The sequence below is a fragment of the Antedon mediterranea genome, chromosome 2 (assembly GCF_964355755.1).
Source record: "Antedon mediterranea chromosome 2, ecAntMedi1.1, whole genome shotgun sequence".
Classification (NCBI taxonomy): Eukaryota; Metazoa; Echinodermata; class Crinoidea; order Comatulida; family Antedonidae; genus Antedon; species Antedon mediterranea.
The window spans coordinates 11,302,501-11,420,957 of record NC_092671.1 but is presented as its reverse complement, the minus strand read 5'-3'; the positions used below and the strand labels follow the sequence as shown (position 1 = coordinate 11,420,957).

Here is a 118,457-nt window from a genome sequence, read left to right as displayed (position 1 = left end):
TGATAGTTAGTAACTGGAAAGAAGAGCAGTTTGTATGTATTCGCCGTTGTTACCAGGCCGAAGAAGGAGGCGAGTTTAAACCCGGCAAAAAAGGTATAAACCTTCCAAAAAAACAGTGGTACAAGTTAATCGAACAACACGGTGAAATACAAAAGATGATTGAAGAGGTTGATAAAGCAGTTACCGTCGACGGTGGTGTTGACGAAAACGATAACGGAGGACGCAGGCCTACATCAATGTTGAAATAACTTTCTTAACAATGAACTCTAAATCAAATTATTTGTTTACCGACGTCATTTACAATTTATTTGTATTCTTTTATTTTCACGATTATTCTAATTACTTTCACGTACAATTTACTTGCAATTATTTTTAAAAGTATTTGTATTCCAAATGTATGTAAACTATATTTACAATTGTACTATATTTGATTCGTGCGGTGTGTTAATAAAAAATATTGTTTGATAATTTACAAAAAAAAAAAAATGTTGTTGTTCTTTTTTTAAAAGTAATGTTTTATGTGTGAGTGTTTCATTTCAACGAGTGAGAGAGTTATGGACAGACTATTAAGTTCTACGTACTACGACCCAAAAAACCCTGGTAGTTTCGGGGGTGTCGATCGACTTTATACAAACGTGAAAAATGACTCTAATATTTCAAAGACTGACGTTCAAGACTGGTTAGAAAAACAAGATACGTACACTCTTCATAAACCTATTCAAAGACGTTTTCAGAGAAACAGGGTGTTTGTTACAGCTATTGACGAGCAGTGGGAATTGGATCTCGTTGACTTGTCTTCTTTAAAAAAGTATAATAAACAAAACACGTTTCTTATTACGTGTATAGACGTACTTAGTAAATATGCATGGGTTTTACCTATAAAGAATAAATCTGCCGGTTCTATGCTTACTGCTATGAAAAAACTATTATCTGGAAAAAGAAAGCCATTAAAAATTCACACTGATAAAGGTACAGAGTTTACTAATCGTAAAGTTCAAGCGCTCCTAAAATCGTTGAATATACATTTTTTCACTACCAATAACGAAACAAAAGCTAGCGTCGTGGAAAGATTCAATAGATCGTTGAAAACTAGGATGTGGAGATACTTTACATCAAAAGCTACTCGAAAATATATAGACGTACTTCCAAAATTGGTATCGAGTTACAATAATTCTAAACACAGATCAATCGGTATGGCGCCCTCACAGGTTACAAAAGATAACGAACATGAAGTTTGGGAAAATCTGTATAAAATGAAGCAAAAGAAACAAGTTCGGCCCAAGTTCAAAGAGGGTAATAAAGTGCGAATAAGTAGATACAAAATGCCTTTCGAGAAAGGTTACCTGGCAAACTGGACGGAGGAGATATTTAGGATACGTAAGCGTACCGGTTCGACCGTTCCCACATATAAACTGGAGGATTGGGACGGCGAAATCATAGAAGGTACTTTTTACGAAAAGGAATTGCAAAAAGTATCCAAAAGCGACAAGGATACGTATCGCGTGGAAGAAGTAATAAAGAAAAGAAAACGAGGAGGGAAAACGGAATATTTCGTTAAGTGGTTAGGTTATCCGGCCAAGTTCAACAGTTGGGTTCAGAATATTGCCCGGTAAACATCATGACGGCTCAGTTTTACGTCCTCTTACCTAGCAACAGTTCCATGAACTGTTTTCCCGAAAATACTCTTACGAGATACACGACCAAGCTGGCGGAGCCTATTCATTTGTACGGTGAATGGGAGGTTGGTTTAAGCGAAATTTATTATCCCCACACGTGGTATAACGTCGACGATACCAACAATAAATTGCTGGTGAATATAAGCGATAACGAATTAGAAGAAGAAGACTCGTCGATCGAAATAGCTATAGCCCCAGGGTTTTATTCAACCGGAGGTAAAGTGATTGATGCTCTTAACGAGGTTTTGGTTTCAAAGTCGTTACAGTCCAAAGTGAGATTTCGGTTCAGCTCAATTAAAGAAGTGATTAACGTGGAAACCGCCAAAGAAGCATCAGTTACGCTATTAAATGGATTACCCATATTACTCGGTATGGACGAATCATCGATTCCCCGAGGATCTATTACACACGGTTCTAGACCCGCGTACATTCATCACAGAGTGCCGACGTTGTTTTTGTACACCGATATAATCGAATCTCAACGAGTTGGAGACGCGAGCGTCCCTATTTTGAAAGCGCTACAAACCAGAGAATCAAACATGAAGAAAAATGTCGGACATACGTTTGCTAGTCCTCAATACAAAAGGGTAGTGAAAAAAGATATCGATACCATCCTTATAGATATAAGAAACGACACGGGAGAAAAGGTATCATTTCAACGAGGAAGGGTTCTCGCTAAACTACATTTCAGACAGGCCAGATCGTCGTACCTCGTTTAAAAAAACAACAACAAATAAATAAAGATGGGGGCAGATGATTACGAAGATTACTACGTCAGACAGGCTGGAGGTATCGACATACCGGTGTTCCAAGGGTCGTACAATCAAAGAGGGTTCGGGTTGGGAGGTATCTTGTCCGGTCTCTTTAAACAGGCTGTACCGCTGCTAAAGAAAGGTGCAAAGGCTCTCGGAAAACAAGCATTGCGCACGGGTGGCGAATTAGTGGGAGATGTTCTGAGCGGTAAAAACGTTAAACAAGCTGCAAAACGCAGATTTACTCAGGCGGGTCAACGTATCGTTTCCCAAAATGGTAACGGTAGGGTGAATAAAAAGAGAAAACGTAAGCGTAAAGGCATCAGTCGATCGAACGCAAAGAGAGTAAGAAGATCCTCCGATATATTCGATATCTAAAAAATGGCTTTTGTACACAATCACTCGTGCGAGTGTTTAAAATCGGAATTGGACTTGTTTTCTGTACCACCGACACAGACTAGTATAACCAAAGGACAATGGGTGCAATATCACCCTTTCAACAGCATCACCGACGTGGGCCCCTTGCAATTCAACATACAAGGGTCCAGCGAGGAATACATGGATTTGTCGCAGACGATGCTTAATGTTAAACTAAAAATTACTAAACAAGACGGAACCGATCTCCAGCCCGCCGATCCGGTAGGCCCTGCCAATTTACTTTTGCAATCATTGTTTAGCGAAGTTGACGTTTCTTTGAACGAGAGATTGATTACCCCTTCGACAAATACTTATTCGTATAGGGCATTAATTGAAACATTACTGACTTATGGATCCGATGCCAAGAATACACACCTCACGGGTGGGTTGTTTCATAAAGACACGGCAGGTAAAATGGATGTAGCTGACCCTACACTAGCCGAAAATGCGGTGAATATAGGCCTTAAAAAACGGGCTCAATACATTGGTGGTAGTCGTTTTGTCGACTTGATTGGACCTATTCATTGCGATATATTTTTCCAAGATCGAATGATGCTCAACGGTGTAGATGTCAAAATTAAACTGCATCGAAGTAAAAACGCATTTAGTCTCATGTCTTCAGACGCCGCGGCCGGTTTTAAGATCCGCCTGGAAGACGCGTCTTTGTTTGTTCGCAAGGTCCGCCTGAACCCGTCTATCGCGCTAGCCCACGCAAAAGCTCTGGAACGCGGTCCGGCCAAATACCCGCTGCGTCGCGTTGAGGTCAAGACATTAACTATACCGCGCGGGAATCTATCGTTTACGAGGGAATCGCTGTACAACGGTAATCTACCAAAACGACTGGTTGTAGGACTGGTGACCACCGAAGCATTCAACGGTAGCTACGAGAAGAACCCCTACAATTTTCAACATTTCAACACCAATTTCCTGGCTCTATATATTGACGGTGATCAAGTACCGTGGAAACCGTTAAAACCAAAGTTCGAAGACGGAGGCAACTACATGCTGGCGTATCAGAGTCTATTTTCGGGTTCTAACACGTTGTTCCAGGATACCGGAAATCAGATTTCTAGAGACGATTATCCTAAAGGCTATTCGTTGTTTGCTTTTGACCTGACTCCCGATTTGGCAAATGCCGGACATTTTAATCTAATTCGGCAAGGAAATATACGTTTAGAAATTCAGTTTTCTACGGCTTTGACCGAGACCATCAACATTTTAGTTTATTCAGAATTTGATTCAATCATAGAAATTGACAAGTCTCGTAACGTAATTATAGATTTTTAATTATGAACACGATACAACTATTGAGGTTAATTAAATCAGATCCGTTGGCTAGTGGATACTTTCGAGGGGTGTACCCGTCTGACTTGTTACCTTTAGGGCATACGGGATATCCTAGAGCTTACATAGCAAACGTTGAGCCTAGCAATCAAAACGGTTCGCACTGGGTAGCTTTCTTTTTTAACAACTTAAACAAAGGTGAATTTTTCGATTCTTTTGGGAACCCCCCAAATTACTATAGTAATCATTTTGTTAATTTTCTCGATAACTCTGTAGAAAGTTGGACATTTAACGATAAAGCGTTACAAGCGCCCTTGTCTACGGTATGCGGACAGTATTGTATTTTTTATATTCTTCATAAATGTAGAAGAGTGGATACGTCCACGATAGTAAATATGTTTGGTAAAGATAAACCATCCAATGATTGGTTCGTCAATGATTTTGTAAAACGTCGATACGATGTTAACTTACCCGTATACGATAGTGAATATATTAAAGTACAATTTGTCAAAATGTTATTGAATGCGTAGTAAATAAAAATTGTTTTTTTTTTAAATGGATATGTTTTGGACGTTTTATTTATCGAACGACTACAACAACAAATTAGAGTTTATTTCTTTTTTTTATTCAACTCCTTTCCTCATTATAGTACATAAAGATTAATGTTTTTTAAAAATTTAACCATTTAGGTTTAGGTTGTCTAGTTGAACGCCTCTTGGCAGGCGCTCGAAAGGTAAGTTTTTCATCCTCATCATCATCGTCATCGAGGTCATAATCCTCCTCATTCTTTCGTTTAGGTAGTGCGTGAGGAGGTGTACCGCTCGATTTAATTCTTTGTAAGGTACGACGTCTCGTCGGATTTCCAATCAAACTTTCTGGGGTGTTCAATTTCGCCAATACCGTTATAAAATCCCTCCAGCCTATAGGTTCAAATCCTTTCTTTTCTTGTATTATATCTTTAGTCAAATCTAGTAAATTACTCCCCTTTACCATTTGTCCTTCGATTAGTAGTTCACCGTATCTTGACCAATCAATTACTCCCATCTTCCGGTAACGGTCTAGTCGGTCCAGAAATGTTTTTGTTTTGGATTTCAACGATGAGGGCATACTTTGTAGTATTTCTTTAGATATAGAGTCCGTATAATCTTCTTTAGATTCTGCGCCATTTTCGTTTATTTCAACGTTCCCCGTTTGTTGTACGTTCAAGCTCATAGGTGAAGGGTTATTTACGGGTTTCTCTTTATTTAAATATCGTTGAAGTACTTGATTGTACATGGTAATTTTATCGTAATCGTGCAAGTCATCCCTTTCGAGTATACCCTTCATAGAATTATCTAAACCAGAAGTGATTGTCTCGTGATTTTTCTCGTAACGTTTACTGTACAGAGCCGTATTTGCCAGTTCTTGGGGTATCAATACCATTTTCTTGGTATGCTGCATTATTTCAATAGTAAACTACCCAATGTTTGTAGAATCGGTTGTAATATAAGACCGAGGAAGCCGCCCTTTTGAATAAGTAAACGTTTTCTCTTGAGAGGCGAAATGCTTTTATTGGTAATATCGCGTATGTGTTTCTTGTACCGAGCCAACTTCTTCTTGTGAGCGTTGGATACTTGCACTCGACCTTTTAAAACATTCATTGCGCATTCGCACAAAGCCGTCACCAGTTGATCGTCCGCGTTTTCCAAGATAATTTTTCTTTGACGCGGTGAACAGTGGGCTAGGAAACGAATAGTTTCAGCGTTCTTTTTGATACGTTTCGACATGATGTTGGTAAACAGGTAAATGAATAAATAGAACGGTACAGGCTGCGTTTTATATTCTAGGCACGTAAACAAAGTGATTGGTTTTTGAAAATATGTTACTTCTAACCCTCATTTCCTCAGGGGTATTTGCTTTTAGATCGATTAAAAGAAAACCGTACGGTACGCGGGTAGCGTCTTCAAAAGCCTCCTGTAAAAAACGTCCTTTACCGGGGTACATTTGTTTAGATAGATTAGCTATTTGTGATTTATCCCGAGGGTTTTTAAATAGTATTATGTAGTGAGCGTTTAAAGTAATGGTGCGGATTTCTTTAGAACCGTAAAAAAAGTTTTGCATAATGAATATAACCGAAATGTTTCTATGATGCGATCCCTTTGTAAACATGTTTACTACTCTTTTATCGCGGCTACACTTCGGTCATTAAATCATCGATGATTACTAAATGGTTTTTTGACGGTTCCATCGTTTCTATCGAATCCATAGGTATCCCCTCTATAAATTGAATGTTGTTAATAGACCCGCTCAGTTCGGTGAAAAGGGGCTGATATTCCCCATAACACCACGTGATGTCATTGAACGGCTTGTCGAAATAATTACTTTCCAATAACTGCTTCACGAAATATGATTTTCCCGATGAGGTCGGTCCGCTAATTACGGCGGTGAAGGGGGTTACCAGTACACACGTCATCTTCAGTTTCAATGAGTCATAGCTTTTGTATATCGGTATTTTATAACGAGGGGGGTTCCTTATCCACATCACTCTATTTTAAAAACTGTCAACTAATGAAAGAGAGAGAGAGGGCCGATATTATAAACCAATAGGAGCTTAATAAGGATAATTACGTTAACAAATGATTGTATATCAAAACCTAAAAAATCAATTCCAACGTCATTAGCGTCTGTATACTAGTAGAGAGAGAAATGGCAGATTTGGAAAAACTGACTTTATCGTACATTGAATATAAATTAACGGGGGTAGTTGTGTGGGACTCCCCAATCCTTTATAGTACTATTCGCCTTTGTAACGAGGTGGAGAAAAAGTATGGTTTGATTGCCTTGTGTAAAGACATTACTACGGAGACGTTGGATAGTGTGTTGAAAGAAATGATGATAGACCAAAATATACACGTCGGTAGACTCGTGACAGGAATTTCAGTGTGCGCACGTGTTGCAATACAGTGTGATACTGATTTAGAATTAGAAATCGTTAAACGCGTATCCTGCGAATTTGTGAAGGAAAAGTTTTCTTTATTGGAACTTTGTAACGACAGTGATTTGGTAAGTAAATTTCTTTTTCTTGTCATTCTCATTTTAGTAATTAAGTGATTTTTATATTATCTTTTATTTATTATTATTATTATTATTATTTATAGGAACTTGTTCTGTGTAGTAAGAAGCTAGGAATTAACAGAGCATGGTACTTGATCGACTGACTAGTAGGCATTTGTATAGCCTTGCTGGAACAAACTGTTTGGTGACATTGGATAAATAAAATATTTAAACAAGGAAGAGGAGAGATTACAATATTTATATTGGATAGGATAAAATAAAAATACAGTCAACACTACGCATGTCTTTTGTTGTTGTTGTTGTTGTCGTCGTCATCGTCGTCGTCTACGTTAAGAAACAGACAAGTATATAATATTATAAACAAGTACGGTGTATACATTTATTTCTCGTAAAACAAAATTATGATAAAGAAAATAATTATTTACAAAAATAAATTTGAAACGGTAACGATATAAGAATTCAAAAGGAAAAAATATTTAAATTAAAATTACAAAATATATTTACTTTATCTACAAAAATAGAAACGGTATCGACTTTATAAACTTTATAAACAAAATTGAAAATGTATAAAAAATATTTACATTAAAACTTAAAATATAATTTGCTTAAACTACAAAAAAGGAAACGGTAACGACATAAGAATTCAAATGTAAAAAATATTTAAATTAAAATTACAAAATATATTTACTTAATCTACTAACAGAGAAACGGTACCGACTTTATAAACAAAATTAAAAGAAAATTTGATTAAAAACATGTATAAAAATATTTACATTAAAACTACAAATATATTTTGCTTAAGCTACAAAAAAGGAAACGAATTTATAAAGGAAATTGAGTGCATGAAATTACATAAAAAGTAACAATTAATTATTTATATATAAAAAAAGTAAGTTATATTTTAAAAGAAAAAAAGATGAAATTTATTGCAGTGATTTACCAAACATAACCGTAAGGAACTGTACGATAATTTTCGATAATAATTCTTTTATCGTACACGATTCGATAGTCTTTAGTCGATGTTTCGTTGACTATCTTACGTGTTTTTGGCTTGCGCGTTATGCGATTCTTCTCAACTGTCTTAATTGTATTAGGACCAATACCTCTTACCATATTGGAGACGGTGTCAAAGTTAATTTTCTGAGCGTTTGTAAAATTAAGGGTAAAACCTTTAACTTTACAAACGGTCTTCCCAGTATCCAATTTATAGGCGTAGTTCTTAGCCCCCCCAGAAACAAAGGACTCGATGTACTTACCGTCTTTAGGGTCGACCTCGGTCGTTAACTGACCCAAGTAGTCGCCCAGGGGAGGGTCCCAAACCCCGGGTTTTGACACGTAGATTACGCTGTCGGTATCGTAATACAGGACACGTTCCTGTAATTTCTCCAACAGCTCGTATAATTTTAAACGCGCTAGCGCAGTGGTAAATGCGGCAATGACAACGTTAACCTTTCGGTTAACTTCAACAAATTGTTCCTCGTCTTCGTATTTTATTTCAGCCAAATCATCATTAACAAAATTTAGATCATGAACGACTACCCGTGGGTTCGATAAAATATCGTAAACCTCGTTAGGATCTTGCGTATATTTAATTCTCGTGAGATTTTCACGCTGACCAAATTTACCCCAAAAACTATTTAGCATTAATTTGGCCAGAGATCGAAGCCCAGGATTGTACGCAATGTCGTCATGATTCAAGTCGATACCTTCTACGGTTCGATAGTCCGAAATATATTTTTGTTTATCTTCGGGCGTTTTACACCATTCAGGCCAACCCGAAGCTTCTTGTTTCAATTTTAAAAATGTGTTAATGTAAGAGGCAAATAGACCGGACGAGGGAGAATCTGCAGAGTACGCGCTTTTATTTTTAAAGTGCCATACTACGTGAACTTTACGTATCTCGTACCCAACCTCCACGGCTTTAGCGACCTCGATCGTTGCCCAAGAACCTGTAAATTCTCTATCTGTACCAGAATGATTGCAAGCGGTTTGTTGTTGAGAATCGACGCATGTTCTACAGAGAGCAAACATTAATTTACCGTTTGATCTATAAGGTAAGACTGGATGGAATAGATTTTTAGGCGCTTCGATAGTACACTTTATCAAACCGAAATATTCGTTGATATCTGTGGACATGTCTTTGCGATCATCGATTTCAGGATGTCCTACGGGGTAGGTACCGTATTTATTTACATAAGGGTACAAGGAAGTATAATCGATGTAATTAATTTCTTCACCCGGTTTTACCTTATAGAACAAACAACTGGCATTAGTCCTCCCACCGAAAAACGCGTCTCTTGGATTCAAAGTTTTCCTAATGAAAGGAACTTTGGAGACGATAGATTTAATGTTAGGGGCCAGCGATTGCTTGATCCGTTTCCATTCGTGTCCCCAAATTTCGACGTAATCAAAATCTGGAAATTGCTCCTTCAGAAACCGTGTTTTCTTGCTTGTCTTGACAAAGCATTCCAACATGGTTTCGTTAGTGAAGGGGTTAATGGAATCGGATCTATAACAATCTTGGCACCCGTGGAACAAACAACCCATAAATTCAAAAATAATTTTGTTTTCTAAACATGCGCCGTCGACAAAGTAAGGCCCAAACATTTTTTCCCCTCCATTTCTCGCATGATGGATAAAGACCCCCCTTTTATGCGACTCGTAGCACAACCATTCCATGCTAGAGTGAGAATGGTTAACGGTTGTTAGATACCCTGATGGAGGAAATAAAGCGATGGTGGATGGTTTTAAAAAATTTCTAGAAAAGACGTGATTACACGCAGAGGCAATTGTCATTAAATTATTTGAAAAGGGGTCAACGCCTCCGAGTAGAGGGTTTTTCGGCGATGTAGTTACTTTCAAAAAAAGATGCCTAAAAGTAAGGCAACACTTTCTGAGAATATCCACATCGCTGATGCAATACTCGACGAGTTCTTTTTGGAGATTGAAAATTTGATTAGTTACAATTTTCTGATTATACCATTTAAAGAATGAATCTCGGCCTGAAGTAGTCATTTTATCGGGGGAATAGGTGGAAGAATCGGGATAAGGACCTACGTAATTTTTATTTTCTAAAGTATTGAAATAATGAGGAAAGTAACCTTTTTTTAGCTCGGAGATGCCAAAAGTTTTGGGTAATTTGGATAGAGACATGGGTAGAAATGAAAGGGAATCAATGAATCGGATACTCGTTTCTTTAACCTTAATTGAAATAGGTTTACCACCGCGTGCAATAATATCTGGTACAATACAGTTTTTGTATAGGTACTCGAGCACGAAGTAACTATCGTAGCCCTGGAGGTTGTGAGCGATACACGTAATGTTATGATTATATTTGTATTCGTTAAAAATGTAATTGCAGAAATCTACGCATGCAGTCTCCCCGTGAAAAGTCATTGATTTCTCCCCACACACGTCACACTCGGCAGAGTCATTAGCACCATCGATACAATTAAGACAGGTTTTTTGAAGAACGCATAAATTTGGTTTGTGTTCGCCAGTTTCTTGCGTGCATTCAAAATCAAAAAAGAAATATTTAGTGACAGCCCTTTTTTGGTCCTCCTGATTCTTAAACTGTTTTTCAGCATGTTTAGGGGCTACAACCGGTTCCATGTAGCATTGATGATCGTATGAAACGAAAGTCCGACAAATTCTACAAAAACGGTTATGACAATTGTGATCTTTTTGAATGATCCTATCACAAGTTGTACAATTTTTAATTTTGTCACATACTGAAACTTTTTTAGAATCAGGAGATTTTTTATGATTGGTGAAACATTGCTGGTTTTTAAAAAATCTATTGCACTCTTTACACTCTACAGTATTATTTACAGATACGTTAATAGAAGGGTCACATTCGTGATGCTTACAGAGTACGCACGTGTATTGACACTTGTGAGAATACTTGTGTGTATAACCTGTAAAACATCTATCACAAAAATAAAAAACTTTTAAAAAGCCTGTCATAGTCGTTATAAGATCATAATGATTAGAATGATGGTAAAGATATATCTGCTTCTTACAATAATCGCCGCTAAAAATTACAGAATTTAAATTGTCTTTAGAAAGGACAATAATTTGATAATTTGGTAATTTGGATTGCATCTTTTTTAATTCCTCGATGCCGCAAGTTTGCTCCCTAACCCCCGAATCTCTAAGTAAATGAAGGGCGGCTGTTTTTTGCTCACCTTTACCCTGTCTAACATTATTCCACCTAGTAACGTTATTAATTTTGTCTTCGAGCATAGAAATACCCGTGACAATTGCGCGTGCGCAGCAGATAGTTTCGTTACCATCATTCTTAATCTTAATTATGCTTTTAGCATTAAGCAGTTTGTCGATACCGTTTCTTCTATAGCCCCCACCCCTAGGCATTCTCATATGGAGAACGTTAAACTTAAATTTGTTGTTAATTAAAATATCCGTTTTGGACTGAAGGACCTTCATGATGGCTGCAAAAATAACATCAGCTGTCAGATGGGCCCTCCGTCCAAAAGGAATAGAGATGGGTGTATCCAACCCCTCAGCTTGAATAACTATCCGAAGCATATCGTCGACATGCACGTTTTTAATGCAAAGATTATCGACGACATGTTCGAAAATTCTATATAGAGTGGGAAGGAACACCTCTAAACTTAAATGATCTACATTAAAAAATTTAACCGTAAAATCGCTAATCGTGGCGTTAAAACGCTGGTTAAACCTATCAGCTAAGCGGTTAATACTACAAAAATGACTCAAATCTACCTCGTCAAGGTTCAATTCATCGCTGTCATTATCGTCAACTTCTTCTTCTTCGGCTATCCTTGGTCTTTTCCTGTTGGCTCCTTTCCCGTATTGTACCGGTACAGGCTGAAATAAAAAAGTAAAACGGTAAAAAAATAGAAATAAACGATGTAATACAGCAACACCAATAGCAAAGAAAATAAAATGATAGTTACCTCAATAACCGAAGACTCCTGAGAATCACTATCCTCAACACATTCCCTCATTTTCAAACATTTGGTGTGTGCACCAATACCATACTAAAGAAAACAAACAAAAAATAAATAAAATAAATAAATAAATAAATAAAAATTAGAAAGGAAACGCGATGGTACTGTAAACGCAGAAGCACATTCGTTTACACATTAGCTACTCTACGAGTTATATACGGTAATGAAAAAAATTATTACGTTAAAAATATAATAAACAAAAAACACTTACTTCTACGTGATCAATTATTAAACTTTCCGATAGATCTTGAACAATCTCTATGGCGTTATCACATATATCCGTAAGAGAAAGACTACCGGTTTCAGAAATACTTTGACTGACCGGTAAATCAAAGTCCTGGTCTCCAAACACAAAATCCTCTAGTAAACCCACATCTGGGACATTATCGTCAGATAAGTCAACAGCTCTTTGACACTCGATAAATAAACTATCGTTAGAATCAGTTGAGGAAGAAGCGAATTGAGACATTGTGAAACTTTGAAGAAAAAAATCGGTACCGAAACTTTGAAGAATTAGTAAATGAATGATGAACTAAACAAGTAACACACGGTTATTAAAACCTTCCCGCGACGATTACGATTGGTCAGACATTCTTTAGTAATTAGGAAGCCCCGCCCACAATAGTGACCAATAGCTTAATTAATAACAGTAATAAACCTTCTCGAGACGATTACGCTTGGTCAGACGTTCTTTAATAATTAGGAAGCTCCGCCCACAATAGTGACCAATAGATTTAGCCTTCACCCGAAAACACTGAGACGGATTAATTAATACTAAACAAAGGTGATCATTGTAATGGATAAATCGTCAAAATAATAACAATAGTACTCCCCAAACAAAGAATTACCTTCACTAATTAAAAACAAATTACATTATTTTTAAACCTTCCAATGAACTTTACACTATTATGACTGGTCAGACATTCTTTAATAATTAGGAAACTCCGTCCATAACAGTGACCATTAGAGCTAGCCTTCAACCGTAAATACGGGGGTCGGTAAACGGATTAATTAATAACAGTTGGGAGAGTTGTAAAGGATTATTCAAGGCCTTGTAGTGGTCAAACAATATATACACGATTGGAAATTAATTAACAATACCTATTCAAGTAACACTGAAACAGTAAATTATAAACAAAATTTGAAATAAAACTACAACAACTTTTAATCAAAAACCCCTTTCTCTAACAAAGAATGACCTTTCACTAATTTTTTTTTTTTTTAAATACAAATTCTTTACTAATTACGAATATAACACAGGCCAAAACGGAAACCCCGCCAAAATAACAAACCCCCTTCTCTAACAAAGAATGACCTTTCGCTAATTAATATTACAATAACAGGAAATTAAACAATAGAAAATATAATATATACCCTAGGGATATGACATTCCTTTCGGGTCTGGTACAAAGAGTGACCTTTCACTAATTATTATTACAATACCTGGAAATTAAACAATAGAAATATGAAATATGCCCTGGGGATATGACATTCCATTCGGGTCTGAAGTCCTACATATACTACTAATATGGTCTCTATCACAAACTGGTGACATTGTCAATATGCTGTCTTATATTTTCGAATTCGTTTACTAATATATCAACCGTGTTTATCAGTGGAAATATGGATCACCATTGCAAGCCTCCAGATGAAGCTAATTGTAGCGAGCTTTATCTCGGTGACTGCTGGAATACAAACGATAGCATGAGTCTTCCACCTGATGATGAGGGGACACTATTAATTAATGAAGCACAATGTAGAATGTATGCAAATGATACGACTGAACTGATTGATTGTGAACATGGATGGGCTTACGATCGATCACGGTATGATTCCACTATTGTGTCTGAGGTAAGATTGTTTATTTTGTGTTCGTCAAGAGGTAGAACAAATCTTAATCTTAACATTGTTTTTTTGCACATTATGCTTGTCAAAAAACAAACTTCGAAGTGACATACTAATCCATATGACGTATGTATTAATACTGTATACACACTGAGTTATTAACAATAAGCCATTGGCATTTATAGACTGCTTAAAGTAACGGTGTCTCTCCTAATGCATGCTCTATTGTGTGGATTACTTACTGAGTTAGATTATTACAAAGCAAAATAGAGGTTAGTTTTAGATTTTAGAAACGGTTGCGTTGGAGTAGCTTATAGTCAAAACTGTCATTGTGTATATGAACAATAAAGTATAGCTCGTGGTGAATACTTATGTGAAAAACAATAGTATCAGAGAAGAGTTAAATTAACTCATCCATGGTATATGAGCGAGCTTAGTGAGTTCAAACGATTTCCCATGAAAAAAAGAATAGGCCTACTGCCATGTGAAATAACAGAAAAAATAGATCATTTAATGTTAATCCTAGTCTCCCCAATTTCAGTTTTTTAAAAAGTATAATTGAAATAGACCGAATAAATAATGAAATGAAATGATACTGAATGCCACCAACAACAGTAGGCCTATATACTTACCGGCCGTTTCAGCCCACATTACCGTACAGTATATTATGATATATAACTTCTAAAATCATTATTTAAAAAATCTAGTATTTTTACAAACCAAAATTAGTTACTGACCTGACTGACTGTTAGTGAAAGGAGTACTGAAACTGTCAGTCCGGTCAGTAACTAATTTTGGTTTGTCGAAAATAGAATCAAAATAGATTGTTAAAATATCGTATCTTCAAACCAGATGAATATTATTTTCCAATCATTCTAAAATTATTGTTACCTATATTTCAGGAGTTGTTCCAAAACATCACAACAATGCCTTATTAGTGTCAACAATAAATATTTATATAATATGCATTATATTTTGGTAGTTTGACCTGGTGTGTGAAGATAGTTATTTGGTGTCCTTGGCATCATCATTGTACCTAGCAGGCTTCTTTGTTGGTTCTATTCTATTCGGACTTCTTTGTGATTTGTAAGTTTTAAATAAATGACAGAATTCGGTACCTTCATAATAGTATCATGCCATTCAATTTTGGAGGCATTCTGCACTAGGATAACAATTCTAGACCACTTTTTATTATTTTACTAATTTTAGGCCGTAACTATACAAGAAGAATGTTTATCACGATTCTTGATACCTGTTACTCCTGGTGGATGTTGCAACTCTCTGATTGTTCTTTTTCCTAATTATATGTGCTTTCGAGTCTATTCCTTAACCCATGTTTGAGTGTAGTTTAATCTTAAGTAATCTTGAACTACTGTGTAACTCTTATTCATTCATTTCGTTACACTACTCACATTTTATAAACTTCAATTGTTAGTCTAGGAAGAAGAAAAGGAGTGTTCTTAGGCTTTGCATTGGCTTTATCATTCACGATGTTATGCAGTCTGTCGAAATCATATGTGATGTATGTGAGTTTCCGCTTCCTTGGCGGATTAGCTAATATTGGGTTATATGTTTCAGTATTCACATACGGTAGGAATAATATTTTATCTTTAAAATTCATAATCTAAACCGTTGCGAAAAAAACCCCACTTATATATATTACTAAAACTATGACCACCTTAACAAAAACAATTCAAATGGTATATTCAGATCTGGAGATAGGTAATAGTAATAGTAATACTGCACAGTGTACCCACATTCACGTAAAATCTCCTCAATATTGAGACGACATAATTAAGAAGCTTTCGATTCACGTCATAGATAATGCATTGTGGGCATGCAGGTACAAGGGACGAAAACGGCACGGTATGCGTAGGCCCTATAGGTTGGTCGTCGCAATTCTAAGGTCCCTACTACAGTACCATGCCTTATAAAAACACCCTGTATAAGTACCCGGTAAATGTCCTGACTTTTTAAGCTGAATAATAATATTTTGATGAGATAACTGTTCGTCACGGGCATACAATAAACATTTCCAATATATTTCGTAGACTGTCCCGATAATTTAATACCATACAGACAATTTGTATTTAAATATTGTTTTTTCTCTGTTATTATTTTCAGTTACGGAAGTAGTTGCTCCATCAAGAAGAGCCATGATGTCTACCATTGTGACGATCTATTGGTGCTTTGGCATAATGATGTTAGCTCTGATTGCTTATTTCATTAGATCATGGGACAAGCTTCTCATGACTTTCAGCATTTCCCTTTCCCCTCTGCTGTTGCTTTACTTGTAAGAACCAATGTATTATAAGTGTACTTTTATAAATTAAAAACAGAAAGCATGTAAAGTGTAATTTGTGAATTGATATATTACATATGTTCCTTAAATGAATGTACACAGGAAATATAATTAGCTATTGTAAAGTTTAGTTGTAGCCTTGTATATTGATCGTACAGTAGGGTCATACTGTTCAAATCGTGTAAAGTGTCACTTTTTTTTCTTATGACAATCAAAAAAAAGAACTCCACTCCTAAAAACTTAAGACTTTGTTTTGGGAGCATCATGTGAATATTAGCTCTGTGAATTAATTCGCATATGGTAACAATTTTTTTATAGATATTTAAACAATAAGTATGGTCAAGCAAAGTTGGTCTTATAATATTTTTATGTTATATGTTTCGGTGGATTGTAGGTAATCTAGTAATTAATTTCTAAATTAGTTTGATCGTTTTTACAGTTTTATTCCAGAGTCACCTCGCTGGCTTCTTGCCAAGGGGAGAACTGAAGAAGCAAAGCTTGTTATTCAAAAAATTGCAAAAAGAAATAAAGTTGGAGATTTACCAGATGACATATTGGCCAATTTAGAAGTTGGATGTGTAAGTTGAAATATTTATTTCGCTGGCAAAATGTCATCGTAATACTAATTCTATATGTTTTTAAAGATGTATTGACACCGCCACCCACCACCCTGAAAAATGAATTCTTAACATTTTGTTTTTGAATATGCCATTTTTGGTATAAGTGGATAATAGGTGACATTAATACCGAATAGTTATCCACTTATACCAAAATATGTAATCGAAAAAATGTATTTACCTAAAAAATTGTAGCTTAAAGCAAACATTAATCAAATTGGCTGCCAATACGTTTTTGGTTGAATTTAACCATTTATTTTGTCATTTTATAAGTGAAAACATTAACTTTGTCAGTTTGTTTTCTACGAAAACGTTATTAAAACTACAAAATAATCTATTCAAAGTCTAATTTTATTTTTCATGTTTTTGGGACAATACATCTTTAATTGAATAAAAGAAAGTTAATAAAACAAAATGTGACGTAAAACGCATGAATTTTTATTATAGGATTCAAGTGAAAGTACCAAGACTAGTCCGTTGATTATACTTCGATATCCAGAGATGAGAAGAAAAACTGTTTACATCACATATAGTTGGTACGACATATTTCTTGTTTATTTGTGTATTAAAACTATTTTCCGCTCTAAAACTCTGTGACCGAAAAAGTAAAAAAGGTAAAAGTGTAATGCCATGTCATTACAGCCATATCAGAGATATGTTTTTGATAGATTCCAACTAAAACTAAATGTTGCTTAAACTAATGTTTAAAATAGGTTTGCCGTTAACCTTGCCTACTATGGCTTGACGTATGGTGTTGAGGGTCTAAACGTCGACGTATACATTGGAACTTTCTTAGGTGGTGTTACAGAGTTGTTGGCCTACCTGTTCACTTGGTTCTTTATTCAGATGCTGGGCAGACGATGTTCACTAGCAGGTACCCTTGTTGCTGGTGGTGTTGCTTGTTTCATCAATATTTGGATTCGTAAGTCTAGATTAGTTCAACATTGATGCATGCTCTATTGAAAGTCACGTACCACCACCAAATAGTGTCCGAATTTAGCCTAAATTAGGATTATAATCGAGCATACGGTACTATTTATTATATATATTATATATCGACAATCAGAATTCCACCTTTTTATTATACTACAAATATTACTAAGGTAATTTAACAATGTATTTTTCAGGTCGATTCGAATTTTCAATTTTTTTAGCAACGTGTTGCTTTTATAAAGCCATTTATTTAGAGTAATAATAATCATGTTTGTACACTTTCAGCGGTAACACTCGTGGCTTTCAGAACATCTTTAGCAATGATTGGCAAGTTTTTCATTACATCTGCATTTGGAATTGTTTATATATATACTGTTGAACTTTTTCCAACGAATATTAGGCAAGTTAAATACATTTATTTTCACAAGCAATAATATACTAAGTTCGTACAATAATATTAATGTTCCTGAATGTTGTCTGGTCTTTGTAAAATGATTGGTTTTCCGAAAAAACACACAGCACCCGTTCTTTTGGTGCACATTGTGTCAATACATGTGACATTTACAACGTAATTTTATGTGTTTACAGGAGCACCGGTTTAGGAATATGCTCCATCTTTTCACGAGTGGCTGGAATGCTTGCCCCTCAGATTCTTTTCCTCGAAAAAATATGGGCACCTCTGCCGCTGGTGGCGTTCAGTTTTACGTCAGTGACTTCTGGACTGGTGGCACTTCTTTTGCCGGAAACTTTAAATGTGCCACTGCCGCAGACTATAGAAGAAGCGGAAATGATTACAAGGTAAAAGCAGTACTTTACTTTTACCTTTAAACTTATTTCCGATTACCGATGACACCGTGTAACTTATATTCTTGTTTTATTATTACAGGAAAAACAACATAAGAGGGAATACAGATTTTGAAAGTCTTCAGATGCAAGGAGCAGCCAATACTTAAGAATAAAAAAATGTTGCAATTTGAAATAGTGATTATATCGTTATATTGGTTCTCATGCCAGCTTTAGTTAATTTCGTTTGGGTTTGGGTTGTATCTAGATATTTAAATGGCCGTGAAACTAAGCAATGTGTTCAAAACATTTATGTATAGAAGGGAATATGTCAAATAGCAGTAACATGTTGTACATATTATAGCTAATTAAAAAATAACCTACTATAGGTTTACATTTATGTCTTTTCCGAAACGAAATTTAGTTCATCTTTCAGTCTAACTTTAACGACAAACTAAATGGTGTGATCCATTTCGAACATATCTATTCTACAGAATAAATATCGGGGTTAGAGTCTGCTGGGCACGATGTGTGATGTAATGATCACGAAAAACAGAAGTATCAGCATTGTTTATTTTCATGATTTATGATTTCATATAATATGTATATAGCTTGATTACAAGTGAGCTCTAAATTATCGAAAGCTTTTGCATTAGGCATTTTTTAAGCACGGACAACAATCATGAGAAAGACTTCATCCTCAAGAGGAAAATTTCACACGCGAAAAAAAAGAAAGCTTCTCTAACAGTATTCTGAAACCATCGCCTGTCTTCTGTCATCCTACTTGCTTGCTCCATAGAGTCAAACACATCTGTTATAGTTCTTTCCATTCATTCATTCAATCTTTTATTTTGGAAACTCTGGTCCATAGAAAGTAAATTACATATAAATGAAATAAATAAAATAAACAAAATTACTACTACTCATCTCAGGATGGCATTCCATCTGGAGAGCACCTTCGACTTAACTTTTCCATTTGCATCTTGGTCTTCCTCTTCTTCTCTTCCCTGTAATATAAACCTCCAACACTGTCTTCTCCATTCCATCTTTCCGCTTAATGTGACCAAAATAGCACAATTTCTGCTTTTTAACATACTGCAGCAACCAATCATTTGATACACCAAGCTCCTCTCTTATGCTATCATCTGTGCGGTGTTGAGTCCATGGGACCCGCAGGAGCATTTGTTTTCAAAAAATAGTACAATAGTTAAAGTTAAGTTAAACTTGAAAGAGGGATTGCGCGGTGATGCATTTAGACTTGTGTTAATATTTTAATAACTAACATTTGTAACAACTATAGTCTACACACAATAGAACAAACCCTATCCAGGGATCAGTAGCGTCAGGATTGGTTGTTGAATAGGTACCAATCTAATAATACTATGAAGTTTGATAACGTCTTTAAATACATTGGTGAATATGGTCTCTATCACAAACTGGTGACATTGTCAATATGCTGTCTTATATTTTTGAATTCGTTTACTAATATATCAACCGTGTTTATCAGTGGAAATATGGATCACCATTGCAAGCCTCCAGATGAAGCTAATTGTAGCGAGCTTTATCTCGGTGACTGCTGGAATACAAACGATAGCATGAGTCTTCCACCTGATGATGAGGGGACACTATTAATTAACGAAACACAATGTAGAATGTATGCAAATGATACGACTGAACCGATTGATTGTGAACATGGATGGGCTTACGATCGATCACGGTATGATTCCACTATTGTGTCTGAGGTAAGATTGTTTATTTTGTGTTCATCAAGAGGTAGAACAAAACTCAAGAAAGGAGGATTATGGTTTTTATGGATAAAAAACACCATAAATACTTTAAATAGATATAATGTTGAATTGTAAATATAAATGATAATAAAGTTAAAATGTCAACATTGTTATTATTTGGTTTGTTTGTTATTGTATTATCATTATGCTGGTCGAAAAACAAACTTAGAAATAACATACTAACCCATATGGCGTATGTATTAATATACACACTGATAAGTTATTAACAGTCTATAAACATTGGTATTTATAGACTGGTTGAAGTCACTGTGTCTCCCCTAATGCATGCTCTATTGTGTTAAATAATAATTATTATAAAACAAAATAGAGATTAGTTTTAGATTTTAGAAACGGTTGCGTTGGAGTACCTTATATTCAAAACTGCCATTGTGTATATGAACAGTAAAGTTTAGCTCGTGGTGAATACTTTTGTAAAAAACATTTGTATGTGCAGGGAAGAGTGAAATTAACTCTTCCCTCGTATATGAGCGAGCACTAGTGATTCCAAACGATTGCCACAGAAAAAGGGAGAGTACTTGATTGACTTTTTGAAATAACAGCTATAATATATTTATGTTAATCCTGAATGTCTGTTTTTTTATGTATATATTGAAATAGACTGAATAATTATTTATTTATTATAATCATTAAAAAAATCTATTTTGATAAACCAAAAGGAGTTACTGACCTGACTCGAGAAAGGAACATTGAAACTGTCAGTCAGGTCAGTAACTAATTTTGGTTTGTCAAAATAGATTTTTAAAATATCGTATCTTCAAACCAGATGAACATTTTCCAATCATTCTAAAATCATTGTTACCTATATTTCAGGAGTTGTTCCAAAACATCACAACAATGCCTTATTAGTGTGAACAATAAATATTTATATAATATGCATTATATTTTGGTAGTTTGACCTGGTATGTGAAGACAGTTATTTGGTGTCCTTGGCGTCATCGTTGTACCTAGCAGGCTTCTTTGTTGGTTCTATTCTATTCGGACTTCTTTGTGATTTGTAAGTTTTAAATAAATGAAAGATTTCGGTACCTTCATAATAGTATCAATATTATTATTAGTATTAAATATTGGAGGCATTCTGGACTAGGATAACAATTCTAGACCACTTTTTATTATTTTACTAATTTTAGGCCGTAACTATACAAGAAGAATGTTTATCACGATTCTTGATACTTGTTACTCCTGGTGGAGGTTGCAGCTTTCTGATTGCTCTTGTTAAAATAATGGTCTTCGCGATTTTCCGCAAGGTTCCTAATTATATCCGATTTTGAGTCATGGATTAATGAATAGATTCTATAGATCTATTCCTTAATCCATGTTTGATTGTAGTTTAAATTTAAACTTTTAAATTCTTATTCATTCATTTCGTTACACTACTCACATTTTATAAATCTCAATTGTTAGTCTAGGAAGAAGAAAAGGAGCGTTTTTAGGCCTTGCACTGACTTTATCATTCACGATGTTATGCAGTCTGTCGAAATCATATGTGATGTATGTGAGTTTCCGCTTCCTGAGCGGAATATCTGATATTGGGTTAAATGTTTCGGTCTTCACATACGGTAGGATAATATTTTAATAACATTAAAATTCTTTTTTTACACCGTTGACCAACTTAAAAAATACAATTAAAATGGTGTATTCAGATCTGAAGATAGGTAATACTGCACAGTGTACCAACATTCACGTAAAATCTCCTCAATATTGAGACTTCAGACAGAAAAAAGAATTATTAGGACGACATAATTAAGGAGCTTTCGATTTACGCCATTGTGTGCATGTAGGGACATGGCACGAAAAACGGCACGGTATGCCTAGGCCCTAGAGGTTGGTATGCCTAGGCCCTAGAGGTTGGTATGCCTAGGCCCTAGAGGTTGGTATGCCTAGGCCCTAGAGGTTGGTATGCCTAGGCCCTAGAGGTTGGTATGCCTAGGCCCTAGAGGTTGGTATGCCTAGGCCCTAGAGGTTGGTATGCCTAGGCCCTAGAGGTTGGTATGCCTAGGCCTTAGATGTTGGTATGCCTAGGCCCTAGAGGTTGGTATGCCTAGGCCCTAGAGGTTGGTATGCCTAGGCCCTAGAGGTTGGTATGCCTAGACCCCCTAGAGGTTGGTATGCCTAGGCCCTAGAGGTTGGTATGCCTAGGCCCTAGAGGTTGGTATGTCTAGGCCCTAGAGGTTGGTATGCCTAGGCCCTAGAGGTTGGTATGCCTAGGCCTTAGAGGTTGGTATGCCTAGGCCTTAGAGGTTGGTATGCCTAGCTAGGCCCTAGAGGTTGGTATGCCTAGGCCCTAGAGGTTGGTATGCCTTGGCCCTAGAGGTTGGTATGCCTAGGCCCTAGAGGTTGGTATGCCTAGGCCCTAGAGGTTGGTATGCCTAGGCCCTAGAGGTTGGTATGCCTCCTAGGCCCTAGAGGTTGGTATACCTAGGCCCTAGAGGTTGGTATGCCTAGGCCCTAGAGGTTGGTATGCCTAGGCCCTAGAGGTTGGTATGCCTAGACCTTAGAGGTTGATCGTCGCAGTTCTAATGTCCCTACTACAGTAGCATGCCTGATAAAAACAACATAATACAATTTCTCGGTAATGCCCAGACCTTTTAAGCTAAATAATAATATTTTGATGAGATAACTGTTTGTCACGGGCATACAATGAACATTTCCAATATATTTTCTGTCGGTCCGACTGTCCTGATAGTAATACAGACAATTTGTATTAAAATATTGTTTTTTTTCTCTGTTATTATTTTCAGTCACGGAATTAGTTCCTCCATCAAGAAGAGCCATGGTGTCTATCATTGTCATGATCTATTGGTGCTTTGGCATAATGATGTTAGCTCCGATTGCTTATTTCATTAGATCATGGGACAAGCTTTTCTTGACTTTCAGCATTTCCCTTTCCCCTCTGCTGTTGCTTTACTTGTAAGAACGATTGTATTATAATTGTATTTTATAAATTAAAAACGGAAAACATGTAAAGAGTAATTGTGAATTGATATATTACATGTTATCTTTAAATGAATGTACACAGGAAATATAATTAGCTGTTGTAACATGTAGTTGTAGCCTAACTTGTATATTGATCGTACATTAGGGTCAAATCGTGTAAATTGTCAGGTTTTTTTCTTATGACAAATAAAAAACCCAACTCTACTAAAAAAAAACTTAAGACTTTGTTTAGGAAGCATCATGTGATTATTAGCTCTGTGAATTTATTTGCTTTTATGGTAACAATTTCCTATAAACATTAAAAAAATAATTATGGTCAAACAATGTTGGTATTATTAGATGTAATGAAAATAAAAAATAGTTGATCTGAAGGGATCAATGATGATATGATATATAAATAAACAAACACTCAAAAGAATTATGTTTACAGTTCAATTATTGTCAGAATAAATAGTTTATTTTTTTCCCCGGCACCTTTGTTTGCCGACGGCCGCGATGATGTGCCGACGGAAACGAAATCAGGGGGGCCCGGCCCCCCCTACTGGATACGCCACTGTTTAAAGGTATTCTATATATGGTCTTGTGCTATGTTAATTTGTAACAATTGTAGCCTACACACAATAGAACCAATCCTATCCAGGGATCAGTAGTGTCAGGTTTGGTTGTTGAATAAGTACCAAACTAGAAACACAATAATTGCGCGCTGATGCATTTAAAGGTATTCTATATAAATGGTCTTGTGCTATGTTAATTTGTAACAACTGTAGCCTACACACAATAGAACCAATCCTATCAATGGATCAGTAGCGTCAGGTTTGGTTGTTGGATAAGTATACTGCCAGTACCACACTATGAAGTTTGATAACATCTTTAAATACATTGGTGAATATGGTCTCTATCACAAACTGGTGACATTGTCAATATGCTGTCTTATATTTTTGAATTCGTTTACTAATATATCAACGGTGTTTATCAGTGGAAATATGGATCACCATTGCAAGCCTCCAGATGAAGCTAATTGTAGCGAGCTTTATCTCGGTGACTGCTGGAATACAAACGATAGCATGAGTCTTCCACCTGATGATGAGGGGACACTATTAATTAACGAAACACAATGTAGAATGTATGCAAATGATACGACTGAACTGATTGATTGTGAACATGGATGGGCTTTCGATCGATCACGGTATGATTCCACTATTGTGTCTGAGGTAAGATTGTTTATTTTGTGTTCATCAAGAGGTAGAACAAATCTTAAGAAAGAAGGATTATGGTTTACAGATGAATAAAACCATAAAAACATTAAATAGATATAATGTTGAATTAAAGATAATATTGTTTTTTTTTGCACATTATGCCAGTGGTGGCGCCATTGGGGGGGGGGGGGGGCTACGGGGGCTCTAGCCCCTCGTCGGGGAGCCTAGCCCCCCTCCCCCAATGTCGGGGAACACGGGTACTTTTTGTCGGGGAATATAATATACAGTAAAAAACGTTCGCGTTCACTTCATATAGCTTCAGCGCCTAGAAAACCACGACGTTCCATTGACCGTGAGTACGGTGGCCCACAACTGTCACGCACACTATAACACAGAATCACACAATTAAAGAAGGAACTACACAATTAAAGAAGGAATCACACAATTAAAGAAGAAATCGCACAATTAAAGAAGAAATCGCATATAAACAAAAGAAAGCATGAAAATATAAAACGAAATGCACAAATAAAGAAGAAACGCGCAATTAAAGAAGAGCTAAGCACAATTAAAGAAGTCCGCAACAAATTCGAAAGCTCCTCGCACAATTAAAGAAGTCCGCAACAAATTCGAAAGCTCCTCGCACAATTAAAGAATTCCGCAACAAATTCAAAAGTACTTCACACACAATTAAAGTACAGTAGTCCGTATGGAACGCCATTGCTGCCTCCGGCAGCAAATTTTAATTCTATTCGGCTCTTTTACCATTACGTTCGGCTCTTTTAGCATTCGGCGCATTTCTATTCGGCCCATTTACCATTTCGTTCGGCTCTTTCAGCATTCGGCGCATTTCTATTTGGCCCATTTACCATTACGTTCGGCTCTTTCAGCATTCGGCTCTTTTTTATTCGGCCCATTTACCATTACGTTCGGCTCTTTTTAATTCGGCCCTTTTTTATTCGGCTCTTTCTGCATTACGTTCGGCTCTTTTTGATTTGGCCCTTTTTTATACGGCGCAATTCAATTCTAACCTTTTACATGGGATCAAATGGAAGAAAATCAACGGCTGGAAATGAGTCTATGAAAAGTTTACAAAACATATAGATGCAGCATGTAGATTGTTGGTTGAATTAAATGAATTTGAAGGCTATTTCAATATAACTAATCATTTTATTGACATGATTAATGTGTTAGTTAGAAAACTTGCAATTGTCCAACCTTATTGACCATTTTGAGAGAGAAAAGGTTTGATTCATGGCCTAGGCTAGCTAGGCCTAGCCTAGTGTCAGCCTAACATTTAATAATAATAATTTACCCTTTCTCTCTAAAAATTTGTTAAAAGATGAATTAATTTTAGGTTATTCAACACATCTTTAATCGGTTGGCTACTCATGGTTGGCGCCATGATGATCAAATGTTTGTAAACTTTTCATAGACTCATTTCCAGTCATTGATTTTCTTCCATTTGACCCCATGTCAAAGGTTAGATTTTAATTGCACCATATAAAAAAATGCCGATTTAAAAAGAGCCCAACGTAATTCAGAAAGAGCCGAATAAAAAAGGGCCGAATCAAAAAGAGCCGAACGTAATGTTAAATGGGCCGAATAAAAAAGAGCCGAATGCTGAAAGAGCCGAATGTAATGGTAAATGGGCCGAATAAAAAGAGCCGAATGCTGAAAGAGCCGAACGTAATGGTAAATGGACCAAATAGAAATGCGCCGAATGCTGAAAGAGCCGAAGGTAATGGTAAAAAGGCCGAATAGAAATGCGCCGAATGGTAAAAGAGCCGAACGTAATGGTAAAAGAGCCGAATAGAATTAGATTTTGCTGCCGGAGGCAGCGATGGCGTTCCATACGGACTACGGTACTTTAATTGTGCGAGGTACTTTCGAATTTGTTGCGGACTTCTTTAATTGTGTGAGGAGCTTTCGAATTTGTTGCGAACTTCTTTAATTGTGCGAGGTACTTTCGAATTTGTTGCGGACTTCTTTAATTGTGCGAGGAGCTTTTGATTTTGTTGCGAACTTCTTTAATTGTGGGAGGAGCTTTCGAATTTGTTGCGGACTTCTTTAATTGTGCGAGGAGCTTTCGAATTTGCTGCGGACTTCTTTAATTGTGCTTAGCTCTTCTTTAATTGCGCGTTTCTTCTTTATTTGTGCATTTCGTTTTATATTTTCATGCTTTCTTTTGTTTATATGCGATTCCTTCTTTAATTGTGTGATTTCTTCTTTAATTGTGTGATTTCTTCTTTAATTGTGTGAATATGATTTATATAGTGTGCGTGACAGTTGTGGGCCACCGTACGTGAGAGTACGTCAGAGGGCTATTATGCACTTTTATGCATTCATTTATTGCCAGCGATCTAACTTACTACTAAACATTAGCTAGGTACGCACTTGTCTGGCGGTATCCCTTTGTACGAATCGTTCAACGTTGGGTCGAGACGCGTGATATCAAGTTCCATCCAGGGACCAAAATGTGTAATGTAGTTATTTTCCAGGCGAAGTTTACCGACGGTTACCGAAGGAAACACGGGTACTTTTTGTCGGGGAATATAATATACAGTAAAAAGCGTTCGCGTTCACTTCGTAGCTAGCTTCAGCGCCTAGAAAACCGCGACGTTTCATTGACCGTGAGAGAGTACGTCAATGTGATATTATGCACTTTATATGCACTCATTATTGCCAGCGATCTAACTTACTACTAAACAATAGCTAGGTTCGCACTTGTCTGGCGGTATCCCTTTGTACGAATCGTTCAACGTTGGGTCGAGACGCGTGATATCATGTTCCATCCAGGGACCAAAATGTCGGTGTACTGTAGTTATTTTCCAGGCGAAGTTTACTGACGGTTACGTCGTGTACTGCGTCGACGTACGCTACACTACAGCAAAAACGAATTATGTTAATTGTTCGTATGTTCACCAATTTTTTAAATTTACAAGTAACATTCTGTACCGTGGGGCACCTAAAATAAATTTTTCATTCATTACTAAACAAAAAAACATGCCATTTTCGCTTAGCCAACATCTTATTATAGCTAAGTTATTACATTTTCAATGTCCTGTATGTCATGAATTTCTCACCACTCGGAAGTCCAGATGGTACGCACGCATACACTTGGGAGGAATAAACTTATTTCCTCGACTGAAAAAGGTCTACGCTTGCGTTTTTTAAGCCTCTATGCCTGATGTTTCCGAAGTATAAAATGCAATTTTTTGAAGACCTGCAGCTCTAGTTTTAAACAGTTTCTTAGCTCAGCCCCAACAATAAAGCTGGTAATATTTCGAAGTACAAAAAGTGCATTTTTCGGGACCTAACATCTCTATTTTTCAAACATTTCTTAGCTCAGTCACAACGTTGATAGGGACTTATATATTTTGTTTCATGTTTTGAAGTATAATAAGTCCAATTTCCGGGACCTCCAACTCTATTTTTCTAAATTTTCTTTGAACTTTTATTTTTTAAATTGAAAAATATGGATTGAAACAGTCATCGCGCATCGTTTTTTTGCACGCAGTATTTTATTTATGCATTATAAAAAATGGAAAAAATGGCTACCCTAAATCTGATTAAAATGACCTCAAATGAGGTCCCTGGCACCCAGCCTAGTGATGCTCGCTTCGCTCGCATAGTCCCCTCGTCGGGGAATGTAGCCCCCGCGTCGGGAAGATCCTGGCGCCACTCCTGCATTATGCTGGTCAAAAAACAAACTTCGAAGTGACATACTAATCCATATGACGTATGTATTAATACTGTATACACATTAAAGTTATTTAACAATAAGCCATTGGCATTTATAGACTGCTTAAAGTAACGGTGTCTCTCCTAATGCATGCTCTATTGTGTGGATTACTTATTGAGTTAGATTATTACAAATCAAAATAGAGATTAGTTTTAGATTTTAGAAACGGTTTCGTTGGAGTAGCTTATATTAAAAACTGTCATTGTGTATATGAACAATAAAGTTTAGCTCGTGGTGAATACTTATGTGAAAAACAATATGATCAGAGAAGAGTTAAATTAGGCCTAACTCATCCCTAGTATATGAGCGAGCTTAGTGAGTTCAAACGATTTCCCATGAAAAAAAGAATAGGCCTACTTGATTGCCATGTGAAATAACAGCAATAATAGATCATTTAATGTTAATCCTAGTCTTCCCAATTTCAGGTTTTTTTAAAGTATAATTGAAATAGACCGAATAAATGATACTGAATGCCACCAACAACAGTAGGCCTATATACTTACCGGCCGTTTCAGCCCACATTACCGTATATTATGATATATAACTTCTAAAATCATTATTTTAAAAATCTAGTATTTTTACAAACCAAAATTAGTTACTGACCTGACTGACTGTTTGTGAAAGGAGTAGTGAAACTGTCAGTCAGGTCAGTAACTAATTTTGGTTTATCGAAAAACGAATCAAAATAGATTGTTAAAATATCGTATCTTCAAACCAGATGAATATTATTTTCCAATCATTCTAAAATCATTGTTACCTATATTTCAGGAGTTGTTCCAATACATCACAACAATGCCTTATTAGTGTCAACAATAAATATTTATATAATATGCATTATATTTTGGTAGTTTGACCTGGTGTGTGAAGATAGTTATTTGGTGTCCTTGGCGTCATCCTTGTACCTAGCAGGCTTCTTTGTTGGTTCTATTCTATTCGGACTTCTTTGTGATTTGTAAGTTTTAAATAAATGAAAGAATTCGGTACCGTCATAATAGTATCATGCCATTCAACTTTGGAGGCATTCTGCACTAGGATAACAATTCTAGACCGCTTGTTATTCTTTTACTAATTTTAGGCCGTAACTATACAAGAAGTATGTTTTTCACGATTCTTGATACCTGTTACTCCTGGTGGATGTTGCAACTCTCTGATTGTTCTTGTTTAAAAAATGGTTTTCGCGATTTTCCTAATTATATGTGCTTTCGAGTCTATTCCTTAATCCATGTTTGAGTGTAGTTTAATCTTAAGTAATCTTAGACTACTGTGTGATTCTTATTCATTCATTTCGTTACACTACTACCATTTTATAAATCTCAATTGTTAGTCTAGGAAGAAGAAAAGGAGTATTTTTAGGCTTTGCATTGGCTTTATCATTCACGATGTTATGCAGTCTGTCGAAATCATATGAGATGTATGTGAGTTTCCGCTTCCTGGGCGGATTAGCTGATATTGGGTTATATGTTTCAGTATTCACATACGGTAGGAATAATATTTTATCTTTAAAATTCATAATCTAAACCGTTGCGAAAAAAAACCACTTGTACATATTACAAAAACTATGACCACCTTAACAAAAACAATTCAAATGGTATATTCAGATCTGACGATAGGTAATACTGCACAGTGTACCAACATTCACGTAAAATCTCCTCAATATTGAGACTTCAGACAGAAAAAAGAATTATTAGGACGACATAATTATTGATTGATATTGATTCAATCACTGTTTGGTTGTAGGAGCTTTCGATTTACGCCATAGTTAATTAATTGTGTGCATGTAGGGACATGGGACGAAAAACGGCACGGTATGCCTAGGCCCTAGAGGTTGGTCGTTGCAATTCTAAGGTCCCTACTACAGTAGCATGCCTGATTAAAACAACATAATATAGGTACTCGGTAATGCCCCGACCTTTTAAGCTAAATAATAATATTTTGATGAGATAACTGTTTGTCACGGGCATACAATGAACATTTCCAATATATTTTCTGTCGGTCCGACTGTCCTGATAGTAATAGAGACAATTTGTATTAAAATATTGTTTTTTTTTCTCTGTTATTATTTTCAGTCACGGAATTAGTTCCTCCATCAAGAAGAGCCATGGTGTCTATCATTGTCATGATCTATTGGTGCTTTGGCATAATGATGTTAGCTCCGATTGCTTATTTCATTAGATCATGGGACAAGCTTTTCATGACTTTCAGTATTTCCCTTTCCCCTCTGCTGTTGCTTTACTTGTAAGAACGATTGAACGATAATTATATTTTATCAATTAAAAACGGAAAACATGTAAAGAGTAATGTGAATTGATATATTACATCTGATCTTTAAATGAATGTACACAGGAAATATAATTAGCTGTTGTAACATGTAGTTGTAGCCTAATTTGTATATTGATCGTACATTAGGGTCAAATCGTGTAAATTGTCAGGTTTTTTTATTATGACAAAAAAAAACCAACTCTACTAAAAAAAAACTTAAGACTTTGTTTAGGAAGCATCATGTGATTATTAGCTCTGTGAATTTATTTGCTTTTATGGTAACAATTTCCTATAAACATTAAAAAAATAATTATGGTCAAACAATGTTGGTATTATAATATTTTATGTTGTATGTTTCGGTGACTGGTAGGTAATCCAGAAATTAATTTCTAAATTCAAAGTTTGATCGTTTTTACAGTTTTATTCCAGAGTCACCTCGGTGGCTTCTTGCCAAAGGGAAAACTGAAGAAGCAAAACTTGTTATTCAAAAAATTGCGAAAAGAAATAAAGTTGGAGATTTACCGGATGACATATTGGACAATTTAGAAGTTGGATGTGTAAGTTATTTAAAATATTTATTTTGCTGACAAAATGTCATCGTATTAGCAGAGTATTATTAGACGCGTTCATATACCGAACGCGAACCAAATATTATGAGCACAACGTACGTAATGTGAAATTCTCCCCTGAATAGAGGTTAGTATGTTAGTTTGTATTTATTCCTAACAGTTTTACGGGAAGGGTCACAACCATGCAAAAAAGGCATGTATGACTGGTTCCTCGTTTTGTGTGATTTTATGGGTTTTTAAAGATGTATTGTATCCGCCACCCCTGCCCTGAAAAATAATTCTTCAATTTTTTTTTTCAATAGGCCTATGCCATTTCAATGTCACCTAATAGCTATCCACTACTTACACCAAAAATTAGATTGAAAAAAATGTATTTACCTAAAAACTGTACATAAGAGCAAAAAAAAAAAATTAAATTGGCTGCCAGCCAATGGGGTTTGTGGTTGAATTTAACCATTTATTCTGTCATTTTATAAGTGAAAACATTAATTTTTTCCGTTTTCGACGAAAGTGATTAACGTTATTAAAACTACAAAATAATCTATTGAAAATCTGATTTTATTTTTCATGTTGTTGGGGACAACACATCTTTAGTTGAATAAACGAAAGTTAATAAAACAAAATGGGACATAAAACGCATGTATTTTTATTATAGGATTCAAGTGAAAGTACAAAGACTAGTCCGTTGATTATACTTCGATATACACAGATGAGAAGAAAAACTGTTTACATCACATATAGTTGGTACGACATATTTCTTGTTTATTTGTGTATTTAAACTATTTTCATGTATTCCGCTCGAAAACTCTGTGAAAAAGTTGAAAAGGTAAGAATTTAATGCCATGCCATTACAGCCATATCAGAGATATTTTTTTGATAGATTCCAACTAAAACTAAATTTTGTTTAAACTAATGTTTAAAATAGGTTTGCCGTTAACCTTGCCTACTATGGTTTGACGTATGGTGTTGAGGGTCTAAACGTCGACGTATACATTGGAACTTTCTTGGGTGGTGTTACCGAGTTGTTGGCCTGCCTGTTCACTTGGTTCTTTATTCAGAAGCTGGGCAGACGATGTTCACTAGCAGGTACCCTTGTTGCTGGTGGTGTCGCTTGTTTCATCAATATATGGATCCGTAAGTCTAGATTCGTTCAACATCGATGAATGCTCTATTGAAAGTCACGTACCACCACCAAATAGTGTCCGAATTTAGCCTAAATTAGTGCGTGGGATTATAATCGAGCATACGGTATTATTTAGCCTACTGACAATCAAAATTCTACCTTTTTATTATACTACAATTATTACTAAGATAATTTAACAATGTATTTTTCAGGTCGATTCAAATTTTCAATTTTTTGAGCAACGTGTTGCTTTTATAAAGCCATTTATTTAGAGTAATAATAATGATGTTTGTACACTTTCAGCGGTAACACTCGTGGCTTTCAGAACATCTTTAGCAATGATTGGCAAGTTTTTCATTACATCTGCATTTGGAATTGTTTATATATATACTGTTGAACTTTTTCCAACGAATATTAGGCAAGTTAAATACATTTATTTTCACAAGCAATAATATGCTAAGTTCGTACAATAATATTAATGTTCCTGAATGTTGTCTGGTCTTTGCAAAATGATTGGTTTTCCAAAAAAAACACACAGCACCCGTTCTTTTGGTGCACATTGTGTCAATACATGTGACATTTACAACGTAATTTTATGTGTTTACAGAAGCACCGGTTTAGGAATATGCTCCCTCTTTTCACGAGTGGCTGGAATGCTTGCCCCTCAGATTCTTTTCCTCGAAAAAGTATGGGCACCTCTGCCGCTGGTGGCGTTCAGTTTTACGTCAGTGACTTCTGGACTGGTGGCACTTCTTCTGCCGGAAACTTTAAATGTGCCACTGCCGCAGACTATAGAAGAAGCGGAAATGATTACAAGGTAAAAACAGTACTTTACTTTTACCTTTAAACTTATTTCCGATTACCGATGACACCGTGTAACTTATATTCTTGTTTTATTATTACAGGAAAAACAACATAAGAGGGAATAAAGATTTTGAAAGTCTTCAGATGCAAGGAGCAGCCAATACTTAAGAATAAAAAAATGTAGCAATTTGAAATAGTGATTAAATCGTTATATTGGTTCTCATGCCAGCTTTAGTTAATTTCGTCTGGGTTTGGGTTGTATCTAGATATTTAAATCGCCGTGAAACTAAGCAATGTGTTCAAAACATTTATGTATAGAAGGGAATATGTCAAATAGCAGTAACAGGTTGTACTTGTAGCTAATTAAAAAATAACCTACTATAGGTTTACATTTATGTCTTTTCCGAAACGAAATTTATTTCATCTTTCAGTCTAACTTTAACGACAAACTAAATGGTGTGATCCATTTCGAACATATCTATTCAACAGAATAAATATCGGGGTTAGAGTCTGCTGGGCACGATGTGTGATGTAATGATCACGAAAAACAGAAGTATCAGCATTGTTTATTTTCATGATTTATGATTTCATTTAATATGTATATAGCTTGATTACAAGTGAGCTCTAAATTATCGAAAGCTTTTGCATTAGGAATTTTTTAAGCACGGACAACAATCATGAGAAAGACTTCATCCTCAAGAGGAGATTTTCACACGCGAAAAAAAAGAAAGCTTCTCTAACAGTATTCTGAAACCATCGTCTGTCTTCTGTCATCCTACTTGCTTGCTCCATAGAGTCAAACACATCTGTTATAGTTCTTTCCATTCATTCATTCAATCTTTTATTTTGGAAACTCTGGTCCATAGAAAGTAAATTACATATAAATGAAATAAATAAAATAAACAAAATTACTACTACTCATCTCAGGATGGCATTCCATCTGGAGAGCATCTTCGACTTAACTTTTCCATTTGCATCTTGGTCTTCCTCTTCTTCTCTTCCCTGTAATATAAACCTTCTTCTCCATTCCATCTTTCCGCTTAATGTGACCAAAATAGCACAATTTCTGCTTTTTAACATACTGCAGCAACCAATCATTTGATACACCAAGCTCCTCTCTTATGCTATCATTTGTGCGGTGTTGAGTCCATGGGACTAGCAGGAGCATTTGTTTTCAAAAAATAGTACAATGGTTAAAGTTAAGTTAAACTTGAAAGAGGGATTGCGCGGTGATGCATTTAGACTTGTGTTAATATTTTAATAACTAACATTTGTAACAACTATAGTCTACACACAATAGAACAAACCCTATCCAGGGATCAGTAGCGTAAGGTTTGGTTGTTGAATAAGTACCAATCTAATAGCACTATGAAGTTTGATAACGTCTTTAAATACATTGGTGAATATGGTCTCTATCACAAACTGGTGACATTGTCAATATGCTGTCTTATATTTTTGAATTCGTTTACTAATATATCAACCGTGTTTATCAGTGGAAATATGGATCACCATTGCAAGCCTCCAGATGAAGCTAATTGTAGCGAGCTTTATCTCGGTGACTGCTGGAATACAAACGATAGCATGAGTCTTCCACCTGATGATGAGGGGACACTATTAATTAATGAAACACAATGTAGAATGTATGAAAATGATACGACTGAACTGATTGATTGTGAACATGGATGGGCTTACGATCGATCACGGTATGATTCCACTATTGTGTCTGAGGTAAGATTGTTTATTTTGTGTTCATCAAGAGGTAGGACAAAACTCAAGAAAGGGGGATTATGGTTTTTATGGATAAAAAACACCATAAATACGTTAAATAGATATAATGTTGAATTGTAAATATAAATGATAATAAAGTTAAAATGTTAACATTGTTATTATTTGGTTTGTTTGTTATTGTATTGTCATTATGCTGGTCGAAAAACAAACTTTGAAATAACATACTAACCCATATGGCGTATGTATTAATATACACACTGATAAGTTATTAACAGTCTACTGTATAGCCTAAACATTGGCATTTATAGACTGGTTGAAGTCACTGTGTCTCCCCTAATGCATGCTATATTGTGTTAAATAATAATTATTACAAAACAAAATAGAGATTAGTTTTAGATTTTAGAAACGGTTGCATTGGAGTACCTTATATTCAAAACTGTCATTGTGTATATGAACAGTAAAGTTTAGCTCGTGGTGAATACTTTGTATAAAAAAACATTTGTATGAGCAGGGAATAGTAAAATTAAATCTTCCCTCGTATATGAACGAGCACTAGTGATTCCAAACGATTGCCACAGAAAAAAGGAAAGTACTTGATTGCCTTTTTGAAATAACAGCAATAATATATTCCTTAATGTTAATCCTGGGTTCCCTAATTTCTGTTTTTTTTTATGTATATATTGAAATAGACTGAATAATTAATTATTTATCATAATTATTTTAAAACTCTATTTTGATAAAGCAAAATGAGTTACTGACCTGACTCGAGAAAGGAACATTGAAACTGTCGGTCAGATCAGTAACTAATTTTGGTTTGTGAAAATAGATTTTTCAAATATCGTATCTTCAAACCAGATGAATATTATTTTCCAATCATTCTAAAATCATTGTTACCTATATTTCAGGAGTTGTTCCAATACATCACAACAATGCCTTATTAGTGTCAACAATAAATATTTATATAATATGCATTATATTTTGGTAGTTTGACCTGGTGTGTGAAGATAGTTATTTGGTGTCCTTGGCGTCATCCTTGTACCTAGCAGGCTTCTTTGTTGGTTCTATTCTATTCGGACTTCTTTGCGATTTGTAAGTTTTAAATAAATGAAAGAATTCGGTACCTTCATAATAGTATCAATATTATTATTAGTATTCAATTTTGGAGGCATTCTGGACTAGGATAACAATTCTAGACCACTTTTTTATTATTTTACTAATTTTAGGCCGTAACTATACAAGAAGAATGTTTATCACGATTCTTGATACTTGTTACTCCTGGTGGAGGTTGCAACTGTCTGATTGCTCTTGTTTAAATAATGGTCTTCGCGATTTTCCGCAAGGTTCCTAATTATATCCGATTTTGAGTCATGGATTAAGGAATAGATTCTATAGATCTATTCCTTAATCAATGTTTGATTGTAGTTCAAACTTTTAAATTCTTATGCATTCATTTCGTTAAACTACTCACATTTTATAAATCTCAATTGTTAGTCTAGGAAGAAGAAAAGGAGCGTTTTTAGGCCTTGCACTGGCTTTATCATTCACGATGTTATGCAGTCTGTCGAAATCATATGTGATGTATGTGAGTTTCCGCTTCCTGAGCGGAATATCTGATATTGGGTTATATGTTTCGGTCTTCACATACGGTAGGATAATATTTTAATAACATTAAAATTCTTTTTTACACCGTTGACCAACTTAAAAAATACAATTAAAATGGTGTATTCAGATCTGCAGATAGGTAATACTGCACAGTGTACCAACATTCACGTAAAATCTCCTCAATATTGAGACTTCAGACAGAAAAAAGAATTATTAGGACGACATAATTAAGGAGCTTTCGATTTACCGCATAGTTAATTAATTGTGTGCATGTAGGGACATGGGACGAAAAACGGCACGGTATGCGTAGGCCCTAGAGGTTGGTCGTCGCAGTTCTAAGGTCCCTACTACAGTAGCATGCCTGATTAAAACAACATAATATAGGTACTCGGTAATGCCCGACCTTTTAAGCTAAATAATAATATTTTGATGAGATAACTGTTTGTCACGGGCATACAATGAACATTTCCAATATATTTTCTGTCGGTCAGACTGTCCTGATAGTAATACAGACAATTTGTATTAAAATATTGTTTTTTTTCTCTGTTATTATTTTCAGTTACGGAATTAGTTCCTCCATCAAGACGAGCCATGGTGTCTATCATTGTGATAATCTATTGGTGCTTTGGCATAATGATGTTAGCTCCGATTGCTTATTTCATTAGATCATGGGACAAGCTTCTCATGACTTTCAGTATTTCCCTTTCCCCCCTGCTGTTGCTTTACTTGTAAGAACGATTGTATTATAATTGTATTTTATAAATTAAAAACGGAAAGCATGTAAAGAGTAATTGTGAATTGATATATTACATGTGATCTTTAAATGAATGTACACAGGAAATATAATTAGCTGTTGTAACATGTAGTTGTAGCCTAACTTGTATATTGATCGTACATTAGGGTCAAATCGTGTAAATTGTCAGGTTTTTTTCTTATGACAAATAAAAAACCCAACTCTACTAAAAAATTACTTAAGACTTTGTTTAGGAAGCATCATGTGATTATTAGCTCTGTGAATTTATTTGCTTTTATGGTAACAATTTCCTATAAACATAAAAAAAATAATTATGATCAAACAATGTTGGTATTATAATATTTTATGTTGTATGTTTCGGTGACTGGTAGGTAATCCAGAAATTAATTTTGATCGTTTTTACAGTTTTATTCCAGAGTCACCTCGGTGGCTTCTTGCCAAAGGGAAAACTGAAGAAGCAAAACTTGTTATTCAAAAAATTGCGAAAAGAAATAAAGTTGGAGATTTACCGGATGACATATTGGACAATTTAGAAGTTGGATGTGTAAGTTATTTAAAATATTTATTTTGCTGACAAAATGTCATCGTATTAGCAGAGTATTATTAGACGCGTTCATATACCGAACGCGAACCAAATATTATGAGCACAACGTACGTAATGTGAAATTCTCCCCTGAATAGAGGTTAGTATGTTAGTTTGTATTTATTCCTAACAGTTTTACGGGAAGGGTCACAACCATGCAAAAAAGGCATGTATGACTGGTTCCTCGTTTTGTGTGATTTTATGGGTTTTTAAAGATGTATTGTATCCGCCACCCCTGCCCTGAAAAATAATTCTTCAATTTTTTTTTTCAATAGGCCTATGCCATTTCAATGTCACCTAATAGCTATCCACTACTTACACCAAAAATTAGATTGAAAAAAATGTATTTACCTAAAAACTGTACATAAGAGCAAAAAAAAAAAATTAAATTGGCTGCCAGCCAATGGGGTTTGTGGTTGAATTTAACCATTTATTCTGTCATTTTATAAGTGAAAACATTAATTTTTTCCGTTTTCGACGAAAGTGATTAACGTTATTAAAACTACAAAATAATCTATTGAAAATCTGATTTTATTTTTCATGTTGTTGGGGACAACACATCTTTAGTTGAATAAACGAAAGTTAATAAAACAAAATGGGACATAAAACGCATGTATTTTTATTATAGGATTCAAGTGAAAGTACAAAGACTAGTCCGTTGATTATACTTCGATATACACAGATGAGAAGAAAAACTGTTTACATCACATATAGTTGGTACGACATATTTCTTGTTTATTTGTGTATTTAAACTATTTTCATGTATTCCGCTCGAAAACTCTGTGAAAAAGTTGAAAAGGTAAGAATTTAATGCCATGCCATTACAGCCATATCAGAGATATTTTTTTGATAGATTCCAACTAAAACTAAATTTTGTTTAAACTAATGTTTAAAATAGGTTTGCCGTTAACCTTGCCTACTATGGTTTGACGTATGGTGTTGAGGGTCTAAACGTCGACGTATACATTGGAACTTTCTTGGGTGGTGTTACCGAGTTGTTTGCCTGCCTGTTCACTTGGTTCTTTATTCAGAAGCTGGGCAGACGATGTTCACTAGCAGGTACCCTTGTTGCTGGTGGTGTCGCTTGTTTTATCAATATATGGATCCGTAAGTCTAGATTCGTTCAACATCGATGCATGCTCTATTGAAAGTCACGTACCACCACCAAATAGTGTCCGAATTTAGCCTAAATTAGTGCGTGGGATTATAATCGAGCATACGGTACTATTTCGCCTACTGACAAATCAAAATTCCACCTTTTTATTATACTACAATTATTACTAAGGTAATTTAACAATGTATTTTTCAGGTCGATTCAAATTTTCAATTTTTTGAGCAACGTGTTGCTTTTATAAAGCCATTTATTTAGAGTACAGTAATAATAATCATGTTTGTACACTTTCAGCGGTAACACTCGTGGCTTTCAGAACATCTTTAGCAATGATTGGCAAGTTTTTCATTACATCTGCATTTGGAATTGTTTATATATATACTGTTGAACTTTTTCCAACGAATATTAGGCAAGTTAAATACATTTATTTTCACAAGCAATAATATGCTAAGTTCGTACAATAATATTAATATTCCTGAATGTTGTCTGGTCTTTGTAAAATGATTGGTTTTCCAAAAAAACACACAGCACCCGTTCTTTTGGTGCACATTGTGTCAATACATGTGACATTTACAACGTAATTTTATGTGTTTACAGAAGCACCGGTTTAGGAATATGCTCCTTCTTTTCACGAGTGGCTGGGATGCTTGCCCCTCAGATTCTTTTCCTCGAAAAAGTATGGGCACCTCTGCCGCTGGTGGCGTTCAGTTTTACGTCAGTGACTTCAGGACTGGTGGCACTTCTTCTGCCGGAAACTTTAAATGTGCCACTGCCGCAGACTATAGAAGAAGCTGAAATGATTACAAGGTAATAAAAACAGTACTTTACTTTTACCTTTAAACTTATTTCCGATTACCGATGACACCGTGTAACTTATATTCTTGTTTTATTATTACAGGAAAAACAACATAAGTGGGAATAAAGATTTTGAAAGTCTTCAGATGCAAGGAGCAGCCAATACTTAAGAATAAAAAAATGTTGCAATTTGAAATAGGGATTAAATCGTTATAAATTGGTTCTCATGCCAGCTTTAGTTAATTTCGTTTGGGTTTGGGTTGTATCTAGTTAAATCGCCGTGAAACTAAGCAATGTGTTCAAAACATTTATGTATAGAAGGGAATATGTCAAATAGCATGTTGTACTTGTAGCTAATTAAAAAATAACCTACTATAGGTTTATATTATGTTGAATATATAAATATACAATATCTGGGTTATAGCAAACTAATAATGTTACTAATTTTAGAAATAGTATCTAAAACAAAAATTGTTTAAACGGAGAAATAAAGTGAATTACTTACAATTTCACATTTGTTAAACTTCGTTTAATCTTCGCCTCTCCAGAAAAAATTTAAGAATAATAATTAAACTACTTCAAATTTTCATCTCGACGTCTTTTCCGAAACGAATTAGTTCATCATTCAGTCTAACTTTAACGACAAACTAAATGGTGTCATCTTTTTCGAACATGATATCTATTCTACAGCGGGGTTAGAGTCTGATGGGCACGATATGTGGTCTAACAATCACGAAAATCAGTATCAGCATTGGTTTTTTTTTGATGATTTATAGTTTCCATTAATATTTATCTTTTAGCTCTAAATTATCAAAAGGTTTTGCACGAAAAAAGAGTATTTTAATACTCTTTTTTTAAAAGAGTGTCGACGATGAGGGCGATAACGGGGTACGGACGTGACTCCCACTCTTGTACGTACGTCGAGACAACAAGCAAGTTCCTGGCTGGCAAAATACATATTCAAAACAAGTTCTTTCGTTTTATTTGTATGTGCAATGACTGTTTGTGTTCTGTGGATTGTTTTGATATTCAGGTATTTATACAGTTGTGTCTTTATCTAGTAGGTTAGCTAAGCTCTAGTGTAGGCTAGGCCCAGCCAACCTAGCCCTTAAGTAGGCCTAGCCTAACTAGGATCCGGCTAAGCCTAGCCTCTAGGCTAGGCCTAGCTATACTATAGGCATACGAATAGCTAGGCTAGCCTATCTTCGGCAATCTACAGCCCATGAATTTCACGTCGGCAATCGGCAATTGCCGACCTTATTGCCGACCTTAAATTGTCAGAGGACGGCAAGAGATTGCCGACCTAGAAACTAGGCTAGATCCCTCCTTTCAAGCCTCCTAGCAACAACATGGTACTTTAAGGGATCGTATCATTGAAATTTTAACAGGCATATTCACCACCATGTTGTGTTTAGTTAACAAACCATGGAATTAAGATGATCCCTGAATTCACTCAACCATTACATCATTTTGTGTGTGAGCTGCATTACATGCTTTCCTAGCCTATCAAGCAAGCTGGCTGGGCACAGCGCTGTGCGCCACAGACCTGTGTAGGGGAATACCCTGTTATGCCAAGCAAGCAACTATGCTCTGTGTACGGCTAGCTCCAGAACCATGATGTTCAGCAATTAATTATCAATTAATTAATTATCAATTCATTAATTATCAATTAATGAAGATGAAAAACATCCTATTGTATGGTAGACGTGTGTCGCTGAGCTATCTGCAAGACACCTCTATTTTCCTTATTTTCGTTGTTTAACTTGTTGATGTGTCTTATTTAGCGATTACTAAGTGTTGCTTGTTGGTTTAGATGATATTTTGATGAATTTTGATGGATTTTTGTGCTTGTACGTTCATAATTTAGCCGTTTTTGTGCTTGTCGCCGGTTTGGTCTTGTTTTTTTTTTTTTTGGACACGGCACGGTACGCAATGACAAAGGAACTGCATATACAGGTGGAGGTAAACAATAGACCGGCTTGTATGCATACCGGTAGCGATTCTCGGCCTAGAAAACGACCAAGAAGGAAACGCGGAGGTGTTAAGCTAAGAAGGAAAATTGATACAAGGGTAACTTTTCGTTCAGTAGGAAATAAGGTGACCCAAGGTCGTAATATTGGAAATTTGATCCCATGCATCACAGGGGATTTAGCTGCACCGACAATTATGTATACGAATGCGTGGTCATTAAAGAATAAAGCAGACGAATTTCACTGTACCTTAAAGAAACATAATGTAGATGTAGCGATAGTCACTGAGACATGGCTAACAGAGGAAACACAAGGTATTGTTAACTTTTGCGATTATAAAGGCGTTTTTAAAAACAGAACTGATAAAATCGGCGGTGGCGTAGCATGCTTTGCAGCGGACCACCTGGAAATCCATCCGATTGTTACGCATACTGATTGCAAATTCGAATGCCTATGGTCAAAAATTAGCTATCGCTCTACACAGAACAGCAAAACGCGTTCTATATATATCGGAGCTATTTACTACCCGCCGTCTGCCAACTACCCCAACCAACTTTTAGAGCATGTTGGAAATGTAATTGATAGTATTTATGGAATGGATAGATTGGCAAATATCATAGTACTTGGTGACTTCAACCATCTAAACACTACCTATATGCAATCTGAATTAGGTATGGAACAAATGATTGATTTTCCTACCCATAGGAAAAATAACATACTTGATAAAGTGTTCATGAATCGACCGGAGAGATACAGTAAAGCCACTAAGTTGGCCCCCTTAGGACGTAGCGACCATTGTTGTATACTATTGAAACCAATCCATGTTATACCTACCTCTAACTACACCACTTGTACTATCCAACCGTATCGTAACTCGTCGGTTAGATCATTTGGATCGTGGATCACTGCCCATGACTGGTGCCATGTTCTTGATAGCGAATCAACAAGTGTTAAAACAAATGAATTTCTTACTGTGCTTAATGGGAAATTTGCAGATTTTTTCCCCGTGAAATCGATTTGCCATAAGAAAACCGATAAGCCGTGGATGACGCCGAGAATCAAGAGATTGATTGTAGAACGACAGTTGGCCTTTTCTAGTAACCATACCCAACAATGGCGAAGGATACGTAACTCCATACAAAGAGCAATTACGCACGCGAAGGAGAAGTTTTACGCGACCTCATTAAAGTGTCTAAAAAGCAATAGCCCTGCTAGATGGCACAAAGGAATTGTGAATCTCTGCAATCTAAAGAAAAAGGACACGTTTAACATCCCTGGTCTATCAACGCAAGCGGCTGTTGAAGTAATTAACCAACATTTTGCCACGATTTGTAGTGAACTTTCAGCACTTGACATTACAAAACTACCAAGTTACTTACCAGCATCGGAACCCCCACCCGTTATCTACCCAGGACAAGTGAAATCTGCAATCGATAAGTTAAACATACAAAAAGCAGGACACCCAGAAGATCTACCGATCAGATTAATTAAGGAATTCTCATTTGAACTCTCTTATCCATTAGCGGACATTTTTAATTCTTCTTTAAATGAAGGTAATTTTCCTGAACAATGGAAAAAGGCTACTATAATACCAGTTCCTAAGGTTCCAGATGCTAATAATTGTAATGACCTTCGGCCTATATCCCTAACACCCATTTTTTCTCGGATATTTGAAAGCTTTTTAGCGGAGTGGGTAACTAATGATATAAAAGATTCTTTAGATAGTAAGCAATTTGGTTGTCGTAGAGGCTCGTCAACTTCACACTACCTCGTAGACTTGATAAATTCTGTTGTATCTGACCTGGAGGGGGGTAGCAAATATTTAAACTTATGTGCTGTAGACTTTACGAAGGCTTTCGATCGTGTGGATCATTAAGTTGTCATAAATAAATTAATATCCATAGGAGTGAGGCCGTCCATTCTTCCTACCGTTTGTAGTTTCCTCTTAAATCGCACATGCAATACCAAAGTTAAGGGAGCCACCTCTTCAAATTCTAATATTACTTGTGGGGTGCCCCAGGGCACGAAGTTGGGTCCCCTTCTCTTTTTGGTATTAGTCAATGATGTTGCTGAGGGAACTGACAGGCGGTGGAAATATGTGGACGACCTCACTCTTAGTGAAGTAGTTAGAAGTAGTGATAGACAATTGTTGCAGGACACTTTAAATCAACTTGATGATTGGTGTTTGATAAATAGAGTCCTCCCCAAGCCATCCAAGTGCAATGTGATGCGTATTTCCTTCCTAAAGTCCGACTGTCCTCCTCCCAGTTTCAATCTAAATGGCCATGATCTTAAATGTGTAAATCACATTAAACTGCTTGGTGTCACCTTGCAGGATAACCTTAAATGGGAGATGCATATTCATGATATCGTTGCTAAAGCATGTCGACGTTTGTACACTTTGATTATACTTAAGAAAGCCAAGGCGCCTTGTAAAGATTTACTACAAGTATATACTTGCTATATACGTCCTTTAGTTGAATATGCATGCCCTGTGTGGCACAGTTCAATTACGAAAGACCAAACTAAGTCAATAGAAAGAGTTCAAAAAAGAGCTCTACGAATCATTTATGGCATGAACTATGTATCCTACTGTACGAGTCTGCTCTTAAATTGTCAGACCTTCCATCGCTAGTTAACAGAAGAGTCCAACTCTTACTGAAATTTGGTAAAGGAATAATAAAGTCCGATACATTTAGAAGCATTCTTCCACCTGTTCGTGACATTAGCAGAACCCTGAGGTCTGCGAGTAAGCCTCTACTCAAAATCCCGTTTGGTCGTACAGAAAGATTTAGATCTTCACCAGTCCCTTTTTTAGTCCGACTCATTAATGATGAATATTGAATAGGCTGGCACTATTTTAACTTACAGGTGGACCAATTTTAATGTGGTAAATTATTATTATTATTATTATTTTTTTTTTTTTTTTTTTTTTTTTTTTTTTTTTTAAACTAGTTTTACCTTTTATACATAATGTATTTATATATTTTTATCAAATTTTGTAAAATACTACTTTTCAGCCTTTTGGCTGCCGTTGTATTTTGATGTCTTTTTATGAATAAATATACCTAAATATAATCAAATAGAATTTATCTTGTAGATTTTAGTGTTAGGTTTTTATATTTTTTTTAGTTAATTTTGCTAGTTCTTTTTGCATAACATATAGCTAGGGAGGCTAGGCCTAGCTAGGCCTTTTTTAGGTTAGCAAAAGGTTTAGGCCTTGGGGTGAATTTTCTATTTTTAGAACTGCCGAGACTGCCGACCTTGGCGAATTTAAGGTCGGCAATTTTTTGCCGACCTTCTTTTTTCTGAATTTCGTGGGCTGAATCTATAAGGCCAACTAGCTTGATCCATATCTAGGGTCTAGGCGTGAGTAGGCCAGTATTAAAAGATAGTATAATAATAATAATATGCCTCATTAGTCTAATCATACATACTGTACCATCATTTTACTTTGTAGGTTTACTAGCCTATAGAGGCCTATATATTATTTGGGTGGGTGCAGTTTATTCACTAACTAACTTTTGATGATTTATTTATTTGTACTTGCTTCATTTTGTAACTTTTTATCTGTATCTGCAGTTTTTAGTTAGCAGTGTAAAAATAAATTAGCAATCATGAGTGAGGAAAACGCTATTAAAATTATCAAGAAAAGTCTAAAGGCGTTAGAGAATATGACGAGTTACAATACCAAAGATGCCAAAAACGAACTGCAATACATTGGGGACTGCTACTGGAACTTTGAGGCCTACAGAAAAGAAGTTGGAGAGGCGTTGGCAGAAGGAAATGCACCAGGTTGGTATATAGAAAGTTGAAACCAAATAACAAAGACATTGTATCTGAAAACATCCTGTGTATTTTTTTCGGTAGTCTATATTTTCCCCCACAGACACAAACCACACTAGGATTTCAGTTTGCTTCAGTATTATCAACTGTTTTTATTTTTTTTAACTTTCAGAACTGTTTATAAAAATACTCAACAACCTTTCTAAATATGGTTATTTTAAGAATGATTCAGTGTGGTTTTCTGCATATTATGTTTTCAATAACTCATGGAACTTCAGCGATGCAAGTTTGTCATTTGCCACGGCTCTTGGTGATGCTGGCATGGTGAAGCTATGCTCTGATATATTAGATTCACCTCAATACAGACAGAAGCTTGAAAAAAGTAAGGTAAATAAATAACAATAGCTCACATCACTTAGCTTTACTTACCTGTTTAAAAAAAAATATAATACAGAGTTTATGAATGTGACAGGAGGGAGTTTTGATTTTTTCTTCCCCGGTGATTTATTCAAGGGGGTATTTATTTATTCTAAACAACATTCGATGGGTTCGGGGCATTTATCCAAAGCTCATAACTGTAATTATTCAGACAAAATTGCAATCTATTATTGTTGTAGTTGTTGACATGTTATGCAAGCCTTAACTCACTATGAGTTGGTTCCTATAAAAGACTATGGTTTAATGTTTTTATGACACACACCAGATATTGTTTTAAAGTAGGTTAAACTAGACTAGCAACCTATTTCCATTTTTGTCATGTTTTTTCCTGGCAAAGAATGATGAATGAACTAATTAAAGGTAATGGTGAACCATGATGATGATGTCACTAAAAAATGGCAAGTTGGTTATAGATTGTAAACAACATGTTTTTGTATGTTGTATGAGGCCAAACTAAAGAATTTAAATTGCTTTTCACAGAATGTTCATTATTTATGCAAAGCTTGCCTGAGTATACTACACAATCTAAGTAGATCTTTGTCTCTCAACGTCTACTTCCGCAAGGCATGTGTCGTGGAAAAAATCAAAGCATACTTGGAATTTGATGATTTCCTCAAAGCTTTGACGATGATGCTTATTGCGGCAATTATCGAGGAGGACCAGATGGATATATTAAAAGACACAGGTTTGTAATAGAGACTTACCATTGATTAATTTAAAAAAATAAAAATATGCAAAATATTATTTGTAAGGTTGAGAATATCTCTTGTATATCTGATGTTTTGGTTGTTTTACTACAACTTTCAAAGCATTCTCAACTTTACTTTTCTTTTTTGAAATAACATTTGCAGTTATAATCAATTTTTTCTCTACAATGCTTTCCAATTAGTAGTTATTTAATGTTTAGTTCCAAATACGTTCCTCAAAACCATGTTGCTCACTACAGTACAGAGATTAACTTATATTTTATAATGTGCAGTATTGAATCATTGTGTTTGTAATAAATTGCATTCAATTGTATAATTAAGGCACGGTGGAATATCTTATTGAATCTTGTGAGAAGGCTATGCGACAAAAAGACAGACGATATGAAGGTATTTCCATCGCTGAGTTAGTGGAAGGTCTGGAAAGACTATGCATCAACAAGGCAAATTGTAAAGTAGTAAGTTCTTCTGCTTTAAATTGACTTCAGTTTGATCTACTGTATCTCCAAATTTGTTATCGGTACAGCCAGTAAAGTATCATCATTGTAGTACAGTCAAAACCAGACACCTTTGGGTTTTGCTATGATATCTGGTTTTCCAGAAATGTGTTCAGAATGTGTTTTTAATGGTAAATATGAACTTTGGACCTTTTGGACCTCACATCGGTTTTGGAAGAGATTCCGGTTTTCATAGAGTCCTATTGGGAGAGTTGAATGTATTAGTATTTTATTTCACTGTAGTCTATTGTAAACATCACTAAGGCCAGTAATACTAGATCTAAATATTCCTACAACATCCTAACAATTCAGATAGTTAATTTATTGTATTTTTATTTAGGTCATAGATGCAAGAGGATTAGAAACTCTAAAAAAAATTCTAGATTTTCAAGATCAAACGGAGCAAGTATTAGCTATCAAGGCTGTGTGGAGCCTCGCTTTTGATGAAGATTACAGTCGACCAATTCTTACCAAGAACACTGATATTATACTCGCTCTGCAAAAGCTAGTCCATAGCCCAAATAAGGAAGTAAGGACCAGTGCCCAAAGAGCATTGTGGGTAGTGAAAGGGAACACGGAAGTTACAGGTACTGTGGTGTTTTTTTTCGTAGATGATATCTGTTTTTGGTTCTTTTTCTTTATCTAAAAGTACATGTACTACCAAAGTCTTGTTCATCAGTTGTTTTTCTCATGTTGTACAGGGACCAGTAAAACTAACCAGAAACATGAGAAGCATATTATGATCAGCTATCAGTGGGACATCCAGAACTTAGTCGTCAAAATCAAAGATGCTTTAAAGGTATGACTGTAAAGTTTTTTTAGTTTGTTAAGCCTGTTTTCCAGTTAACGTTAAGTAGCGGCGAGTTGCGTTGAATTGACCGGATTCAAAGATTTTACAACGTTATGATCATTAAAACTGACCAATCAAATGGTTCACAAATGCAACACCTGATGTTCGCGTTTCCCAGCAATGCTCGAAATAGTCAAGAAAAATGAAAAAAATTTTAGCATTGTTACAGTTATTTATTTCCAACTTTAACCATTTTAAAATTCAATGCAACTCAACATAACTCAATGTTGACCGGAAAACAAGCTTTACTATTAATGCATTTATGTAATTTCTAGTTCATCTTTCCATACTTAACTCTAGGAATGCGGCTACAAAATATGGATTGATTTAGAATGTATGGAAGGTTCAACACTACAAGCAATGGCATCAGCTGTAGAAAATGCATCCACTGTGATTATTTGCATTACAGAGAAATATAAATACAGTCACAACTGTAGAACTGGTACGTATATACAAGTCCTTTAAAAGCTACTTTATGCTATGTAACTTTCTGAAAGTATATAGGAGGCAGTGACAGACGAAGGATTTTGGGCTTCAAAATATAAGAGGCAGTGGGTGGGGTGTGGAGCTGGCAGGGCCTAACAATGGTGAAATAAAGTGCTAAATTTAATCTAATGTCTAATCTTTTGCATTGGAATTTTTAAAATGTAGGTGGGCTTAGCCTTTGGATCCACCTAAAATAGCATTATGCTTATTACTGAAGAACCTAATATAGAATTTTACTAGTCAAAAAGCACAGCTTGATTTTATATGTTGATCTGATGATTATATGTTGAATACTGTATAATATATTGTGTTTGTTGTATTTTGTAGAGGCTGAATATGCTTTCCAACAAAATAAAAAAATTGTTCCATTGATGATGCAGCCACAGTATAAGCCTGATGGTTGGCTGGGAATGATCCTGGGAACAAAACTTTATGTTGATTTCCGAGGTCAATATGATTTTCAGAAACAGATTCCGTTGCTTACCAAACAGATTGGATCAAAAAAAGGTATGTATGGCATTATAGCAGCGAAACAATAAAAGATTTTATTTTTAAAAGTTATGGTAGGTTACGCCGTTGGCAGTACGTGTTGTAGTATGGAGTTAAGATATATTTTATTTTGAATTTGGGAAAGAGGTGCAGTTTAGAAAATGTATACAGATTAGTAAGGGGTATGAAATTTGGAAGATATTGTACTTGGATCAGGAGGGGGTTGCAGATTAGTAATGGGTTGCAGATTAGGAAATATTTACAGATTAGTAAGGGGGTATCAGGTTAGGCAGATATTGTACTTGGATCAGGAAGGGGTTGCAGATTAGGAAATATTTACAGATTAGTAAGTATCAGGTTAGGAAGATATTGTACTTGGATCAGGAAGGGGTTGCAGATTAGGAAATATTTACAGATTAGTAAGTATCAGGTTAGGAAGATATTGTACTTGGATCAGGAAGGGGTTGTGGATTAGGAAATATTTACAGATTAGTAAAGGGTATTTGGTTAGATTATAGAAAGTGTGCGGATTAGGAAGGAGTAAGGATTATGGAAGGTGTGCGGATTAGGAAAGAGTAAGGATTATGGAAGGTGTGCAGATTAGAAAGGGGATGCAGATTAGGAAGGAGTAAAGATTATGAAAGGTGTGCAGATTAGGAAGGAGTTGTAGATTAGAAAGGGGATGCAGATTAGGAACGAGTAAAGCTTATGAAAGGTGTGCAGATTAGGAAGGACATGTAAATGCAATTAGATATTATAGTATGTGTGTTTACATTAGTAGTCTACATGTTTGTTAGATTCTGATGTTGTGACAGCAGTTGACATACCGGATCTTGGCAGCAAACCTGGATCAGGTGATGCAGCAGGCAGTCAAGTTTCAATGATGGGCTGGTCAAGGGATGAAGTACAAAACTGGTTGGAAAATAATCATCTTCAGGCGTAAGTACTTTTTCTAAATATCATAATAATATTATTAATGTTCTATAATAACTAAAGCTCTGTCTACACTATCAAAACGTATATGACAAAACATTTGATGTGCCCATATATGGACAAGATGATGTCATATCACTACCATATTTGGGCATATTACTACCATATTTGGGCATATCACTACCATATTTGGGCATATCACTACCATATTTGGGCATATCACTACCACACTTTTTTTGTCAAACTAATGTAGACAGAGCTTTAGAACAAACATACAGTAATTGTAACAATTGTTTTATTCTTATATGGAATTATTAAATAATTTTCTATTTATAATTGTAAATGTATTTTTCTTTTAGTTATTCGATTAACTTCAGCAATTTTGATGGTAGCACTTTACAGAGTTTCAGGAACCTTAGAAGAGAAGCTCCAGAGTTTTTTTACAATGTTCTACGCAATGACTTAGGATTTGTAGATATCGTTGATCTACTGAAATTCACAAACGCGATGGATAATCTGTAGTGAAATATTTTGTATCTTTTATAATTGACCCATTGAAATAATTTGTTTTGGTGGGAGGGGCGGGGGCATAAAAATTAAATAGTTGTTTGTTCTTAGGAATTAGAGAGACTGTATTTAAAGTTTCCTGTCCATAGGATGGACTTTTCCTTTCTGGATCAGCAATGTTGAATAATAAATATAAAATTATACCGCAATATATTTTTTTTATAGCCCAATCCTTGTCATTTTAGTCTATTTTAAAACTATTTATTACTAAACTAGATTATTAATGTGATTTTCCACGCCTTACAACAATCAATGAATGCTAACAACATAAAAAAGACAGTAACTTGAGGCCATTAACCCCCACCCCTAATTTTAAACAACACTGAATTTAATTCTTTGAAATTATTAAAAATTCACAGGGTTTTAAGAACATTTATTTTTAGAAACAAATTCTGCTTGAGTAGAATGTAGGAATTCTTATATAGATAAACCCTAAGATCTTTTATCTTATATGATAAATCATTGTGTTACTACCAGCTATGTTTTTTGCCACTAATTTTATTACTATTGTAAATAGGGTACTTTGCTTCCAAAATACTAACCAAAGTGTAATAATAATCATTGTAGAATATTTGTTAAATGTATCATGCAAGCAAAAATTGTATTTTACTTTATAATGCAGAAGTTAACCAAATTATACTGTGTTTTTTTAGGATTTAAAATTCAGTGTGCGTCACGAAAACCTACTAAACAACAACATTTTTTGTTTATTGTTTTCACAAGACACCCATATGTCACCCATTTTTTTATAAAGTTAATTTAAAAATATTAATAATATATTTAAGACAATTTTGTTTCTATAAAAAATCAAGTAAACCACCAGAATTGGGCCACCGTTGTTTTTTGTTGTATCGTATATTCAGAAAGTCCCTAATTTATCCTATTAGTAATATATACATATTTAATAAAGAAATTATTTAAATATAGTATGAAAAATAATATGTAGAAGTATAGTGGTCTTTTTTCATTGTAGGCCTGTATTATTACTCAGAGAATTTGATTATGAAAAAAAATATTGTTAGTGGACCAATTTGATTTAGAGTACTTATTATTATACTGTTTATGTAATTCAGTATGACTGATATGTATATCATTGTGTTTTTGTTTCGAATACAGTATTATTATTATTTAACATGTGCTATTTGGTGATTTTGTAGGAGTTGGATAGCCGAGTGGTTAGGACACTTGACTGTCGTACAGATAGACTCGGGTTCAATGCCCAACAACTCCCAGTTCACTCAGCTGTAAAATGAGTACCTGTTGAAAATACTAGGGAGAAAAAAGGCGGCGTGGAAAGGAACTGGCCACCCTACCACATAATGCCGAGGCTTAGTACAATGAGCTCCTAACAGCTCATTCCCCTACGTTCTACCACATAATGCCAAGGCTTAGTACAATGAGCTCCTAACAGCTCATTCCCCTACATTCTACCACATAATGCCAAGGCTTAGTACAATGAGCTCCTAACAGCTCATTCCCCTACGTTCTACCACATAATGCAGAGGCTTAGTACAATGAGCTCCTAACAGCTCATTCCCCTACGTTCTACCACATAATGCCAAGGCTTAGTACAATGAGCTCCTAACAGCTCATTCCCCTACATTCTACCACATAATGCCAAGGCTTAGTACAATGAGCTCCTAACAGCTCATTCCCCTACGTTCTACCACATAATGCAGAGGCTTAGTACAATGAGCTCCTAACAGCTCATTCCCCTACGTTCTACCACATAATGCAGAGGCTTAGTACAATGAGCTCCTAACAGCTCATTCCCCTACGTTCTACCACATAATGCAGAGGCTTAGTACAATGAGCTCCTAACAGCTCATTCCCCTACGTTCTACCACATAATGCCAAGGCTTAGTACAATGAGCTCCTAACAGCTCATTCCCCTACGTTCAGAGAACACGGGACTCACCTTTTTACCTTTTATTTGTTGATACAATTTGTTTTACTACACAGTTACTGTAGTACCTACAGTACATTGTTTTAATACAATAACATATCATTTTAGTATGATTCAATGTAGAAATGCATGATTCTGTCACGGCAATAAAGAGCGTTTTATTAACAAAATAAAAAGCTTGCTAAATAGTAATGCATTAAACAGGGTAAATAGTAAACGAAATGTATTTACCGCGGTAACTGCAGTAGAATGATTTTTTTTTACATAGTCCTTTAAGAGACTATAAATATTGACAATCAGTAGGCCTAAAACTGTATTTGTATTTTAAAAGTTGTAACTTTATTATTATTAATTATTTTATCGGACACTGTATTTGTATTTTAAAAGTTGTAACGCTATTATTATTATTAATTATTTTATCAGACTTTATTTATATAGATGTCTGAAAAGATTAGTAGAAGTGTGTGCTAAGCTTTTTAATGTAGAGTCAAGTTATGTTTTAACATTTGAACTTCAATATCGTTCGTGTACTATTTTAATGTAAAACTTTTATTTTTTAATTTGACAGTTTACATACATTAAATAATTTAAACATATATATTTTTTAGTCGAATCCTTTTTTCAGAAACCGGCTGTTTTTCTTACGTCACTTGGTAATTTAATAATTATGTTTCTGCGCATGGGCAGGGATGCGCATGGCTAAGTACTGTATTTAGTACTAAACGATAATAACAACACGACAAACAAAAGACTTAGTTATTGATTATTGATATTTTACGCTGAAATATTAGCAAATCACAATTGTTAACTTCATTATTTTTTGACGATACTTTAACGTTTCCATCTACGTGTAACGAGAATAGACTGGCCAACATGTATGTTTGGATTTGAAACAAAAAGACGAAAACCGTAAGTTAAAATAACTTTAAAACTTTTGGTTCTATTTATCATTTTAATGTAATTTCGTATTTTGGATATACAGAAAATAAGCATTATTTTTACTAATATTGTTTTATAAAGGCCTATACTGTAGAGTTCCTCCCTAATTTGAGCAGAATCGCTCCATAAAAACGTGAAGATTTAAAATGCATAAATGAAATTAAAATACTAACTCTTCTACATTTATAATTGTATGGTTATTAAATGATAATTTAATGTAATTTTGTCAAAATTGACTAATCCAACCGGAGGGAATATGATGTGGACATGTATTTAATGGACGAACCGCGATCGTCTCTAATTTGGACAGAATAGCTCCAATAAAAACGTGTACATAAATACTAGCTCTTTTGCATTTTTAACTATAATATGGTTATTAAATGACAATTTAATTTAATTTGGTCAAAATGTACTATCCAATTGGAGGGGATATGGTTTGGACATGTAGGATGGGTGAACCGCGATCGTCACTACTGACATGATGTCCACCGCCATCACCACCACCATAACCACCATCACCGCCACCACCATCATCATCATCACTGCCATCACCACCATCACCACCGCCACCATCATCACTGCCATCACCACCACAACCGCCACCATCACCACCGCCACCACCACCACCATCATCACTACCATCACCACCGCCATCACCACCACCGCAATTACCACCACTGCCATCACCACCACCATTGCCACCACTACCACCGCCATCATCACCATCATCACCACCGCCATAACCACCACCGCCGCCATCATCACCATCACCACCACCGCCATCACCACCTCCGCCATCACCACCACCGCCGTCACCACCATCACCGCCATCAGCACCATCACCACCACCACCGCCATCACCATCACCACCGCCATAACCACCACCACCGCCATCACCACCACCATCATCATCCAATAACTTATACGCTCGTCTTTTTTTTTTAGAAATATGACTGTGGTTGGTGTTTTGGTTTGCGAGTTTTTGCTAATAATGAATGTAATTCGGGTTTGTCATATGGCACCAGCTGGTAAAGTAAATACTCGTTTTCTAGGTAGGTAGTTTAATTTAATTTTTTTAAAGTAATTTTTTTTAAGGAATAGGAAGAATAGTAAATACCTTATTTGAGTATATTTGTTTGTAGCTACGATTAAAGACGGATTTTGCCCGGAAACACCAGGGATGTATTATTTTATTGAGGAATGTGTAGAGGTTGGTCTTCAGCCGCAGTGTAAATTTGATATGGACTGCGGTGGATATATGAAATGTTGCCAGCATACGAAATGTTTTGACACTTATGTGTGTACAACACCACTTTCAGGTAAAGCTCATTAATACGTTGGTTCAGTGAATGTATTTGGCCATTTGGGTGTATATCTCAATTTTCTTTATTTAATGTGGCGGTCGGTGAAGTAGTATTTGTATGTTATTTTGTACCTTATAACGGTGTAATTTTCATTTAGCCCAAGATCTTTTTCCATCATTTCCATTCTTTCGTCCCGGACGTTGCTATAACGTTGATGAACTAATGAAGAAACTTGGGGGAATTTGCACAGAACAGGCATCTTGTTTTGAAGATTTGGACTGCCCGGATGAAGATAAATGCTGTTTTGTTGACTCCAATTGTGGACAAATAAAACAGTGTTATAAAAGTATACCAAGTAAGTGTGTGGAAAATGTGTCTAAACAGATCAACCACTGAACGAAAAGGGTCTAGACTCTTAACACGTACACTGAAACCTGGTCCCAAATATTTAATTGTGAAAAGTAATAAGTATATAGATGGAACACCTCTTTTGGTATAAGTCTACTGTTTTTATTCAGGAGACATTTATAATGGAACGAAGGGCACTGTGTATATGTTTTAACACTACAGACAACATCATTCATCATTGGCTGGTCAAGCACATCACAAGATGACAGTTTTATTACTTTTGCTTTTCCGCTACTCCCCTGTAATACTTTATATTTTTTGTTATGTAGAAAGATTGAAAATAAATAAATAAATATTCAGGGAAACCATTATTAATGTTACACTTTTGTTTTATTATTTTACCAGACTGCAACGTCCGAGGAATGACGTATGGAATGGGTCAAACTTATTACAGAGGCTGTCTTGCTTGGTATGTTCCACTTAAGGAGATACAATAAAATTCTTAATGGACGACATGTTTGAATAATGTTTTGTTACCTACCTAAAGTAACCCACACCTAAAACTGAATCCACATTTTTATTATTCTAATTCGAAGATAAAGTATGCTTTATAACACTTTGCTGCGAATATAAGGTTTATTTTGCTAGGTGATTTTATGTACTGTAATGTTATTTAACTGTTTGTATAATTTTGAAATTATTATGTTTTTTGCAGTGAGTGTAAAATGGTTAATGGTGACGCAGTAATGGAGTGTATTGAAGTCGCAGATAATTGCGTAAATGGAGCTGTAATAGTAAGTAGATTAATAAAACTATTATATATTAAATTGGTAATTATTGCGAAGTAGCTTGGCGTCAGAGAGCTAAGTATTGGTCCATGCTTTGCCCTACTATGACATTTTTGTACTTCAAGTGAGTATGTAAGCAATCTAGCAACAGGATGTTGAGCTCCGGAGATAAAAGAGTTTATCTGCAGCTTCGACACGATAATTTCCACGCCTCTTAACTGATACCGCGTGCACAAAGTATAGGCCTACTGTCAGTATTTTTTGCAGCGAGACATAAGATCAAGAAATATTACCTTGACAAGGCGAGCTCAGTGTCCTGTTGTTAATGTTAGATTGCTTTGGTACAATAAAAGTAAAATTACGTTAGAGTAGTAGTCCAGTTGGTTGGCTGGCTGGTTCCTGGTTTCGAATCACGCACGCTAGCCATCAACACAAGCCCATGGTATATTAACGTCACAGATCTGGAGTTTGTGAGTCCAATCCGAAAATTAAATTGTTCTCAAAAAAATTGTTGTAGGCCTACATAAAGTACAATTACGGCAGAGTAAACACCTGACCAATTACAGTGTTGTCATCATCATTATCATAATGCAATTGGGTAGTAAAGTGTTCTCTTACAAGCTTTCAAACCGTTTCCATTTTTGTAGGACACAAATCCGATAAATAATGGACAATATTACAACGAAGAAGGACATATCATTGTAAATGGAATACAAGCCATGCACATGGGTATTCAAAAGAAGTACGGTGATTAGTAGGCCTAACTATCCTATTGGAATGCTATGGTTTTTCTTTTCGATTTGAAAACAAATATTATTCGAATAGAAACGAGTTCTCCATTAAGATTTAGGCTTTTAGTTTTTGAAAGGAACCTTTTTATATCCAATGGTCAAGCAAATGCTTTCATCATTGAATAATGAAATTAAATAGCCTACGGTATAGTTTTGATTGGTTTGATTTGAGATCATTTTTGGAATGCGGTTGAAGAAATCAAAGAAGAGGGAGGCGGGTCGAATACCAATCTGGACATGTATTAAAGGAAGGGAAATTGAGGTCATATTTTTTCACTTGTTTTACGTTATTTATCACTCCATTTTTGTAATCTTATTTAAAAAAATTGTTTTCAACATTTTATTCTTGCCCCACCTGAATCATGTGATAAATAATAGAACGTTCACAATCACGCATCAAGACCTGTTTTTTTATCCAGTTATATAATGTATAATGTTAATACAATAAATTAGATTATAGAATATTTTATCTCGATTTATTTATTCAATTTAAAATATTTCATTATCAAAATGGGTATCACCATCAATTTTATCTACATCATGATTGTGATGACAACCTTTGTCCGCATTGCTATCATAATCATCTATCATTTTTATTTGATCAATTATCATCATCATAATCCCACCATCTATTTATCATTGTCTGATCTTAATCATCCTCTTTATTTCTTTTTATTGTAAGCCTATTTCAGATTGTTACTTTTTCGTTTAAAGAAATGCTTTTTAGAAGATGAAATTATCAAATAGGGCCTACATAAAAATAAACACAATGATTATAAATAAAAGTAGTACTCGTTCAATTCCAAAACCATTGTTTTATTTATTATTCGTACAAAAATATATTGTTTAAAGTGTACTAAAAACTTATTGACTGCATTTAAAAGAGGTAACGAGAACGTTAAATAATAAAGAATTGTTTCTACATGTCTAAATATCTTTTTAACATCAGTATTCAGAGGCATTGATTTTAGTGAATCGAGTGGGTGCATATCTCGCTTCAAATATCGTAATCTGGTATACAGTAGAACTCCTCATTCTGGACAACTCTATTAAGGGATACCCATTAAGGAAACATGTTTCGTGTCCTCTGTCCTCCTCCGTTTTGCTTTAAGGTTAAATGCACTGCGATGAAAGGTCTATTCTACCGAATTAGGATAGTGATTTGTGCATTTTTGTTCGATAGTATTTTTAATGATGTGACAAATGCATTACGATCTAATACAATACCATTGTTTCCTAATAAATAATTATTCCATCGGAGATGTAATGATCGAAGTAAAATTATCGGAATAAAATGTGCCTAGGCCTAATTTGGCTTATTAACCATTACAAAATGTAAATGCTCCACAATAATTTGTTTAGGGCAAGATTATAAAAACATATTACACAATTTTTTTTTTCTAAATTTGTCCTGCTTATGACTAATGTGCTAAATATTTTTGTTATAATAAGCATTCATATTTCTATAGGTATGTAACTTACAACTTATATACTGTATTATGAATCTGAAATATAGTTCCATAAGCTAGACAGGTAACTACAGTCAGTAACACACTAGAGATTATAAACTTAGGCCTATACTCTATAATCGTTTTTTTTCCCTCGAAGATTACGTATATAAATATATAAAAAAATCAATAAAAATAAAAGGTTTTAGAATGGCTTCCACATAATGCTTTCTAATGAACTTCGGTTGAACTTAGTCTGTGTAAAGGAGAAACATGAAGGACTAGGCTTGGTACTTTTCAGGTCACATCCAAAAGTGGGTATAACTAATTAACATCATATTATGTCATGAGCAGCTCAGTATCAATTGGGTGATAGCCTCTTAATTTCATGACTAAGTTAAGCCTAACGCTTCAATTTCATTTTTTGCTTGTTACAAATGGAGAGTTGTTGAAATGAGCTTTTCTTATTGCATGTAATAACTTGAAAATTATTTTAGTAGCTTTCTAAAAATAAACTTGTAGGGCCTACTTGTACTTGTTGCTATCGAATTGAGGTTCCAAAAATAAACTGTTATGCAATTCATATCAGGCAAAATAAGCATTGTTACATTTTTAATTAAACACTTCTTTAAAAACCAAAATTAACGATTTTGTACGTATTTGTTACGTCTTTCGTTGATGAACTCGTAGAAGGCGAATGCTAACACCATTACGTATACCTGTACAATAAAAAGTAATTAGGAATAATTAAGTAACTAGAAATAGTTACGGTAAGTAATTAGAAATAGTTAAGTATACTAATTTAAGCATGTTTTAATTACTTAATTACATTGTTAAATAGGCCTATACCACGGAGAAATACATTGAGTTGACTGAAACTCAGTAAACCATTTTATTTCTATAATTGTGTTCCCTAACCAAGTACCCGGAGAATGATAAGATGGGATTCAACCTCAGCCCCCTGACCAAGAAAGAAAACGACCTGAGATTGAGCAATATTAAAAACAACTTACGTGGACCAGTGTTCTGAAGATAAAGAATGCAATCTGTGCAATAACAAATTCAGATTCGGCAAGATTCTAAGAAAGAAACAAAATAATAAGTATAAGGGAAAAGTGTCTAACCATTAATAACACTATATAATCACGTGATCATCGCCAGAGTAAATCATCACCATCATCATTCTATGAAGTTTTATCGTCCACTCTCTTTCCTCAAATCATCGGACAACAACACTTACAAGCACAATAATCAATACAATATGATATAAAAACAGTGAAATGATTTAAAAATGTGACATGCTTAATGCAAGCCTAATGCAGTTGATATACATAATTTGTTTATCTTGATTGTGTATTAATTCTTACTTCAAGTTCCTCCGAATGTAGGTAGGCGATGTAGATGACGCATCCTAACTCGGCCAAATACGTCAGAGCCGTCGTCACCACGTAGAAGAGCCCTGCTCCATCACTCCACTGCAGAAAACAAGTTAGTATTTTTGTAACAGATTTATATAGTTAGACAACAAGCGGTTACAATACAGCATTATACAAATACGGTAATAAATTCAGAATTACTAAATAGAGGGTATTTTTAACTTACACAAAATGCTCCAATGAAAAGGATAAATGCGTAGATTATCACCAAAACTTGTAGTACAACCAAACACAAGTTGACTATCCAACCGGCTGAAAGAAATTCAATTGTTGTAAGTATTCAGCTAACCATGTTCATGCCCACCTCATACAGGTGACAATACGTTTCATCCTTGTGAGCTTTTATTTAGTTATTTAACGTATACTGTTACACTACTGTAGTTACATGTTGTATGATGTATTAATATGGCGCTTTCGCACGAGCACGTAAACGATAACGCTATTTTCCAACATACAACGCTCAATCTCCGCCCACTTTAGAATGTTGACGTCATTCGTTAAAGGTAACGTTTACGTGCTCGTGTAAAAAAGCTCCCTAATATGACACAATATACATACCAACGTAATTGTTGTTCGATAAGCTTGGTTCAAATACTACAAACTCAAGTAACGTCCACACATATCCCAATGCAGCCAACATTGACAAAATCTGTGGTATAAAGATATTACAACTTGGATAGAAGATTCTTCTTTAGTATTTGGGTATTTTGTTAATTAAAAGCACATTTTTATTTACCTACCTGGTGTGTAACAACAGTTTATCAAATAAAATACTGGTTTTTACGACAATATTTGAGAAAAGTCATTATTATTTAACATACTAAAGACAATAAACATGAGTATTTATGCTCGGATAATCCGTACAAGTTTGATACAACTTGTTTCCAAAGGAGTCTTTCGAAAATTGTATATAAACTGTTTATAGGCCTACATAATTATCTCCGAATTATGGTAGAAAATGTATCATATATCTGTTATTTCCTTCATTCAAGCGGAAATATATATTGGATATTGAATAGTTTGTCCAAGAAACAGTATTTTATTTTTTGCTATACACCACCAGGTAGGTAAATTTGTCCAAAAAACAGTATTTCATTTTTTGCTATACACCACCAGATAGGTAAATTGTGAAAATCGGGTTTTAATGAACAAAATAGCAACTTGTTCCTGTATTTAATTAAAATGTTTATTTATACAATTTTACGTCATTCACAGTCAGACACAAAGTGTTATTTTGTGTATAGCATAAACTTTCTAAAGCATTTTAAATTCCTCACCATTTTAACAGTGTTCCTAGATTAATGCCAATGTTAACGAAAAGGTATAACCTATTGTTGAAAATCATAGGCCTTTCAAATAGTTGACCCGAATATTATAACAAAGAATGCGTGTTTATTGTGCATTATTTACTGTACTTTTCACAAAAAAGGCAAATTCCTATGGTAACTAGCAAAACATGAGAAAGTTTGGCAAGAAACGCGACCTAAACAGAGTTGAGTGACTCAATTGGTTTCAAAGACAGTTTATGCCAACTTAACCTATCAAGAATGATATGTGCCGAGACAAGATGGAGTTCTGCTACTGGTTCAGGAGGTGGTACCATAAGTGGGAGAAAGGTATGTAGAACCAGGGACCTAATTTATAGGTCCATGGTAGAACCAATTATCATCACTCTTTAATGGTCGTACACTACACCATGAAAGAAATACACATCATTCGGTTTCGATGGCACGATGTTGACTCTCATGAAACATTATTGAAATTATTCATTAAGCTAATAATTATGCTTATATTCATATTTTGTATGCCGTTGTGTGACTGTAGTTCTTGAGCTCATATTTGAGGAAATAAATCAACACATTTGGTCTATGTTGGATCATGGAGGAAATATAATGTATATTTCCTCCATTGGTTGGATGTCGCACCGTAAAGATTCATTTTTTAATGTATGAACATGTTTTATTCATTTGCTACAATGTTATTATTTGACTACGTAACATATTAGATACTATAGGTGCTGTGTCAATCCAATGTTGTTTTCAATAGGGCTAACTATTCCAATGCATGAATGCCTAATACTATTATAGGCAAACGCAAAAAAAAGTCCACCTTTGCGTAATACAGTAGCAGCCAAACAGCGGGGTAGTAAACAAGATTAACCTAAGTATTAACATGGAGAAATTTCTCCATGGTATTCATCAGGCTATTTGTCATATGATGGATATCGATATATATTATTATAATTAGGGCCTATATTAATTATCATTTCCAGAAAAGGGTATTTCCTACCAGTTTCTTGGATTTGTATTGAACAATTCAGCTCGATGCGATTATTTAATTATTAATGAACTATACCTTCTATATGTACAGTATACAAAATAGCAAACTACATTATGATAATATATGTGAACACAGCGTGAGAGTCAATAACGCGCCCTGTCTCTAATTAAACATGTAGGCTCTTTACAATGTAATTCTTCAATTCAAAAGTGTTATTGTCCTTACCAGAGAAAGCATCGCTGCCACCATAGTTCCACTGCGAAGATTGAAACAGAAACAGCAATATTTCATGATCGCCATCTTGACGTTGATATTAGTACCAAACTGTAGAATCAAAACAACTGACAGGGTCCCCCAGTTTTGTATTTAAGACAGATCTACAATACACGATGAAATTGTCAGTTATGTCAAGGGTGTGTTCTATAAAAAATCTTGCGCTTAGTCAGATCAGGGTCAATTTACTATTGTTATTTTGTGCAATGAAAAGAACGCCTATCACGCATCATTTCAGACGTGAATATTCCTTGTGTTATTACTCTTTACGCTTAGCCTAACCCGAATAATAAACCTTAACTATATTGCTACCGCTTTCCTTTATTATGGTAATAGTTAATGCGGTGCTTTGTCATTGGGTATAAATTGTACCAATCGCATAGAATTACAACAAGTTGAGGGCGTATTGAACTTCACAGTGGACGTCGTCGTCGCACCCCAAGCTAAATTTAAAATACTGAATTGTTCACTATCTTTTACCAGATATAAAATAAAAGGTTAAAACAAACAATAAGATATGGACGCGCATTACTTTATCGAAATCTATAAGTTTCGCACACAACTTTCGAATCACTAAGTCAGAACAAGACTGTTTCCATATTTATTGATATGAACAAACGCTTTTGAAACAGCTGCACACGTTTATAAGATTTTTTATTTACAAGGCAAAATAACAAAAAGAAAGGTATCAAAAACAACATTTAAATAAGAAGCGAATTATACAAGTTATATGAAATAAAATGAAATAGTCAAAAACACAAAATAATTATTGACAGAGCAATACTTAACCTTTATGATAGAGTTAATGTTATTATCTATGTATTATAATTATTGTTGTTGTCAATACTATTATTATTATTATTAAAAATATAATTGGTAATTACTTTTATTATAGGCCTACTGTTATTATTAACAAATAAAAATAAATGCAATTGTTATATGATTATTTATTCTTATGTTATTTAATTTCAATCGTTATTTGTCATTTAATTAAACGTGGTACTATTTTTATTATGATTGACACAGTGACAACAAAATTTCCGTACAACTTCTGGAGATTTAATAATGAGTAGAAATGAATAAAAGACAAGAAAGTTGTTTATCGTGGTCTCCGCGGGTCTTTTTATACAATATACATCAACCCGCGTCAATCAACCCTAGGTCTATTCACTGTCTCCTAATTGCTGACTGCTGACAACAGTTTTTGGTTTTAACGGGGTGACCCTACTGGAAAGCTTTGTTCTTCTTGTAATGAACACTCGATATTATTCTTAATAAAAAAAAGTCGATACAAACATTATGAAAGTTCAAATTACTTGTAACTATAGAAACTGATTGATGATAAGTATATGAGCAAATGTTAACTTTAACTTACGGTAGTTGCTGTTTAGTCTTGAAAAGTTCGTGTCTGCGATTTCAGAGCTTATTACTATTAGGGATATTATTTATCTTCGCAAAGTTTAGGTAAGAAATCATAGAAATAGTTTATAAATGTTTGTAGTCTTATTATTGATATAAAATTATCTTTTATCATTGGACCTCTACTCATTTAGGCCCGTGGTGTGTTTTGGTAATACTGCAGGGACACGATTCATAATGATAATATAAAACTGGTCTCTCATTAAATTTTTCTTAGCATTCCTTACACGCACACAATAAAGACTTATTAGTATTTACAAAATTCATTTTTTAGCATTGTTTCTAACCTTTTTATCATTTAACAATAAGTATTATATCGTAAACTTTACGAGCGGTAAATTATAACTTAAAACAAATCTTTCAAATAATTAAATAACATTATTTCTACTTGAATTTCTGTTTGGTATTGCAACTTAAGCAAGGCGACTTATTATTTACACAACTTTGATTAATTTTCATTTATAAAGAATCATAATTGCTTTTTTTACAAATTACAGAGCACTTCGAGAATGTCACCATCCACAGTGAGTGGTCGAGTTATGTTTAACAGCCCATTGTGGCGCAAAGATTCTATTAAGAATTTATCAACACCTGAGCCAACACCAGACCAAGTCAAAGAGCTTGAGGATCTGTTTATCCTTGACTGCATCTCCATTGAAAAGAGGCGTTACAAATGGAGTCCTGACATCATACCGAAATATGACGCTCTTCGTGATCACTACGCGCGTGCGTACTTTTTATCGCCTTTGGTACAACGTGTCCTCAAGAAAACTGTTTATGCTGAAGGGGTGCGTTGTAAATATTTACATTTCAAATCAAACTAATTATAGCCTATGTATTGGAACAATACATGTTTAATTGTTTGTTTTAGGCCTATATGACGTAATTTAAGATTGGGGATGCTGAAAATTACAAACGGAATGGAGCGCATTTGGTTTATTAAATAACACAATCTTTAGTATTCTTAAGCTCTGTCTACGCTACCTATCAAACTAGTTTGACAAAAAAATGTGATGTGCCCAAATATGGTGGTGATTTACCAAAATATGGTAGTGATGTGACATCATCATGTTCATATATGGGCACATCGCATTTTTCATATAAAGTTAAAGTGTAGACCGAGCTTTAAAAATATGAACCAACTAGAACCAAAATAAAATGTCCAAATCAGTGATTTATTTTCTACTTCTAGAAAAGGAACACAAAAGATGATGAATCCCAAGCCCGTTGGAGTAACACCCTTTCTGGTCGACGTCGACTTCCACGACCACCGACTGCCGTCCAGCTTCAGGAAAAACGGCACGAGTTCATCGTAGATAGCGTCGTTGCCACAAATGCTGTTACAAAGTATCCATTCAGACCTTTGGTACCTACGTATAACTCATTGAAGGATTCACACACGATGGGCTACCTGCGTAAAAAAGGAGTACATAGTGTGATGTCGAGAACAATACCAGAAGAGTTACCGTCGGGGGCGATGTTCAGAATGCAAAGGTTCGTAGTAAAGTCTGAACGTACATTATTAGCTTAATAGGCCTGTTTCATTCGTCTTCAGTACATGTATAATTAATATATCGATAAATTATTAGAAAAATGGATTCATCTATAAGGTCAAGGTCTAACAACATTCGGACAAATTAAAATTCTAACTTATTTTAATGACCTTTAATTAGTAGGCTTATATAAAATTATAAAGATTTTATAGTTTGTAACAAGAATGATCTAAATGCATCTTCATGTTATTTTACTAAAACTTACGGTAACGAAACAAATGAACTGTAGGCTACTACTGGTAACAGGCACTGTAAAATTATAGCATGATTATGCTGATTATTTTTAATGCTGTAATATATTAATATACATGGCATAGGATAGATTTTGCACGCATGGTACACCCTCAAATAAGAATGAAAATGCCTAGTTAGTGGGTTAACAGAATATGTGTTTGACTGTGGCAAAGTGAAGATAGTTATAATCTCCTAAGATGACGCGATTGTTCGTTTGATTGTTTCCATTACAATGGTTTACGATTTAAAGTAGCAAAGTACAAAGGGTGAACCTCTTGTAAGCTGGTTACGAACTCTCTTTCCGTTTCAATGTTTACTCTTGGGACTCTTGCATAGCAACAAGCTGTGTTGTTGACACCTCACCAGGTTTAGCATTCAACTTAACATTCGCGTGTGTTTGTTGTTCACGCCAGTAAGTTACCAATTTGAAGATATATTGGAAGGCTTTTAATTTCTAATTAATAATTGAATATACTGTAAATACAATAAACAATGCCGAATCAAGCAGAAATCAAGAAGAAGTCTCACAGAGGACCGCCATCGCCAACTATCGAAGAAATGGAACAGAAGGAAAAGGAGTTTTTATTGGATTGTATAGCTGTTAGCAGTATATCAAATGACTATGCTATGGCCCAACCTAAACTCGGGCCAGCTATTCCTCCTTATAATTCTCAAAAAGACAAACACGTTCAAATGTATTTTCATCGGGAAAAAGTGCCAGAGGTACTTCAAAAAACTGGTCAGGTAGGTCAGAACGAGACGAATACTTAGAATAGATGCTGTTATGTTCGGTCATGCTAAATCTTCGCCCGGTAGTACCCGGTATCCCCAGGTAGGGGCCCGGTATCGCATGGTAGTGTACCTGGTAGGGTTTTATGATATAAAATGTTCAAGTACATTACATGTTATTAAGATGCTTTAGTCATAAATTTAACTTACATTAGTTAGATTTTTTTTTCTACGATCTACCAGTCCGTATAGTATGTGTTTTAAGTACTATCATAACGATTAAAAATGGGTGGATTCTTGAAAGTCTGTTCAACAACCAAATTGTTTTGCACGCCTCATACACCCCCTCCCCTTTTGCATTTTAAATCCTGGATAGAGCTATTTATGTAAAACAGTGGTACAGCGAGAAAATATCGACATAGAGAAAGTATATTATTATATTCCAATACTTAGATTACAGATCTTGTTGCTATTTGCTATAGCAATCTATATACGATTATTGTATGAACAGTAAGGTTAATGTATCACACCACTTGTCCACATGATAAAATAATAATTTAGTCCTTAATAATATCATTAAGCTACGAGGCTATGAATAATTATGTATTGTATTTTCTTGGTCTTCATTATTGCTCTAGTACCATTTTTCATTTATTTCAGTTTTATTCTAATGAATGAAGACAAACAAATATTAATACGTATGACAAGAAGGGCATAGATATCTGTAGAATAATTATATAATTGTTTTTTTTTTATATTTTGTTTAAATAATATTTTTATTTGTTTTCAGAGCAAAGGTGGGTGTTCGATCGACGGTCCCGTCATTGATAGGTTCATCGAATCGGGCGCTGGCTACAAATACCTCCACGCAAGAAACGACGCCCCCAATTCTGCCAAAGGTAAATTATTATTTTAAATGACGTCATCGTCCTCGCCATCACATTTTTAACAATATAAATGCCACCAATGCACCATCATTCTTCAATTTATTATTATAACAACAATATTTATATACAGAAGAACCCCGGTATTGAGCCACCCGATTGATAGGTAGGCCTATTGACCGTAGTGTTAAAACATACTTTCCCTCGTTCGTATTGTCCCGTAGGTGTGTCCAAATAAAGCTTGGTTCCCACTAGGACGTAGCGCAAGGACGTAAGCGCAAAGTAATTTGATCAATGGCAAGCGATGGATTATTTTGAACTATCAGTGTCATTGGTCAACTCTCTTGCGTTGCTCTTACGTCCTTTCGTTGCCTAGTGCGAACCAAGCTTTATGTGGGACACTTGGGCTTAAAGTCTCATACTATAACAATAATAATACAGTACTGTTAACGTCCTAACTATAAAAGTTCTATAAAAGTACATCATACATTCCTTCCAGTAAAAATAATATTACGAAATCTTTCTTTATATCCTTCGTAGCTGGCCACTCAAAAGACCAAGTAAATGGACATGCGCAGTTCATGCAAGACGCAAAACCAAATTGTGGATACAACGGACAATTCGGATATCGTCGGAATTCACCGTGGCTTCGACAAGTTCCGTCACCGTTCGGAACAAGTAGTCGGTCTCCAACACATTAATAGTGCTTAGTTCAAATATACACAGCCACGTTCTCTTGCTAAAAGCTTGGTTCCCACTAGGACTTAAACAAAACGCAAGCGAGTTGACCAATAACAAGCGATATCATCACAGTCCGAATAATCCATCGCTTGTGCGGCGGATTGGTCAAATCGAATAACCAAACTGATAACAAAAGTTTATTTCATACAAGCTAATACACACCTTTGCACATGCAACAATTTATTTATTAATGTATAGCCTACAATGCTTTAGTTTAAGGGGGTTGACTTTGTCAAGTCAATGTACGTATACAACGGCTAGTGACTATTATTATTTTCATTGATAAATTATCATTATTATATTGTTCAAATGATTAACTTTTGTACATTCTTGATATTTGAACATAAAATATTGTTCGTTGTTGTTGCTTCAGATACAATGATTGTGCTGATATCATTCAAATATTTGTAAATAAAAATGACATTTCGTTATGTGATGTGTTCCATGTATGATTATAGTTAACTAATTCCAGATGAAACCCTTTTCACCAAATTCAAGCTTTGTGTAAAATTTCATAAACCATGCGCAAAAAAGTTACTGAGGATGAGGATACAATTTATAAACATGCTATGATTTGGTAATTAATTAATGGTAAATGTAATATGGCGTAACTTAATAATACAGTAGTCTGTTTATGGGGACGAGAATAAATACAACCTCACCGGGTAGTGCACCGCCAATATGCACCAACAAACAAAGGCTTAATTTGCATGATAGTTATTAAAAATGCAATACGGATTCGAGAAGAAAAGCTGAGGAGGTAGTTAGCGGTGGGTAGTCAATCAGAGTTTTTGAGTCAAGTCGACGGTAAGTTGTAGGCCTAAGTGCATTACATACTGTTTTAAGTTGATTAGACTCAATCTGATGGAGGTTTAGAGAGGGTGATACACATGAACAGCAATGCATTGATCGACAAGAGACAATTTCAGATGTGTATTTTCCATAGGCCTAATGCCCTTTATTTCTCATTGTGATGGGTATGGGGAGGGAGCCTTTCAATATCAGAGAAAGAGATATGCAGATGTCCAAATTCGATTGGATAGGGACTCTTCAACACATACATAATTACCGATAGGTCAAATGCATGGGAGGATTAAAGATTCATGTGAGGCCTTCCCTCGCATGTGTAGAATGAACGGGTAACACAGTATCTTGAGAACAGTCGTATCTGTAGGCCTACATATGACATAACACAACAAAAAATCATTTATCGATTTTTTTAATTGTTAAAATCTCAAAATGAGTTAACCAACCTATTTTCCTTCTTAAAAGAAATATGTTAACTAAGACGTATACGCGATAATCCATTGATATTTCTATAGGCCTCAACTAAGACCACATGGTATTGAAATGAAAAACAAAGCTATTCCTATGAAATACACAATTCTTCCTTAATATAAGCGACTCATGTTTAAACAGAAACCATTAAAATGATAATAGATGTGATTCGTCGATTACGTAATGGTAGAAAATGTTTGTATTGTTAAGACCTCGCCGTCGGGAGATCGTGTAAAACACAGCTAAGTTAAGTCAATTAGTAAAGCGATCCTTAGATTTTACATTTAGACATACGCGTGCGAATACAGTGATTATTTATTACACGACTGGCCAATCAGAAACTTTGTTAACTTAACTAACTGTTTTGGCCGAGGTATGTTATTCAGGCCTGCTATTTTACCCATAACATAACACAAATAATGGTACAAAAATGTCATAGCTCACTGTGTCTTTTTTACGCAGGTGTCATGTCATGTCTAACATAAAAACATGCGATATATACCCTAAGACGATTTGCACAACCATATTGACTATTTGATACTACAGTACTCTAATAAAACAAGAAGAAAATAGTCGGGAGGTTATCATACATTCTAACGTATTATTTTTTTCTATCTGAAGTGCATGGTATTCTTACGCTAAATCCATTTACTTACTAAAACGAAAGACACCCCAAGATTACCCAATTATGAACAATTATTTTCATTTGTTTAAAAGACAACGCGTTGAGTAAAATCAGAAAATGGAACTCTTAAACAACCGCTGATGTACTTAGTCCTAGCAGTTTAACATGGATAATTGAATTGACCATGGGCCTAAAACGAATGTCTATGTGGTGCAAACATATAGCAGACTTTTCCACTATATACGAAGACTATGTTAAGATGATAATTACGCCAATTACGAGTGTGCTTAATGGAATGAAAACTGTATAATAAATGCAATGTTTACATAATATTAAAAAAAATACGTCGTGACGATATTTTTACGCGATACACTCAGTCAGCGTCCGCGTTTAATTCAGCCTCAGTAGTTATTACTATATTAATTCTATATAGTAGTAAATTGTGCATCATGCTAGCACAGAATTGACGTGGCTGCGGTTAAATATATAAACACTACTATTATAGTTATTATAGGCCCTACTAAATAATACGATTATTCTGTGTTTTCACACAATACAATTATTATAAAATTATTTTAATGAATAATTGGGTTATCATTCTTTGTTTCATACTGTTTAAGGATGAACAACCGTTTATGATAATGTTAAAATGTTATATATACGGATTTTTGTTTTTCGTAAATTGTATCCTCTCTTCGGAGAGAGAGGCTATATTGTCGGTTTATCCAGGTAAGCAGCACTCATAGACTACCAACACCACTGTTGGTTTGTGTAATTTACCAAATAAATACTTTTTATTATTGACAATCACTACAGTCTATAAAAGTACTATTTAAAAATACAATTTATACAACAATAATATAATCTATATATAAATTTACGTAAGGGCAACATTCGGTAAATCGCGCGTTATTTCTAGAATGTTTACTCGATGGTGTATAAAGTTGGTTAGAATCTCGGTACTGATTTTAACCACCTGATGTAACCCTGTTTACTAATTAAATTTAGTTAGATAATTAGTTATTGACGATTAAAACGAATTTAGGTTCTAATGGATGTCCTCATGAAAAATACCTGCACACAATAATACGAGGATACTTCGCATTTTCCTATCTCCTCCTACGATAATTGTTTTTAATAGCTGAAAACCGGTTGAACAGCTCGAGTACAGTATAATGTTGAAGACAGGCCGATTTTCTTTAAAAAAATACTATTTTGATAGATTTAATATACGTTTAAACAAATGTATTGATTTGCGATGAATGGAACATTCCAATCTCTCAGACTCCCAGTTTGTAGGTAAATTTATGAGCCATTGGTTTAACAACAGGAAGGTAAATTTATGGGCCCGTGGAGAATAAAACTTATATATAGTATTGCAATACTTTGACAATATTGTGAATACTGTACGTATTAACCATTTTTGTTCGCCATTTGAATCTAAACTGTCTTACTGTGAATGTGGTTACTGTTAGATATATAAACAAAATATACAAAGAACATTTATTACTGTGATTGTGGGTAGATTACTGACAGTTGCTTCTCAACGTTTGTAGTAATTAATAATTATAAAAAATATAAACGTCGTAGTAGTGTATCGTTATGTACTTTACTATTTCGGTCGACTACCGTATAACACGGAAAGTTTTAAAAAAGCATTATAAATCGTAAATGTTTTACTGTGTTTAGTGGTATATTATTAATAGGCCTATAAAACATTTTAAACAATATTTCGTTACTGAGTGGATAGAGAATATATTTAAAAATTGTTCTTCCCATCTTCTTCCCCATCCCTCAACTCTAATGTTATATACAAAACACAAATTGGGTTTGTTTAAATGAGTTCAGATAAAAAAATTGGACTCATTTTTAAGACAAGGCCTAATTCCCAGGGTGTTAATTTTACATAAATCATCATGTCTATTGATTCGTTTCTGTAAATGACAATGTACTATAGTCCTGCTGTACGTACATTTTTTACGCTGAAATTACTGTGTATTCGAGAACCATCTAGTAATAATAATTCCGTGATAATATGATGATCGTCTGCGTTAGATTTTATAAAGCCTTGTCTACACTATCAAACTTTGACAAAATCATGTGATGTGCCCATATATGGACATGGTGATGCCTTATCATTACCATATTTGGGTATATAACTACCATATTTGGGCACATCACACTTTTTTTTGTCAAACTAGTTTGATAGTGTAGACAGAGCTCAAGACAAACAAATCATCATTATTATAATCATTATCAACATTAATATTATTATCGGCATCATCATTTTTCTGTAACTCTTTATTTAGTTTCTTCCGTTATATATTGTTTTAATCACACCTTCCTTTATTCTCTGATTCTCCATTCATACCAATCATTCATTGTTTCAGTAAATGAAGGATGAAATGAAACAAAACTTATCGCCTTCATTGTGGTCGTTTTACCAAACACCCAGCACTGTTTCATAGAAACCCACGCACTCGTAACTTGGGCTATTTAGTTTGAAAACATTGGCCTACCATAGAGGAAATATGCCTATGTTACAATATAATAAGAAAACATTTTCGGCTGGGGAAGCCTTTTCATCACGTCATAAAATAATGTGTTTTAGATGTAATATCAATGCCATAATCTATTTGTATAAAGTGGCTCCCCCTTTATTACTTTACATTATTTAGTTATAACAATTACATTTTCCATCAGTTCGGTGTTTTGTTTTGTCATGGGCTCTGTTAACAGAAACATTAATACAATAGTGTTAGCCCTATATAATGTTGTATTACTGTACATAATATCATCTTCCTACTTCCGTTTGTCATCTTACTCGACCGCTTATATAGATGGTAAATCTTATTTCCGTTGAATTTATGATATACCTGTAGTTGTCTAGGCCTTTATACAGATTTAACACTTCTAAACTAAAGTTGCTCAAGATGTCTCTCTTTAGGTCATCGTTATTGGGACAATCTTCGTCGCCACTAAAACTTGATTGAAGTCAATGGCAGTGTGCTCGCCGTAGGAATTGGTTTATTTAAATCAATTTGAATTGTTCCGATGTACAGGCCAGAAGGATATTGTAGTAATTAAAAAATAACGAGTATTTATTTATAATTAGAGTCTACCAATTAGAGTAGGTGTTAATATTAATGAATTATTCTTCTCATTATTATTCATCTATTGTAAGTACCGTATATGTACTATAAATATATTTAGTAAAATTGAAAATGAGACCTATTATTTCAGAATGCCTCACTGAATAGTGAGTATTGGCCTAGTCCAGTTTCATGTAATGTAATTGAAAATAAACATATGAATTAGAAATTACTGCCTGGTGACAACATTGGAAATTAAAATGTATTTATACACGATGAAAATGAGGAAATCAGTGAGAATGCTTTTGTCTTTGTATTGGTATAAAGATACATTATGTACATTATATTTTGAACCAAAAGTTGGTGTTCACCTGGACAGTAATATTGAATGAGGTAACATTAAACTTTTAATTATAGAACACATTAGCGATATATAATAACAAAGAGCGAGTCAAATGGCCGAGCGGTTAAGGCAGGGGAGCCGTTTACCGTACCTAAAGAGCCAACAACATCGGTAAGAGTTCGAGGCCGACTCGCTCCTAGTTCTGGTGGAGGAACAAGTCTTCTCGGGTAAGGACTATAAACCGTAGGTCCAGTGTACACAGTTATAACCTGTGTGCACTTTAAAGAACCCAGTTCATTATTCGAAAAGAGTAGGGGGTTACGCTGGGGAACTGGTTCACAAAATAGCCCCTGTATCAGGCCTATCTGATAGGACAGTGATACATTTACTATTGGTAATCCTTGGCCACATTGCCTAAAGAAATAAAATAAAATAAATAAATAATAAAATGATACATTTAAACTTATGTACTGCCGTATAAAATCAGTTGGTGTTTACCTGGAGAGTAATATTAATGAGGTAACATTTAAACTGTTATGTAATTATAGAACACATTCGCGATATTTTATAACAAAGAGCTAAAGTCAACTGATTGTTGATAATTATTGTAAATGTTTCTGTAAAGTTTGTCAATTAACAATGAATTATCGGTGATTAAATAGGAGCTTATCTTAAAACAAGTATACTAGGCACACTGTTGGTACTGTATAGACATTATCTAACAATACCTGCGAAGACAACAATTTAGATATATCTAATTCATCAATGGACCGATCAAAATGTTAATCCACCGCTGGATTTCAAAGTGTTCTAAGAGGAAGGGGGTTTAGGATTGCATGTCGGGTAACGTTAAGAAAGTTAAGTGATATCGATCATATAACACAATAGATGATTAGGGCTACTAAAAGACCAACCGGCCGACAAGGGTATTTACAATATCCAACGATCCAAGTGGCACCAATTTGACTACCCATCTAAAACAATACATCTAAACATTAAACTGTGTGGTTAAAATGGGGTTTGCATAGAATCAAAAGCCGTTATCGACAAGTAGCCGGACGGCTAGACAAATCTAGGCCTATCTTTGTAATGATCCCACTTAATATTAAACTACTTTTTCAACAAAGGCTACATAGCCACCGATTTAATCAAGTAGGTATAATGATAGGTCATAAGAGTTCATCATTGATTTTCAATGCATTAATTAAAAATGCAATTAACATTTGGTGTCAACATGGACAAAAATACGATTAGTAATGTATACCTATAAATATAGTATAGACTATGGGAAAGTGATCCTCATCCAATCGTAGCCAAAATGTAGTACATCGATCACCATGGTACCTCACCATATTTGTGGACGGGACCCGACACGAGAAAAGACACCTGGTCACCTCCCAACGCCCCTCTGACAATTTTACTGATGAAATTCAGAAGAAAGTAAATACACACCTAAAGTTATGTCACAAAGCGTACCATTAATTAAACGGGTACCCATTAAACCACGCCCTTTTCAATACACCAGGTGCCAAACTTGATGATATTCGAACCTTTGTTCTTAGCATAATAAACATACAACTTATTCTGCTTATTGTTTTTCGGTTTAAGTCTCAAAATCTTCTTTTTTTATGTTTGTTCGGAAGATAATAATTCTTTATGCTCTAAGAAAATGATCGTAAACATTGGATACATTCTCAAGAAACCCATATTTATTTTGAAAGCTCATAAAAATAAAACAACAATGTTGATTTATTTTTTTTAATGTTCAATGTGACGTCATCAGGTTGTGGCTCGCGAACACCCCATTATTACCTGGCGCCGTCAGATTTACAACACTTAACTTTAGTTAGATTTTACCGAGTCTATTCTTCGAGTCTATCGCTTAGGCTATATTGTATTCTTCTCTTAATCCCTTTTATAAAAAGAACAGAACATCTTTCTGAATATCTTTGTCCAAAAATTTCTTTAAATGTGTGTACTTTTTTGCAAATTTGTAAATAAAAGAATTATTAAACCAATGTGGGGGAATCGATAATAATACCGTCGAATAATTATTATTGCTATTTAGTTGAAATAAATATAATTGATTAGAAAATAAAATTAAATCCTAAAAAAGACGGTTTTTCAGAATGCTCAAAATCAAACAGAACATGTGTTGAGGGTGGGGGAAACAATACATAATATTTAAGCCCATCACCGGACCCCTTTATTTAAATGATTGTATTGATTATTATTTCTATTCATTCTTATGTACATTTCAGATATTTCTAGGAATTAAAAAATATTTGTTTTATCAATAACTAAAACTGATTCATATAAATCCATATAAAAAAAACAAAACTGTACAATGATTTATTGATATCGAAAATGGTTATTGATTATCAGTGTTTTGTTATTGATACTTATGTACTGTCGGATATTATTTGTATATCTTAATAAATAACATGGTTACATATTTTTTTTATCAATAATTATATTTCATTCTCATCAATCAATATTTGAAAATGCTGGGATTGATTGACATCGGAAATAAGGTTCTAATATAACAATATGTGTACAGTACAACCATAATTAAGTTTGAAAAGTAAAATTTTATGGTTCAAGGAATAGATCATGGCCAAATAGTATCATAATCCAGCTTTTTAAAATATTAAATAATGTACTAAAATAATATCATTGAAATTCTACGATAATACATTTGTTTGTTAAAACTGATATTGAGTAACAACGAATTTGATTTGCTGATTGTTAGACAAGGGGCGGAGCTTTGATGTCAATCAACGGGCTAACACAATGAATGACAAAAAGAATAGACGGATTGTTGTCGAGAGTACAAAAAGCAAATGCACTTTTGCTGTCAATGAAGATACAAACAAATAGTCTACCGGTTCAGACCACAAAACAGAGATTTTATGTGTGTTGTAGGGGCCTTTATGTGATTTTAGAATCGTTATATCAGTTTACAGTGAAACATCAGGATCACCACACCATCGGATCACAATGATGAACATTATGGCAGACAGCTACGAACATTCATTTTGCCCAAAATCAGCGTTCATGGAAATTCAACAGATGCAATCACCGCAGCTACCGTATGGGTCAGGTAACCCGCATCAGTATATACCCCCACCCGGTATGAGGTGCGCAACTGGACCACCGCAGTCTCATCACGAGGGTCATCCGTACCCTTCGGCTGCTTCTATGCAACACCCGCGTTCCATAGGTTATCCGTTTTCAATGAATCCAATGAATTCTCACCGCCATCATACTTATCCGAACGTTTGTCCGATACCAAGTCCTACAACTGACGGTAAGAGATTATAATAATTAATTTAAAACTAATTTAGGCCTAAGCATGTATTGTGTATGGTGTCCGGCGGGAGATAGTTTCACCATGTAAGTTCTATTTATTTGGTGTTAGCCGAAACCGTTCAAATTCATTTCAATGTAAATGTTTTTTATATGTTTACAAATGACAATAAATTTACTTGACTTGACTGACTTGAAATTTGTTTTATAATGAGGTTTCTTGAATAATTAATTTTTCATCATTAGGCCTACACATATTTATTCTGTGATCAATTTTTCCAATTTTAAATAAAAGTCATTTAGTTTATGGTTTATAAATTGTATATAGTTGTGATCGTATTCGTAACATTTTTAAAATAAAAAATATCAATATTGTATTTCTGAATATTCTTATATCCTTTAATATGATGTATTTTCATACAGTATGTCCTGATGATAAAACTGAATTAAAGGGAAAGTTAAATCACAAAGGAAAGAAGATACGAAAACCTCGAACTATTTACAGCAATATCCAATTGCAGCAATTAAACCAACGGTTCCAACTAACACAGTATTTAGCCCTACCAGAACGAGCAGAATTAGCGGCATCCTTAGGTCTTACACAAACACAGGTAAACAAATTATTTTGTAAAGTTACTTTAATGCTTATACCCCTTTCACACCAAAACTCCGCTGTGATCTCCAGAGAACATGTTCAGCTGTTCAATCCCCAATGTTTTGAACTCCGGAGTTGTTTGATTGTGCCTTTCACACCAAAACACCGGAGTTTTGTTTTTGGTGTGAAAGGGCGGTATTAGATTGACATTACAATCTTTTTTTGGGGCACGCACTTCAAAAGATATCCATAATAAGGGGGAACTTGGTTAACGAAGGTATTGGGGTTCTCTGTATAGTACTAATATCGTTCGTTTACTGTTTGAAAGAAATTAGTAGATTGACTTCGAACCCTATTAAGAGTACATCTTTGGAACGAAGTCTCATAAAAAATAGAGGGGTTGGTTTTAGTGTTAAAACACACCGCCCGAATGTTTCCTCAATAGGATTTCCCCTGAATAGCTTTGTACCAGTAATAGGCCAATACCTTGGCGATGCAATTTTGACAATACAATAGAACCCATATTAAGGGGACAATTTCGGAACCAAACAAGTCGTCCTCCTAATGTGGGTGTCCCGTGAAAATAGTGGTTGGTCGTAATGTTAAGACACACAATATGCTTAATTCGTTTCAAGGAAAACTGTCTATTTAAGGGATGTACACTGTGTATAAAAACATACATTCCTTTTATGGATGTCCCCTGAATAGGTGAGTTGTGCTGTATATTCTAAAAACCTAGTATATGACACGAATTATAACAAAACACTTTCGATTGGTGATTCAAATTGCTAAAACTAAACATGTTTATTACAACATGCTATGAGGTGAAATGCATAGTTTATTCCAAATAACAATACAAACATACAATGTTTATTTAAAATATGTAAAATTAGAAAACGAATTAATTTACGGACAATACCAGGTAGTAAATAGTGCGACAGATATTGCAGCAGTAACAATTCAAATCATCGTCTGTCACGGAATACCGACGCGGCACCTGTTGTACATTTAGACCTACAGTTTTAATTAATGAATTAATTAAACCTACCGGTAACATTGCTCTCTTTTGTTATACAAAACGACAAAAATCGTTCAACAACAGAAGATTTTTTTTTACAGTTTCTGTACTTAATTTCCTTACATTGTGAATTCCGATATTTTATATTGATTTTGTATCTATTTGTTTCTTTTTCCGTTTGCTATCCATCATTTCAAACATTCCTTTTTTGACCAGGCGTGTCTATTTTTTCAATGAAATGAAATAGCTGATGTCATGAGAATGTCAAGTGTTAGTCTCCGTTTTAATTGAGCTTTATATAAGTTTATATTGACACTGTTGATTGGTCTATTTGTAATATAAATATTTTTATATAGTTTATTATATATCATAGTTGTTACTTTGGGAGTACGGAACCTGAACTCTTGTTATAGTGATTAGGTTCACTTTTAGGTTCCTGCCTACTCCCTTAGTTTCTGTGTGTTTGTAACTTGTTTTTGGCAATAAATAATAATAATAAATCCTCCATGGTGTAAACGTCATACAGACCTAAGGAAACAAGTTCATAGAACTTTAACGAGTTGAATCGATCTAATTCGAACTGTATATTCATTTTATTTGATGTCTCCAAAAAATCATAACGAACAATGCTACTTTAATTAATAATTATAGGGCCATGAATATACATTAGAACCATTTTTGGGACACCTATTAAATGAAGGGTATACACTTCCCGTGACAGACGAACAAAGGGCAATATGTTTTAACACATGCCGCCACGGGGGATACCACTTATAAAGGGACACTTTGTTCGTTCCCCATTTAACATAATTCCCACCCAACCCCTATGATTGCTGTTACTATTTTTAATTATTGTTAACGACTATGTAACATGTGCATTTTCTCTGTTGATTTGATCGGATAAAGCCCACTGGTTTAATTGTTCTTTATTTTAACACTGTTTTCTTATGGATAAAACATCTGCCTAACTTATTGAAATATGTTGACATTTTAAATATATCTTGTAATTTTCTTTACAATATATTTCACAACAAATAGAATAAAAAAATACTACATGTATAATTATTTTTAAAAAGAAAAGATCAAAACTCATACATTCAATAATAGTAATAATATCAATTGATGGGATTAATATATAAATGATATTCTGACGCTGCAATACAACACACTTAAATGTGATCAAAATCAAATTGAATCCGAATAAATTCGAAGACAATTCAACTATTATTAAAAAATTAGGGCAAAAAAAAAATAAGGACATGCTACATTCTGTTAGTTGAAATTTAACAATGAGGGTAACAAGTAGGCCTACTGGTAACCAATTTAATTGAATTCATTATTACAATGCTTTAGTCTTGGATAATACGCTTTGTACTCGTCTTGACAGAGATCACAGCAGTTCTTAGTATGACTTAATGAAACAAATGGAATTGTGTATTTCATTATGTAAACAAGTCTATGTAGTCTAATGCTTAAGACAGAACGTCTCTCTGCCGCTGGCAGCTTTGATTGTATCCTATGTTCTTAAAGTAAAAGTAAATCAGACAGCACGCGACACAGCTTTTCGATGTCATTGACTCCAATAATTTACTGTACCAGTACCCGGCACCGTATACAACATCAACTGCCACAGTCATAGCACTATACCACAAGCATCGACAACATTCCACTCCCGGTACCAATAAAAGTAAGCACCCAGCCTCCTACAAAGGACCTGACTCCAATAATTTGCAGTAATAATCTTTACCAATAACACTCCGCACGGTACTGACTACGACACAAGTAACGACATTTCCAGTGGGTCACTACCGGTCCAATAATCACCAGTTTCCACACTAACGGGACTACAATTGCCACAATTATTCGCTAACACCAACACGGGCATAACAAATATCCACATCAGTTGATGTCGGCCGCACCATGAATTGATGCAACACACGCGTGTTAAAATTCAGATGGATCGTTACGGGTTGTGTACGCGCGCCTTAAAATGCTGATAAAACGCTACGATACACGCGCATATACTTTGAATCTCTTCGCTGAGCTCATTGCATTCATTTTCAATGTTTATTTTTGTATCAATTATTGGAGTGTTTATTATACATTTTGATAATTATGATACGACAATTTTTAATAATGTTTTTCTAACTATTGTCTCATAATTAAACAAAGTTTAATAATAAAAAAAAGTTATACAATAGAACATATTTACCTCGTTTAGGCCTAAACAATGAGAACAAAATTATTGCAAGGCGACGTCGTTGTCCTACTTATTTTATATCGGACAATGAACCTTTCCGTCTTTTGTTAAACAATACATTTAGAGTATTTTCAACTCCATCGGAAGAAACGTGTCTATCTTAAGAATTGAATTCTGCTTAAAGAAAACCATTGTATTCTATGCTGGATAACTATTATTTGTGTTTATAATATTTTTACTCCACAACACAAATACAAAATTCAATTGGTTAGTTATACGATATTAGTATGTTACTTTCTTATATAACCTATAAACACTCACTTAAATTTGCCCTATTTGTAAAGATAACGAAATTCCAATTAATTGTAATTAATTTGACAAATATTTGTTAAATTCAAACATCATCGTTTAATTACTACTAGACAAATCAAAGACTTAAAAACCCTTGAGATACTGATTCATTTTGTTAGATACACGCTAAGTATCATAGGCTAAATTAAGCATCCTTCTCTTCATTGAAAAGAAAGGAGACATTACGTAATGCGTGGTGCGGCAGACGTCACATACACGCTTGATGTAATGCTTAACCGTGCTTCACGCCACTTCTGAAAACATTGCATCGCGGGGCTTCATAAGAAGCCTAGAACGATCAGGTGACCACCTGTTGCTCTTCGGATTGGAGTCATTTACCGACTCAAGAGGCAGCACAAAGCGACTGAAATGTTAATGAGAAAGACCGAATCAAGTAATGAATTGGCTAATTACTTGACTTATTGAAATGCGTTAATTAATGAGACACGCGTATGATATAATCTGCTCACTGCTTTAGTGTTATCTTCAGCTGCGCAGAGAGTTAGGACTGCTGCCTTTTTAGAGGTACAGTAATAGGCCTAAGCTGAGGAAACAAAATCCAAATCCGCCTACAATATTGTATACTTTTGTCCATATCTGTGGTTTAATGTCAAAATTAGGCAATTTAATCAAACAGTATAATCAATAATAGCTATACAAACACATTCGTCATTAATTTACTTAAAAATCTGAAAGTAAAAGTTACACTTTCAATATAACTGACAACATTTAAAAAAGTATAGGCTATCATTGATAGTATTTATTAATCTAAAAAGTGTTCTCGTTACAGTATCGATAAAATGAATACAAGTACTGGTAATTATATATTAATAATACAGTATTGAAATATAATTAACGTATACAATTATTGTTGTCAATATATAATTATATCATAATGTTATCTATTATTACATTAATTGTTTTATCAATAATTACTTCGTAACAATTTAACTTAATATGTATCATTCAAAGAACGCGTGGATTAGAAAAAGAAAAGCAATCACTTTAGCACCCTTTATTATTCTTACTGAACCCTATCAGGGTATATTGCCCTGGCCTTAAACCTTGCTAGGGGCTGACAATATGCGTGAAGGTAGCTTGTATCTATTATCGCATGGTCAGTCATGAGAACGTAGCTTTCGCATCCTTGAGGAAGCGCACGATATGATCATTGTTCCTATTTCTGTGTTCTTTCTATAGAATCTATTCAACATGCTTAGAATTTTGGTATACAATGAACTCTAGGTTGTTGCTGTTCTATGTTATTTTCTTTTAATAAAAACGTGTTTCTGAACAAAACCAAATAGTGTATTAGCTTCACGCGTCAAGGTCGCCAGATATTAATTGATAGTAATAATAACCTGCTAAAAGTACAGCATCCAAAGAAACGAAATATTGCGCATAGAGACTATTTGTAATTTGCGCTATACAAATTTAAAACTATTAACCATTATTTGTAAAAATACATTTATAACTAAAATGCTAAAACTAAATATAGAAAGCAAAAAAATGTACACTATTTATAATAGCATAAACAACCAAGTGCCTTTATATTTTAAACTTATTTTTTAAACTTAAAGTCTTGATTTCTTAATGTTTCATTTATTTTTCTTTCTTTACAGGTTAAAATTTGGTTTCAAAACCGAAGATCAAAATACAAGAAAGTGCTTCGTCATCAACAAATAACGCACAGCAAACAGAGTCCATCGACAACACAGCAGCAGATTCCACCCCTAGGCTCACCTCATAAAGCACACTCAACGACACAACTCGACGAAGAACGAGCATCACCCGACACATGGGAAATGAGAGCCAACTTAAAGCATTCGCAGAGTTCATATGGGCCTCACCAACAGCAATACGGCTGGTACCCACAGCAGACTGAAGTGTCACCTCAACAGAACTACCACCAACACGTTAACAACGGTCATCATATGACACTGAGTCAAGTGCAACAAGCTATTTAACACCAATAACAAAACAAATAGGCCTATATTGAATAAAATAATTTATATGAAAACAGAAGTTTGGTACAGTATAAAGCTGCTCCAAATACACATTCGAAGTCGGTTATCTAATGGCTCTCCTACTAAAAGTCTATACTAACAGACGGTTGTTAAAGAACATGACAAGGATCTTTATAGAAAAAAAAATTGGTTAAAAAATCTTTTTTCCCTTTCATTTTCCAATCTGTGTTTTAAATAACTGGATCCTTTAGATCTATAGTAAGTTTCCCAAACAATACAGTAGATGTGAATCCATCATTTAACCACCACGGTACAAACCTAGCCCAAATGCTTCAATGAATGACATAACGGGAGTATTTTGTTATTATTTTTCTCTTCTACTTGGTATTTTCTTCCAATAGGAGTGTCTGTATTGGCTTATTTGTCAGAAAAGTCTCTATCGGGTATGTACCAACCAAAAACAATCCTTCTCATAATGTGTAAATAAACTAGAAATGTAAAACAAAATAGATTGTAATTGATAAGAATGTTGTGTTATAGCTATTGTTAATATTATTATGTACATAACGAATAAATAAATTGACAAAGTTTATCTGTAAAATCGCATGTAGTTTGTTGTTACATTTATTATGGTTATTAGAGTGCAATTTAAGATGGAACGATTCTACATTTTGGTCGCATTTATCAGAGATTTTATGTTCATTATGTGAATTGAAGAACTGTCGCTTTAAAACTGTCTTGCTGACCTGCTTTAATACATATAGCTCTAATAACGTGAAAAAAGATGATTTAATTTTTACTGCTTTTACAATTAATTACTGGTATATTCCAAACTCCAAGATTACATAATGGATTGTCAAAATGTACATAGGATATTTTGACAAATCTTTTCATCGTTGTCGAGTCAAAAATAAAATATAACATACTCGGAAACGTTTCATAAAACAGTAAAAAACAAAAACTGAAGAACACAATTTCAGGGTCAAATTCAACAATAGACTATAGTAAGTAGATCAATAAACTGGTTTTAATAATAGTAGATAACCCAACACGTTATTTAAAGTTTTTAGATAATATCACAATAACAAAAACATGTTAGGATGGCATTGACATTGAAAGTATAATGCATCTAAAAATAATGGGTACAATTCCTGTTTAGAACACGTTTTGCCGAATTCCCCCACGCTCGATTGGGCTAGAATAGATATGAGGTAGAATCGTTCACCCTTCTGTTCAGTTTGGAGTCATTCACACAAACCTTTTATTCAAGCGATTGTTAGTGTATCAGACTTGTTGGCGCTTGGCAATGTTTGCAGTATGATGCTTATTTTATAGTTTTATAGTAGATGGATTTTGATGAGGATATTTGGATCTTCAGACCATGTTAAAGAATAACGTATTGATTAATATAATATAATATAATTATAACTCATAGATACAACATACAGTTGTCATCAAAAGAAGCGGGTGCTTGTCAGTCTGAATTAAGTTGTAAAATGTTTACATTAAACTGAACTTTAGTTATATTTAGTAATACAGTTTACACTTAAATGAAGAAGACTCTTTTATTTTGTGCAACATGAACATGTTTGACGCCCTCTATAATCACAACACAATCTCAATAAATATTTTCTGGGACTTTCTCCAGGTTTCTTTCTAACAGAAAAGTTTTTGAACAAAAGAGGGCGACATTCAAAACATTTAAATCAAAAGTGGCAAAATTTCTAATCGTCGGATAATGGAGAAATTAATTTAGCTAAACTTATCCATGTATGCCTATAAGTAGCCTACATGATGATACAGAAGCAAAATGTGCTCATATTTTACTTTATTTTTGTTTAATACGCGCCAGTATTCGTTCGATCATGGACCTTATATAAATAAATCTCTACTTATAGGTCCACGGCAAAATTTATCATGAATTTGTGTAAATAAGTGATGCAGACCAATACATCTACTGTATAAACATTGTTTTTTTCGTTTGTAGATTGCTACCACTTTTATTCATTCAATAATCACTTCATATTCGCAAGAAAATTGCATCTAGTTTGTGAATACAATTTTGTTGTCATTTTTATGAATACTTCATTTATGAATAGCGTAATTAGTAAGTCTAGTACCTTAACAAGAAGAGGGCAGTGTTCTAAAAAAAAATTGACGATTACATAGTTTTCAACTGAGATACGAGTTCAAACACATTAAACTAAAATAGTAAGTAGTAATTATGCTAAACACGTGTATAATAAACATTATGAGCGTACTAGTATTGTTGCGCTTCATAAACTATAATTGAATAGATGTTGATGATTAAAACTGGAGCCAATCGTGTCTATCTGCTGCGCAGTCTAGGAATATACAATTAACATTTTGTCGGCATTAATAGGTATTCTCGATCTAAGTAGTATAGTAACATAGAAAGGAAAGAATATCATACAGGTAACCTGACTTGAGTATGGTAAGAATAAGATAGAAACAGAAATAGTGTGAGGCCTGCCTATTCAACAATCAAGGAGGAACTAACTGGGCCTATAACAATACATCTTCCAAACCCTCCATGCATTATAGTGTAGGATGAAGACATTTTAAGTTTTAACAGCCTCCAGAAGCGTTTACCAGTGAAAAAAATAATTATTTGATTTATTGATATTGTTTACGATGTAATATCTGTGTATGAAAAGAAAGAAGGGGAGCAGACGTGAAATAAAAAAAAACTGTACATGCTCATTTCAAATTCTTTTTCAAGAGTTTATATTGAGGTGATTAGCTAGGCCTACTTGAACACGGCTGGATCCTTATTGTCTCATTATGTGTCCTTCACAATTATGTGTCCTATAGTTTAATAGCAGTGTACACAATTATAATTCCTCTGTGGCACACAATGTGAAATTGGGTCATGATCTATTCGGTATGAGGTTCAGTAAAACACTGAACATGAATGATAATTGATCAATTATGTACAATTACAATATACATTTATGCGAAGCAACCGAAAAATGTAAGTCACTGAGTATGTTGTTCCTGTTGGCAGTTACAGATAGCTAGTTACACAATCATTAGTTACACAGCTGCGATCGCAATTTATGAACCTGCGGGTCGCTAATGAGTGCACCTGTAATCGTGCCAGTTTGTCATTCTTGTAAACATTAAACTGTTGCGTTATTTTATAATATGCCCACAGGCTAGAAAATTAAAGAACAACATAGATACATTCTTAATTGAGATGTGCCGAATTTTGTGTCTCGACACGAACAGCCTCTTCGATTATTACTTCAAATTAATTTCAATTTCAATATTAACCTTGACATACATAATATATCTGATATTATGTATAGTGTATGCCTTTATATTCATTCGGGTAGGAAAATATTAATAGATACATTTTAACCATCGGTTATATATTGATTTCATCTGTCAACATATATTAAGGTTTAAGTTCACTGTGATAAGGCATATCATTCTTTTATGGCTTTTGATTTTTATCTAATCAGCAGACAATTTTAGCGTCAAAATGACGAATTAAAATCTAGTTATTATTATCATTATTGTTATGTGTGTGTATGTATAAACTATACATTTGAAAAACAATCTTTCTTCCTTGCAGCCAGCAAAAAAGAAAAACTCACACTAAAAACTTGAATACATTTGGTGAATGTTTGTCTTAAAAAAAAGAAAGATTGGATTTGAACCCTACACAATGTACCGTAATCAAGGTAACCACGCTACAGTGAAGTAAATGACTCGATGATTCATAAGCCTAATTGGAAAGTATATTATTATCATTGTCTGGACTTTTACAAAGGCAAGAATGATGATATACAAATTGGATGTTATGGCCAAAAAATGAAAGGCAGATAGATTAAATCAAGGTACGTAGAATTAGTTTATAATTATTTGTATAATACTTATATTATTTCTAAGACTTGTCAAACCCGCTACACATCAGGGTAGAAATCCCAAGGTGACGGGTTGCCAAGCCTATTGTAAATTAAACGTTTATTCAATCAGTATTTTTAATACACGGGTTCCTGTTCTATTATGGATAAAAAAAATCCTAGTTATGTCAGTTGGATTTCACCTTGAGTAATGTATTGGAAATGATCTAAGTTGTAAACCACACCCCCCATATTGTATCAAAATCCCTTGTATTCGCTTGGATCGAGATGAAACAAGTAGATAAAGGGTTGAATATAATCTAGACTGGATTACAGAACTGCAGGCGGAGGAAACAGGTTACAATATGAGTTTGTTCAGGTGAATCACCACAAGGCTCGTGGCAATTTAAGCCTATCTTATACCGTACACAGGTGAGCTAAGTGTCGGCCAAGGACGTGGCTTTCTGGGTCACATCACAGAGGCCTAGTCCAGTCCCAAGTGATTCACAATAGCCTACAGCTGTCCGTAATCGCGTTATCTGTAAACGAGTACTGCTTTCTTAAATCAATTTAGTATCTTTAAGTATTTCCTATAGCTAAAATCCACCACTAAGGGTTTAGGTGTCATCAACACACAATATATAATTGCATCAATTAGGTGTATGCAACCGGGGAAATAAAGGGTGCTGAATTAGTACGATGGACTATGTAATGAGTATGTGGTCCAATTGAAAAGTTTATTATCGCAGATACCTCCTGGTGGCGCTAACTTCGTGACGTCATCAATGAGGCCATGAAGCCTCTGTGAGAGAGAAGGTGTCCGAATAAAACACAATACGATATAAATTTGATATATTTACATACTTTATTTGAGGATAGCTTAAATCAGTAGCAATTATTTATTGTTTTCAAAAAATGTGTTATGTTAAACATAAGTGTCTTTACTTTATATTTTTAAAATCACCCCTGAAGTTTTACCTTACTCAACTTAGCTTAATGTATATACTGTACGCTTGTACAGGCATATGTGGAACTAGAATACAGTTATTTACAATATCAGAATATATACATATTATCATTATTACCAACACATGACCTCATATTATTTTAAAAATCAGATATACGTGTGACTCACGTGTCACTTTGCAACTAAGTCGCCTATGTCCCGGAACACAGATTATTTACATTTTAATGAAATAAGTGTCTATCAAAATGTTGAATTATTCATTTAGCGCTAGTGCAGTTTCAATTATGAAATGCATCATTATCAAAGAAAGACAAATGCCTATAGAATGAGAAAATGGATTTAACGCCACTCGTCGGTGATCGGCGCTACATATTAACACATGACCCTGTTGCATAAAATGCACACGGCATTCATATACAGTTACTATGATTTTTGTTTAAACATTGCATACTTTTAATTCATAGTTGTTCATTAAAACAACGCAGTTTTTATATGATCTTCTTTAACCTTTGACTTGGTATTCTGCTCGCTTGAGGAGCTTTCACCCGACACCAGAATGATCCACAAACCACAAAAAGTGTAGTTTTTACAATGCTTTCATGAAATTTATTTTATTCTAACGAAATGTCCAAACTATGTTGTTAAATTACATAAGTCAATAATATACAGGAGTAAAAGATGAATTGATATGTTTGAGGACAAAAATCGAAATGTGACGACAAGTTATGATATAAACATTAATATTGCCAGAAAGAATGATATCAAGTAGCTAACTTAATACTAATCAATAACGGCAAAGGTAATACGAATGCATCATTTAAACATTGCCTTCTAACAGTAAACAATTCTTATTAGCCCTGTATTTAAAATATAAGATAATGCAATACGCTGCGTTCGTATTTTAAATATTTCTACTTATACAAATTTATGAACTTAGGGCCCGTTCAGACTTAGTTATAGTTACAGTTACCAAGTTAGTTTCATGTGCACAATTATCGCACACTTAGGTGAGTAGGAACCGGGTAAAATAACTAAGCATGAACAAGCCTATAATGTGATTAACACTTTAGAAGAATTATGCATTAATAATATGGATATATAGAAGCGTTTAACATGATACCACCAAACTATGATCTTAACGTAAGAACACAAGTTAGTACGGTATCTGTTGGGCCTCTTAAACCAGCAATGCAGTTAACTTGTTGGGCCTATTTCCATCTGATAGTGGAACAAGGGACGGGAATTTCTTTGAATAGATGTGTGCTGGTGGTACATTACCGGTATTCACACTGTAAAACATAAACGATTTATGAACTATAATTGCATATTATATATATATTTATCTTACTTTTATATATACATACATACACACAAAGATATAATGCAACTATCCTTGTACAAAATTATTATATTATTACAATGTCTTTAGCTGGAGTCATCTTTTATAGGTACTGTCGAATGATTATACAGTCCTTGGGCCATAAGTTCTGATGCTAAATCATTTCTAATACCATTTGATTTCTTGATTTTTGCTCGCTTGTTTTGGAACCAAATCTTGATTTGAGACTCGTTTAAATTTAGATCGTCTGCTAAACTACGGCGGCGCTGTTCCGTTAGATAGTGGTTAACGCGAAATTCCTCTTTCAGTCGCTGTAATTGTTCGGCAGTAAATGCCGTTCTAGGCCTCTTTTCTTCTCGCTTGTCTCGTGTCAAACGTCTTGTTCTTGGACCTGATAAGAATGAAAATAAAAATATTAACATAGGAATAATAGAGGCCTTTTTATTTGGCAATATTTAACAAACTTGGCCTATAACATGAGAAGACAATGATGTTATTTTCATTAATACCGACCGGTACTTCAGGTACCTTAATGTTTTGTTTTATGAAACTGTTGCAAAAATACATATCGTGGTAGTACCGTATCTGAATTTATATAATTAGTAAACACATTATTGTGATATAGATATATCATATAACAACAAAGTATAATGCAAGACTAGAAACTCAATAATAGTATTGTTAAAGATGGATCTCTGTTGAGAATATTATAAATAAGAGAAATATTAATTGATTTATAATTTTGTTTCTTAAATGAGTATTTAAAAAAGTTGAAAACTTGATTACGATCACTATTATCAAGTCACTGATCACACATGTCATTGAATATTGTATATGAAAAAAATAGGAGAGACGTTTATAATTTTTTATCGGAAATAGAACAAAGGAGAACAGTCTTATCTTTTATTAATCAAATATTCTAAGCCCCCTCGTTCTCTCTTGCCACGGCTGCAGTGCTTACGGACACGGTTCTGTGGCCACATTATTGCTAAGAACTGTAAGCGTTAATTTATCTAGCAAAGGCGTTGAATCGGGACGAAGCGTGAGACTCAACTAAAACCAAAACGAGGTTTTAGTGTCATTGTTAATTGCTTGAATTTCCAGTCTATCTAACATTGCGCCAAAATTATGAAGATACTTTCAGAGATCATCTATTGTTTAACTTAATGCATGTTGTTAATTAAATGCATTAATTGAAAATGTTCTGAAAATCAGTGGCGCCGAAAATTGGAGTACGGTTGTTTATGTGTTGGTGACACCGGTAACGGTAATAGCATACGGAGACTCACATCAATAACCGTCAGATATTAATAAAATAAATATCACACTAGAAGCATCAAAACATTTAAAAAAACATTTTTACTTTTTCTTCCCTCATCCTTATCGTCTCCGGTACATCACATCTCCCTCATAATCTCTTATTATTCTCATAATCCAAATCAAAAAGCCTAATTATAATAACTAATATTCAATGAAGCAATATTATTTTTATTAGTAAAATATATATAGTTTTAATAACGTCCTTGAGTAGATTATAACATGTATGATTAATTCGTCAAAAGTATAAAGACGTTAATTATTAATTTTAATTATCACCTTGTTTGAAGCTCTCTGAAATTGATGTGCTGAATCAGTTTTAAGCTCTGTCTACATTATCAGACTAGTTTGACCCAAAAAAAATGTGTGATGTGCCCAAATATGGTAGTGATATGACATCATCATGTCCATATATGGGGACATCACATTTTGTTGTCATATAAAGTTTGATAGTGTAGACAGAGCCTTATGAACTATTTTAATTTACTAAATATTATATTTTGTAATATTAAATTAAAATGGTAATGACAATGTTTCTGATTAAAGTCTTTATTAATATTTTAGGATGATATTCCCGAACAAAGTTATTATGGGTGTCCCCTGAATAGAGGTTGGCCGTAGTGCTAAACCCTTAATATATGAGTGCCACACGGAAAGGGTTCTATTCTGTTTTGTTTATAAAGTACTAAATTACAGTAATTAATTAATTGTAGTATTTCAAAGTTTGATCGTGTCATTAGCAAAGTTTTTATTACTTTAATTCACAATATATCCGCCCGCTTATTTTTGTTTTGTATTTCTATATAGCCTACTATTAATATTAAAACAACGTAACTGTCTCAAACATAATTGTATATCTCCATAAAAAAATTGAACTATTAAAAACGTATTATTTTAAAATTCTCTAACTAAAATTGTCAATACATTAACCAAACTGCAATGTTGCAAGGGAGGGCCGGGGTGAGGGTTGTTGTTCATGCCTACGGATTATGTTAAGTGTCCCTGGGGCGCGAGCGGGTTGTCCCTGCAGTAATGTATCGCACAAGTAATTGGTAACGGATGGCTTGTTAAAAAGCTGACACAAGAAGAGATACATGAAAGGATGAGTTTGAGTAGACTACATGTCAATCATCATGTATATGAATAGATATAGGTAATTTAGCAAGCAGTCCTCTGGATCATGTAGCTTTGTATTATTGCGCTTCATGTGGTTTGTTCGGTTGGAATGAGTTCATCACCGTAATGTGAATTATATTCGGAACGATTATAGATATTATATAGCCTACACAATTGTTGTATAAAGTATAAGAGCCCTTGTTAAGGGGACACCACTGGACTCAAGAGTGTCCTCTTTCCTCTGAACAGAAGTTGATTATAGCAGGGAAGAGGAAAATTAGGTGTTAATACATATTTCCCCTCGTTTGTTTCACGGAAATATTTCAACTTAACATAAGTGTTCCATAAATACGAGTGTTCCAAAAGGGGGGTTATATTGTATTTGTTTTCGTATTGGACTGACAATAAACATCCATAATATCAATAGGACATACCATGTAATATAGATCAGTTGATTTTAAACCGGTAATTAGACCTAATCATTCAGTTTACAGACTAACCAAGCTATCCAACTATCCATAAATAATATTGATTGACCAACATAGCAACTTAACTCGCAATGTACATTTTAGTAAACAAGTCATCTACCATTGATGCGTCTGGCACGCGTGCGGCATGCATGCGCAAGGCGAGCCCTTGATATTTTTATGTATGATATATATATAAGACATTTAGTTACTCGAGAATGTAACCCCACGAATTTCACTCGCAATACACACGTGCATTATTGTAACTGCGACAAACTAATAATAAGGTTAATACCACTTTAACTAACATCGGCCGCTACACACTGCTATTTTAACAAGCACTTTGTTATAAAGAGGCACTCGAATGAACCGAAGTGTTGCTAATAGGCTATTTGAATTATCTATACAAGGTATGATTACAACAAAAAACAAATATTTTGAAGTCGTTAGCGTTGAAACTCACAAGCTAACGCGCTCTCTGTTGACATGTTATTAGTATTAACTTGATTGGCTTCAATTATTTTACCATACTGAATTTATAAACAAAGATGTTGTATTATAATAAATGTATATAAGTACCAATGATTTACAGCTATGTGATGCATTGATAACACAAACAAAATGTTTTCTACTATAGACTTAAGTCTAAATTGTCTTTTAATAATTTCCTTTTTCTTTTTTTGTTCACTGCGAGAGTTGCAAAATATACCATACCTTGTTATTGACTTTAATTTTATTTTACAATCACTACATACCGGTAACTGAAAAGAACAATCTAATAAACTGTAGGTTAGTTGTGGCAACTACTTAATCATGAGGAATTTCCCTTGACAGTAGTAATGATAATTGAACCTACCTTTAGAAAACGTATAAACCCCCCAAACTAGTTGCTAGTTTAGCGTATTTATCAATGATAATGTTGCCGCGAGCATGGAAATCTAATCTATCTGCAATTATATATCATTTGACGTTGTGGTGCCAATTTTCCCATACCTGCCGTGTATATAGTATTGATATGAAAAAATTACATAGGAATGACATGATTATTGTAATCGAATCTATTCGTCATACTGTAAGTGTTAATTAATAATGTAGCCATCTTATGATTAATTCATTGCAATGATCGTTTGCTGGTTTATCGAGTGTGTAGTGAGGAGTCAATATTGCCTTAGAGAAAAAGATCTAATTTCGTATCATGAGCTAATTAAAAGGTTTTCATACAGAATTGTTATATAATCATACATATATTATTTCTCCGTGATACTTGGACTCTTGTATTGATTAGGTAAGAATGTAATGATACAGCTAAATTACGAATACATTTTTATTTGAATATTATCTGAAAGATTCAACCTAATTTGTATATTATTTGAATAATTTTTCCCAGATTCAACCTAATTTAAATGTTATTTGAATAACTTATTATAGATTCAATCAGATTGAATATTATTTGAATAATGTATCCTAGATACAACAAAATTTGTATATTATTTGAATAAAGTATTATCGATTGAACCTAATTTGAATAAAGTATTCTCAACCAAATTTGAATATTATTCGAATATTTATTATAGATTCAACCTATTTTGAATGGTATTTGAATAATGTATCCTAGATACAACCTAATTTATGTTTCAATAATCTATCAGATTCAAATTGAATACTGTATTATATCGATATATCCTATTCAACTCTTCTAATTTAAATATTTTGAATAATAATACAAATCCTATATTCAAACTATAATACTTCATAATGTATATTCTGGATACAACGAAAGGAAAAATGTAAATGTAAAAGATATACCCAAATCTAAAAGTCATGGGAAGTATAGGAATTAGAGAGTAACTCGTCTTGGGAAGAATGTATTGCACGTCTTTCACATAGTAATAATAATCACATCTATACCCGGCATTCAACAGTTAACTTTCACCATTCTCTTGTTGAGAAATATATATTGTATTGGATAAGGCTTGTTCAAAATGTAGACAGAGTATTAACTAGTATACGCGTAAAAGATCGATAACAATATCGTATCGATTGAAATCTTAAATAATAATGTGTATCGCACGATATATAATATTATTTTAAGTAGTTATTTGCTCAAATAAATAAATCTATTGAATATATTTCTTTAGCTATTTCGTCGATTGGTTTAAGTTGAATTATGGCTTAGCTGCACAGCTATAATTCTGTAGTTAAAACATGTATAAAAAATAAATAACGATGTTTCTTTATAAAGGTCAATGAATGAGAGTCAATTGGCACCTAAGTTATTGTATTTTATGTTTATATTTTCGTTTATAAAATTGCCATTTATTCTCTCTGAATGACAGATAATCTAATCTATAAAATTGTTAGATATTTTTAATGGTTGAGGTTAAAAGCTGTACTGTACGCGGTGTACCGCAAAATCATACTTTAATGTGTATAAATGGTATTGTCATACTTTCTAATCTCATTATAAAAATATTAAACATTATAAGGCAAAAGCTTATACAATTAGTATTATGCCTATAATCTTATACCAACGAATTTGAATTGATAGTTACCGGTAAATTTATGTTCGGTCTAATATATAAAGCTCTACACATCAAACTTTATTTGAAAAACGTGATGTGCCTATATATGAATATGATGATGTCATATCAATACCAAATTTGGGCAAATCACACTTTTTTTGTCAAACTAGTTTTATAGTGTAGACAGAGCTTTAGTTTAAAATGTTTGTAGATTTATAAAAATTGCTAATGTGATCGGTGATATTGATTATTTATATTGCAATAATAATCGTTATTTAGTTAACACCAGCCTATCGGAACAATGCAAGATACTAATCCTACAAACTAAAACAATTCCCCTTGTTTAAAGAGTCTCAACCTTAAGTTACCTGTTGACTTGACAAGCTGGAATTACCGGATACTAAGTCATTTAATATTGATCAAATTATGAATGATATTTGACCAGGTTAAATTTAACAAAGTGGTTTTATTGAATAACTATTTAGGCCGACAGCTGTCTCGCTTTGTCCCAAGTAATTGCCTACCCAGTGCCGTACCAAGACAGACTGAAGAAGATTAATCTAAGACGAGTACAACGTAGAGAGAAAAAAAAAACACCATTAAATGGAAAAAAAAAATAATATCTAAAAGTTTCAACATTTAAATATAGGTCTAGATAATTTATCAACGAAGAATCAAAGCATCATTGTTAGCTGCATTGATTAGTTGAAACGTTTATAATAAACTTAATACAAGTTGTATTTTATAAAATAAGTAATATAAATGTAGAAGGTGCAACATGTTTTCATCCAGTTTGCTGTCGTTGTAGCTCATCCATAACTTTTATATTTCTTTTCTTTATTTTATTAGGTTCAATATAACTTCTATTAAGTAAAAACCACGCGACCCAACAAAGTGTTCCCATAATAGAGATGTCCCTTGAACAGGGATTGCCTCTTATTTTCATTCATTTATTCATTCATATCATTTTATGGGAAAGTGTTCCTTAATTATGTGAAGACATTTCATCATTTACTTACCGTAACGCCTTAAATAAATGTTATAGAACACATACGTATGCCATCTATTTATTTCTTGTTAACAGTTCCTATTTCATAATAAAAACGCAAATTATTTATAGTACAGTATTGGCTTAACATGTTGATATTTTAATTTTTCTTAAGTATTAGAAAGAATTAAAGAACTTTGAGTTTAATGACACCTTATCTTGTATCGTTACCCAAAGGGATACATCTTCTTAGTATTTGAGGGAAAAAATAAACGTATTAGTAATAATAGGCTTGGCTATATAAAAATTAGTCTGATATTTTTAAGTGATTATTGTTAGCATACATCAGTGGTTTGTTCACTTACTGAGCAAGGCGTTGATAGAAAAGCTAAGCTTTGTATAGACAAGTGACATACTTAATTCTGCATACGTTAAGATTATTGTAAGATTCAGGAAAGAAGGTTGTAGAAATTAGACTGTGATGCTGTAAGATACGTAATTTACAGCTATTTCCAAACTCTCCGTTTATTTTTACCTTTGAATTGAATGAGTGACCAGTGGTGTTATTACTCTTTGATATTAATCATTGTAAAGCTCGTAAAGTTCAACTTGATCATGATGCTTAGTTTCAAGGCACACCCACTTAAGGCCGATAAGACACAAAATTAATTCAACTAAATTTAAGATAAAATTATACTTAAGTTATACCATCGTGATTAAATGCACTTTTCATCCTGTAATTATTATAGAAATGTCCTGTAGTATAAATATTAAGGAATTCAGATGGCATGCGTAATACTATAATGTATAACTCGGGACACTATAACATCGGAATAAATATAGTTTGTTTTTTGGTGCTGATAAGACGTGCAGGAAAATGTAATTCCGAAACCAAAATAAAAAGCCTACAATTATGTCAATCATATGGATTACGAGCTGTCTTGGATTTATCGCTTAGGGCGATGTGAACTACGGGGCGTTAGGACCAATTTAATAACCAGCCAATATCCAGGCCTAGCATTACACTCATAATCCTTCAAAATAAGAGTATTTGTAAAATTGTATGAATCATAATTGTTAGTGTGTCTATCCCGCAGGGATATTGTGTCCAAATGCAAATTCAATTATTGGCTTACATGCCGATTGCAACGAAATAGGCCTTGTTGAAATAACGATCAAACAAACAATTGACTTTTACTAATGTGTGTTGATGTTTAGTTTCTTATATAAATTACTTTTGTTTGTTTACCAACATTGAAGACGTATCATTCGTTTGGCATAATAACGAGTATAGTTTTAAACTTTTCCTAATAAGGGATGTTTGTTTCTTTATTAGTTATTATCAATTACATTTGTTATAGATAGAAGATATGCTAATGCATGTGATAACATTAAGCAATATCAGAGCACAATCGATGACACATACTTTCTCAAATATTTATAGCATTATAGGTTTTACTGTAGTTTTTATTATTTTCCAGTGACTGATACATTGGACAGTTTAAGAGTCCAAACATTTTTTCGACCGATTTTTAGTTCTCGTCATTTTATATTTTATTCCCCAGTTACATTTTAACTGTAAATAAGGCAATGATACATAAAATAGTGTTTAAGGACTTGCTCCTTGTTTATAGGCACCAATCATGCCTAATCATTTCACATTACCAGTACATTTTTATAATTATTAATTAACAAACAGTTTCCAAGATAATTTTAATGAATTATACACGATTATAATGATTAAAATCATAATAATATATATTTTTATACATAACAAAATCATTTATGAAATTATTTGATAATGTGGATATTCCTTATCGTTAAACAACACAGAATTTTAGTCTAATATTCTATTCACTATTAAGTCTCTTCACAACGGCAGTGTTTTTATTTTCTCACGCTGAATATTGTATGATATACAGATACACTTTTTATAAAATCAAAACTCATAATTCTTTGATGATATATATTAACGCATTTTAATGATGGAAGTTAATATTTCATTTCCTATCGCCAGGCCCCATACCAATAAGGATATCCTAAAACTTCTCAATGTTGAAAGTTTGAAGTATGTAAATACAATCGATAACGTATAGTTTATGATGGTAAAACAAGTATAATATTAGATAATTATTTTGACCTACATTGTGTGAGCTTTAACTTGCACTTTTAGACACCATACTTTTAACATCGTCATGTACAGTGTATCTTTATTTTGTTCTTTTTTTAATAAACATTTTTATGAAATCATCTTTGAATAAATTGAAATGAAATCATCTTTAAAAAATGATACATCATGGATTACTTTTAACATTGGCCTAAATAATATAAAGAAAGAGGTGTTAATTAAACGAATAAAAATAATAAAGTAAACTTAAAATTAGGCCTATATATATTTTTGAAAATATAAGAGCCATCAATAAGTAATAGTTAAGTTATGATGATGTCATCGACGTGGTTTGTGTGCCACCGTTTGCTTTGTAACATCGATAAGATACCATTTTATTAGAAAACTTTCTTAAATTTCACATAAGAACTATAGTATCAAATAATTGTTAATCAAATAATAATATTATCAATAATATTATTATAATAATGATATCACTTGTGCGTGAGTTAAAGAAAATGAACTAACTCAACATTACCGTCGGACAAGAAAGAGAAAAAGACGACTGATTTTTGTTTAAAACAACCAGGTACAAATCGGGCGTACTACTATTATAACCAAGTGATTATCTTTACTCATCGGTATTTTATTAAACATTAAAAGGTTATAAAAAAAGTTAATAATCTCTCTCTCTTTCTAAAAAAAATTATAACTATGAGTTAATCATATACCGGTAGGCCTACAAAAATAATTAATTACTAATAATGTCAAATAATGAAGCAAAGTTATAATCTCTCTCTATAAAAATGATAATTATGAGTTAATCATTAGGTCTACAACGATCATTAATTACGAATAATGTCAAATAATGAAGATAAGATAATAATGTCAAATAGTTGCTTATCACTCCGTTTGAAAGTTTTCTCCTCCGCCGTAAGATTCGCCAGCAGCGCAAACTAACCTATTCGTCCTAAGACTCATCTGATCAAATAGTAGCCAATAAGATATGTTCATTTTCGATAATTATATTTTCAATCAATAGAAACTTATTATATATTTCTCGGGGGAATATCATGATATTCGAATTATCAATTGGAATGAGCTTACTTATCATCGCCAGCAAAATGGAGAGATCTGCATAACCATACGGCTATAAAAATGTTCGTGCTGAAGATAACTCATAAATCAGCATACAATTTATTATTCTGATGGGGGATATGAAATACATGCCTTTGAATAATATTAACAGCGGTTTATTATATTTAGCTTATTATTCATGCTGATTTTTGTTTATAACAAGTCTTTATTTAACTAATATCGCAATATCTCTGTTTTGATGAACTTGTTATGATTGTGATGGTTATAGATAATAACATCATCACACTATTTGAACAATTTGACTTGTCAAAAATTAGCAACATTTTAATTCTGGTTGATACCGTAGTCTAAATGTCGTTATTGTTTATGGAATATTTTTTTCCACAACGCGATATGTTACTATGAAATTTTTGATTTTTAAAAATAATAGGAATTGTATTTGAAAAATATTACTACATTTGAATTGTGATTATTAGGCCGACACACAATTTAAAATAAATAATATATATAAATACATTTTTAAAATAATTCATTACAGTAATAATAATATTATTTTATATGAAAGTATTCTTTTTATTAATGTTTAATATATATTGGTTTAAAAAATAGGACTATATAAAAACAGATGAACTTATCTTTATCTGATATGTTTTTAGATACAATAATAATTAAACAAAGAGAAAAAAATGCTTAATGCACAATATGCGCTTTATTTGAAACTTTTAAAATTAATAAACCGGCGAAATGTAATGCATTGCCATTTGAGTGTTCTCGCTCCTTTCAGATGTATGTTATTAAATAAAAAAGACAGGAACATCAGTCAACTAGATAGTACTGTAGTAACTTTGTTAGTTAGACAGTATAATATAACCTATTCATTTAATTTAATCAGAGAATACATAATAATTGTCATTTTCTATTTGATTTTAAAAAATCCTAATTGTTTAAGTATTTTCAAAATGTTGATATTTCCCCATTTTAGTATACAATGAACAGCTATCATGTATCATTTAAAATTTAGAAAGTAGTTGTTAATTAGGGCTGACTCTCCACATGAACGAATCACTTTCAAATAGAGTTTAATTTGTAGTTGATTGTCTGTTAAGTGGTGCGATTATCCTAGGCAGACGGTATTCACGCGCTTACGACCATCAAGAAAAAAACGGTAGTACACATAACAACGCTTATTATAGTCTGAAATAATTTACAGTTTGTCTCAGAAACCACAGACCTTGGGTATTAGAAAGGCCTATAATAGATGTTGTAATACTTGTTTATTTATTTTTTTTATTGTTGTTGATGATATCGGCCGGTTTAGTTAATTCATGAAAGTAGCTTCGTTCAATTATTGACATGCAGAGAATGATGACAATATTAAGATGTATTGAATGTATAATAATCTATATATAATACAAATACAGTACCGTAATTAAAATTTAAAAGTTTTTATTATATTAAATTATATAAATTTACATTTTATATAATTCGTATCTCACTGAATGAATAAACAATAAATGTACAAGAAGAGGAAAGCATTCTAAAGGATGTTGCTGGTAATTTGATGTCAATATTGGTCATGTGATTATCATTCTTTGTCAAGTACAGTAATTGGTTTTATATTGACAATAAATAAAGTTTGAATTTCAAATGCTAAAATCATTCAACGTAATTCTATCTTGCCGTTTTCTACAAGATCTTTGTCCCAATTCTATAGTCTCAAATGTTGTTTACATAAAACAAGTTTTAAATGACAAAAATACCTTACTAACAATAACCGCTGCGAGGGTCTCCATTTCACTTATCCTATTTGTTAAGTTATTATACCAAATTCCAAATTATATATATATATATATACAACAGTTATTGTTTTACCGATATGTCACTTTTGAGTATAAATGGTTGGGCCTAAATATCATTGAAACTTAGTGTCAAATGTACTGGGGAGTATACGTTACCAATTATTTGACCACAAATCCTATTATTCCCATTATCTTACACAGATTAATCCCAGACTCTATTTTTGAATACAAACATTACAATTTTATATTAAAGATACATGTATAAAAACCTTAAGATAGCATTTTCAAATAATGGATAAAAAGGAAGGAGAGAAAAGGTAACTATGTCTTATTTTAGTTATGTAACTGAAACTAATTGAATTAAGCAATCGGCCATAAGTAACAACATTATTTAATTCCTAAGAAAAATTCGTATCATATGATTGGTTTAACGAGTCCTAAAGCAATCGCAATCTAAATGTTATTATATTATATTATTTTATTCATCGAACATTTTGAAAAAAATCTCTTAAATGGTAAAAGTTCTGTTCATTTTTTATGACATCAACTAATGTTATTATACTTTTATTAATAACAGTATTAATAATTTCCTACAATTGCTCAATTAATTTGTTATCTATGGGAGGTTACATGACATCATATTAAACACAGTAAGGAAACAATTAATTATTTAAATTTTGACACTAATTTACTTTAAAGATGTATTGTCCCCAAAACATGTAAAACGAAGATTAAGGCCATTTAGCAGTTTGATAAAAAAAAATTATTATTTCACTTACAAAAAGACAAAATTAATGGTTAAATCTAACCAATTTGAATATGTTTTTGCTTTAAATTATATTTTTAATGTAAATAATCTGTTTTCAATCAAATTTTTGGTCAAAGTGAACAAATACTATGAGACATTAAAATGGCATATTCAACAAAGATATATTTTAACTATATTCTTCAATGGAGACAATGTATTTTTAATTTCGTTAAAAAAGATACAAAGTATATAAGATGTTACCAATCATAACTTAGGCCCACATAACTTAAATTTATATGCCATAATACATTGTTAAACCCAACATTATATATACATCTGTCGCGTTTATAAATAGCCACATGATTATTTGCTATTTATGTTCATAAGATAGATACAATTATCATTATCAGGAATTTAACCTGAATAACTTTAGCAATAAACGTCTACAAAATAGTTAAGGTGTTTGATTCGTGATCTATGAAAATGACTAACATATAGGTGAAATAAACTATAAATATGATCTGTAACTAAATTTAGGAAAATAAAAAACATAAAAAATGATAAATACATGAGGTAATAATTGCTTTAATCTTACAATACGGTATATGAATTAAATACGGGATCAAATTATTAAGCATTTTAAACAGCGAATTAATAGATCGATCCTATTACTAAGTTATGAAAGTGGTATTTTGAAAAACGCCAAATTTTGAATTATTAATTTAGGCCTAGTATAAAAACAAACTACACATTTAATTAAAAAAATTGTTTGATCGATAAATCAAAGTGACATGGACGTAGCTGTGTAAATTAAGTTGTTGTTCTTATTAATTGTTTAACCGTAAAAACATCTGTTTTCAAAATAAGAACGATGGTAATATGGATGCACGTCATGAGTATTTCGCACGCTGAGCGACCACCGAGCGACCTACGTATGATCCGTTTTAAAATGTTAGGCTTAACAACGAACCGTACGTTGTATACACCGTTAACAACTTAAAATAGTTAACTGGGTACTCTGCTTATACTGTGCCGTATGTCGCCCAGTAAAACATAACTCTGTTTAAAAACAATAGTATCGGTATATTTAGGCCTAATATACCCAATTTCATTTGTACCTCGCTGTTAAAATGACAATAAATAATATCGTATCGTATAGTTTTATGGTCGACTTTATTCATGTCAATATTAAATAGATTAGAAAAACACATGTGAAAATTAAATCGTAATTTTGTTCTGATTTTAAATCAGTAACCATCAGACCTACACTCTACAACAGGTTAACAATTATGATTATACAACTAGTGTAAATAAATAACCTTACCTGAACTTGGTCGGTCAGAATATCGTGTACAATAAACCCAAGCTGGCCATAAATTTGCTTTAAGTGTTGCGTCTGCATCTCCATCACTTGATTTTGAATCTTGACTTTGTACCGAACTGTTCGTATCATCGTTTTTTAGCTTATTTGGTTCGCGACTATGTACAAGTCGTCCGAATCCAGGACTTAAAATATTCTCAATGAAGAAGTTCGTGTATTTTAGATTAGGATCGAAAGCACAAGGTGCATTTACTTCACTGTTCAATGCTGGTAGCGATCTCTTCTCATCCATGTTTATGAAAATATCAGAGGCTTGCCCTAAGAACAATTTTTTTGGTTGTCGAAATGTCTCCTTTACAAACTTCTTTCGCCGTAATTAAATTCACTAAATTGAGTAGGAACCTTTCAATACAAGAAAGTGTAATTTGTTTCCACTGAACACGGGTCTGTGTAAGTTATGACTGGAAAATAGTTAACATCCCAAGATAAGAGCCCGCGATAACTTCGTTTCACTGTTGACGCATGCGCACACAGAGCATGTCATGGAAAGCTATTAAATTAGGACTACTACACGAACTGTCGCTTTGAATGACGATATCATAATGTATAATTATGATAAATCAATAACAGATTATGATAAAAACGTTACTGTGTTATCGATATAAGTAAGGGGCGTAGACTTTTAAACGTTTCTTTTTTCTACGCATGCGCGTGAACTTTTTTCACGGAATACACAATGAACTTCTGCTACACTTGTTAATTTAATTAAATACGATACAATTTTGACCATTTCGTTTTCTCCGACCACTTAGGCTAAATCTAATCAGCAGATAATCCGGGTATATATTTAGCAAGGATTTCCGGGGGGTTCCTTCCAAACAAATAGGGTCCCGGTGTGAGTTACTTGACCTTACAGCGCAATTTCTAGGCCTAGGCTAATACTTGCCGGACGATATAGAACTTGTCCTTAGAATAACTATCAAAATTGAGATAATTAAAAAGACTGACTTAAGACTAAAGGTAATTAAAATAATTAATATTGACAAACAGATCATCCCTTATCCGCTAGGAGCTCATATTGCAAGTTATCTTTGGATTAATGTTGATGAATAATAAAGTCACACACGTGGTAACAAATCACTTGGAATGCAATTGAATTTAAATTACCATCGAACGCTAGGAAATCCTAGTCAATCCAAAGCATTAAAAAAGTAGCCTTGTAAGTTTCTATGTTATTTGCTCATCGATAATGCATGTCCAAAGATGATTACAGTCTGAATCATTTCAGATTTTGAAGTATGTTTAAAATGAATAACTTTTAAAACAGTTTTTAATTTCTGCTTCCTATTCACAAATGATAAAGTAATGAGTTAGGCCTTTGTTAGTTATTTGTTTTATGGGCATTTGATAGTTAAATTGACTTATAAAAATAATATGAAAATATACATTTTTTAGTTTGAATTTCTCTCTAACAATAGGCATACATATTATGTTTTTGTCGCTATAGTCGTAAGTGTGCATGCATTCCACGCATAAAAGTCACCACAACCTTTGAATTTTACATCATAGTTCTTCAAACCATGGAGTTTAACATGCTTCATTCAACGAATAATAATATATCTGGTAATTCTATTACGGCGAAGTAATTAGAAAAGAAATTTAGCCATTTGTTATAATTCATTTTATTTTATATGGATTAAAGAAAATATTTCGTTTATTTTCTTAATAGTAAGATGTAAAAATCAGTCAAGAAAATAGGTAGGGTTAATGACATGACAATGACATTTTTATCAGTTTGTGTATCATTGTGTAGTTGTTAATTTTTTATTAATTTTGTTCTTAAAATAATTACCTGTTTTTACCTCATGATTATGTGACTAGAAAATATAATTTATTTCAAAGTTGTCAGTTAATTTGGTGTTAGATGAGTTTTTATTTTAAGGGGGAAAAAAAGGTTAAACTTACAAACAATGTTATACACAAATCAGAATATTGTCTATCTAAAAATGGATTATTCATAAATTTAACCATTTTAAATTATTAAAATAATAAGCATGGTGATTTTCTAATGCTGCAATTTGCTAATTATTTTAAAAATCTGGATGTAATAGCTTTTGTTTTGCATCGAATTGTAGCAGAATTTGTTTTATATGTATAATGATCGCCGGTTAATAAATTGAAATAGATACGCTGGCTTAATCGTCTATTTGTGAAGATTGTTTTGCAATTTCGATCATTCCTTTGGAATAAGTGATTCTTAATATATATTTTTTATAACCCGTGTGTCCGTATCAAATGACGCGTATATGAATTCAATTTTCTTTATTTTCGCACGTTGGTATAACCACCGCGAGAAGGCGCGAAATTAACACACCTTCGGGTTCTCGTTAAAAACCCATGAGAATTACTTAGTAAAAATCACTGCATCTCACTGTGTTAGTGCAGCGTTTCGTCCAATAGACAATCCTAGCGTTTCGCATCTTGGATTGGTCCCAGTTGGTTTCATCACTATCTTTTGGTGCTAAAGACCCAGGTTTGACAATATGAATGAGTTTCAGTGATTGCCTTAATATAGTCAAATTTCACTCTGGAGTCTCGTTTGTCTCCCTCATTTAATCTCTTATCTAATTAATAGTCGTATTAACAACGTGCAATCAGAACTCGTTGATGAATCGTCTCTTATTATTCTTTACGGTTCGTTAGTTTTCATAAAGATTCTATCGTTAGATACGCATCAATTCTGACTTATGATAGTGATATCTCGTTCATGTTTATTCATTTTCTGTTTGAGTTTGACACGCCGTAAACTGTCCCGTATTTAGAAAATGCAATTTACTGTGATTGAACAGGGACTGCAGAACGTATTATTAATTATCAAACGTAATCAAAGGATAAACACATAACTTTCTCCCAAGAATAGATTACCAACGATAATAAATATAGTAGATGATAAGTTACATTGGTGTTTCAATCAAATTATCTTCCAATGATTTATTTAGAAAGCAAGGAAAAAATGAATAGTACATGCGCAGCTTGACTACCGATTATCTGATTTTTTAAATATGATTTTATACAAATATACATTCCGTCTACACTATCAAACTCTATGTGACAACAAAAATGTGATGTGCCCTTATATGGACATGGTGATGTCATTTCACTACCATATTTAATCATATCACTACCATATTTGGGCACATCATACTTTTTTTGTCAAACTAATTTGGTAGTGTAGACAGAGCTTAATATAAGAACAAATCTTAATATATATATATATATATTTAAATTTATATTAAATAATAATCATTGTATAATACTTTTTTTTTTTTTTTCATGAATTAGCTCGAAAAATAATTTATTGAATAATATAGTTTATTACATAAAAATAATGTTGTTTACACATATTAAACCTAAACTGTTATGTAAATCACATAATTATTCGTATTTTAACGAAGTTCTTTTAAATGTACAGATTTCATTTGAATGGGACTTTTATGTATAATTATAATTTTACACATCATACTTAGACTAAAAAATAAAATGATTTTTTGTTAACATTATAACATTTATTTTAAGAGTTCTTCATCTTGATTCAGCATATTATTCGTAAGCATTGATTAGTCTATATCATTATAAGAGATTTCTTTATTATAATACGTTTTATAAAGATTTAGCTAAACACATTGCCATCGATCGATATCATTGATTTTACTTGAATTGCCGATTAGGACGTTAACTGTGTGTGTGCCTATCTACATATACAGATGATATAGAAGAAGGTAAAAAACATGATGCGGTGTAAATTTTTAACTTAAACAGTTTTTTTTTACAGTTTTATAAACAAAATAGAATTCTCCAATGGCAAGCATCATATTCGGAAAACGTTAATAATAATATTTATTCGGCAAAAGTTCTTAAAAGTACGTTTTACATGTCATCTTGCCAGGAGCAAGTAATAGGCATGAGCCCAAACAGAAAACTGTTCTTACTCCATCATTATTATAAAATATAAAAATTAACAAAACTAAGTAGTACAAATTAATTAAAAACAAACAAAACAAAGTTATAACAGGATATAACAGTACCGGTATGTTTTTAAATTGTATTCAATAGCTTTAAAAAATGTAGGCGTATAATAGTATGTCCAATACTTATAATGTGAGTACACGTAGTCTTAAACCCAAAATAACTCCTATATCTATTTTGTTAAAGTCACAAATTTAATATATTTTTAACACAATTTGACTTCCTTTTTTAAAATGAACGAACCTGTGACAGTCACTTGATATTTACAAAGGAAAAGTCAATAAATATATTACATTCGCAAAACCCGATAGCATTCTTTTAATTGCTTGCTTCAAATGATCTGATCACTGATATGCCTATATCAGTCATAATATACACACAATTGATTAATCTAATTATTCTATGTTATTATAATCTATCAAAATTGTTTTAATGGAAATTGGTTTTGATTAAATTTAGATAAAAATGTTCCACATCATTCAGAAGTCCCAATGGGAAGAATATAAGGAAACAAAATCACAATCAAGTTGATGATAAGTTAAAAATGTTTTTTTACAATCTATAATTGTAAAACAATACTTTTTATAAACAATAATTACATACGGTGTTTAATTTAAATAAACTTGAAACCAAAATTAAAAGAGGATAATTGTAACAATTTTTTTTTAAATAAAAAATAAAATAAAATAAAATTACTTCATCTGTCATTTCATGAGTGGTAGTTGGTCAATGACTGTTAAACAATTCCACAAACTAAAAGCCTATGTTGAGTTAATACATTGTCAAGTATGAATACATATCTAAGGAATGGAATAAGCCGATGATGATATGATCTTCCTATATACTACATTTTTTTGATTACCCATGAGATTGGATGGTAATCGTAGATTCCCAGGGGCCCAATGTAATGAATCTACAATATATATTTGTATTATACGCACGACATAAATCACGGACAGTCTTACACCTATTCAACGCTATGAAATAACTCTCGTTTAATTAGGTTTCACTACGAATGATAGATTATTTAGCGATCGGATTCATAAAGTATATGTTATACGTAAATCGTTATTTGGATGAGACAGAAATAACAATTCTTGACAAGTGATTAAAAGTTTGTATTTTTATTCTAAGTTGAAGATAATTGTTATACATTGATATTTTAGTAATATTAAAATATTAATATCATATTTACCATTATGTTACTTTATAACTACGCCTAAGTAATATAACAAACTATAGATGTTTCTATTTATTTATTGTTTAATTAATTTAATACAATCAATATCAATCAATCAATATCAATCAATCAATATCAATTATTACCATTAAAAATAAATACTGGTATAATACAAGATAATACTTTCTATTGGAAGAATCAGATTTGTTTCCTAATTTGAATATGCCTACTGGTAAAATGTACACGATTTTAAGACCACCCGACGTTTGTGTCACACCGTAAAAATAAGGATTATTTTGACTATTTCTCACCATGGTCATGTTAGTAAAATGGTATAAATTAATTGATTAATGAATACTACACGTTTACCGCATACGAAACGAAATTTATACATTTTAAATTGTAACAAATTACAATTTTTAAAATTGGCCTATTGCTTAAAATAATATTATTAATTAGCATATTTTTGTAGATTATTTAATAAGATATAAGATATGAAAAAGCTGACCTTTAGTCTGGTAATTGGCAATTAGTTCTGATATAAACTATATGTTTTGGATTTAAGATTTTTTTTACAGATTAAAAATTAACTGAGTTCAGAAAAATACCAATGACATGGCAATCTATACCATTAAAGGCCAAGGGAATACGGTAGCAAATTGATTAGTTTTATTGCCTAAGAATACAATTTCCTTTTACTTCTGTGGAATAAACAGTTATCTCAAATATTTCACCTCTCGGGAACATACGTTGCATTTAAGACGTGCCCTTAGGTATTCAGGGAAAGGTAAAATTCTCTTTACCCCGAGGTATCCGAATTGCGCTCCCAGATGTGGAGTGTTGATCGGTCGGCCAACTAGCTTTCGTGGGGTGAACCAACTTCGGAAATCTGTCATATGATTGTTTATATCCAATAACAAAATTATTTTAAAGCAGAATTCAATATTATTCATTTTTGTAGTATAGGCCTATATTCCTCCTAATTTAAAGTTGCTTATTTAAATATACCGGTAGTGTTCGTCAATATGTGTTGTTTCAACAGAAGCTGAACAAAAAAAGAGTTCCAGAGACTGTAGTAAAGTACTCTATCATCGGATAGCCTAGTAGCTAAACACTTGTTCAGTTATAAACATCCCGCACACCAACGTTGAAAGTGAATTATTAAAACACAAACATTGACTTATTACCAGTGTAATAAGCGAATTACAACTCAATATTGGGATACATTTGTGATAATTTGTAGCAAAACAGTAAATAGTTAAAATACCGAGGTAATTATATAATTCTATAATCAGTTGACATGGTCTGGCATATCATATTATGTTATATGGTACAAAATGTATGATGTTGTTATAGTACGGTAGTTAGTGTTGTAACTTAATAAAGATCAGTATGCGCTTATATCATAAACATGTTTTAATAATCAAGAAAATACGTAACAATATATTTCTATTATTTCAAAAATAGTTTTTTAGGAAAAAATTCGTTCAAAACATTTTAACAATAACAATTATTAATAACAAATTTACTCATTAATGAAACTGTTATCAATTATAAATATGGTTTATAAATTAGACAACAATAAAACCTCAGTGATAAGAATGCCACACAGTTGAAAGTTTGTAGGCCACAATAGTGTATTGTTTTACTAAGGCCACGTTTTCTAGGCTACATAGAGATCAAGTACTGAAGTCATGGGATCAAACAAAGTTAAACGTTGTGTTGGAACACTGTTTTATAATAATTTCACATAATGGACAATATGCAAAGTATTAAGGGCGACATTGAGGTTTCCAAAATATTTTTATTCGACACCAATTTATCAAAGACTTATCTTGTTTAATGAAATTAATTTTGTGTCCAAATTCTTGTTAACAGTTTCAATTCCAGACGTTTTTACTGTCATGTTTTTCTTCAGCGTGAAGACTTGTATTTCATTCATTTTGATAAATGTACAATTGATTTATTGAGAGGGTATTTTAACTTATTTTGATGTACATATTTACTGTGATGAAATTTGTGTATATATTTTTTTTATCCGATAGAGGGAGTAATTTTTAATACATTTAAATAAATAAAATAATGTCTTAATCTTAATCTAAACTTGAACCTTCAAAAACAGTACCACGTATTTCATTCCTGTAGATATAATCAACATTGTTGGAACACGCCTTCGGGCACCAATCTTTAAATCCAAATGTCCACGGGTAATAATCCATTACTTCCAAACACCAAATGTTTCAACAGACACAATAAAAAGTGAACTAATATTGCATTATTTACAAGGTGCCTGCTGTCTACAGAATTATAATTTTTAGCCCCGAGTACTCTCAGCATGTTGGGTGTAATTGACGTTATTAAATCGAGTGTTAAGAATATGAAATCTGAATGTTTCGGTTTTGTACGATAACTCAATTAGTGTTTGGTATGCTGTAGTTCTTTTATTCATTACAGTATAATTAATTATAAATAATTAGTAAACAATTGAGAATGTACTTCTAAAAGAAAGTAAACGCTGGCCGTATCCCTATTTCGGTTTGAGTGCTCGCACTCTTTTCTCTTTCGTTAAATTGTTCACTTCTTATCACGGCAATTCAAGACTTTTAGTTGGTTTTTGCGCTTTACAAATTCAAACCATTAAGCATTAATATCGAATTAAGCATAAACAAAACTAAATCAGCAAACAGTTTTCCGTTAACATACCACATAAACTAATAAGGTACATACAATGAAATGGAGGTCATTTTCTATTTAGAGATCAGGTTCGTTGAAACCGTGTCACAATGTACTTCACAAGTTCATAACAAAATAATTAACAACTCTTATTTGTAAATCCGTAAATGCATAATGTGACCTCTAAATGTTTATATACAGTATAAATTATTCTAAATGTTATATAATATTATATATTGTATAACAATTATACAGTTTACTCTGGTAGAGTATAATCTTAGGTGGAATTTAAATTAACTTATTGAGTTTTTTAACTAAACTAGGATAGCAAACGTAATAATATTGTTAATATTGGTTATAATTTAGAAGAACAGAGTGACAGTTGTTATGATTAATTGACCAAGTAATCATATCTAAATTGGAATTATTATAATACAAACTATGGACACCACGAAGCCAGACTGCGACAAACAAGAGCAACTGTTACCTCTCCAAAGGCCTTGTTGATAGAGGCTCGATAAAGAGCCGTGCTGCTTCTGTCGAAATCTGTCAGCCTAGGGGCTACGCTAAGCCATAGCTTAATAGTGGATGTGTCAATGTGTTTTGCAGTTTTGTTCCTAATCGTTTCCTATACAAATAGAAAGAATATGATTATGGGAAAATGTTTGTTAAACAGGGTACTAGACCTACTTGATTGGATACCGTACGATTTTCTTGAAAGATTGTTTAGGAATCTGGATTTAGTTTATTCTCAACTTCCATTGCCCAATTGTAATGCACCAAACAGAATCAACATTTTCTTTAGATTAAATTAATTTCTAGGTATTTCAATAATGATCTTTCGAAATTTTAGTTTAGTACGCAATCGAACGAGTTTCATCATAATTTTTTGTCAAGCTGTTTTCCATAATAATTATTATATACAAATGTCTCCTTATTTACTAACTATACAACATAAAACTGTTTTTTGTCAGAGATCTATAAAATGCTAACGTATTAAGATTTTTGTTAATGAAAATAGTTAACTAAAATAATAAATACCTAAACGGCAATATGAACACAGTTAAAATGTAAAATATTATATTTTAAATTATTTTATATATGAAATATAATATTTATACTGATTTCAACTGAGTTCATATTAAATATTTGGTTTTGTAACAACGTAGTTTCTAATAAGTAAACCAATATAATTTGGGATTTCCATCATAAAAGTAAAGAAAAACCTAAAACTAAATAGGCATATAGGCCTAATTGTTATCAAATTATACTATACATTTTACGATTAGGTTATTGATTTATTTATTTAACAACATCTTTATACAGGATTGCACAATCAGGTAAAAGAAAACCTGTTTTGCATTGTGGCTCTGTCTTAAATACAAACAAATCAGGAAAAAATGCAATTGTTGAGCAATATTTAATTTCAGTTGGTAGGTTATTCCATATTTTTGCGCCTTCAACCTTGAATGACGAGTTTATATAATATTTATACTTCCCAATAAAGATGAAATTATTTGTTCATTAATTACGTACCCTTTCAACAATAATCACAACTCATGAATAGAAAAAAAAAAACCCTTAAATTATTTTCCAAAGGTAAAGTGTTGATGCACACACTCATGTAACGACTGATCGTGATACTTTGTGGCAATTTGTGAATTTGTATCAAAACATTGAACCTTTAGGGATCATTTGGAATATCCTGAAGGATTTAAGATGGTTTAGCAAATTGTATTCAGTGGATGATTTAATCTTGGCTAACGAACACAAGGCTATTAAATCCCAAGTTCGATGACAAATATGCCTGTATGATTACACTACCACGTCCCGATGATCCATACTTGCATTTATTTTCTATTTAAGGTATTGTAAAACTGTTTCTACAAACTAAAATTCAGAACATATTGAAATTAGGAAATGGCGTTCTCTCTACAGTAACATACATTATTTGTTGTGGGTATCCAATCTACATTTAATATTCTCATTTCATACATAATAGTTATATATTGCATATCATACTAACTTTTGACTTCTGTATATCATTATATTTAAATGTTTAACATACAATAATATAAATCTTGAAATAATGATATAATAAAATATTTTGACGTTTCTTTGATTATGATATCGATTAATTAATGAGGAAATTCTACTTTATTCACTAACAGCACATTTTAAAATTTAAAATCTATTGTCATTTCTAAATCTAAACCTACTGTAAAGACTACCATACCCTGATTACACGAACATGTGTGCGTAAAAATAGCCTTTATTATAATTAAATTCTAGTGTTATTTAAGGAAAGTGTGGCTTCATAGGCGTTGTATGTATTTTATAAACACCAACCTTATTCCAAAAATTAATATTTCACCCCCTCAATGCGGATAGATTTCAGATTTTATAAATACGTAACATACATAACATCAATATCTATTAGTTTACTTAACTATGATATCTTTATTAGATTCAGCACTCTATAACCACCGATGACTTTTGACTGTGCTTAAAATTAACCAGCCGTTATAAAACACTGTCGGATAACCGTTCCGACTGCGTCATGTTCACAAGATTAAATCAAGTAAAATGCTACTTTTCGCGTAAACGATAAAGTTGCTGATTATAACTGATTCAATTCCTATTGTATACTACTATTTTAAGCAAGTTTATTAAAATGGATGTTAGTAAATAGATTAGGTTCAACATAATTCATGTTAGTTATTGGCATATATATAATGAGTCACCGCCTTTTCTCAATAGCTTAGTTGTTATTATTATTATTGAAGATTTCAATGTTTTTATTTTGAGATATAAATTTATTTTGAATTGAATTATTATGGTCAGATTTATCCATCGTGCTTAGTAAAACATCATCTTAACTTAAAAATAAACTTTTTTTTAACCTAGGCGAATTTGTTTTTCCTTAAATGTTAGATGAAGAAGTCCTTTTCATAGGATCAGGAATTGGTTTAATAAATAAAGTTGTTTACTTAGGCCCATAAGAACAAATATTGTCTACACTATCAAACTTTAAATGACAAAAAAATGCGACGTGCATTTGGACATGATGATGTCATATCATTACCATATTGAAGCATATCACTACCATATTTGGGCACTTTTTTGGTCAAACTAGTTTGATAGTGTAAACAGGGCTTTAAGAAAAATGATTCTATTAAACATAAGTTTTATTTGTTTCAATATTCATCAGGATATTGATCCTTATCAAGTCTACACGTCATTCAATTATTAACAACTTTTTTTACAAGCAAAACACTCAATTCGTCATAAATTGAACTGCTATTTCATTTCCTGGGTGGGAACGGAGGGCTTAAATAATAAGTAATATCTAATATGATTATTAGGTTTAAAGATTACACTAGTTAAAATTAAAAAGTACACCCAAATTGAACAATTTACGATAAATCGGATAATTATACTGACCGTCAGACAAATGTGATGTTTTGGAAACACATGTTTTAGACATGGCTTGGTTCCCTCTTGGTGGACGCAACGACAGAAGAAATGCAAGTGAGTTGTCGCTTGAGATTGGTTGCGTTGCGCTTAAAGTCGTTGCGTTTCGTCCAAGTTTGGAAAGTACATGTACTGCATTTATACTGAAATGAAATAAATCTTTAAGAGCTTAGATAAAGACACTTTCTTCAACTTGATTTAGTTTGTGAAACGACTTTTTAAAACTGAGGACTTAAACAATGTACACATGGCAGCAGCTAGTAGATCTAGGCCAACACCTGTTTAATTTAGTCAGTGCCATCAATTTATCCTAAGTAGGTTCTGCGTTTACAGAGTGTAATTTTGACTAAACTCCATAATTATATTCTTTCGTTCATTTAGAATGATGAAAGAATTTTGAAGAAAACCAATCGTTAATGGTATATTTAGCCTGGAAAGTACTCTTACAAAATAGGGAGCGATTGGTTTACCGACGCGTTCTGGACGTCTGCCTGCGAAGTAATTGTCGTGATGCGCTGCGGCTAGTTTGATCCCAAATGAAGGTGTAACTATTACCGCTTACACAGTGGGAATCATGTCAAAATGCATCTGAAATAATAAATAATATTTACTTGTTTGAAATCTTTTGTAAATTGAATAATCAGATTAAAATCACGAGGATTGATTCCGATAGTTCATGACCGTGGATATATACCTTGGAATAATGACTTTATTTGATTAGATGTGAGTGGTAGACATGGAGTATGTATGGACTTCGCGAAACAACTCCCATTTCCTTTCACACAAACGTAAGAATGGTCTATTGCGAGTTTCCTCTTCTTGAAGAAAACATTTTGTACTTACATCATTTGTAATGAATGAAGAAACTGACGAAGTATGTAAAACTAAACATTAGGAATAGAATAGGCCTCAGTACGGTATAACTTTAAAATACTTGAGGCCGAAATCGCCAAAATAAAAGCCCGGGACAAATTTACAGACATAGGCTTCTGTATACGTAGCCTTTAGTTTTGTGCAAAGTATGGATACCATCTGGTGTCGAGTTGAAAGAGTACGGAATCATGAAAACTTGTCAAGAAATTAAAAAGACCATTTAATTATGTAGGTTAGCTGTGTTCTATATTTATCAATTTTTATTTAATAAATAAATGTACAAAGAATAAAAATACATTTACTATATAGATCAAATTTTAATATATAAACTTATTAATTAGCTTAATTATTCACCAGGGACTGATTCAGTATTAATCATTAGAAAAATATGACGGACAGGCGAGAATTATGAGAGGTCCAAGGCTACGGACAGGTCCGCTAAGTCTGACACATCTGTTGTCAGTGGCGGAAAAGACTTTTGAAAAACTGAAGCTAATGTTACTGCCTTAAGAAATCGATGCGTTTGTTTAAATAATAGCCGTTGTTTCAAATGATTCGTTGAAATAAGGTTTATATGAACTACTGACCATTGCATTTAAACAAAACTAAACAAAATGAACGCAACATCTGTTGGCTAGGCCGTTTACTTTACTTTGCGAATGCGTCGAGACATTCGCGGCGACCGCTCTTTCACGCTCGAAGGCCGCTTGTTAATCTGACGTCGATGCAGAAGGGTAGCCACGCGCATCTTAACTCCATTAAGCATTGAAAAGACTATTTGATGGTGATAACAATTGGTAATTAGTTCTCAAAACCCTTATCTTTAGAATCATGCATTGTTCGTAAATAGCAGTAACAACTCGCAGCCATATGATAGCTACCCTTAGGCACTCGCATTGTTAACTAGCTATTTAACGCTTTTGTCAAGGGACACTTTTAGTTTAATTTGAACCTAATAGATTTCTCTTTTATTTTACATTCAGTATTAACATTTGGCAAATTGAACATTATTTTATTGGATTTTAATGGAATTAATGACAACTTCATATAAACGTTATTCCTTAACTGCGAGAAATTCACACACTACGATTCAACGATATTTCTTTTGTTAATGTTCTAACTGAATAGAATTTAAGTAAATCTTATCATTTTAATTTACTGTTAATGGCCATTATGAGAATTGTTGTCGCTATTTGTGAAATTCCATTAAGCTAAAGTAAACAAAGTTTTATTAGACAAATTTATGGGGGCGCTGTTTTATAGCATTTTGGCTATCGTCTTACTTAAGCTAATAGATTGAATCTGAATTAAGTTTATATTATCTTTAATTAAGTGTATGTTATGTAATGTATCTATATCTATTTGCAAATATCACATTTTTGATTGTTATCTTTTTTGGATCTAATTTCCACCAATACTAAGACAATAGTTTAAATAGTTATGGCTGTCCCGATTTAAAATTGTCCTAATGATGGGTATAAATCTGTTACTGTTTTTTCTTCTTTTTTTATATTGCACATTTTTTCTAATGATGAAATAATGATTATTCATCAAATTATGTCATAATTACATTATCACATACATTTGAGATCAAAATATTTATTTATTATTAATAATTATTGATGGTCGACGGCAAGCGCATTGCGATGGATATACAGCGAACATAAAGCGTGATTTACACTAGAAACGCAACGTAACGCAACGCTACAACGTATTGACACAAAGTGCTGTATTGCACAATCACAAGAAGTGGGAACCGACGACGCATCAGTGCTGAAAACATCGCATCGATTTCACGCAGGCGGTAGCAAACACAGTTATCGGATAGGCATTTTCTTTCGTTGCGTAGATTGCGTTACTTTGCGTCGCTAGTGGGAAACAAGCATAGAGGTTTACCGTGTATAATAACGATAGTAGACCCATCCTTCAAGTGTTCTATGACACATATTCTATGGATTATTTACGGATTAGAAAAGATTAAAATATAGACATAGCTCATTATCTAAAGGGAAAATTAATATCATTTGTTATTATAGATTATTTAATTTGTAAATTAGGAAATTGAATGTTATTTTATAACGATTATGTGCATTTATATATAGATTATGTGGATACGATTTAATTAACGCACAAATATAATATGACTGGATTACAAGAATGTTTTATTTTACTAATTATTACTCATAGGCCTATTACTAGTATCAAACTATCAACAACAAAAAATGCACTCTCTTGGTTATAAAAGCTCCAAATACTTTAATTGAATATAGAAAGACATGATGTGATATAGTCCGAGATAACGTTCCGAAGCGTTCCGTTAAAAGTTCGGATAAAAGAGGGCGCACGTATGTTAGTGTGGCAGGATTTTTCAAGTGCAGCACGAAGATAAATATTCTGTTTTAACATTGTAAACAGCACACTGCCCTCTAGTATGATGTGTTACATTTTAACAAACTTCAATTGTTTGTCATGACGTCACGGTATATAAACATCTTGCGTATGATTGGATGTGTATACGTAACGTAGTTACGTTAACAAGGGCTAATAAGATTAGGTATTGACGTATTGACGATTTGACTTCAAATAAAGATTCATCATTTTTTCAATACAAAAAAATTATAAGATAAGCAAAACTAAAAAGAAATGATATGAATTCTATCAAATTCGTCGTGGCTTAACAATCGTTCACATTACCCGGGTAGAGAAGAGTGGATAGAAACACAGAAGTTTTTATCGATTGTACATTAAAGTCATTCTAAATTTTAAAACATATTCAGTTATACATGTTTTATAATTACTTTCTTTTTTATCCTAATTTTATTTTTTTTCCTGAAAAATGGTGTGCGAAACAACGACATAACAGCAATTGATTCTGTCATCAATGTCCCCAACCAGCAGCACAACGTTGGAAATCAATACGCCTATTTACACAGCTTTTTCCCACTGATTAGTAAGAGTTGTCCCCGCATCTTCTCCATTGACGATATACTCTAATTAAAGAACGCATTCGATACAAGGTTTTAAATTGTCAAAAAGGAAAACTTATTTCTTTGGAAAGTGTGTTTGAAATTAACTGATTGAACGTACATCTGATCATGTATCAACATTTGATTAGCTGTAAATCGTTACTTAACCAAGAGCGGGGCTAGAATTTGCTTTCAGTAATTGACTGTTGGGCAGTAAAGGGAAATTTAGCTCCACTATGTACACAATTTATTATCTTCAAAAACAGGTAATTATTTGTAACCCGATCGTAGATATTTGAAATCCATTTGGTACCTGTGAAGAATTGATTCTTTTTCTTGATGTCTTCCTAATATAACACCGACGCGCGTTTTTCGTAAAACAGCGTTAATTTTAACTGGCAAAAACTGTATTTAAATGGAAGAAATACGCGTTAATTGTATTTAAATTTCCATTTATGTGACTATACAACGGACATAGTGCAATATAATTTAGTAAGTCTTTGTATGGTAGAACGAAAATCTATATAATTATTGATGACGTCACAAAACTTAAAAATGTAATTAAAGTAAAAACTGTTGTAGCATCAATATACCATAATAACGCACTCTTTCGGTTTTAGCATTTTCCTAAGTATTTAAATGATTATAGCAGCTTATTAAGCGGAAAATAGGTTTCTTATTGTTTTTGAAAAATATAAATCTGGAAGAAAGGAGTTAAAAATCAAACACGACGATTAGAAGTCGAATCGTCGAATTATATGCTTCAATCGAGCAGAAAACTAAATCACCATTAATACATCGTTCTGAAATATATCCGAACACCCTTAAAACAAATCAATACACAAACTGTCCGTGGTCCATTATTATAGCGCCAAAATGATTCAGGCTTTCCAGGAGTGAGTGGAGATCTCAGCTTCACCGTGTCTAGCCTGAGGAAAATATGGATTTCATGTGGAACTACACGATCTCATGAATCAATTATCAGGTGAATAAATTCGCCCGGAGCATGGTTTATTAATATTTGGCAGACAATCAATGTTCCTGAGTGTGTAATTAGACTCGATTAGGAATTGTTGAGATTGTAATTGAAGTCATTAATGCACTTATAAACGTCTATGGTTAACTATAAGATAACTAACTGAGTGGTTACGAGATATATATTATATTCATATTCATTAATACAATTAAATAATACGAATACTGCATTATTTAATCGATTTAATTTTCCCTTCGTCTTTAATCGTACTTTATTGGTACTATACTACGATTTCGATTTGAAGTAAAAATAGTAAATCGTACTATTATGTATATTTGTATTTGATACTTGAAATGTTCATCCTTAAGTCGAGGAAATTGGCATTATGTCCT

The 118,457-nt window shown here is 33.4% G+C and overlaps 12 protein-coding genes across 14 annotated transcripts; 9 read left to right on the top strand and 3 right to left on the bottom strand.

Annotated features, from left to right (window-relative positions):
- Positions 1–2,809: 2,809 nt before the first annotated feature.
- On the top strand, positions 2,810–4,132 carry LOC140039281 (uncharacterized protein F54H12.2-like). The gene has a single exon (XM_072084886.1). The coding sequence runs from the start codon at positions 2,810–2,812 to the stop codon at positions 4,130–4,132; it is 1,323 nt and encodes a 440-aa protein (XP_071940987.1).
- Positions 4,133–8,119: 3,987 nt separating this feature from the next.
- LOC140039280 (uncharacterized) lies at positions 8,120–9,658 on the bottom strand. Its single transcript, XM_072084884.1, has one exon. It carries the CDS (start codon positions 9,656–9,658, stop codon positions 8,120–8,122), a length of 1,539 nt encoding a protein of 512 aa, XP_071940985.1.
- Positions 9,659–13,766: 4,108 nt separating this feature from the next.
- LOC140039279 (organic cation transporter protein-like) lies at positions 13,767–18,976 on the top strand. Its single transcript, XM_072084883.1, has 10 exons — positions 13,767–14,028; positions 15,005–15,108; positions 15,458–15,612; positions 16,102–16,315; positions 16,764–16,902; positions 17,389–17,477; positions 17,655–17,863; positions 18,160–18,274; positions 18,463–18,672; positions 18,761–18,976. The coding sequence occupies exons 1-10, from the start codon at positions 13,801–13,803 to the stop codon at positions 18,825–18,827; spliced, it is 1,530 nt and encodes a 509-aa protein (XP_071940984.1). The 5' UTR covers positions 13,767–13,800; the 3' UTR covers positions 18,828–18,976.
- A 374-nt stretch (positions 18,977–19,350) lies between these two features.
- On the top strand, positions 19,351–33,494 carry LOC140039278 (organic cation transporter protein-like). Its single transcript, XM_072084882.1, has 15 exons — positions 19,351–20,399; positions 21,356–21,459; positions 21,867–22,021; positions 23,204–23,372; positions 23,545–23,555; positions 24,231–24,610; positions 29,186–29,289; positions 29,662–29,816; positions 30,404–30,572; positions 31,015–31,153; positions 31,821–31,909; positions 32,091–32,299; positions 32,592–32,706; positions 32,896–33,105; positions 33,194–33,494. Exons 1-15 carry the CDS (start codon positions 20,040–20,042, stop codon positions 33,258–33,260), a joined length of 2,436 nt encoding a protein of 811 aa, XP_071940983.1. The 5' UTR covers positions 19,351–20,039; the 3' UTR covers positions 33,261–33,494.
- LOC140040412 (organic cation transporter protein-like) lies at positions 33,489–40,145 on the top strand. Its single transcript, XM_072086320.1, has 10 exons — positions 33,489–34,820; positions 35,806–35,909; positions 36,312–36,466; positions 36,982–37,150; positions 37,582–37,720; positions 38,388–38,476; positions 38,658–38,866; positions 39,165–39,279; positions 39,468–39,677; positions 39,769–40,145. The coding sequence occupies exons 1-10, from the start codon at positions 34,461–34,463 to the stop codon at positions 39,833–39,835; spliced, it is 1,617 nt and encodes a 538-aa protein (XP_071942421.1). The 5' UTR covers positions 33,489–34,460; the 3' UTR covers positions 39,836–40,145.
- A 441-nt stretch (positions 40,146–40,586) lies between these two features.
- On the top strand, positions 40,587–52,832 carry LOC140040411 (uncharacterized). The gene is made up of 11 exons (XM_072086319.1): positions 40,587–40,698; positions 45,218–45,430; positions 45,594–45,808; positions 46,340–46,544; positions 46,888–47,021; positions 47,401–47,647; positions 47,762–47,859; positions 48,211–48,352; positions 48,724–48,903; positions 49,683–49,824; positions 50,178–52,832. Exons 2-11 carry the CDS (start codon positions 45,253–45,255, stop codon positions 50,338–50,340), a joined length of 1,704 nt encoding a protein of 567 aa, XP_071942420.1. The 5' UTR covers positions 40,587–40,698; positions 45,218–45,252; the 3' UTR covers positions 50,341–52,832.
- Positions 41,598–43,511, top strand: LOC140039276 (uncharacterized). Its single transcript, XM_072084881.1, has one exon. It carries the CDS (start codon positions 41,598–41,600, stop codon positions 43,509–43,511), a length of 1,914 nt encoding a protein of 637 aa, XP_071940982.1.
- Positions 52,833–53,101: 269 nt separating the features above from the next.
- LOC140040409 (uncharacterized) lies at positions 53,102–57,366 on the top strand. Its single transcript, XM_072086316.1, has 7 exons — positions 53,102–53,200; positions 54,176–54,282; positions 54,373–54,549; positions 54,692–54,889; positions 55,288–55,351; positions 55,598–55,676; positions 56,318–57,366. The coding sequence occupies exons 1-7, from the start codon at positions 53,169–53,171 to the stop codon at positions 56,423–56,425; spliced, it is 765 nt and encodes a 254-aa protein (XP_071942417.1). The 5' UTR covers positions 53,102–53,168; the 3' UTR covers positions 56,426–57,366.
- A 656-nt stretch (positions 57,367–58,022) lies between these two features.
- On the bottom strand, positions 58,023–62,156 carry LOC140040410 (uncharacterized). The gene is made up of 6 exons (XM_072086317.1): positions 61,851–62,156; positions 59,904–59,994; positions 59,512–59,597; positions 59,277–59,384; positions 58,923–58,988; positions 58,023–58,628 (listed from the first exon to the last, which is right to left on the bottom strand). Exons 1-6 carry the CDS (start codon positions 61,923–61,925, stop codon positions 58,551–58,553), a joined length of 504 nt encoding a protein of 167 aa, XP_071942418.1. The 5' UTR covers positions 61,926–62,156; the 3' UTR covers positions 58,023–58,550.
- Positions 60,754–67,874, top strand: LOC140040407 (sperm microtubule associated protein 1-like). 2 transcript variants are annotated; one of them, XM_072086314.1, is made up of 5 exons: positions 60,754–60,961; positions 63,815–64,105; positions 64,510–64,811; positions 66,624–66,732; positions 67,258–67,419. In XM_072086314.1, the coding sequence occupies exons 1-5, from the start codon at positions 60,893–60,895 to the stop codon at positions 67,279–67,281; spliced, it is 795 nt and encodes a 264-aa protein (XP_071942415.1). In that variant the 5' UTR covers positions 60,754–60,892; the 3' UTR covers positions 67,282–67,419. The 2 variants fall into 2 exon arrangements, with proteins under 2 accessions (XP_071942415.1, XP_071942416.1); XM_072086315.1 differs by lacking the exons at positions 60,754–60,961; positions 63,815–64,105; positions 64,510–64,811 and adding an exon at positions 65,294–65,848 and having other exon boundaries at positions 67,258–67,874.
- Positions 67,875–75,566: 7,692 nt separating this feature from the next.
- LOC140040405 (homeobox protein Dlx6a-like) lies at positions 75,567–82,770 on the top strand. Its single transcript, XM_072086311.1, has 3 exons — positions 75,567–76,106; positions 76,529–76,716; positions 81,892–82,770. Exons 1-3 carry the CDS (start codon positions 75,797–75,799, stop codon positions 82,234–82,236), a joined length of 843 nt encoding a protein of 280 aa, XP_071942412.1. The 5' UTR covers positions 75,567–75,796; the 3' UTR covers positions 82,237–82,770.
- A 4,215-nt stretch (positions 82,771–86,985) lies between these two features.
- LOC140040406 (segmentation polarity homeobox protein engrailed-like) lies at positions 86,986–102,399 on the bottom strand. Of its 2 annotated transcripts, XM_072086313.1 has the most exons (3): positions 101,901–102,399; positions 88,587–88,805; positions 86,986–88,364 (listed from the first exon to the last, which is right to left on the bottom strand). In XM_072086313.1, the coding sequence occupies exons 1-3, from the start codon at positions 102,187–102,189 to the stop codon at positions 88,360–88,362; spliced, it is 513 nt and encodes a 170-aa protein (XP_071942414.1). In that variant the 5' UTR covers positions 102,190–102,399; the 3' UTR covers positions 86,986–88,359. The 2 variants fall into 2 exon arrangements, with proteins under 2 accessions (XP_071942414.1, XP_071942413.1); XM_072086312.1 differs by having other exon boundaries at positions 86,986–88,805.
- Between the last annotated feature and the right edge of the window lie 16,058 nt (positions 102,400–118,457).

Bases quoted from the DNA above. Each gene is read 5' to 3' on its own strand.
- LOC140040411 (XM_072086319.1), top strand. From the start codon at position 45,253: ATGAGTGAGGAAAACGCTATTAAAATTATCAAGAAAAGTCTAAAGGCG. The intron at 48,353-48,723 runs GTACGTATATAC...TGTATTTTGTAG, and splicing joins CAGTCACAACTGTAGAACTG to AGGCTGAATATGCTTTCCAA. The intron at 49,825-50,177 runs GTAAGTACTTTT...TTTTTCTTTTAG, and splicing joins GAAAATAATCATCTTCAGGC to TTATTCGATTAACTTCAGCA.
- LOC140040410 (XM_072086317.1), bottom strand. From the start codon at position 61,925: ATGGCGATCATGAAATATTGCTGTTTCTGTTTCAATCTTCGCAGTGGA. The intron at 59,385-59,511 runs GTAAGTTAAAAA...TGTTTTCTGCAG, and splicing joins TTTTCATTGGAGCATTTTGT to TGGAGTGATGGAGCAGGGCT. The intron at 58,629-58,922 runs GTAAGTTGTTTT...TTTATTGTACAG, and splicing joins TCTTCAGAACACTGGTCCAC to GTATACGTAATGGTGTTAGC.
- LOC140039278 (XM_072084882.1), top strand. From the start codon at position 20,040: ATGAAGTTTGATAACGTCTTTAAATACATTGGTGAATATGGTCTCTAT. The intron at 31,910-32,090 runs GTACGACATATT...TGTTTAAAATAG, and splicing joins GTTTACATCACATATAGTTG to GTTTGCCGTTAACCTTGCCT. The intron at 32,300-32,591 runs GTAAGTCTAGAT...GTACACTTTCAG, and splicing joins TTTCATCAATATATGGATCC to CGGTAACACTCGTGGCTTTC.
- LOC140039279 (XM_072084883.1), top strand. From the start codon at position 13,801: ATGGATCACCATTGCAAGCCTCCAGATGAAGCTAATTGTAGCGAGCTT. The intron at 16,903-17,388 runs GTAAGTTGAAAT...TTTTTATTATAG, and splicing joins CCAATTTAGAAGTTGGATGT to GATTCAAGTGAAAGTACCAA. The intron at 18,673-18,760 runs GTAAAAGCAGTA...TTATTATTACAG, and splicing joins GAAGCGGAAATGATTACAAG to GAAAAACAACATAAGAGGGA.
- LOC140040406 (XM_072086312.1), bottom strand. From the start codon at position 102,189: ATGGATGAGAAGAGATCGCTACCAGCATTGAACAGTGAAGTAAATGCA. The intron at 88,806-101,900 runs GTAAGGTTATTT...CATTCTTATCAG, and splicing joins TTCTGACCGACCAAGTTCAG to GTCCAAGAACAAGACGTTTG.
- LOC140039280 (XM_072084884.1), bottom strand. From the start codon at position 9,658: ATGTTGGAATGCTTTGTCAAGACAAGCAAGAAAACACGGTTTCTGAAG.
- LOC140040409 (XM_072086316.1), top strand. From the start codon at position 53,169: ATGTTTGGATTTGAAACAAAAAGACGAAAACC. The intron at 54,283-54,372 runs GTAGGTAGTTTA...ATTTGTTTGTAG, and splicing joins AGTAAATACTCGTTTTCTAG to CTACGATTAAAGACGGATTT. The intron at 54,890-55,287 runs GTAAGTGTGTGG...TTATTTTACCAG, and splicing joins GTGTTATAAAAGTATACCAA to ACTGCAACGTCCGAGGAATG.
- LOC140040412 (XM_072086320.1), top strand. From the start codon at position 34,461: ATGAAGTTTGATAACGTCTTTAAATACATTGGTGAATATGGTCTCTAT. The intron at 36,467-36,981 runs GTAGGATAATAT...TATTATTTTCAG, and splicing joins TGTTTCGGTCTTCACATACG to TTACGGAATTAGTTCCTCCA. The intron at 38,867-39,164 runs GTAAGTCTAGAT...GTACACTTTCAG, and splicing joins TTTTATCAATATATGGATCC to CGGTAACACTCGTGGCTTTC.
- LOC140039276 (XM_072084881.1), top strand. From the start codon at position 41,598: ATGACAAAGGAACTGCATATACAGGTGGAGGTAAACAATAGACCGGCT.
- LOC140040405 (XM_072086311.1), top strand. From the start codon at position 75,797: ATGATGAACATTATGGCAGACAGCTACGAACATTCATTTTGCCCAAAA. The intron at 76,107-76,528 runs GTAAGAGATTAT...ATTTTCATACAG, and splicing joins ACCAAGTCCTACAACTGACG to TATGTCCTGATGATAAAACT. The intron at 76,717-81,891 runs GTAAACAAATTA...CTTTCTTTACAG, and splicing joins TAGGTCTTACACAAACACAG to GTTAAAATTTGGTTTCAAAA.
- LOC140039281 (XM_072084886.1), top strand. From the start codon at position 2,810: ATGGCTTTTGTACACAATCACTCGTGCGAGTGTTTAAAATCGGAATTG.
- LOC140040407 (XM_072086314.1), top strand. From the start codon at position 60,893: ATGATATGTGCCGAGACAAGATGGAGTTCTGCTACTGGTTCAGGAGGT. The intron at 60,962-63,814 runs GTATGTAGAACC...TACAAATTACAG, and splicing joins GTACCATAAGTGGGAGAAAG to AGCACTTCGAGAATGTCACC. The intron at 64,106-64,509 runs GTGCGTTGTAAA...TTCTACTTCTAG, and splicing joins AAACTGTTTATGCTGAAGGG to AAAAGGAACACAAAAGATGA.